Source organism: Sturnira hondurensis, unplaced genomic scaffold (assembly GCF_014824575.4).
Source record: "Sturnira hondurensis isolate 20B ecotype Veracruz unplaced genomic scaffold, ASM1482457v3 Scaffold0005220, whole genome shotgun sequence".
Classification (NCBI taxonomy): Eukaryota; Metazoa; Chordata; class Mammalia; order Chiroptera; family Phyllostomidae; genus Sturnira; species Sturnira hondurensis.
In genome coordinates, this window is record NW_028077851.1 from 6,180,696 (window position 1) to 6,321,782 (window position 141,087).

At 41.2% G+C, this 141,087-nt stretch overlaps 3 protein-coding genes and 1 non-coding gene across 5 annotated transcripts; 1 reads left to right on the forward strand and 3 right to left on the reverse strand.

Moving 5' to 3' along the window:
* Window positions 1–21,074: 21,074 nt before the first annotated feature.
* Window positions 21,075–41,653, forward strand: RBBP7 (RB binding protein 7, chromatin remodeling factor). The gene is made up of 12 exons (XM_037046290.1): window positions 21,075–21,391; window positions 22,206–22,350; window positions 26,648–26,793; window positions 30,603–30,776; window positions 31,778–31,893; window positions 35,361–35,521; window positions 36,287–36,413; window positions 36,537–36,614; window positions 37,666–37,742; window positions 39,589–39,646; window positions 40,253–40,363; window positions 41,194–41,653. The coding sequence occupies exons 1-12, from the start codon at window positions 21,376–21,378 to the stop codon at window positions 41,260–41,262; spliced, it is 1,278 nt and encodes a 425-aa protein (XP_036902185.1). The 5' UTR covers window positions 21,075–21,375; the 3' UTR covers window positions 41,263–41,653.
* Window positions 41,654–43,068: 1,415 nt separating this feature from the next.
* TXLNG (taxilin gamma) lies at window positions 43,069–90,746 on the reverse strand. 2 transcript variants are annotated; one of them, XM_037046291.1, is made up of 10 exons: window positions 90,582–90,746; window positions 68,200–68,503; window positions 65,869–65,960; window positions 61,682–61,852; window positions 60,213–60,407; window positions 57,439–57,558; window positions 55,682–55,756; window positions 49,288–49,380; window positions 47,271–47,366; window positions 43,069–46,038 (listed from the first exon to the last, which is right to left on the reverse strand). In XM_037046291.1, exons 1-10 carry the CDS (start codon window positions 90,681–90,683, stop codon window positions 45,709–45,711), a joined length of 1,578 nt encoding a protein of 525 aa, XP_036902186.1. In that variant the 5' UTR covers window positions 90,684–90,746; the 3' UTR covers window positions 43,069–45,708. The 2 variants fall into 2 exon arrangements, with proteins under 2 accessions (XP_036902186.1, XP_036902187.1); XM_037046292.1 differs by lacking the exon at window positions 90,582–90,746 and adding an exon at window positions 84,332–84,385.
* On the reverse strand, window positions 56,213–56,343 carry LOC118987300 (small nucleolar RNA SNORA38). Its single transcript, XR_005066540.1, has one exon. It is a non-coding gene; the product is annotated as a small nucleolar RNA SNORA38 (small nucleolar RNA).
* A 15,972-nt stretch (window positions 90,747–106,718) lies between the features above and the next one.
* On the reverse strand, window positions 106,719–134,898 carry SYAP1 (synapse associated protein 1). The gene is made up of 9 exons (XM_037046293.1): window positions 134,567–134,898; window positions 127,109–127,227; window positions 125,982–126,048; window positions 122,655–122,728; window positions 118,037–118,176; window positions 113,156–113,307; window positions 111,367–111,425; window positions 110,549–110,696; window positions 106,719–108,436 (listed from the first exon to the last, which is right to left on the reverse strand). The coding sequence occupies exons 1-9, from the start codon at window positions 134,733–134,735 to the stop codon at window positions 108,309–108,311; spliced, it is 1,056 nt and encodes a 351-aa protein (XP_036902188.1). The 5' UTR covers window positions 134,736–134,898; the 3' UTR covers window positions 106,719–108,308.
* Between the last annotated feature and the right edge of the window lie 6,189 nt (window positions 134,899–141,087).

The following is a 141,087-nucleotide window of genomic DNA, read 5'->3' on the forward strand; positions in this document are numbered from 1 at the left end:
TAAGGCCTGGGCCCCAGTCCTTTCATCTAAGTTTCTAAGTTTTAGTCATTCCAACCTCTTCCTTTTGTTCCCTCAGCCATGACATCTTACAGTTCTTCTTATTCTTTCATAGTTAAGGATTTTTATATAAAATTCTTTTTATATTATAATTTGTTATTTATTTCAGAACTCAATACAGAAGTATAAGATGTCCCTTTAACAGTGATTTCCCCAAGTTATCTTGATGCTAAAGAAATAATTGGCCCTGGCTGGTGTAGCTCAGTGGATTGAGCGCCGGCCTGCGAACCAGACGATTGCGGTTCGATTCCCAGTCAGGGCACATGCTTAGGTTGCAGGCCAGTTTCCGGCAGGGGCCAGTTCCCTGCAGGGGATGCATGAGAAGCAACCATACATTGATGTTTCTTTCCTCTCTCCTTCCCTTCCCCTCTAAAAAGATAAATAAATAAAATATTTAAAAAAAAGAAATAATTGCAATTTCTCAAGAAAATTCATTACATAAAAGTTTTCTTTTGCCCAATTATATAAGACAATTCATTTTCGATTTTATACACAAAGAGAGCCCTTTTCCAGGTGACCTTTATTTTCCTCCAGAACTTATTCATTTTGTGTAACTGAAACTTTGCGCCTTTTGACCAACACCTCCCCCTGCTCCCCCTCCCCACGGCCACTGGCAATCACCATTCCATTCTCTGCTTCTACCTGTTTTTGACTATTTTAGATTTCACAGGTGAGATCATGAAGTATTTGTCTTTTGTCTAAATATCTCATGTGGTTTCTGTCTCCTAACTGATCCTGGTTGATACAGGCCTGAAAAATAAAAATTACCAGCCAGTGTCACTTATGAATACACCTGCTAAATCCTAAATAAAATTGTAGTAAAGTCAGCCCTGGCTGGTGTAGCTCAGTGGATTGAGTACAGGTCTGTGAGCCACACGATCATGGTTTGATTCCCAGTCAGGGCACATGCCTGGGTTGCAGGCCAGTTCCCAGCAGGGGACTCACGAGAGGCAACCATACATTGATATTTCTCTCCTTCTCTCCTTCCCTTCCTCTCTAAAGATAAATAAATAAAATCTTAAAAAAAAAGAAAATAATTGGGGGAAGGCAAGAATAGTATGGGAAATGCAGAATCTAAAGAACTTATGACACATGGACATGAACTAAAGGGGGGAATGTGGGTGGGAGGGGGTGTGCAGAGTGGAGGGGAATGAAGGGGGGAAATGGGACAGCTGTAATAACATAATTAATAAAATACATTTTAAAAAAGAAAAGGACTCTATGTCAGTTCTTCCCCTTGTTAGAATCATCTGGGATTCTTTTAAAGATCTCAGACTGCACCAATGATCAATTATGTCAAAATTTAGGGTGAGATCAGCATTGTAAAAATTCCCCAGAATTTTTATTCCACTATACAACCAAGGTTGAGAATCGACAGACTATTATTGTATCTAAACCCTATGCTAAGGATTCCAAGATGGCTGCAGAGTAGGTGAAAGCTCTATTCACCTGCTCCTGGCAACAAACCAGATTTACAGCTAAATTATAAAGCATGGATGGATCTGGAGATTATTATACCAAATGAAATAAGCCAGTCAGAGAAAGACAAATACCATAAGATCTCACTTATATGTGGCATCTAATGAACAAAATATCAAACAAATAAAATATCAAAACGAATACACTTGATGAACAAAATAGAAATAAAGGCATGCATACCAGAACAGACTGACAGCTGTCAGAGGGGAGAGGGGTTGGGGGACTAATTCCACATATCCCCTTTACCCAAATTCATCAATTGTTCACATTTTACCACATTTTCTTTATCATTCTCTTGATTGATCAATAGATAGATAGATGAAGATAGAGAGAGAGATACAGAGATAGTTTGAACCTTATGAGATTAAGTTTATTTTTTAAAGATTCTATTTCTTTTTAGAGATTAAGTTTAGCATACCTCTTTACCACCTAAATACTCCAAAGTATATTTCCCAAGAACAAAAACATTCTTTTACATAGCCAAAGAAGATGAAGGGATTAAGCAAAAAAAAAAAGGATATATAACACATAGGCACAGACGTCAGTGTGGTGATAGCCAGAGGGAAAGGGGGTTGAGGTATTCGGAGGTGGGCAAAGGTGGGGAAATGAGGATGGAAAGAGACTTTGCTTAGGGCGATGAGCACAGGATGCACTGTGCAAATGATGTTTTGTTGAGTTGCACACTTGAAACCTGCATGGTTTTATGAACCAATGTCACCGCCATAAATTCAGTTTAAAAAATAATTTTCTAAAAAAAGTTTGGAATGAACAGTAAAAGCACTATTGAAAATAAAGAAAACCCTATACTAAATTCTATGCAGTGCTGTATGGGGAGTATATAAAATGACTGTATATAGAGGCACTTCTCTTTTTTATTTTTTGTATTTAATTTTACTTTCTTTGCTTTTAAAAATTACAGTTTACTTTCAATATTATTTGGTACTGCTTTCAGGTATACAGCTTAGTGGTTAGACAATCACACACTTTACAAAGTGTTCCCCCGATATTTCCAGGACCCACCTGGCACAGCACTTTGCTTTTTAATAACATGCTATTTTTATAAAGGAATTTTCCTTGTGCATTTCTATGTGTTCAAGCAATTAAAGATAAACAAGTTAGTCATTTTAACTTATAACTATTTGTACTTTATTAATTGCCCACTCTAACAGAACTAGTGGAGTTCAGATGCAAATGGACTGCAAGCTCAAAGCATGGAAAGTTAATGATTTACCCTCCCTGTTGTTGCAGGAAGGTGCCTGCTGTAAGGAATGATTCCAATCTGCATTCCCTTCACCCAGAAGTCTAAAATTGTAGCTGCCTTTAAAAAAATGTTTTATTGCAAAATAATTTCAAACTTACAGAAAAGTTACAAAAATAATATAAAATCATTCCACATATCCCCTTTACCCAAATTCATCAATTGTTAACATTTTACCACATTTTCTTTATCATTCTCTTGATTGATCAATAGATAGATAGATAGATGAAGACAGAGAGAGAGATACAGAGATAGTTTGAACCTTATGAGATTAAGTTTATTTTTTAAAGATTCTATTTCTTTTTAGAGATTGAGTTTAGCATACCTCTTTACCACCTAAATACTCCAAAGTATATTTCCCAAGAACAAAAAACATTCTTTTACATAGCCACAGTTCAAACACAAGAATCAGGAGATTTAACATTAATATAATACTATTATCCAATCTACAGTTCATATTCAAATTTTTCCCACTGTCCCAATGGTGTCCTTTCTAGCATTTTTTTCCAGTTCAGGACCCAAACCCAGAGGACTACACACAGCATTTAGCTGTCATGTCTCTCCAGTGTTCTTTCATTTGAAACAATTCCTCAGCCTTTTTTGCCTTTCTTGGTTGACAGTGACAGTTGTGAGGAGTACAGGCCAGTTATGTTATGAAAGGTCCATCAGTCTGGGTTTGTCTGATGTTTTCTAATGATTAGATTGAGTTTTGCCATTTGTGGATGGGGATACCACAGGAAATCTTGAGTGTTTCTCAGGGTACCACATTAGGAGGATCATGAAGTCAGCTTCTCCCACTCCTAGTGAGGTGAACTTGGAAATGTAGTTAAGGTGGGGCCTGGTGTCTGCCAGGTTCCTGCACCGTACTAATTACCCCTTTTGTAATATCACTGTGGGGCTTATAGGGCCAGGACTAAAATGAGGTGAGCCAAGGCGCTTAAGGCACAAAATGTAAGGAGACTCAGGGGCAGGCAAATGCTAGTCTAGCGCCTGATAAAGAGATAGTCTCCCCCTTTGAAAACACCTTATCACATAAGCAATTTATCTGCCACCTCTTATCAGGTTCAGGAGACAATGATGCAAACTGAAAATTATGTTATCAAATTTTAAAAACAAAATTGGAAGTCAAATCTGACATCAAAGTTAATCTAAATGAGAAGAGGAAGCAGGAAGCACAATTCAGGTGGATGAGGATAAAAACAACAAAAGCAAAGCAAATGGAAAAGGGTGTGTTGGGCAAAACGTCCCTGGTGAATTTAGCAGAGGGTTTGGTTCAGGATTACTGTGCAGGCCTCTTAACTGAACCTCCTAAAGCCGTCTCTGTCTCCCACCCCCATCGTGTTGCTAGTCTTGTCTCCAAATGAAAGCCTCCACCTACCTTTGTGCCTTTTTCTCCCATTTACCATAGATTACTGAGCTGTTCTGCTAGAACAAAGAAAGCTCACCCACCTGGCTGGAGGACTTTGTGCCAATTCATTCCCCGGCCTAGGACGTTGTGTTCCAGCTAGCCCTGTGGCTCCTTCCCTGCCCTCCTTCAAGTTAGTGCTCAGTGTCCTCAGCGAGACCTTCTCTGACCACCTCCCAAATTCGCGCATGTGCCCTCCCACTCCCTAGCTCCCTTCTGCGCTTTACTTGTATCCAGAGCACTTATAACCATTACAAATGTGTTTCTTTGTTTTAAGTACTCCACCCCCACTAGAATGTAGGCTCTACCAGGGGAGGGATTTTTGTCAATTTTGTTTACTTCTGGATCCCCAGTGCCTAGAACAAGTCTGGTACATAGAGGTCAGTAAATGTGTGTGTGTGTGTGTGTGTGCATATATGTGAAAGAGAGACAGACAAACGGAGACACACAATGGAGGAGGAAAAAATCAGATAAAGTTGAGAGGAGGGTTGGAACTTGAAATATTGACTCTAACATGGTAGATTTATCATGAAATTAACGAAGCTTAAGGGAAGGTCCTATCAACATGTTTACATGGCCATACGTTTAAATTTCCAAAAGGAAAATGCTTAAGCTGCTTAGGGTAAAAACACCATCTCTTTTAATTCCATTGTCCCCTTTTCACACTTCTTGTAGTGGTTTTGTCCTGCACCAACTTAGCTCAACCAGAATTATGTTATTTTTCTGTATGGTTCTAGGTTAGTGTGGGCCACTGGAGATATTCCATGGAAGGCAGATATGAACCAACGGTCCTAGTTTTTTTTTAAGATTTTATTTATTTATCTTTAGAGGGGAAGGGAAGGAGAGAGGGAGAGAAACATCAATGTATGGTTGCCTCTCATGGGTCCCCTGCTGGGAACTGGCCTGCAACCCAGGCATGTGCCCTGACTGGGAATCGAACTGTGATCCTCTGCTTCACAGGCCTGCACTCAGTCCACTGAACTACACCGGCCAGGGCTCAACAGTCCTAGTTTTGAAGTTCTGGAGGTTAGTCCAGGGCACCAAGCACTGTCGCAACTCACACACAGTAGTGTCACTGATCTGATCCCCCACTTGCATGACACTGAGCACATGGCACTCAGGCCCACAGCTCCTTCAGCTGCCACCAGATCTCCCACACTCAGCTCTCTCTCTCAACTGCTGGCCCAGATGACCTATAGCAACTCCTGCTCAACAACAGACACAGAGGCAACAGCCCACAGACTTGTCCATCAGCACCCACAGCTGCCAAGGATCTAACCCTATATTGAGTCCCTTACTCAACATCACACATGGCAGTTCTGCTTCTCTGATGAACCCTGACTGTTATACTTCTTCTTGTGCTCACTGGTACTGGAGTGGCCATAGGCATTTTGGGGGGACCAGCTAAGGGGAAGTTGAACTGGAGATGCATTTCACTAGTATTCAGATGTCCTTACATGGTTTACAATCACTACCGTGAATGGTTAGGTCACTGACGGCAATCCCAAGTAGCAGTGGCTCCCAGGAATGTGCCTATGGCCCACCGCCAGCAAAAATATGGCAATATGATCACGTCTTAGGACATCTGACACCAGAAGTATGTGGATAGTGGACAGGAAACAAGCTTTAAAACATACGGAGCCAGAAGTAAGTCTATGGAAAGTTCTTCCACTCACACTGTGTGAGGTTTTGGTTTTCCAAATTTTCTGTTTCTGGTGTTGGTCAGCTTTTTAACATTTATAATTTGTTATGATTTCTTTGTTTAACGATTTTATTTATATATAATTTAGAGAGAAGGGAAAGAAAGGAAGAGGGAGAAGGAGAGGGAGAGAAAGATCTATCAGTTGCCTCTCATACATGCCCAGACCAGGGACCAAACCTACAACCCAAACATGTGCCCTGACTGGGAATCAAACCTTGGACACTTCCTCCTGTGGGCTGACACCTAACCCACTGAGCCATACCAGCCAGAGCTGTTAAGATTTCTTTCCTCATTCCAAATAATTATTCTTTTTGTACCTAATGTAATATCAAGCTGGAGCCCAGGCAGATGTAGCTCAATGGATTGAGCGCTGGCCTGCAAACCAAAAGGTCCTGGCTCTGATTCTGGGTCAGGGCACGTGCCTGGGTTAACAGGCCAAGTCCCCAGTAGGGGGCATGTGAGAGGCAACCACACATTGATGATTCTCTCCCTCTCTTTCTCTCTCCTTCCCCTCTCTCTAAAAATACATAAATAACATTTTAAAAATATATCGAGCTGGAGAAGTTGGCTTTTATCCTAGTGGCAATCAGGAACCACACAAGACTGTGGGAGACCTGTATACTGGAACAGGATTATATTGGCTTGTGAGCTGTCAAACTTTCAGGAATTTTACAAAGTGGTTGATGTCATATTGGTAGTTTAAAATCAGCCACCATGAGGGCATTTATACCACAGAAATTGGCAACTGCTACAAATCAGGCCTTCCTCCACCCCCATCCCCAGAGAGCCAGTTGTTAAGCATATACCAACACACCCCTGGTACCAAATGATTTCCTTGGCCATAAATCTTCATAAGAAAACATGCCCATAATTAATTTATCTCAAGTGTAGCTGATAGAAATGGGGATTAGCCCTGGCTGGTGTAGCTCAGTGGATTGAGCACAGGCCTGCAAACCAGAGGATCATGGTTTGATTCCCAGTCAGGGCACATGCCTGAGTTGCAGGCTGGTTCCCTGCAGGCCAACTTCCGGCGGGGGACGCATGAAAGGCAACCATACATTGATGTTTCTCTCCCTCTCTCCTTCCCCTCTAAAGATAAATAAATAAATAAAATCTTTAAGAAAATTAAAAAATAAATAAATAAATAAAATAATATTTTAAAAAAAAGAAATGGGGATTAGGGAGGGGAGAAAGGATAAAAGGCATCACAGAGGACATGATGCTTAAAAGCACCGAGTACCTGCCGAATAGAAATGAGAAAAAAAAAAGGGAAACTCTCAAGACAGGCAAAACTGCACCCACCCTCCAACTTCACCTAAGAGTAATCCTGCTGATCCACAATTCTACATAGCAGAGATTCTTAAGTTTGTGTGTTGTATGCCATGACTTGGCCACTTAAGGAAGCACCAATTATGACATAAATTGTTCAATATTCTCAAATAGATTTAGATTCACTATAGAAGGTCATTATCTTTGCCTCTGAGGGGACTTCAAAGTGCATATTAAAATAGATACAAATATAAATATTTTCACTGATAGTCTAAAGTTAAATAGTACAGATTTTATCTAGACTAAGAAGCATGATTATAAGATACACCATTATTTTATATATAAAAAGCTAACAGGACTTCTGGCCAAGATGGAGGCATAGGTAGCTACACTGTGCCTCCTCACACAACCTAAAAGAAGGACTGCAACAAATTTTTTTAAAAAAAACAACCAGAACTGCCAGAAAATCAAACTGTATGAAAGTCTGACAACCAAGGAGTTAAAGAAGAAACATTCCACCACACTGGTAGAAGGGGCGGAGATGGGCAGACTGGGCAGAGAGGACTCACGGCAAGGCAGCGGCTGGAGCACCAGGGTGAGCGAAGCAGCAGCTGGCGGACTGGCAAGATGGCGGCTGGTGGAGCAGGCGGTCCCACATTTGCATGTGGATAAACCAAAAGGAACAACTGGGGAGTGAAACAAACTGCAACCCAGGGTTCCAGTGCAGGGAAGTAAAGCCTCAAAACCTCTGACTGAAAAAACCTGTGGGGGTTGAGGCAGGGGAAGAAACTCCCAGCCTCACAGGAAAATTTGTTAGAGAGACCCACAGGGTCCTAGTAGGTACACAAACCTACCCACCCAGGAATCAGCACCAGAAGGGTCCAATTGGCTTGTGGGTAGTGGCAGAAGTGACTGAAAGCCAACTCAGAGCTGAGCAAGTGGCACCGTTCCCTCTTGGACATCCCTCCCCCACATACAGTGCAACAATGCAGTGACGTGGGCTGCCCCACCCCAGTGAATACCTATGGCTCTGCCCTTTACAATGTAACAGGCATGCGAAGACTTTTAAAAATGGCCAAAATGAAAGAACAGATCAAAACTCCAAAAACAGAACTAAGCAATGAAAAGAACTAAGCCAATCTATCAGATGCAGAGTTCAAAACACTGGTAATCAGGATACTCACAGAAATGGTTGAGTATGGTCACAAAATGGAGGAAAAAGTGAAGGCTATGAAAAGTGAATTAAAGGAAAATGTACAGGGAAACAACAGTGATGGGAGGGAAACCGGGACCCAAATCAACAATTTGGAACAGAAGGAAGAAATAAACATAAAAACAGAACAAAATGAAGAAATAAGAATTCAAAAAATATGAGGAGAGGCTTAGGAACCTCCAGAACATCTTTAAACATTCCAACATCCGAATTATAGGGGTGCTAGAAGGAGAAGAGGAAGAGCAAGAAATGGAAAACTTATATGAAAAAATAATGAAGGAGAACTCCCCCAATCTGGCAAAGGAAGTAGACTTCCAGGAAGCCCAAGAAGCTCACGGTCCCCAAAAAAGTTGGACCCAAGGAAGCACACACCAAGGCACATCATAATTACATTACCCAAGATTAAAGATAAGGTGAGAATCTTAAAAGCAGCAAGAGAAAAGGAGACAGTTACCTACAAAGGAGTTCCCACCAGACTGTCAGCTGATTTCTCAAAAGAAATCTTACAGACAAGAAGGGGCTGGAAAGAAGTATTCCAAGTCATGAAATCCAAGGACCTACATCCAAGATTGCTCTATCCAGCAAAACTTTCATTTAGAATGGAAGGACAGATAAAGTGCTTCCCAGATAAGATCAAGTTACAGGAGTTCATCATCACCAAGCCCTTATTATATGAAATGTTAAAGGGACTTACCTAAGAAAAAGAATAAGATCAAAAATACATACAGTAAAATGACAACAAACTCACAACAACCAACAAACTAACCTAAACAAACAAAAACAAAACAAACTAAGCAAACAACTAGAACAGGAACAGATTCACAGAAATGGAGATCACGTGGAGGGGGAATGGGGGAAAAGGCACAGGGAATAAGAAGCATAAGTGGTAGGTACGAAATAGACAGGGGGAGGTTGAGAATAGTACAGGATATGGAGAAGCCAAAGAACTCATATGTACGAAACATGGACATGAACTAAGGTGGGAGAATGCTGTTGGGAAGGGAGTACAGGATGGAAGGGAATAAAGGGGAGAAAAAAAGGGACAACTATAATAGCATAATCAATAAAATATATTTTAAAAGCGAAGAAAAATGCTTCCAACTATACTCTAAAATGTTACTGGCCATCAGAAGAAAGCTGAAGTTAAAATGTGAAAAATGTGAGTATCAGAATCAGTGAAATATCAAACAGCCCTTGGACATCTCCTAGACTAAAAGCATGGTTTGAGAAATGAGATTCTAGCTCTTGAAGGGCAAACCATCTACAATACTTAAGGTCACAGGGCTAGTAGTGACAGAATTGGAACCCAGTTATCCCCCTCCTTAGATCAGAGCTCACAGTGATAATGTCATACCATACAGTAGAAATAGTGCTCAGAGTTAGCCTGGAGGTTCCTTTCAACTCTGAGAAGACAGTGTGTGCAAATGTACAAATCATCCTCAGATAAATCAGAAAAATGCTATATACAACAGAATGATAATGTTTACTTAAAAGGCCCCCATATCAGGCATTGGTTCCCATTACACATTTCCAGCAGCTATAATAGTGCCTATATATATATATATATACTTTTTAAATTTTATTTTATTGTATTTTTCGACTACCATCTATCCTCCTTATACCTCTCTCCCCCAGCAATCACCACACTGTTTTCTGTGTCCATGAATCTTTTTCCTTTTTGCTTCATCCAATGCCCAGATATATATATTAGCATATTGTCGTTTCTCAAAAATGTTAGATGGGTATATCTTACTCAACATCTATCTTGATGACATTGGGCCAACAGTTACTTCAGCTCTCTGGAGTCTGCTTCTTCATTCACAAAATTCACTAATTCACTTCATTCACTAATATCCATTTCTCAGGTGCCAGTGAGGGTCACATGCAATGAATATAGAAGTATACCTGGCAAAGTAGCTGGCCAATAGCAGTGTTAGTTTCCTTTACCCCTTAAGTTATTGTCGCTAAATTCAAAGTTGCTTAAATGCCAACATCATAAAGCCATTCAGAAAAGCCTATATTCTTATATTCTAGCGCTCTAAACGTGCCCAGTCCAGTATGGCAGCCACTAGCCACATGTGGCTATTGAAATTAATAATTAAATTAAAATTGAAGATTAATTTCCTCAGTCACATTAGCCACTTTTCCAGGGTTCAACATCCACATGAGGCTATCTAGGTGGACGGCTAGGTACAGAACACTTCCACGGTTGCACCAAGTTCAATGAGACTGCACTTCTCTACATTAACAAGAGCACAATACTGCTCACAGGTTTTCTTCCCAAAGCCAAGGAAGGATCGGCCCAAACTTCTCTTGATGAACGTGTTTGTGCTCCCTCCTGTGGCTAGAGATGGAAACTAGTCTGTGTCTGATGTGAAGTGGCTCAGTTTATAAAAGAGGTATTTCAGAAATCTTTAGTAACCTGAACGCGCTGACCGCTAGAAAAAGTAACATAAAGCGCTCGTGTATGCATTTTTGAATTATCTGGAGACTACTAAGGAAAATATGAGAAGGTCTGATAGCATAATCATATTATTCCTAAATCTTAGTATTTTTTGAACGACCCACGTTTGCGAGACAGTCCCTGTGTAAACAAAGGATACTACATAACTGTTTCAAAGGGAGGACGGATAAGCAGGATGCTATGATGAATGATTCCAGCTGCTCTCAGTGACAGCCGGCAACACACAAGCTGGAACCTGTGGCTCTCCCACTATGGATAGGGGGTGTGTACAGCACCCACTAAACTGAAGCTCAACTTCCCTCTGGGTGCCAGGCACGTGGCCCTTTCCAGCACTCCTCTACACAGCTGGCACCTGGGCTCAGCCTGCTTAGTGCCAGATCCCCAAAGTGTATCCCCCATCTCTCCTTTTCTCCCACCAGGAAATTCTTACCATTGCACAATAAAACTGGAGACCAGTGGCGGTGGGTGGGGCCTCCCCAGAGCAGTCAACGCCAGAATTCAGCAGCCTTGCCCAAGCACCCTCTCCACTGGATGCACGAACCACAGGCAACGGGGCAGCCACTGACCCTTCTGCCCAAGTTTTCAGCCTCCCTGCTGATATTACTGGTGTGGAAAAGAAAAAAGTTAAACTCTTTGTAAAGATTTACTTTTCCTGAAGACAACATAAATATAGCAGTTCAACACCACCCCACCCCCAAAAAGTCAGAGAGCCCCTGCTTTGGTGAACAGGTAGAAAAGCTGGGAAGGTTTCCCTTTGGGAGAGGGCCTGGATGCTCCAGGCCCCTTTCCCCATACCTTGCCCTGTGCATTTATTCCATCTCTGCTGTGTCTGAGTTTAATCTTTTTATAATAAACCAATAATCTATAACAGATTATTCCAATACTCAACTATCAGGTCCTGATTATACAAAAAACATGCAAACACTCTAATTCATTTTCGAAGAACAGTACAACCCTGCAATCCAATCTTAAAGAATATAGTGCAATAGAACAGAAAACCAAGGTGCTAGATGAAAAACTGTAAATAAAATAATAACAACCATAAATTGACACATCAATAGAATTATTCACCATGGCCAAGGGCTTAGCCCAGGAATGCAAAGACTTGTTTTTCAGAACATTTTATTTAAAAGGAAATAAAATAAAATCTTACAGATTAAAGGAATCAGAAAACACAGAGAAGTGTTTAAAAACAGATCATCCAATGGACTTAGGGAGTGTTATGCAAAGCGCTATGTCAGTCCAAGAAAGACAAATACCATATGACTTCACTGATATGTGGAATCTAAAGAACACTGTAAATGAACAAACAAAACAGAAACAGACCCATACAGAGAACAGACTAATGGCTGCCAGAGGGGAGTGGAGTTGGAGAACTGGGTGAGAAAGGTGAAGGGACTGAGAAGTGCAGACTGGTAGTCACAGAACAGTCATGGGGATGTAAAGTAGAGCATAAGAAATATAGTCAACAACACCATATTTATGGTGCCAGGTGGGTACTTGAAACAACAGGGGATCAATTTGTAAAGCATGTCGTTGCCTAACCACAATGCTATACACCTGAAACTAATACAAAGCCATATTGAATGTAAACTATAATTGGAAAACAAAATTTTTTAAAGGAAGAAAAGATCATCCAGAATCCTGTCACCCCAATATAGCTAAATCACTTAGTAATATAGCGAAATGTAAGGTCGCACTACGCGTTGTGGTAGTCTCCTCCTCACCACACAGACACACAATCATTTACTTAACTTTAAAAGATATGCGGTACCCAAGGCACAGTTCCAAATCGCAGCTGCCTCCTGGGGTCTGGACAAGAGGTCAGGAGCAGCTTCAGTGTTCCTCCACCACAGGGAGCATGCTCAGTTGTAAGCTTTGCGTTGAACCCAGTGCACGGCACTTCAAGTCAGAGAACCCACCCCTTGGATTCAGGACCAACATGCACACTATGGTTGGTGCATTGTCTCTGAGAGTACATGCCAAGTCACATTCCCCTACTGTAGCTGCAACTTATCAATCAGGGGTTTCACAAAGAATGTTTTTGAAAGCGAGGTACAAGCTGTGCAGCAAACAGTCTACATTTATCTTAACTCGCTACAGTCTAGGGAGCAAATACGCTTAATGTTGCTTTTTCTTTGCTTTTTTAAAAATAGCTTTGAGATACAATTCACATTTTGTACAGTTTGTCTATTAAAAATATACAATTGACTAAGTTTTAGTATATTCACAGGCTTGTGCAATTATCACCACAATCTAATCTTAGAACAGTTCATCCTCCCTAAAAGAAACATAGACCCATTAGCAGTCACTCCCCATTTCTTTCCCAAGCCTCCCAACACTGGATTCTGAGCATCTCAGTTTATTCTGAACATTTCACATAAACAAATCAAATCATACAATATGTGGCTTTTATGTTTGGTTTCTTTTACTTAGCATAATATTTTCGAGGTTCATCCATGTTATAGTGTATATCAGCACTTCATTTCTTTCTATTGCCAAATAATATTCCACTGTATAGATAGATCACAATTTATCCACTCATCATTTGGTTATTTCCACTTTTTGGCTATTATGAATAATGCTGCTGTGAACATTCCTGTACAACTTTTTTCCTGTACAAGTGTTTTCATCTCTCTTGTGCACATATAGGACTGGAATTGTGGGGTCATGTGATATATCTGTGTTTAATTTTTTTTTTTTGAGGAACTGCCAAAGTGTTCTCCAAAGCGGCTGCACCATTTTACATCCTTACCACAAATGTTTGAGGTGTCCAGTTTCTCTCTATCCTTGCCAACACTTTTTTAATTATGTCTTTTTATTATAGCCCATCTTGTGGTTATGAAGTGGTGTCTTGTAGTTATTTGCACTTCCCTCTTAATGTGCTTGTTGGTGACAGGGTTCAGGACACACTACCCCTGTTTACTATTCTTAGCTCACACCCTTTTTGTCTTAATTGAATTTATCTGTGACTGCCTACTCTTTAACAAACTCAGCATAAAAGCACTCAGGTTTAACTGCTTCTTCAGGTCTTCACTTCCTTATAAAGGCTCTTGTGTCATGTAAACTTATATTAAATAAATTTGTATGCTTTCCTCTTGTTAATCTGTCTTTTGTTACAGGGCCCCCAGCCAAGAATTTGGAAGGGTAGAGGGAATTTATTTTCCTCCCCTACATTAGCCATTTGTGCATTTCCATTGAGGAAATGTCTGTTCAGACCCTTTGCCCATTTTTAAATTGGGTCATTTGTCTTTTATTATTGTTGTAAGAGTTCTTTCTATATTCTAAATACAAATCTCTTATCAGATATATGCTATCCAAAAATTTTCTCCTTTTCTGTGGGTTCTCATTTCATGTTCTTGATGGTATTAATTAGCAGTATCGTTTTCATTTTTTGAAGTCCAGTTATCTTTTTAGTCACTTGTGCTTTTGGTGTCATAGCCAACAAATCACTGCCTAACACGAGGTTACTAAGATTTACTCCTATACTTTATTCTGAGAGTTCTATGGTATGAATCCTCCAATTTTGTTCAAGGTTGGGATCAGCTTATCAATTTCTGCAGAAAAGTTAGCTAAGAATGTGATGGGGATTACACTAAACCTATAGACCACATGTGCTATTTTATAACCTGCTTTTTTCCCCTTATTAAATATATTATGGACATCTTTCCATTTCAATAATTACAGAGTGTCATGATTTTTCCCTCTGTAGTAATTCAACAAATATGTATTAAATAATCACAAGACATAAGGTGGTCTGGTTGCTGGTTATTCCAAAATGAATTAGGCATATATCCTATCTGTAAAAAGGAGCTTTCTATCTAGGAGGAGAAATAAGGTATGAATATCACTGTGTTCCAGGTATGAGAAAGAGAGAGAGAAAATGCTACCAAAAAGATCACAGATATGAAGACGGAGGTAAAGCTTCCACATAGATATAGCCATTTAGCTAGACTAGAGTTTCCCAAACATAGCGCTATTGATATTTGGGGATTACTCTTTACGGTGGGGGCTGTCCTGTGCACTGTAGGATGTTTAACAGCACCCCTGATCTCCGCCCACTGATGCCAGTGACATTCCCCTCCCTCAGCTGTGACAACCCAAAATGTTTCCTAACCTTGCCAAATGTCCCCTGAGAGGAAAAATTGGCCCTGGTTGAGAACCACTGAGCTAGACCTGACATCATTTTTAATCAAACAAAACAATCTTGTTGTACCTCCTGCACCCTATAAATGTGTATTAGGAGACAAACTTTCTAACAAACGCATCCATATGCCATCACTATGGGCCAGAGAGCAGGTTACGGGTTTGAAAGTTGTGCCCTCAGGTCTTTCAGCATAAAGTGCAATAATGATGTGATTTCCATTCAGCCGCAGATATATAGAAAAATTCCAATTTAGCAGGGAATTCTCCTATTTTCAAAAACTATTACTGATCCTTTTAAAAGCAAAGCATGCTTTTGCTGTAGTTATTTACCTATCATCTCTTAGCTCTAAGATAACCCTTTTTTGCTCTGCTCTGTGATGCCAAGGCTGAAATTCTGTGAATTGCTTTTCCCAAACTCCGAAGCCACTTGCCTTCCTGGTAGATTCTGTCAATAGGAGGTTCTGATGGGAAATTAGAAGGAGGGAGAAGGGACTTCTGGTTGTCAGCTTCCATCAACAGCCCTACTTCCCTCCACCCCTGCCCCACCCCATGATCTCAGCCGCCCGCTTCTTTCAGCCTCCCCAGCATCATTGTACCACCAGGTCCACACAGAGTCACCACCTCACCCAGCCATGCTAACCCTAACCCCTCCCCGGTGGTAGTCAGAGCAGCAGCTTTGTGGAGTGCCTCCACCAGAAGTCCATGTGCTGGCCAGTGGAGGAACTCTCCCTCAAGCTCCCAGGTTCTGGAAACCTCATTCCTTTCCTTTTATTGCCTCAGCCCTAAGGGTGGTAGCTGCTTCTCATGCTTACTAATATCAGCCTTAGGGGCATGTACAGAAAGCAGTGACAAACATCCGGACTACCTCACTGTCTTATCTTTCAGCCTTCTAATACCTATGTACCCAACTTTATCTGGAGAATCCGCCCTCCTGGAAATACTTTGTATGGCTTTGTCTTCCTGTAGCTTTTATACAACTGCAAGCAAAATTTTGTAACTTTTTTAGTATTTATTTCCTTTCTAACTCCTAGGTCATGGTACTCACAGGACAATCTGTGGTTGAATTCAGGACTTGGAGGGGGAAAGGGTTAGGTGAACATCAGATATTCTTTGGTAGTGAGCAACAAATGGACCCAGGCTAACTTAAGTATAAAGGGAATATATGGAAGGATAGGAGGAACTCACAGAAGCAAAGGAGCAGATTTGGAAAGAGTGAGAACTAGAGCCATTCCGGAGTTCTAGAGAGTGGGAACCAACGGAGGCATCATGCAGCAGGAATCTATGGAATCCACATTCCAGAAAGGGCTTAGCTTACTGGCTCCACTGGGGTTAAGTGCCTAACCTTTTGCTGCTGGAGGGCAGGGTATCCTGATGAGCAGTCCTACCAAACTGTAAGAAATCTGAAGAAGGAAGGCGCTCACCCAAAAGAAAGTTAGCATGCTCATTTTCAGAGAAAAAAGAATGGATGATGGTCAGAAATTACAACAAATTTTCGCTACAACAGACTGCAGCTGAGGTCTTCACTTCAGTTGTAAATCACAACACATTGTGTATTAAAACTTCGAATAAAAGAACAATGTGCTCGGGGTGGAAAGCTCAGAGCAATGTTTCTAAAAGAAGGTTCTACACGGGAAGCCTTCTCATCACGGCGTATGGATTGGGACGAGGCCAAGAGGAGTTTTCTATTCAATATTTTTCATTTGACAAGTATTTATTTACTATGCCCTGGTGATTCTAAGTCTAAGCCCCAAGGATTCTGGTCTAGGTCATTTCTTTTATTCACTGTCACCAATGAGAAGCCCAAGTTGCTTACCATTTATAGCGAGCACAATGGGGTAGGTTGGCCTTTCGGAAATCCAGAAGGACACCCCACAAAAGTAAAATATTAACTCATATATAAGTATAAAACAATTACTTCACTTTATCTAATGAAATATCACAAAAGCAAATGAAAACAAAGTACAAGTTCAAACAAGCAGTGTGTTACCTATTTTAAAATAACTTTCCTTCAGGTCCCACTCATACAACTGCATTAAAAGGATTTTAAAAGAAATTACTTAGAATCCTATCGCACTAAAACAACTCTCCTCATTTGTCTGCATTACTCTCCTACCCTTCCTTCTGTATATGTATTTTTTCCCTAAAATATGTGGGGCTTTTTTTCTGGTTATAAGAGTAATGCCTGTCCATTGGAGAAAAATTTTAGATCAGTATGTGAAAAATAAAAACCATCGTCCATAATACCAGCAACCAAGGGAAATGGCTATTAATATTTTTGTGTATTTTCTTCTGCTCCTAATGATTCCGATGAAAATGATATAGCTGAAACAAAATTGGTATTCTCTATGCTCCTCTTTCGTTTGTGCAATTTTAAGATTTTCTGTAACAAGCTTTGCTTTGTATTGAGAAACAAACAACAAAGGAACGTATAAAAGAGCAAGTGCTCTATATGTCTCATTCATTCCAGGTATCTCCAATTCCCAGAACACTGCTTGGCACATGTAGGTATTCCAAACATTTTTTTGGAATGATTGAGATTTCCACTGAAAACTAGTGAGATAGCATTGCTAAAGAACACAGAATCACCTGGCAGCCATGTCTGGGAATAAGTCTCCTCTCTTTCCTTTTGGTAAACAATTCATTCTATCACATAAAATCACTTTTGCTGTCTTACTATGAGACCAACTGATTTCATATTCCGCCTCCAATACATGAGCTATGTGACCTTGGCAAGAAACTTCACTACTCTTTGCCTGAACTTCCCCATCTAGTAAGCATTGGCCCAGGTTCTGGGGATACAACAAAAAGATCCTGACATCAACTCCTATTCTGCCTTAGAGGAAAAAAGCGTATGAACAAATGTGTCAGTGGTGATAAGTGCTACGGAAAAAAAGAGAAGGTGGAGTAAAAAGGGCAGAGAGTGAATACCTGTGGGGGCGGACGAGGGCATATTGCTGTTTTGTAAAGGCTGCTCAGGGACTGGCTAGCTGGTCCAAACATATCTTAGCTCTGGCTGGGTAGCTCAGTTGGTTGGAGCAACATCCTGTACACCAAAAGGTTGCAGGTTTGATCCCTGGTCAGGGCACAGATGCACAGACCTCAGTTACTGTTTCGGGTTCAATTTCAATAGTAGGTCCGGGCGCATATTGGAGGCAAACCAATCAATGTTTCTCCCTCACACTGATGTCTCTCTTTCTCTCTCCCCTCTCCTTTCTCTAAAATAAAAAACATACTCAGGTGAGAATTAAAAAACAATCCGAATGTCCCCGTGTTTTTAAAACTTCAAGTTGTGACTAAGTGTGATCACAAATCAATGTAGAGGGTACTCTGCATATTTTCACAACTGAAAGAAAATACCAGAGTGCATCTCATGTATTGAAGGTCAACACTGTTTGGTGTAACTTGCTTCAGCTCATATGGTTTAAATACAAGTATACTCATCTGTAAAACGCCAGCAGCATGGTGGTTGACATGACAGTAACTTTGAGGTAAGTGGTCTTAGAGAAAGATACCTAAACAGGGCCTCTCTCAGTTAAAGCAGCCCACACCTTGTGTGTGTGAACCTGTTGGTGACTTATTCAAGGAGTAGCATAGGCTGAATCACAAGAGACAAAAAGACAATCAGAGAAAGTGGGAGAAAAGGTTAGGACCAGAGCTAAGAAGTTGGAACAAAAGGCAAAAACAAAACTGAACAGTTAAGCAATGCAAGAGAGAAAACTGGTATTACATTTTTGATTTTAAAAAAAAAAGTACCTGACCGGAAAAAGACCAAAAAATTTTAGAGAAACAGAATTGAGGGATTCAATTTAACAACAACAAAAACAAAACCCAAAGTTAGTGATTACATGCTGTTCATGATACTTTCAGATTAAGTATATGATAGTGCCTGAATATTTTCAGAAACTCCCAAATAACTGCTCCATCCTCCCTTCTCTTAACCCTCAGTGAGGTGGACAGTTAAAGATTTTAAAGACCCTCTGGGAACATTTCTTTCAACCCTTTAAACATTTAATAGTTTTTGGAAATCATGCCCACCCAATAAAGTAAAATAAAGGGTCCAGCACAAATCACGACCCTCTTTTATTACATAAGAATATTTTATTACAAAATCATAAGCATGTAATTCTGTAACATAACAATATCACACTCAAACACACCATATGACATTTTAGGTGAAATGCTCAAATCTGGTGTGAGACATTCACGTACCCTACCAACCACACTTATTTGTTTTGCTTCTGACGGACCCTGTATATTGCAGGAAGACTGGATATCATCTGCCAAACCCTCTTCTGCTGTGCACACAAGGAGGTTACCATTGAATCAGAACTGTGATACACAATTATTTCAGAACAAGGAGGGCAAACTAAGACCTCTGGCTAAATCCAACCCTCTGTCTGTTTTGTATGGCCTGTGATCCAAGAATGATTTTCCATTTTCAAGGGGTTGAAAAAATTTAAAAGAATATTTTGTGATACGTGAAAATTATATGAAGTTCAAATTTCAGTTTCTACAACGTTTTACTGAAACACAGCCACGTTCATTCATATTGTATAGGGCTGCTTTCTCACTATAAAAAGCCGGAGTTGAATACTTGCCCCCTCCCCCCAAAGCGTGAAATGTTTCTGATCTGGCTCCTTTTAGAAAAATGTTTGCTAATCAGTGTCCTAGAACAGGAGGGCTAACTAGTTTAAACACCCTTTCAACCCTCTTCCCTCTCCAGCTCCGCCCCTCCTCAGCTTTGGTCTCTAACAATCCTGGGCCCCACAGGAAGGCAGAGAGAGCATTATAATGAATTGTGTGGTATAGAAAACCAGGGTCACCATGCGGTTAATTTCTATGCAAAGTAATATGAGTGGTTCTGCCACCGAATAGGATAACATCTGGGTACGTTTCCCGATCAGAAAAGTGGACATCCCAGCGGCAACTGCACGATTTCCTTTGAGAATCACCAGGGTCACTTGCGAGAAGACACTTGGAAAATATTAAAAGCATCAAGGGTTTCACCGGGTGCTTTTGCAGGGAGAGCCTCTATCGGAGTCTGGATGTAGACTGAGGTTGAGGTTCTCTTTGCACGTGGCACCTCGACCACGTCCCCCCACCCCCCACCCCCTCTGCTCCTGGCCCTTTTGGCCTTGCAGCCCGCTTTCTCCTCACCCCAACCCACTCCTCAGGGGCTATCAAGTTCCCGGGCAGAGCAGGGCTCAGCAAGTCAGCCCCGGTTAGCTTAGAGCAGCTCTCCCCAGCATCGCCAGCTTGGGGTGGATTCCCCCTGAGCCCCCACGTAGTTGATAAGAATGACTCAGCAGGGGGGCCGGGTTGGGACAGAGACAAGAATGCCAGTGCAGGGACAAAGTCTCCGGAATATGAGACCACAAATCATCATCTGAAGGACCCAAATGCCTGAACACACGAAAATGTAATTCAAGTCAGCTCCAGGCAGTTGACGGCCTGTGCCAGCACAGGCCGCAGGTTTCGCCTAACAGAGATCGGTAGTCTGCAGTCAGAAAACGCCCAGGGCCTCTGCAAAAGAACCCCTTTGCCTCCGACAAAACCCTCCTCAGCTCGACTGAGTCCCAGGAAAGGCCAGTCTCCTGTAGAGAAACCTTCCGGGGTGCACAAAATTGCTTGCCCGTGGTTATAGTGTAGACTTTGAGGGCACAATAATCTCTCCAGACCAGAAACCATTTCCTTCTCTTGGATATTTCGCTTAGCTAAGCGGCGGAATCTCACTGTCCCCTTCCCATCCCCCAACCCCCAGCCTAAGCAAGCAACCACGCCCCGCGGCCCCAAGGCTCGCCTCCGGGGGATCGCAGCCCAGGCGCAGCCAGCAAGCCGCGCCACCATTCGCCCCACCCCCGCTCACCCCCGCGCACCCCCATCCGCCCTCGCGCCCAGCCCCGGGAGCGTCGGGCGAGTCCTAGCGCCTGCGCCTCGCCAACTTCCTGCCGTACAACGCCCCGCCCACTCCCCAGAAACCCGCCTACGAACGCCCCGTGAAACCTGACTGCCGCACATCATTGGTCGAGATTACGTTGCCGTCAGCTCCCAGACCCGCCCCTTCACCGCCTCTCACTTTTCCCAGAGCGGGTGCGCCTGCGCTCAGCTGCCTGGGCGGGCTGCGAGGCGCGGGTTGAAAAGTCTCGTTCCAAGTTTGGAGAGAGAGAGAAGAGCGTCTCAGTCCTCGGTACCCGCGATCGGGGAGGAGGCGGGCGAGAAGGACACGGCGTCTGGGGAGCACCCAGGCCATTAGACGGAGCTCAGGCTTCGAGAACTAGGAGCGTGTGGCGCGCCTGGGAAAGGCAGGAGCGCCTGCGGTTGGACTGCTCTTGACTAGAGAGGGGAGTCAGAAGGCGGCGAGGGGCGAACGACCCGACGCAAGATGGCGAGTAAAGAGAGTAAGAGGCCCTGCGGAGCGGCGCGCGCCGGGGCCGCGGGGGGCGGCGGGCGCGCGAGGCCGCGGCACGCGCCGGAGAAAGGCGCGAATTGGCGTGCGGGGCAGGGGGCGGGGCCGGGCGCGAGGCTGGGCGCGCGCCTTGAGGGGCCTACTCGGGACGCGGCTGAGGCGCTCAGGGCTTCAAGCACTTCCGGGACCGGGCGCGGGGCCGCGGGTTGAGCCCCCTTTTCCCCTCCCGCCCCCCCTCCCTCAGGCGGTGGCGCTCCCTTAGGCGCCCTCGGCCCCCGAGCGGAGGCGGCCTTCGCCGCCGGAAAGCGGGCACGGCGGCTCCATTCACGCGCGCGCACGCGCGCGCCGACCGCCTCGGGGTCGCGGCCCTTGTCCGGGGGATTCTAGAACCCGCCAGCTTATAGCTGCCTTCGTTGGCTTCGTGGCAGTGGAGGCCTCTCACTGGGGGATGGGGGGAGCACTTGGGTGGCTTTCTGCTACACGTGGATTCGTCTCCCTTGGTGGGTCGTGGAGCCCCTCTACAAACAGGTCGTCATCTTAGAACAGGTGCGAACAGCTGTAACCGGTAAAACGGCATTGCTGTTCGTGTAATTAATGACCCAGTTCCGTATATGCCCACGGTATTGATCTCAAAGTGCACAAAATCAGCTTCCTCTGCATACTCTGGAAGGGCAGTTAGTTGTTCGTGTCCAAATTAAAGGTAAAGGTAAGAGTAGATTGGGTGTGGCCATCTCGAGGTGATCCCAGGTACCTGTCTATATTCTGATTTTGATTGTTCTCAGCCACTTAATTTCTCCAAATTTCAGTGTTTGAAGATACTGTGGAGGAGCGTGTCATCAATGAAGAATACAAAATCTGGAAGAAGAACACACCGTTTCTGTATGACCTGGTTATGACCCATGCTCTTCAGTGGCCAAGTCTTACCGTTCAGTGGCTTCCTGAAGTGACTAAGTAAGGGTTCCTGGCAACTTATTCTGCACAAATTTAACTGTTGTCCTGAATTCCCTACTTTGGTATTTTATATGTGGAACATAAGCATGTGACAATTTAGCTCTTAGATGAGGAGGCAGGTGACTTATTTCCAAAACTCAAGTGATTTATGGAGTGAGTGATTTCTGAGGCATAAGTATGGCCTTCAAATGGGAGAAAGAACCTGTTGTGAGATTAGTGATATTTGTAGGAAGCACTAGATATATTTGACATTTCTTGGGCTTAAATATATAGAACAGCATCTCTTTGAGCCCAGACGAATGGATTTCCTTTCAACTTTATTGAAAAACAGCATATGTACAGAAAAGTGCACAAATCACAACTGTATGGCTTGATGGATTTTTGCAAAGTCCACACACCCTTGTAACCAGCCCCCCACATGAATACATTTTAATTGGCAAAAGGGGAAAGAATTTAGCAACACTTCACTGAAGAAAAAGTGTTATTCCCCTAGAATATGGAATATACTTTGAGGTCGCTGTTTGTCTTCGTAAGAGTGTTCTTTTCAGCTATTTCTAAAATTTCTCTGGTAATAATTGCTGACATTTATTGAGCTCTTGCAACAGGGCCTGGCACATCTATGGAGTTTTATGTCCTATTTGGTTTAATATTCAAAACAAATACCTTGATAATTTTTTTATCATCCTTGTTTTATTGGCATGGAATTGGGGGTTTGAGATGTTAAGTAATATGCCCAAGATCACACAGGTGACAAGTGGTGGCGGGGGCTTTCAAACCCAAAACAGGTAGCCCCAGAGTTGAGGCAATCCCTGCATTAGAGTACCTTTCTCTGTACTTGGACTTTTTCTAGTAGGAACTTGGACGTGTACTTAGAAGTGTATTAAACTTTGATATTGTGAGCCTATAATTTAATGAGAATTAATCAAACTCTAATCTAGAACGAGACTTTGCGACAAATTATAAAAATAAGGGTAAGTAAATTTTATATAAAATTAATTATGTAATGCTCAGATATTCTACATGAAAACATTGACTTCCATACACAGGGGCTTCCATTGGGGTTCCCAAAAATCTCAGTGTTAACTATATTGATGTAGGAAGAGTAGCCACAAATAATGGAGATTTCTAAGCATTGACCTTAAAACAACTTTGGTCATCAGCTACTTAAAGATATTCATGTGCATTTGACTTTGTGTACCTTCCTCTTAAGCTGATTTAAAATTTTAACAACTTAATTTACATTCTCTTAGATCTTTTTGACCCACAGGGAAAGTAGAAAAAGAGGTGGGGCTTTAAGGATTCAAACCTGAGTTTGGATCCTGACCCCTGCTTCTTAGTAGCTTTGTGAATTAGGGTAAATTGGTCAGTCTCTATCCCCTAGTTGTCTGGTCTGTAAATGAAGGTGCTGACAGTGCTGGCTGCCTACATTTGAGGGAATTAAATAAGATCATGCAAGTTAAGGTGCTGATGCAGAGTAAGTATACAGTAAGTGGTGACTGATACTGATTCTCCCACCCCTTTCTATTCAGAAATCGTTTGTTAGGTAGGATGAAATAACTCTGTTTCTCCATTTGGAATTCAATGAAGGCTGCTTTACTGCAGTCTTTTTATAAATGTAAATGTAAAATGTACAAGGACACACCTATAGTGTGTCCTGTGTAAAGATTAAAAAAAATAATCTATATGTTCTCAGGCAAGATGTTGCTTTTATATGAATACTTAAGAAATTACCAGAAAATACTTTAAATTAATGTACTCTAGGGTGTTCTTTGCATACGAAGAAGTGGGATCTGATTGTGGGACGTGCAGTGCCTCTGGGAATGCAAGGAAATTCCGGTCAGCCTGCATTCTTGGGTGGTGAAGATGGCTGTGTGTGCTTTGCAGGATTCTGTTAGGGGTATGAAGGGAGTGTGATTGTGTTTTGTCACTATACAGAGCAGTAGAAATATTGGCTGCTCTTATTGCCTGGTTCTCTGAGGAACTACTTTCTACTCAACCTCATAAGACGTTCTGCCTACATTCAACATGCTTCTAAATGATTAGCTGCACTTTCTGAGCTGTTGTCATTAAATCAAGTGAGGTAATTGATTTGGCTTTTTAAAATTTTTTATTTAGTATCAAATTATTTTTTAACTGGTTGGTCATTATTTTATATCTCTTATTAAACAACTTTTAAAAAGATTTATTTTTAAAGAGAGGGGAAGGAGATAGGGAGAGAAACAGTTGCCTCTCACATGTCCCCAGTCAGGGACTGGCAGCCTTCTGATTCCTAGGCTGGTATTCAATCCACTGAGCCACACCACCCAGGCCATTATTAAATAACTTTTTAAATGTATGCAAGTATTTTACTCTCTACCTGAAAAGCTTTCTAGTCATTCACATTCAGTGGTACAAGAGTGCATAGAGTGAAAAATGCCCTCCCTCCCCATTCCATTTTCCTAGTTCTCTTACCCATTGTTTAAAATTCTTATGCATCCTGCCAGCATGAAGTTCATACACATATCTTCCCTCCATCTTTTTTCTAGTAGTAAGTTGTTCAGTTGACTCTTTAAGAGTTATATTGGAGGCTTTTTCCTATCAGTGTGCTTAGATATACTCATGTGTTTTAAAGGCTCCATAGAATTCCATTTGCGGGTATACCATAATTTATGTCACCAGTTCCCTGTTAATGGATATTTAGGTAGTTTTCAGTCTTGCTGCTTTAGATAGTGCTGCTGAGAGTAACCTTGTGATAATCTACGGTTTTTGTTGGGTAATTTTCTTAGCCATGGAGTCAAAGTAGTCAAAGGATTTTGGCAATGAAAATGGACAAGGTCTTTTATCATTAGTCTTCTCTATAGCCTTAGGTATATCCAGTACTGGAGAAAATAGTATAATATTGATTGGTTCAGGAAAGTAGGCTTCTGTTTTAATGATGGAGATGAAAGGATTCGCAGTAAAAAACAAAAGTCCTAGGATGATTAAGGGAGCCAGAATCATTGAGCTGTAGAGTCAAGAGGGATTTTTCAGATCCTATAGTCTGTGTTGGGCTTGTGCTCCTTAGAAAGGTCCTGCAATGTGACTTTTTTTGTGTTGGTCTTAGTTTTTCTTCTTAAATCTATAAAAAAACAAGTCATTTTCTTCCTTTTATGTCAGCCCTAACATTGCTTTGTGGTGCCTCCTTTCTCTCAAGCATTCCTATTTCTTTTCAAATGGTTCTCATGAGATATGTTTAAGTTCCCTTTCATGTTGAGCCACTTTTCCCTGTGAAGGTTTCATTTCGTCTAAGCCCTCCTGAAGTACATTGCCTAGAGCCTAATTTTCTAAGTGTAGTTTTCCAGTTAAAAATAAGTGGGTGAGTGCTCATGTGCCTTGCCTCCCCATATAAATTCACCTAAGATGGAATTAGTTACCCTTTTTGATAACCACATTATATTCTTGGCCACTGAACATACATCAACTAAGACTCATGTCTTTTTTCCAACAAGCTGCTATTTACTTGGCCATGGTGGTGGTATTTTGTTCTTGGATATGTGTGTGTGTGTGTGTGTGTGTGTGTGTGTGTGTGTGTTAACCTTAAGTCAAATCTTGGTAAAATTTCATCTTGTATTTTTTAGTTTTACTAAATTACATACCTAGAATTAACCCTCAAACCCTTTTTAAGAAATAAACTACTGAATTCTTTGTACAACTGAAATTGAGAAACAGATAAATAGCCTAATTTATGTAGTGTTGGGGCTCTGAGCCCTACTTCTTTGCCCTCTTTACTGAGGTAGAACTATGGGGCACAGGAGGAAAATGCTATTTTAGGTAATACAGAGGGGGAAACATTTGTAAGTACAGATATAAAAATTACTGCTTGGACCAGGGTGTCAAGGGGAATCACAGGTTGTTTAGCCTCAAAGTCAGTTTCCATAGAACTAGGTAACAAAGACACACCCTCCCACCCTGTAAATTCGAGAATTCCCATTTCATAAACTTTAAGCACCATAAACATAAATGGCATGGATGTCACATCATGCCATTTATATTTATAACCTTTTTTAAAGTGAAGGCCCACAGGGATGTTGTGATTTAAGAAATTGTATATAAATAATTTTAGTTTGAGCCAGGATTTGAACAGTTTTTCTGACTCAATGCCTTACTCTTTCCATTCTACTTTGTTGTTTCTTATTGGGAAATCAGAAACATGTAGTGTAAACTGGAAGACATTTTTTAGGCAGTCATGATTTGTGAGTACAGGGATCAGTGATGGACTAAATTTCTTACCAAGTGATATCTTGTAGGATTAGTATGACTTATTTTCTTTTCCAAACAGACCGGAAGGAAAGGATTATGCCCTTCATTGGCTGGTTCTGGGGACTCACACATCTGATGAGCAGAATCATCTCGTGGTTGCTCGAGTCCATATTCCGAATGATGATGCACAGTTTGATGCTTCCCACTGTGACAGCGAGAAAGGTGGTAGGTATACCATATATTTCAGTATTGGTGTATTAAGGGAGTATACCTCTTTCTAATTACATGTTACGAAAACTTTATACTGATGCCTCTTTTGGCCCAGTTATTTAACTGCTAGGACATTATAATGCAGAACTGCTTGCCACGGGTGCACAAGGATTTCACAGTAGCATTATTTGCAGGAGAGAAAGAAAAATTAGGATCAACCCAGATAGCAGTTCATAGGAAATCGTTTAAACACATTATGGTTTATTTGGAATATTGTACAGCAATTACTAAGAATGTGATAAATCTGTATACAGTGGTACAGAAAAGTGTCCAAGATAATTGGGTGACTGATGTCTGCATAGAATAAATTCAGGAGGCATATATATCAGTTTTATCAGTTAATAGTGGGTTTTCTTAAAGATTTTACTTATTTCTAGAGAGAGGGGAAGGGAAGGAGAAAGAGAGGGAGATAAACATCAGTGTGTGGTTGCCTCTCACACGCCCCCAACTGGGGACCCCGCCCGCAACCCAGGCATGTGCCCTGACTAGGAATCAAACTGGCAACCCTCTGGTTCACAGACCCGTGCTCAATCCACTGAGCTACACCAGCCAGGGCAATAGTGGGTTTATGGAAACTGTTGATTTCCTTGTGTTTTTTCCCCTCCAGTCAAACATACATTCCCCTACTTTGATACTCCCACAACCACCCAAGTTCCGGTGATTTTGCTAGGAGGGCTCACAAGATTTGATAACAAATTATACTAATGGATAAAGTTTGTTAAAATAAAGAGTACATACAGAACAGAAGCAGCAGGAAGAAGATACGCATCAGGGAGTCCAAGGAAATTTGGTGAAAGTCTTGTCCAGGGCTGCACAGGATGTGCTTTCTCTCTGGCAGCAAATGACAGGGATGCGTGCCCAGGGAAAACCCATTTGAGTGTCAAGGTCTGAGGCTTTCAGGGAGGGCTGGTTTCATAGGCACATCCTGTTCTGCTGGCAACCAACCATGACACAAACTCAGGACCCCAATAATGAAACCAGGAGCATGTCATCAGTGTTGATACATGTGTGCAGTAACCCTGACAAACTGGTACAGCACGGTCCATTGCTCCAGGTGTACACCAGAAAATCATCAGTCCAACAGTAATATAAAGAACATTCTGAGATCTGTGTTCCTAGGACTCATTCAGCGGTCAGTCCCAGTCCCAGTGTCCCTCAGAACCGTGAGGGTTAAGCAACCAGACCTGCTGGGTTAGTGTTTCCCACACAGCCTCAAATGGTTTAATAGATCTTAACATTTTCCAGTATTTACTTTAGGTTTTTTTCTTCTTATTGAAAATATTACATTCTAGCTTAAGTCCCACCAACCACTACCTCCATTCCTCCCTCTCCAGAATTCATCACTGTCCTGCAGTTAGTGTGTTATTTCAGCTCTTTGTATTTTTATTACTGATGCAGTAGTAAATGCACATAATGTTTTAACAGCTTATACATTCAATATTATATCATGTACGAGGGGGGACCAAAAAAGTGCAATTTATTTATAAAAAATTGTGTATTCTTACATGTTTAAACTTAAGTCACCTTCAAAGTATTCTCCATTCGATGCAATATACCTATCAAGACAGTTTTTCCACTGCTCAAAACAGTTTTTGAACTTGTCAATTCTGTTGCCTTTTATGGCTTCTGCCATTTTTTGTTCCACTTCTTCCACATCAGCAAAATGTTTCCCTTTGAGGACTTTTTCACCCAGGGAAACAAACAAAAAAAAGTCCCTTGTATGAATAGGAAGGGTGGGACATGGGGTTATGCCGTTTTGGTCAAAAACTGCTGAACATTCAGCACACTGTGGTCAGGTGAGTTCGTAAATCACCCATCATGAAATGGGCAAACTTGTTGAAAAAGTCTTCCAAAAATAAATGCACTGAAGTTGAACACAGTCTCTCACAACAATGCCAGCTGCTGCCCTGATACACATGGGTTCCTAGAACATAACACTTGCCTAGCCAGGGGAGCCAGTACTTGTAGGGGCTGTCATTCCCCTACAACCTTACGCCTTATCTTTGTAATTTTTCTTGTAATCAGAAAGCTTTTTAATGGCTTTAAAATCACCTGTCCAGTGTATTACAGTCTAGCAAACGACTGAAATAATTTTACCAGCTATTTTTTGTTACGGTATTTTTAATGCATACATTTATCATTAAGATAGTGGTTTTTCAAACTTTTTTAATTTTTAAAATTTTTTGAAGATTTTATTTGAGGGGAAGGAAGGGAGGAAAAAAAGGGAGAGAAGCATTGGTGTGAGAGACGTTGATTGGTTGCCTCTCGCATGCCCCCCAACTGGGGACCTGGACCACAGCCCAGGCATGTGTCCTGATTGAGAATCAAACTAAAAACCTATTGGTTCGCAGAACAGCACACCAGCCAGGGCTCAAAACTTTTTTTTTTTTAAGTTTGAAAAAACAAAGCCCTGTGTTCAAAATCTTACCTGAAAACCCAATTTTTTTAAATGATAGTTGTTCAGTTTGTTCTATCCAAATGAGTTGGAAAACTTGAATGTCTTGATAGAAGAAGGGTGAGAAAAAACCCCTTGGAATCCATGGGGGCAGGGGCAGGTTTGGAGTAGACTCTCAGGAAGTAGGAGGTGAAAAGACAATCCAGAGGGGTGGTCTTAGGAAGGGGGAGGCACAGTTCTTTGATTGACAGGGAGAATAGATGATTTCATATGGTTGTGTGAGTGTAGTTGTATGGAATGGGAGATAATTTTCAGCCACAAGGAAAATAGTAAGTTAACGTTTGCCATAGAGAAGAATGGCTAATTGTGACGTTAAGTCGTGGGAGTCCATGTTCATTAAGCATTCCCACATAGCTGGCTGAAACTGAGAAATGGTGTACTGCTTTTGGTATATTTTCACCAGGTCCCAGCCAGTCTGTTTGACTTGTTACCTGCCTGGCTCCGTTAGGCATTTGAATTAGTGTTCCCTGACAGAGACATGGGGTGAGCTAAAAAGGAATATGCACAAAAGTAAGATAGGTCAGGAAAAAATAACAATTATAATGTGAAGCCTACAAACTTTGTGTGTCAGCAGGTAATTCAAGTTTTTATCTGTGAGCACAAAAAAGAAAATATTCTTGTTTGCTGTTATTTGCTTAGATGTTCTCTACTTGTATTCTTTCATCATCTTGCTGCTTCCCAGACATTATACTTTTTATGTGGCTTTGTTACTTTTCCAGGGCCTTTTTAATAACTAACATTATAGGCTTATTCCCACACCAGATAAAGAAGTTAAGCCCTCTGGTTTTAGCGTTGGCCCTCCACTAGCAGTTGAACCTAGTATGGTGGTGGAACCAGCACGTATGTGTGCCTTGGGTTTGGGCAGGGATTGGTTGGCATGGGTATGCTATTTGAAGATGTTTCTGACTTTAGATACAGGGAGGATTTATGCCTTCCCTGTCTTGATGAAACCTAAAATAAGATGCTCATTCACTGCAGTGTTTCCAAATGAGTTGTATTTGCACTGAAAAGCTAAACTGTGCTTATTACATGGTAATTTGAATTTTAGTGAACTACATGATCTTCAGAACTGTTAAGAGGCTGGTTTCTAATTGTTTTAAATCCAAGGTGGAATTGGATTAACTTGCATAAAATAGCTCTCAGTATTTTCCAATGCAAATGGGCTTTGAGAATAAATTAATTTGAAGTGTCAACCCATATTTTTGTGTTCTCTCTCATCAGTTTGTATTGTATTAAAATCTGCTGGGTTGATCAGATTGACTTATGGATTTCAATCATAAGTGTGTTTATTTCTTTCCTCTTACATTAGAATTTGGTGGCTTTGGTTCTGTAACAGGAAAAATTGAATGTGAAATTAAAATCAATCACGAAGGAGAAGTAAACCGTGCTCGTTACATGCCACAGAATCCTCACATCATTGCTACAAAAACACCATCTTCTGATGTGCTGGTTTTTGACTATACAAAGCACCCTGCTAAACCAGGTAAAAAAAAAAAGCCATTGCTTAACCATTTTTATTAATACAAAGTAATTGTTTTGAGGTCATTCAAACTACTGTACACTATAATTTTTCAAGGTTTAAAAATTATTGCGTGGGTCCAATAACCACTCTCAAGTCCAACGATTTAAGAGAAGGAACTCACAGCAGGTTATACTCCTAGCGGCGAATTATACAGAGCAAAAGCAGGAGGAAAAAAGTACAGATCAGGCAGAGTCCATTGAGGTCAGACACAGGCTTCTGAGTCCTTCCCTGCTGTCGCCACACAGAACATGCTTTCTCTCTAGCAGCAAATCACAGGGGCATGTGCTAGCTAATTTCTCTGCCCAGAGAAGCCCATTTGAGTCTCAGGGTCTGGTGTTTTTATGGAGATCTGCTCATATAGGCACATCTTGCTGTACGACTGACCAGTCATGGTAAGGAAACCTCTGGACCCCAGCAGTGAAGATAACATCGTGAATCTTGCTCAACAGTCCTACAAACCACCACAGCATGCCGCAGTGCTCTGGGTATACATAACTTTGTCATTTAGTGACGTGAAGAATTCTTTGAGGGTCACATTCCTAGGAGCTGGCTTAAGGGTCAGTCATGGTTCCAAGGTTACCTCGGAGGCATGCAAGAACTGAGCAAACAGACCTGCTGTGTTACCTCTTTCCTCACAAAAATATTTTTAAAAATTGACCCAGGGGTGAGGTGGGTTGTCATTGCGCAAATTTGTAGGGTAGCTAGTTTTCTGTTTGTGTTAGAGCTAGTACTAGGTTTTGCGAAGGAACCAGTTTTGTGGTGATGGGACCTTGTTTGCATTGAGTGTTTGAAACGAAGCACAGAGAACATCTTTTCAAGGCAGCTTTGGGTCAGACCAAGTCCTTGTGTGTGTGCAGTGTTTTTCCAAGCACAAATGTTATGGTTCACTCAGGTGAGGCTTTTCTCTTACCAATTCTGATAAATAGATAATCAGTAGTTAATGTGTTTCTTTTTTCCTTTAGACCCAAGTGGAGAATGTAATCCTGACCTTAGGTTAAGAGGCCACCAAAAGGAAGGCTATGGTCTTTCCTGGAATTCTAATTTGAGTGGACATCTGCTAAGTGCATCTGACGACCATGTAAGAAACCTGTTCTTCCTAATCTGTTCACATACTGAGAGTTAAAGACAGTGTCATGGACAGCTCTGCATTGCCCGAGCACTGGATAGATGAAAGGTTTTGTTAAGTGTACAGTTCTGTGGTATGTAGTGTGTTCATGAAGCTGTGAAATGACTGCTATATAATTTTAAAATATTTTCCTCAAATATCACAAAAAAGAAACTCCATGCCCATTAAATAGTTATTCCCCAATCCTTTCTTCGCACAGCTCCTGGCAACCACTAATTTATTTCCTATCTCTATAGATTTGTGTATTCTCGGTATTTCATAGAAGTTCAATCATATAACACATGGCCATTTGTATCTGGCTGACTTCACATAGCATAATGTTTTCAAGGTTCGTCCATATTGAAGTATATGTCAGTACTTCATTTCTTTTTATAGCTGAGTAATATTTCATCATATGGATATACTACAGTTTATTCATTTATCAGTTGAACATTTGGTTTGCTTCCACTGTGGAACTATTTTGAATGATGTTGCTGTGAACATCTTTGTACAAGTTTTATGTGAACATATGTTTTCATTTCTCTCGAGTAATTACCTAGGAGTAGAATTACTGGGTCATATGGCAACTCTATGTTTAACTTCCTGAAGAACTGCCAGATTGTTTTCCAAAGCAGCTGCACCACTTTACATTCCCACCAGCAATGTACCAGGGTTGTCGTTTTTTCCATGTCCTCACCAACACTTGTTATTGCCTGTCTTTTTTAGTATAGCCATCCTAGTGGGTGTGAAGTGCTATCTCACTGTGGTATTGATTGATTTGCATTTCCATAATGGCCACTGAAGTTGACCACCTTTCCTTGCGCCTATTGGCCATTTGTATATCTTCTTTGGAAAAACACATATTGAAATCCTTTGTCCATTTGTAAATGTTGTTTGGTTGAGTTGTAAGTTCTTTTACATACTCTATAAACAAGTTCTTTATCAGATATAAGATGTGAACATTTTTCTCCCATTTGGCTCAGTTGGTTGGAGCATCGTCCCATATGCCAAAAGGTTATGGCTTCGATTCCCAGTTGGGGCCTGTAGGACAGGCAACCGATGGCCTGTCCTGTCTTCCTCACCCTTCCTCTCTAAAATCAACAGATACATCCTCGGCTGAGGAGTACACAATTTTTTTCTCCCATTCTGTGGTGGTTTTTTTCACTTTTTGGATGCTGTCCTCTGCAACACAAAAGTGTTCCATTTTCAGCCCAGTTTCTGTATTTTATTTTGTCACTTGTCCCTTTGGCATCGTATCTAAGAAACCACACATATTTCTTAAGTAAATTTAAAAAAAAAAGAAATCACACATAAACCCAGGATCAAAAAGATTGACATCTATATTTTCTTCCAAGAATTTTATAGTTTTACCTCTTAAATTTAGGTCTTTGATTCCATTTGAGTTAATTTTTGTATACAGTGTGAAGTAGACATCCAGCTTCATTCTCTGCATGTGGCTATCCAGTTTTCCTTGCAGCATTTATCGAAAAGACAAATCTTTCCCTATTGAGTTGCCTCAGTATTCTTAAGTTACTTTAACAATTAAAAAGTACTGCACAAACTCAGAGGGGCCCCATTAATTTATTGTAGATTAATATTTGTAGCATTCTTGCCACTAACAGCCTCAGATCTTCTTCGTGGATCCCATACTGAAAGCAGAAGGTGACTCCAACCAGAAGCCAATAGTAGACTCCTATAACTTGGCGACAGTTGGCATTAACACATTAGTTTTTTGAAAGTGGATCCCTTGCTTTCCTTAGTATATGACCCTCTGCCCAGAACAGGGCCTGTCCCATCGAAGACCTTTATAGTTCTGTTGACAGCATTTTTTGTTATGCTTTTTGAACTACTGAATGTAGTTAATTGCTCCATTCAAGATTCTTAAGTAAAAACAACCAAAACTGACTGGCTGATTTCAACAAAAGGAATTTATCAGAAGAGCATTGGGTGAAGTACATAGAATTGCTGTGATTGCTAGAAAATGGCCCGGAAAAGAGAGGGGAGGCCAGCAAATCAGGCCAGTGAAGATGTCACTTTTGCCATCCTGGAAAGTGGATGTTATGTTCCCCTACCATCAGAACCGATTCTCCCCAGTCTCCCAAAGTCCTGGTTGGACTGTTGGAGCCTATGTCTTGTTCCTGCTTCCCTCGTGGCAGACAGGAGAGAGTCTCCCGGACACCAGTCAAAATAATAGTTGTTTCCCACGAGCTCTGCATTTGCCAAGCAAAGGCTAATCTTCCCAGAGTCCATCCTTCTGAGGGGAAGAGGAGGGGTGGTAGCGAGAGCTCTTCTCGTTCGTTTCTCTTCAGTGCATGTGAATTTTGAGTCAGTGTGTAAGTAGCAACAGAGACTAAGGGCATATGTGTGATTTCTTTTTGTTGCTGGGACAATAGCTGTTACTGGGAATTAGCTTAGTTACAGAAACCCTTTCAGATAAGAACCAGATTTAAAAAGAGGTGAAGCCGCCCTGGCCAATGTGACTCAGTTGGTTGGGTATTGTCCTGCATAGCAAAAGGTTGCCAGTTCAGTTCCTGGTCAGGGTGAGTGCAAGAGGCAACTGATCGATGTTTCTCTCCCTCTCTTCCTCCCTTTCCCTCACCCTAAAATCAGTGAAAGAAAGTAATTTAAAAAATGAAGCTATTACCAGTGTCGGTGGAATCGATGTGACTATACTGTAATGGAATTCACTCTTACACCATTGTCTGAGAATCATTGCCCTATAGCTTGTGGTATTGTTTTCATAAAAGCTTACCTCTTAGCTTTTTTTTGTGATTGGATGTCAAGAGAAGACTCAGCTCCCAGAGCCTGCGGGCCCTGTGGCCTCTTTTCGGGTTTGCTCTGCTGATATTTGGAGGAGCACACCAGGGGTCTGTCTGCAGACCCTTAAGTGGCCTCTCAAAGTAGCCTAGTAGGACTTTCTGGGACATTCACCGTCTGGCTCCCTGATGCCTGTGGTGTTTCCTGCTGTGAGAGGGTCATTCAAAGACTTGATTTTTCAAGAAGCACATTTTAGTTTTATCAGTTTCCCAGGCCAGCATGAGTTTTTAGGGTGGGCACAATCTCTTCAGCAGATACCAAATGCTGGGCTCTCAGTGTTGTGGAATCTGGTCTATATGAACTTTAGATACTTAACTGAATGTATGTAGGTAGAAACTCTAATCTGAGTGTCCTCGACCTGCCAGCATGCTGTGTCTTCCCCTGCCTGCTCCCATTACAGTGTATTTTCTTTACCCTTCGCATCTTAGGTCATGGAAGCTACGCCCATACATTCTACTGTTTGTAAAGCTTTACTTTTGTTAATATTACTCTTCTTCATGTTTATTTCTAACATTTATATAGTTAGATAGTTTTGTTTCTACTGAAGATCTTTTAAATAAGATGTTACATTTAAATTCAATCTTTTATGTTCTTTTGGTGTTTTTTTTTTTTTCCTTCTTCAGACTGTCTGTCTGTGGGATATAAATGCAGGACCAAAGGAAGGCAAAATTGTGGATGCTAAAGCGATCTTTACTGGCCACTCAGCTGTTGTTGAGGATGTGGCCTGGCATCTGCTGCATGAGTCACTGTTTGGATCTGTCGCTGATGATCAGAAACTTATGATGTAAGGTGGACGGTTCAGTGGGGTCTTGTGATAGGGGTGTCCTGAATGACCATCCGTGATTATGGTTGCCTGTGGTTTCATTTCTTCTTTTTAAGTTATGTCCTGGCTTTTGACAATGAAAACAGCTATAATGAAGTATAATTGACAGCTATAATTGACATAAAATAAATTGCATGTATATAATGGCCTTTTTACACAAAAGTCACTGTGCGATATGAGTAGACCCAGTTTTTTATTTAAAAAAGAAAACAGGTATGTAAATGTGAAGAAATGTGCTTTGGTGTGGAGGTAAACATCAAAACTGGGATAAGGGTGGCTTTTTTGAAGATGAGGGAGGAGAATGATTATATCAGTGCATGGCCACAGGGCTGCATTCACCCACCTGGAATGCTGTTTATCTCAAAGGAATACGTGAGACAACGAAGGCAAAGTACTGAAACCAGGCAAGGCTGGTTTGTAGATAGCAACTTGTTACGTTATTGTCTACATTGGCAGCATTTTCTGTATACTTGAAATAGTTGGTATATTAAGACAGGAATCTAGTAAACAAGAAACAAGCCCTAGTTCGTTCCCTGTGGGTTTAAAACATATCAGTGGCTGGAAGTCCAAATTGCCAACTCTAGGCATGGCTGGTGTCTCTGAAGGGGGGTGGGCGTCATGGTGGTGCGGAGTGGTGCTCATGAGGAAATGAGTGTGCGGGATGAGAGGTTGAGGTCCTCGAGTGACCACCTCCTGTGCTGTGTGCCTTGTACCTTTGTGTTTTAGATGGGACACCAGGTCCAATACCACCTCCAAGCCAAGCCACCTGGTGGATGCCCACACCGCTGAAGTCAATTGCCTGTCATTCAATCCCTACAGCGAGTTCATTCTCGCAACTGGCTCTGCAGATAAGGTTTTTGTGTTTTTGCATATTTGCTGTTTACCGACCTAGTTGTCTTGTACAATAAGCAGATATTTTAAAACTCTTACGGAAAGTGCAAAATTTAATTCCTTTTCATTTGTTATTTTTCTTCAGACTGTAGCTTTATGGGATCTGCGTAATTTAAAACTGAAGCTCCATACATTTGAATCTCATAAAGATGAAATTTTCCAGGTATGTGACAGTTTTCCGGTATATCTATGTCATGTTTTAGTAACTTTTGGTAGGGGGAAATTTAATGTTTTTTCTTTTATATCATGGGCATGGGACTTGTTTTTTGTTTGTTTTTTTAAGTTCCTCTATTGTATAATTTAACTAGTAGAAAATAACTTGGAGCTTTTTGAGAAACAATTAGTTCAGAAGTAGAAGAAAAAGCCTTGCAAAACAGGATGTTTAAAAAGTAAAATTACATGCCCTGGTTGTTCGATTCCCAGTCAGGGCACATGCCTGGGTTGCAGGCCAGTTCCCAGCAGGGGACTCATGAGAGGCAACCATACATTGATACTTCTCTCCTTCCCTTCCCCTCTAAAGATAAATAAGTAAAATCTTTAAAAAAAAAACAGGAAACAATCTTACTATCAAGATTTTTTTTAAAAAGTAAAAATACAATGATTCTTCTGTTCAGGTACGCCAGCATGGTGTCTCCTCCAGTGAAAAAATATCTTGCATGTGGTTTAAAATAGAGATTTGCTTAGGTTAAGATACAATTCACTGAAATTTTAAAAAGCTTATGGGATGGCTCTAGTTGGTGTGGCTCAGTTGGTTGGAGTATTGTCCCATAAACTGAAAGGTCACGGGTTCGAAATCCCAATCAGGGCACAAGCCTAGGTTGCGAGTTCAGTCCCTGATCGGGGTGTGTACAAGAGGCAACTGGTTGATGTTTCTCTCCTATTGATCTTTCTCTCCCTTCCCCTCTCTCTGAAATCAATAAGCTTGTCCTGGGGTGAGGATTAAAAAAATAGTAAGAATAAAAGCTTCTGGGATAGTTTTTGGGCCCCCTAGCTAACTAAGTTCCTCTATACTGGGGAGTGCATCCTTTCTGGGGGCAAGCCGAGGAGATGGGCCATTTAAGAGCACTTGGAAGGATTAGACAAGAAGGGTAAGAGGGCTGTAGGCCAAGAAGGAGAGGATACAGAGCACACCATGGGAAGATAATGAGGATTAGGATAATATTCACAAACCTAAGAGTAGATGATTCTTTACATTTTCAAATATGTATTGCTAGGTCCACTGGTCTCCACATAATGAAACTATTCTGGCTTCAAGTGGTACTGATCGCCGCCTCAATGTGTGGGATTTAAGGTAACTCAGAATCTGGTGATGAGAAACTGCATAAATATGCTAATCTGGAAGATTATGTAATTCATAAATTTAGAAGAGCAATTTGCTAACCCCAGTGTTATAAGTTGAATATTAATTTTGAAGTACCTTCCTGAAGAGTCTTTGTTCCATAAAACAGAAGTAAATCAGCAAATGTGCTATAATATAAATTTATGCAGTGTTTTATTTCTCTTGATATTCAGGTGTGAGGTTGGGGGAGGGGTGCATTTGTGTTGTAATATCCAAATGATTATATTGAAAACACTTTTGCTATAGAAAGGGGTAGAGATGTTAGCTGTTTATGTCTCGTGGAATCTCAGCGTACACCTGCAGGAGTTGTCTTTCTCAGAGATTTGCTACCATTTGCTCTTCTGTACTTTGATCAGTGCATTCAGCAGATGAGCTCATGCTGTGGGTTCTGTAACTTAGGAACAGGATAAGCACAGCCCCTGTTGTCAGAGTTTATGTTCTTCGGAGGGCCCATCATATGAAGAGTTTCTTCCAATTCTGAAAGTTGTTGGCTTTATAGTGGCCATTCCAAGAATTTCCAGACCTCTTTCCTTTTTGGAGTCTGAGCCTTTGGAGCCATTAATAAGGTTGCTCATTTATAATACATACTTCTCCTTCGGATACTGTTATCTTATGTTTAAATCTTTAAATTACCAATGAATAACTTTTTTCTTGCCTGTATTAAATGTATTATGTTGAAGTGGACTGAGTTTTTAGTGCATTAAAACCAGAGCTGCCTTAATTACAGGACAGTAGAACCCATTTTTCAGTGTAGGGGACAGAGACAGTGGAGAATAAAATACTGGTATTGTAAAGCTTCTAAACAGCTAATGTTCTGTGTTCTTATGAAACAAACTGTGGCCATGATAGGTGCTTAAAAATGTAGAGGGCCTTTAAAGCAGATAGATGAGTATATTTGAAAACAATTTTAGTAGTAAAATGAGAAACCTTAAACCAAAAATAGATGGTGGTTATATGAGGTAGTAGAGTAAGGTTTATGCCCTGGCAGTTGGATTGTCCCTAAAAGTACCAATAAATGTATAATTTCTTAAAATTTATTTATGACTTGCTTACTGTTAAAATTACATTAGATAAGATTACAGATTAAAGTGGTCCGTGTGTTAGCAGTTACACTCTTCAGAGGGGGAGGACAAACACAGTGTCTGGCAGTCCCACGTGTTTGGTTTGTTTCATTGGTTTTATGGGAAGGAGCAAAGTCTGTCACTTAGAAGGTTGTGTATTTTGGCTGTTTTTCCAGCAGTTATTACTAGCAAAGTCCACCTTTGGGCTAGATAATCAGATAGGGCTGATAAGTGGTGTGTCTTTTAAGAGGGATTTCACTGTTGGGACTGCTAGCAGGTTTTACAAATCGAAGCATTTAAGAAAAGAAAAAAGAAAACTTACTAACTTTTCACTGGCCTGCACATCCCGTGAAGTTGGTTTGTTGTCCTGTCTTCAGGTCTGTGGGCCTGATGTGTTACTGCTTCCCACGCCTGGAATGAAAAAGGTGTTAAAGAGTGAAATGTAGGGGGCCAGCATCAGTTCTTCTGCAGATATTTTATATACTTTTCACCTTTTAATTCTAAAGCAGTGTAAACACCACAGTAAAAAATATTGAATGGATTTTAATATTTATTAACAGTTTCTATTCCGCAGCTTCAGTTTGAAACAGCTCTTACCCATTTCCAGAAAGTAAGCACCCCACCCTCCCACCAAATAATACAAAAACTAATTGATAGCAGCATAGAAATGTTGTTTTCCCAGTAGGTGTGTGCTGCAAGGATTTCAGTAACAAAAGCATTATGCTCTTTCTCACTAGCAAAATTGGAGAAGAACAATCAGCGGAAGATGCCGAAGATGGGCCTCCTGAACTCCTGGTATATGTTGGCTTTCTTATGCAAGATGAAATGTCACATGCAGATTGGATTCTGTCGTTGATCCATGTATATGGAAAATGAGTCAACTTCAGATTCTAGCTCTTGATGACTTCCAGTTGGAGGTCTTGGAGGTTGTTGTGATTGGGGTTTGATGTTTACTTAAAATAGGAACTAGAACCCAGAAGGTTTTGGGCAATGTTTCATTAGTAATAATTTGAGCTCCTAGAAAATAGTATATAGTAACTCCTCATTGATTTCATTGATTTCTGAGGGGTTTTTTTGTGGGGAGGGAGCAGATACTCACTTAACAACACTTAATACTTTCTAACGGTATGGAAAAATTTTAATGACTGGATTTTTAAAGTTCACTGCCCAGAAACTACACTTTCTTGAGCTTGTTGATGCCAGCAGTGCCCGCCTCCCTCCTGTTGCTGATCAGATTGTCTAGTCGGTCTATCGAAGGTTTATGTGGGGGTGCACTAAGCTGGTACCACCCTCTCCAAACTGCAGGACAGGCACACCAGTCCCGATGTTGCAAGACCGATGCGCTAAAAACTAACTTAACGTAAGATGTGACACCTTGGCCTTTTTTGTTGTTCTTAACAGTTTATTCATGGAGGACACACTGCAAAGATATCAGACTTCAGCTGGAACCCCAATGAGCCATGGGTCATTTGCTCAGTGTCTGAGGATAACATCATGCAGATCTGGCAAATGGTGAGCTAAACTGTTTTTCCTTGAATGATTATGTAAAGAAGAGACTTACTAATGATATAATGTAACAAATATGTCACACACCTAGGTGTATACTATATCAAATATTTATAGAAAGGAAACAATCTTCAAAACGCTTTTTCCATTTTAATGGCAATCTTTAGTTCACTGTGCTCCTGTCAAGTCAGGAGAAATGTCTGAATGTGTCTATAAACATACAGGTGTAGACACAGCATGTGCTCTGATGTTCATGATTATTACCTTTCATCATCTGGACTCTTGGCGTCAGTGCTGTGTTCAGTGTGTGTTGTCATAGGTATGGAGGATACAGGAGGAAAGTGTCAACACGTCCACATGATACTGAGTTCTCTGCATATTAGCACCAAGTCAGGACGTCTCTAAGGTGCTGAGGTGTTAATCAACTCTTCATAACCTCAGGGCTATCATTCCCTCTAAAATAATGCTTAAAATGCTTTTGGGAAACACCTTTTATGAACAGTTGAAATAATGTTTGGGCTGCTAGGGATACATGTGTTATGCGAACGTGATAACCACTACACTACGGAAATGGGATACATGTGGAATTACACACCGACCTGCCTTTCCTCATTACATTTATTAGAGCCTTTGGTGGGAAAACACAAAGAAAGCTAAATCCCTTGAACAATTTGTCCATTTCCAACACTGAAACACTGACCTGTGAATCCAAAAATCTGGATAGACAGAATTATTTTATTTTTTAAAATTTATTTAATTTATTAAATGCTGTTTTTATAATCCTGTTAATATGATGGAGAGTTTTACTCACGAATTTATTTGGTTGTTATCTCCAGGCTGAAAATATTTACAATGATGAAGAGTCAGATGTCACAACATCGGAACTGGAGGGACAAGGATCTTAAACCCAAAGTATGAGAAATGTTTCTGTTGAATGTAATGCTAACCATGAATGCTTGGTTTATCAAGCGCCAAAATAAGCATTGTATAGTAGGAAATGTTAAGTGGGATGGCATATGGCATTCTTTACCTTCTGATTCTAGCACTTTCTCAAGTGAGCTATTGCGTTCTGTATCATATTGTAGCTTTTAGGGAAGAAAGAAATGTTGCTAAAGAACATCACAGGCATTTTAAAATACAAGTAGCAGGGTACTGCTTTTGATTCAACTATTTTAAGTTCTTGTTTTCTCAAACCTAAGTGCTTGCTGTTCCCGAATATGCAAGAATAACTTTTACACTTCCCCCCCCCCCAACACTTGTTGATTGGCTTTGCAGAAAATAAAGTTTTAAAATAAATTTTGTTTTATTCTTTTAGAACCTGGATGGGGTGGGTGGATGTATGTATGTGTCCCTTTATTGAGTAGAACTGTGTGTGTGCACGCGCCTTTCTTAGGAGGAAGCTGTTACGTATGTACACTGAGCTCTCACTGAATTTCTTTCCGTGGTACATGACTGTATCCCAAATCCAAAGGTGGGAGAAGTTAGGTGTCTATACTTTGTGTTTGGTACATTTGTAAACCTAGAACTACCTTAACTTGTGTCATTTGACCTATATCCTAGTTGTACCTTAACTTTGGCAGTTTTAAACAAACTCTAGATCCACCCCTTGCCCACAAAAGAAAAGAATGAGGGAAAGCTTTTTTGCTTACATCACAGAGGAGACAAAACCAGCTTCCAGGTTGGCTCCTCAACCTATATTGTAGGGCCTGTCAGCTAAGATTTTTTTTAAACGAGTCCTCACTCAAGGATGTTTACTGATTATAGAGGGGCGGGCGGGGGGAGAGAAACATTGACTGGGGATCAAACCCACAACCCTTTGGTGTATGGGATGGGGTTCCAACCAACTTTAACCACCAGGCCAGGACATGGTTTTCTCTCTTTTTGTATTTTATTGTTCACTTACAGTTGTCTGCATTTCCCCCTGACCAATCCCCCCACCCCAGCCAAACCTACCTTCCTCCCTTGCTTCCATCCCCTCCCCTTGGTTTTGTCCATGTGTCCTATAAATAGTTCCTGAAAAGCCTTTTTACATTCATTTTTAAAAGGTGGTTTAGCCCTGGCTGGTGTAGTTCAGTTGATTGAGCGCGGGCCTGTGAACCAGAGGATCGCGGTTCGATTCCCAGTCAGGGCACATGCCTGGGTTGCAGGCCAGTTCCCAGCAGGGGGTGCACAGGAGGCAACCATACACTAGTATTTCTCTCCCTCTCCCCTTCCCCTCTGAAGATAAATAAAAGGTTTAGATAAAAATAAAAATGTGACAAAGACCTTGTGTTATATACCTGCCCTGGCTGGTATGGCTGCTCAGTGGATTTGAGCACCACCCTGAAAACCAATGGCTCACAGGTTCGATTCCCAGTCCCCAGGGCACAGGGCACACATGCCTGGGTTGTGGGCCGGGTCCATGGTCGGGGGCACCTGAGAGGCAAGCACACACTGATGTTTTCTCTCCCTTTCTCCCTCCTGCGCTCTCTAAAAATGCGCTCTCTAAAAATAAGTAAGTAAAATCTTTAAAAAATAAAATACACCTGACTTAAGGAGAAAATGTGATGCTACTTTATCTTTCCTACGTGCCTGTGTGTGTAACATACATACCTATGTATACTTACTCTCCTTTTAAAGTCTGAGAAACCAACTACCTATAACTTTCTTTGGACTTCACTGTTACACGATTAAGGCCATGTGGATAACAAAAGAATACACAGAAGCTGTTAAATTTATCATACATATTTACTTAATCTACAGAATCGAGTAGATAAAATCAGATTCACATTAGTGAAAAATCTCTACAAAATGTCTTTGAAAAGCAAAACAAGACTGCCTCTTAACAATTCGTATCCTCATGAAAGACGTGGGCTGTAAAAATAAAGCAGTGTTTAGCACAAACTAGAAGATTATCTGCATCATTTTTCACAGTTATTTCCATCTACAGTCTGAAAGAGGTAGATTTTTCTGCAACACCTGAGAATTGAATTGTGATAACCAGGTGTAGTAAAGGCAGTTGCATACATAACTAAAAATACTGGTCTCGAGACCAAGAAATGTACTCCTACAAGTCTGAGGATGAAATGGTCCATTATCCAAGAACCAGGTTTTCTCTACTGCCACTATAAATAATACACATCAAGATTCCATGGTGGTGCAACAAATGCAATTGAAGTGAATTTGACATTTAAACCTTTTCTGGACCAGCCTAGTAGCACTACGTGTTCTAGAATATAGTAGGTACAACAGCGTGCTACAATGCCACAACACAGGGCCGATGAGGTGGATTGCTTTAGGAAGGTGTCCTTCTCAGGGTGCCATTTATTTTTAATCACAGGATAATGGGAGGACAGATTCTGAAAGGACACCAAATGCATTCCAGACAGAATCCACATCCTTTAAACACTATGGTAGCATCTAGCTAGGAACACATAGGAAGCCAAAAGCAGCAGGCCAAGTACTGTAATCACATTGCTTTATAAAGCCCTTGAAATTAGGCGACAGGTCCAAGATTTACAATCTTCCACACAGACAAGGACCACAGTGAGAGATGGTGGGCTACACAAATGGCTTAAAACGTTAAGAGTTGTACATCCAGCAGAATTCTTGTGAAATGTGATCATTAGTACTAATTTTAAAGTAGGTATTTTTGATACATAAACCATTTCCTCTCTGGGAAATGAATCCAGTATTTCATTTAGAAGCCAAAGTGGGTAATTTATAAGAGGCTTTTGTTGGGGAGGGTATGTTTGTTTCTACTTCCAGTTCATTTGGACAGAGTGATTAGATGATCTTTGTGGATTTTTCTCCACTGTCCGATCCGTTGATTAACATGACGGATGCTGGAAGCTTAGTTATAATCCTCCACTCAAGCTGTTTCCTATCTACTGGACAATTTTCAATTCTTTCAACACAGTTTAGGCCATGAATGGGATAGGATTTTACAAATAAAACTTTAATAATGAGAAAACCCTTTTAACTGGACAGAACAGTTTATTCAGTCCAGTAAGCAATTTAGGAAGTGTCGATTTGATAATTTTGCTCAGTGGAATGTGCTAATAACATCAATTGTAAGTGGGGCCTTTCTGGTTCCTAAATATTTCGATGCAAATTACACTAGGGGCAAAAATCAAAACTCATCATTGCAGCTTGATTAATCATTTGCATAACTTAGCTACATACGACGCTGTAAATAACAAAGGAAAATTAACCCAAAGGTGATGTGCTTAATTTCCAAAGTCCCCCCATTCCAAATATAGAGACATTGATAATACTGGTATTTTTCTTCTTTAAAAATAAAAAACAGAAAAGATTGAGAAGCAGATGGAAAGCATGCGTAATACATTTTGACTACTTAACTGTGCTAAGTTTAACCAAAGTTCAAAATGTCAGTTCTAATCTTTCTATTTTGGAAATGAAATCGGTTTCAGTTGGAATGGAGAACTTCCCTGATGGGCTGTCCTAAGAGTTGACCACCAATTTCAAGTAGCCAGAAGAGACTTCTGCTTGGTGAAAGCCACATGTTCATTTACCCTGTTGTCCTAAAGGGCCGTCAGTGGCTGCTTTCTGTGGGGATTGGAGGATGTGTACCCAAATCCCAAATGGAAAACAAACAGAGACCACCTAGCCCACAGTGAGCATCCGGGTGGTCCAAATTTACCACTGGCTCTAACTAACCTGAAACCAAAGCAGTATGACTGTTGTTAGTTACATAAACATTAAGCCTGTTTGTCCAATGCTTTGCCTGTATATACTATTTTGTTTATAAGATATCTTTATGTACATATTGTCAAAACTTTGAGAAATTTCAGGTTTATGACCATCTCAATTTGTCAAGTGATATAAATATTATCAAAAAACTATTTTGAATCAAGTATGCTACGTTTGTTTCTGCCCCAACCCTAGAGGCTTTTATTTTTTAACTTGGCATTTAAATGGGCTGTTAGACAAAACTAATCATCTTGATGTTTTCCTTTTTTTTGATTAATATTGATGGGGGGGCAAGATGTTTAAATGAATATTGCTTTCACATCAGGGAACCATTATCAGAACAAAGTTCTGCTGTAGTGGTTGGCCCTGTCTTAAGTGAAATTCTAATCAGGATGATTCTATGCACGAAGCAGGGAAGAAAGGACAAGGCAGGGACGACATGCGTTCTAATGAAGGGAATGAGGCAGATGTGCCATACAGCTGAGGAAAACTATTCAAAACTGCTAAGCAGCCTCCTGTACCACATAAGTCCAGTAGTTCTAAGAAAATACAGATATGGTAGAAAAAGTAAGAAAATTGTCACCACAAAACCAATAGTTACTACTAACAGAGAAGTTATACACAAAATAGAGCTCTCAATACAGTGATCATACTTCCTATCAGTCCACTGACTCGATGGATGGCCCGGCGCCTGGAGACGCGGCCTTGTGCGCTACCAGCCTCTCCTTGGCTGCCTTGGGCACCGCCTCCGCAGGGACCCCGGCGGCGCTGTGCCGGGCAGTGTTCGGCTCCTTGGAAGAAGCCAGGGCTGTACAGGGCTGTGTCACATGTGCTAGATCTGTATCCGCCACCTTCCCTGAGACCTGCTCCTTCAGGACTTCCACCTTCTCGTTGAGCTCATTCCTCTCCGTCTGAAGAGCCCTGCACAGCTTCTCTAATCGTTCCAGTTTTATTTGAAAGGCCTTGTATTCCTTATCACGGACAGTTTTCTGTAGGAGAAAAAAAAGTGGATCTATATAACCTCACTGAAGATAAACTGAGTTATTGTACACTAAAAAATTAAGCATCCGAGCCACATTGGAAACTACTTGTTCAATCAACTCTTGAACATGTTCAGTTTCTTCAACCCCCCCCCCAGCACTCTAGCTAGCGTCACTACAGACATGTCTAGAAATACCACATGCTATTGTGTAACACAAAATAATCCCAGGGTGACAAAACTAAATTCCCTTTGTCATGTTTCTTAAAAACAACTAAAATACACCTTTTAAAACATTTTCTATTTATGAAATAAAAGGATATTCAAGATACTCATCACATATTCTACAAGATAAACATTAAGGGCCTAATTGAAAACAGAAAAGGACTGATTTTTGCCTAGGTTTCTCTTCTACCAATTTTCAGATGAGAAGATCAAAGGTGTGAAACGTAATGTTTGTAAACAATACATTTCAGCTTTAGAAGACTGCCTTTTTTCTTTCTTTCTTTCTTTTTTTGCTCTGACTGGTGTGGCTCAGTGGATTGAGTGCCAGCCTATGAACCAAAGGGTCACGGTTTGATTCCCAGTCAGGGCACAGGCCTGGGTTGCAGGCCAGATCCCCGGTTTCGGGCACGTGAGAGGCAACCACACATTGATGTTTCTCTCCCTCTTTTTCTCTGTTTTTTCCCCTCTAAAAATAAATACAATCTTAAAAAAATAAAAAGAACACTGCCTTTTTGAAAAGACTAAGTTAAAGCAGGAAGTAAAGGCACCTGAGTTGTTGGTCTGTGCTCTCACTGGGAAGGCTGACCAGTGCTTCTCAAAGTGGGGGCCCTGGACCCACAGCATCAGCACCAACAAGAAAGGCAGGTGTTCTGACCCCACCCCAGGACCTAGTGAATCAAACCTGGAGTCAACCTAGCAGTACAGGTCTGTGTGAATGAGGGAGAGTTCGGTAAAAGCTCAAGTTTGAGAAACCACCACGAGACACAAGCAAAATCTAGATGTTTTACAGCCATCTGCATCACAGGCCTGAGCTAATTCACTGGGACCCTACCCTACACCTACGACGGCTTACTGCTAGGACAGCCGGCACAGGTTCTGTTCAGCAGAGACTCTGGCTCTGACTGGAGTCAACCACAGCACTACTGTCACAACGCATAACCCCTGACCCGCTAAGTACTTCAACTTCACGAGTCCCCAAGACTAAGAACACACCCTAGCCACAGGAAACCACCTTACCTCTTCAGCCATTTGTAAAAGTGCTTTGTTATTGTTTTCCCATTTGGTACGCCATATTATTGTTTCTTTTTCCAGTTTTTTAATTTTCTTTGTCATCTGTGAATGAACATAATTGCAAATTTAAACTCAAAGCCCCATTTCTTATGTCTACACCCTGTCCCACCACAAAAACATGTGAATGTCCCTCCCCACCCCCATCGTTGCACCTGCCTGGCCCATCTGACAGCTGTGCCTGTCTGCTGATAGCAGAGCTTATCTCAGAAGCTCCTAGGAACCAAAGCGAGGGTTTCGTGTTATGAGAAAAACTGACCTCAATTTCTGAGGTAGCAGCAATGGAAGAAGCTGTCAGACACTACACGGAACTCAGTAAAGATGGAGTGCGTCTTCCATTCCAGCTGGGGAGGACACGAGAAGCGAGCCTCCTCTCCGGGTTGCACAAAAAAATGGGTATGTTCATGAGTTTTATGTCTGAATTTAATTCATCTGATCTTGGAAGGGACAGCACCCCACTCAAAAAAAAAAGATTAAGAATTGATGCTCTACCACAATCTCTGAGGCCACATTAGTTTCAGAACTATAGGCAGCCTAATTTAGAAAGACTGCAGTAACCAAGAAAAAGATAGAAGTAGTTAATCCTTAGCTTTGGTCATCCTCATGACTTCAGATTTTGCTAACAATAAATAACTCCAAAAATAAAAGCAATGTTCTTAAACCTGTAAGATCCAGTTTTCAGCAGTTCACCATGAGATGTATCTATGCCCGTCACTGAGGCCCAGTTTTAAGAGTCCCTTATGCAGTGTTGACTGTGCCCCAGCTCTGATCCCCTGAAACTGCCACGAGGCCGAGTGGGACAGGGTGTGGAAGATCTGGGTTGAATGTTATCTGACAGAGATGTCTACCCACTCGCAGAGAGGAATGTCTTCCAATCCAGAGCACTTTCCAGAAGGATCCCCATCTTAACCTCTTCCGCCTCAGCAGCACACATGCAGTGGAGCCCGGCGGGGCACTGCCAAGGCTCCCCCTGACTGAAGCCCAGCTGAAATGACAGGCAGGCGGAACTAATCTGATGCTCACTGAATTCTCCAGATTACTGGGTCTAAAAATATCTGAAGGTGGTAATTTGAGCATGAAACACGGCCCAGCACTGCCTAAACTACTCTTCTTTATGAAGAGGAGTTATTTTAGTTATTTTTAATGAGGAAGGGACAGAAAGGTTAAATAACTCGTCCACAGTCACACGTTCTATGATGCAACAGAGACGTGAATCCAGCGTACGCACTCCCAAACACCAAGTAAGATCTAGTAAGTCATGACTGACACCTACTAAATGCTTACAAGGTGCCAGGCCCAGTTATACTGCTTCCCCTCTCACCACCATTGTTTTTAAAAGCCCCCATTTTACAGGGAATATGCCAAGTAAACTAAGAATGAACAGATGCTGGGCTGGATGGACGGGTGGGTAGATGGGTATATTTTGGTTCTCAGCTTGATATCAAGGAAACCTTTCCTTGACATAGGCAGGGAAATGAAACAGAAGCCAAAGAATTGGTCTGGTTAAGGCAAAAAGAATTCAGTGGGAGTATAGTTAAAAGAAAAAGAAATGGTAGAAACACCAGTATATGCATATTAACAAACCAAAATATTAAATTACTGCTCTGGGCTTAGATGCCTTTAAAAATTTAATCTCCAATGACGTGGAGCCATGTGAAGGGGAGGTGGGCTGGAAATCACCTTAAGTGAACAAAATGACACACAAAAAGAAACCCCTTTATTTCTAACAAAAAACTATTTAATAGAGGACTTCACTTCAATAAAGATAATTCTAAGAGCACAGAGATCAGCAGCCTTGGGTACACTGCAGGCAAAGTGACCGAACACGGTGCCACTGGAGGACCAGAAAGGGTGAAATTAAGACAGCACCGTCACAACGTCAGCTCATCCAAAAGTAGAGGCCATGCTTAAAATAGCTTCTTATACGAATTCCCTTTTAAATAATACTCTAAAAGTATGCAATTACCTTTTCCATTTCTTGCCGGAAGGTTGTAAACAGTTCATTGCTTTTTGCCATCGTAGTCTGGAATTCCTCAAATTTATCCATATAAAGAGAAAGCTACAGAAAAAAGTACGAAATACTGTGAGTTCCAGGTGAATGATGTATGATCCCAAAGACTTTCAAAAAGAACACATTATGGTTAAATGTTACTCATTATACAAGTGACAGAAATAAGAACAAATGCCAAAATTAGATGTGAATAAACCATTATAAACAGGAAAGAGAACAACTGCACACCCCTGGACACCAGGCATGGGTGGCTTAAGTTCTAATAACTCACTGAAATGCACTGAAACTTTAGAAATCTGCTGACTTAACCATATTTTTAGATGTAATGTTTAAAATGTAAAAATATTTACTAGCCTCATCCCACCAATTATAATAAAAACTGAAAGATGTTGTATAGCTATAAATTTCACGAGACTAATCCTTTACAAAGGACTCCCTTCCCATCCACATATTTGAAAAACTGTCCTTGGAAAAAGATCATTCTTTTACGATACCACCTGCATAACCCTTAGCCTGATATCAAAGGTACCTTTCTCCTTGATGTAGGCAGGGGAAATAACACAGATACCAAAGAACCAGTTTAGTTGAGGGAGAAAGAATTCAGTGGAAGGACAGTTAAGAGAAAAAAGGTAAAAGGCAAAAAATTTTGCCTTTGATTTTTCTCTTAACTCCTACCCTCAAGTAATTTTTTATTCTATTTGGTAAAATAATGCTAACCAACAAGCCAAGCAGAATATCAAACATGCAGTCACCTTTTTCTCCCCCCTAGAAATTCAGAGAAGGCGGCACACAGCTGGGATCAGAACACAATAGTTAGGGAAAGTTTCATGTGGGCAAAGCCTGACCTAGGCCTCAAGGGTAGGCTGAATTCCTTTAGAACAGAAGGAAATTCTTGAAATCCCATCTAATATAATTACATTATTTTCAGGATAAGGAAAAAGGCCCAAAATTGCTCAAGACCACACAATACATGTAAGGAAAGCAAGAGAATAAAAGATCATCACAGGGGGGTGGGGACAGAAAAAAAATAAAATAAAAGATCATCACAGGGCAAGAAATAGCGTAAGTGATGCCTTTCCACTTTCAACAGTGCTGCATGAGGAAGATTAAACAACCACGTGAACGCGATGGCGAGGAGGGAGGATGTGACATGACAAAACCAACCCACCAGTTAGCAGGTGGGATGGGCCACATGCAGAGCAGTGAGAAGCAAGCTCTGCCGTATGTGGGAGGCAGAAGCTGACTAAAAGCAGTGTTACCAGTGAGAAGCTAGACGAAGACAGGAGACGACAGCCAAAGCAGGCCCACAGAAAAGTGAGGGTGAGGAATGGAAGTTTAGGGCAAACTAAGAAGAATGCAGAGGATTTGTGAGCGGCCTGTCGAGGGGCACACACTGACCGTGCCCCTGAGGCGGCTGGCCCAAAGGGGGGAACAACAGCGGCGCTCAGGCACAGTGAGGGAGTTCTGGCCCTTCAGGGCCCGGGGGAAGTTGCAAGTTAAGACAGTTTGGGCACGGCCCATTTTTCCTGAAGATGGCACACCCAGGTAGACAGCCCCATCTGCGAGGTCAGTGCTGGCCCACACTGGGTAGTCAGGCAGTGGTGACTGCCATGACTCCTGGGCTTATGTGGCTAGGCCACCAACAGTGGCTTCAGACACACCACGATGCCTTTCCAGCAAAGGCTGGAAACTGACATGGTAAGAACATAGAAAGTGACCAACTCCTGGGAATGACAGCCACATTTAGGAAGTAGGCAAAGGAAGAGGTGACAGCAAAGGGAACCAACTAATGATCAAATAACACGACCCAGGGTGACGCAGATCAGACAACAGAAGTTGCACTGAGTAACAGTATGACAATCAGAGCTGCCTGGGAGCGTGAGAGATGGACCCTCTGGTGCCCTGCCCTGGAGAGTGAGCAGTGCCACCCACGGTAAAGTCCAGCTTCCATTTTCTGAAGCCATGTATGAACTGTTTATACCTTTTCCACATTGACTCCCTTCTCAATTTGCATGGATAAGTAATTTATAGGTTAATAATGTTCAAATTTCCAAAAAGCATTCCAGCATGCCTGTAACTTATGGTGGAAAGTTCAAAACACGTCCTAAATTTTCAGAGTTATACTAGCTTTTTAGGAAATAAGTCTCACCACACTATAAAAAGTACTCAAAGACAAATACCACCCCAAAGAGGTGCTCATTAAAATCCAGGCCAGTCTCAAGGTATCAGTACAGTTTAGAACTAAATTAGAGTCTTTACATTAAAGAAACTAATTATATAATTAAAATTTAAAAATATTTTATTTATTTATTTCTGGGGGGGAGAGAAGGAGAAAGAATGGGAGAGAAACGTCCATGTGTGGTTGCCTCTCATGCGCCCCCTACTGGGGACCTGGCCTGCAACTCAGGCACGTGCCCTGACTGGGAATCAAATCGGAGACCCTTTGCTTCACAGGCCTGTGCTCAATCCACTGAGCTACACCAGCCAGGGCCCTATATGATGATTTTTTTAAATGAGTAATAATTTTTTTTCAACAGAATGTAGTCTTATTAACTGAAAACAGGGGCCTTACAGGTACAAATGTCTAATTTTGCCTGTTCATAAAGACATGGAAACTCTTCTGTCCCTTTTCTCTGAAAGGGAGGCAGCATCTGGTAACCTCACCCCACAAAGGCAACCAGACACACTGCGTTAGGGCAGCCTACGGGGCCTGGATGGGGAAGTAGGGATGCAACAAACAAAAGCCCAGGCCCAGAGAGCTTCCCAGGTGAATTCTCCCAAACACTGAAATGACGATGCATCTCCTCTCAAAGTCTTCCAAACAATTAAATAAGAGGGAAGACTCTCAAACTCATTTTACAGGGCCAACATCACCCTGATACCAAAGCCAGATAAGTACACCACGACAAAATTATAGACCAACATCCCTAATGAACACAGATGCAAAAATTCTCAACAAAACACTAGCAAACAGAATTCAGTAACACATCGAAAGGATCACACACCAAAAGGATCATAGATATCATCATCAAATGGGATTTATCCCTGGGATGCAAAAATGGTTCAACATATACAAATCAATAACTGTGATTACCACAAGAGAATGAAAGACAGAAATCATATGATCACCTCAATAGATACAGAAACAGCATTTGACAAAATTCAACATCCATTCATGATAAAAACTCTCAACACATTGAGTACACAAGGAACATTCTTCAACAGAATACAGGCCATATATGAAAGCCCCACAGCTAACATCATACTTAATAGTAAAAGGCTGAAGCTTTCCCTTTAAGATCAAAAGCAAGAGTACCCACTCTCATGACTTGTATTCCACACATGACTAGAATTCCTATTTAGAGCAATGAGATAAGATAAATAAAAGGCATCCAAATTATCTGTGCTGATCAAATGATCTCATGTACAAAAATGTGAAGACTCCACCCAAAGCACTGTTAAATTCTGTAAAGATACAAAAACACACAATCAATATAAGAAATCAGTTGTTTCTATATACTAACAAAATATCTGAAAAATAAATAAAGAACACAATCCTATTTATAATAGCTTCCAAAATCGTAACATACTTAGGAATAAATTTGGCCAAAGAAAAAAAGGTTCTTGACACCGAAAACTGTAAGACACTGACAAGAGAAACCGAGTAAGACAAAAATAAGTAGTAAGATATGTTCATGTATCAGAAGAGTTAATGTTGTTAAAATGTCCATGCTACCTAATGCCATCTATACAGTCAGTGCAATCCCTATCAGAATTCCAATCGCATTTTTCACAGAAATTGAAAAAACCTAAAATCTGTATGGAACCACAGAAGAGCCCAAATAGACAAAGAAATCTGGAGAAAGAACAAAGCTAGGGGCTCTATGCTCTCTGATTTCGAACCATACTACAAAGCTGAAGTACGCAGAACAGTATGGTACTGGCGTGAAAACACAGGCATTGATCAGTGGAACAAACTGAGAACTAAGAAATACACCTACACAAATATGGTCAACGAATATGTGACAATGGGGCAAGAATCCTCAACGGGGAAAGGGCCATTTCTTCAATAAATGGTGCTGGGGAAAACGAGTATCTACATGTGAAAAAATGAAATCGGACCCCCATCTTACACCACTCACAAAAGTTAACTTGAAATGGATTAAGGGCATAAATATAAGACCTGCAGCTATAAAACTCCTAGAAGAAAACAGGTAAAAAGCTCCCTGAAAGTGGTCTTGCTAATGATTTTTTGGATATGACACCAAAAGCACAAGCAACAAAAGCAAAAACCCACAAGTGGAACTGTAAGGAAAAGCTGCACAGCCTGGTTTAATATCCTCTGTGCCTACCAAAAAGATCAGTGCTTCCCCCAAGTGGAGACTGCCGATAGCCACATGCTTGGAAACTGCAAAAATAAAGATCAAGAATATATTCCAAAATTCTAAAGCAGTAAGAACTGTACATAAGAAAAGAGAATTTCTAAAATGAAAAGGGAACCAACTGTATGGGGAAATATACTTGCCAATGACACCTCAGACAAGGGTTTGATCTCCAAAACACATAAAGAACTCACACTGCTCCACAACAGGAAGACAAACAACCCAATTTAAAAAATGGGCAAAGGACCTGAACAGACACTTCTCCAAGGAGGACATACAGAGGGCCCAGAGACATAGGAAAAGATGCTCAGTAGCACTAGCCATCAGAAAGATGCAAGTTAAAACCACAATGAGATACCATTTCACACTGGTCAGAATGGCCATCATAAACAAATCAACAAACAACAAGCACTAGTGAGGCTGTGGAGAAAAGGGAACCCTCGTGCACTGCTGGTGGGAATGCAGACTTGTGCAGTCACTGTGGAAGACAGTATGACGTTTCCTCGAAAAACTAACAAAGGAACTGCCATTTGACCTCAGGATTCCACTACTGGGATTATATCCTAAGAACCCTGAAACACCAATCCAAAAGAACCTATGCACCCCAATGTTAATAGCAGCACAATTTACTATAGCCAAGTACTGGAAGCAACCTAAGTGCCCATCAGTAAATGAATAGATCAAAAAACTATGGTACATATACACAATGGAATTCTATGCAGCAGAAAGAAAGAAAGGAGCTCCTACCCTTTGCAACAGCATGGATGGAACTGGAAAGCATTATGCTGAGTGAAATAAGCCAGGTGGTGAAAGACAAATACCATGTGATCTCACCTATAAGTGAAACCAAATCAACAAAACAAACAAGCGAGCAAAACAGAACCAGAGACATTGAAATGAAGAACAAACTGACAGTGACCAGAGGGGAGGGGATAATGGGGGGGAAGGTTGTCAAGCAACATGTATAAAGGACACATGGACAAAACCAAAGGGGAGCAGAATTGAGGGTGGGAGGTGGGGATGGCTGGGGTTGTGGGGGAGTGGTAGTGGGAAAATGGAGACAACTGTACTTGAACAACAATAACAAAGAAATGCAGTGTGTATACAATGGAATATTAGCAACAGCAGGAAATCTTCCATTTGTGACAGCATGGATGTACCTTTGGGGCATATGCTAACTGAAATAAGTCAGAGCAAGTACATGAAATGTAACAAGTCAAGCTCATAGAAACGGGGTAAAATGGTGGTGGCCAGGGCAGGGAAATCGGGGAGATGTCAAAGGGCACAAACTTCGTTATGAGCAAGTTCCAGGGATGTAATGTATTTGACTGCAGCTATAGTCAAAAATACCTTATCCCAGACTACAATAACAGGAGAGAAAAGCAGGGAGGGCCCCCATTAAAAACACCACCCCTCAGCTCTACCTGGGAGTGGGGCTGTATGGTTCCGACAGGAAGATTTTAAAACAGATTATGTTCTCAGAGTACAAATTTCCAAAGATTTTTAGATTAACCTACAGAATTGCCATTTTGTACATGAAGAACTCAAGTATCAGCAACTTCATGTGGTTCTACTTAATACAAAAGAAATAAAATCGGAAGATTTATCCGTTTTTCTGCAGTTAGCAGTTAGCTGACGAACACACATGGGAACAGACTGAGAAAGGGAGGAAATACCTGGAACATTGGAAAGGGGACACTGCAGATGGTGTCACCAATTGTCCCGGTCTGCCGGAGACCTAAGTGTTTTCTGGGACACAGCACTTTGAGTGCTAAAAGCAGGAAAGTCCTGGGGAAATGGAGATGAGTTGGTCACCCTACACGAAGAGGGAAACTCCAAAAGGGACATGAGATCTACTCTCATTTCTGGGCAGGAACAGGCAAAAGCATCTTAGGAGATTCAAGGTGCATATCAAATGAACCACAGATTTTTCTTACAAATTCTACTGTCCCCTGCTGTCAAGTTACCTGCTGTTTTAGTTGTACTTCTTGCTGTTTCATTTGTTCGTATTTGTGCCTCGATTCTGTTGCTTCTTTTAACAACTAGAAAACAGAAACATTCTGGCAAAATACTAATAGTAATTATAAATATGACTACAATGTCAAATGACCCAATAGTTAGGCCTAATTCTTCCACCCATTATTTTATCAAGAACCCCGAGTCTATAGGTGAAATGTTGCATCGAATGCCAGTTACCTGTATATTTGATCTGCCCCATTTATGAACACTTAGGAATGCAGGAATAATCTCAGCGCTTAGAAAAAGTACCGTGGAGGCCTAATAGTAGGTTTACAAAACTCAGGGTTGAATTTTTGTGTTTTAGGTGAAAATACTTAGAAGTATATTATTAGGAGAAAACATAGCTAGGAATCTTGACATTATCTGGGTGCTTTAGAAAACCCCTCTACTCCACAGAGGCAAGATGAGGCAGGGTGAAAGGGTGTGAAGCAAAGCAATGAAATCAGAGACCTGGTTTCTTTTTTTCTTTTTTCCCCCCTCTATGTAGGATGGTTGATCTTGAGCCTGCGGGGAGCAAGCTGGCCCCAGACTTCTCCAAGTCCGCATTTCTTTGCCTCCAATTCTTACGTGCCCAAAGACAGGGAACCAAAGACACGCCTTCGTAGGAGGATAGAGACCTGGTTTCTGATCACTTTTTAAAAAGCAGGGGAGAGGGAGATGGGAGCTTTAATTTATGTACTTGGGCTTTCAAGAAAATTATATAGCGAAGTTGCATAATAGGCAGCTGCGAAATTCAGTCCCTGAAGTAAAATGTCACACAGTCCAAATAAGCCTTGAAAAGCCCTTAAACCAACCCGAAAGTGTAAACATGCACTGTGCGCATGTGTGTGCATACGTGCAATTTACATTCCGACTTGGAAAATGACACCAGTGTCTTCAGTTATGCACAGGAAAGCACCGTCAGTTCACATAGCAGGACCGTGTGCACACGTGTCTGAACCCTAGATGCAAGCTCAGCAAGACATGCGCATATCACACGGGCCACTCCAGAACAAGTCTTCACACCAGGCCTGCCTTGGGGCTTAGGCTACTTGAGGGAAAGCTGGACGGAACAGTCCTCATTATCAAAACCATTTCTCATTTTCGTTATTTATTTTGGTTAAACACATATAGTTGAATGTCCATGTGTTAAATATACATACCCACCCAACGAGATTCCACTGTATTCACAATTACAGACAGGAAATACAATCTGAGATCCAGTCTGAGAATAATGCTAAGTGGCATTAGAGCATTTTGTTAAAATTTTTATCAGAAAATTATACCAGCAAATAAACAAATAGCTCCCCTAGTTTCAAGGTACTCATTTGAAAAGAGAATGTAACATCATTATAGAAGACCCATGCTTGCTAAGCTTCATATTAAATTGCCAAATTTAATATACTAAATACTGATACCATTCTTGAACTTGGTGACCATTACCTTTAAGTGAAATAAATATTCTAGGCACAGGAAAGTCAAACATGTGCAGGTCTTTCCAGTAACATAGTTTAACCTCTCTAGTGTATCTTCTACACAAAAAGGTAATAGAAACAAAAAGCCAAATGCTTTCTTAACACACATACACCCTTCTCAATCTAGAACTAAAAACAAATTAGCCTGACCCAGCCGCTACAAATACATGTAGAATAAGCTTTCATGTTTTAAATGGCTTTAATTACAATTAGGAAATAATTCCTTTTGTAAGAAATGAAATAGAACTTACAAACTCTCTCTCTCTCTGATGCTTTTCATCAGCTTCCTTTATCAGCTGCGTTGTCTGCTGAAGCTTTGCGTCCACAAGCTGTTGTTGTAGCTCCTTGTGTTTGAACACTTTATCAATATGCTGCCGGGAAAGTCAAATCCTGCCATTACTTAATGAAAATGGAGCACCATGACGAAGAAACATAACATGAGTTACAATGCCTTGCTTCTTACCCTGCTTTCCCCACTCATGCCACCAGAGCTAATAACAGAGTGCCCTCCTGTCCTGAACCTCAGGAAGGGGGCCCTTTCCTAACACCCCACACCCCTCCCTTTCAGAGGTGGGCCATCGGGCACTTTGGCAGCCATATGCCTGTACTTCCTATTTCTGCCCTACGATGATGGTGAGGCTCAGACCATATCAAGAAAAAGATGGATAAGGAGCACAGACTGTTAATGCACACATCATACACAGAATTCCTGGAGACTTCTTCTCCCATTAAATTTTCCCAAATTTTTCCATTGAAGGAAGCACGCTGTGATGGCAGAAATGGCCCCAGGAAGATCCCAACCCCCAAACCCCAGGCCCCCACCTATGGGGGGCTGGCCACACACACACTGCAGAGCTGTAAAAGCCAATCCAACGGTTACACTACGTAAGGTGTGCAGGGCCAGGCACAGAGTAATCATTTGGCAAAAGGCTGTCACTATCTCTAAAGGAAATAGTAACCACCTAACAATTAAAGTTAAGGAATTACTCTTTAGTGACAATAAAGTCATTAGAACATCCATTCTCAGATGTAGAAAGAGTAACTCTTCTTGACCAGAAAAAAAAACATTTGATAATGCTCAAAATAAATAAGACAGAAGTAATGTGATTTAAACATACAATTTAAACATTTTCTACATCTATGATGTAGCAGATTGTTATATTAAACAATAAAACTAAAAGAATAATTGTAAGTAATTGAGGGCTTTATAATCCAATGGAAAATTTATTCTCGGGGACAAAAAAAAGTTTCTTCAATAAACACACTCTAAGAATAAAGAGAGAAAAGTAAATCTTTTTTTTAAGATTTTATTTATTTATCTTTAAAGAAGGGAAGGAGAGAAGAAGAGAAATATCAATGTATGGTTGCCTCTGGTGTGTCCCCTGCTGGGAACTGGCCTGCAACCCAGGCATGTGCCCTAACTGGGAACAGAACCAGGATCCTCTGGTTCACAGGCCCGCACTCAATCTACTGAACTACACTAGCCAGGGCGGAAAAAAGTAAATCTTAATGTTAGAGACTTGAGACATAGCAACCTGTGAAAATGATGGACTTTATTTGGGTCTTGATCCAAAGAGATTTTTTAAAGGGAAGAGAACATTAAATAATTATTGTTAATTTTTAGATGTGAAAATAGTATTGTGGGTATGCTTAAAAAGGAATCTTTATCTTTTTGAGGTTTACCCTCAAATATCTATGAATGGAATAATATGACACACTGGATTCGCTTCAAAATAACCCAGGGGAAGGTGAAGGAAATATAGCTGAAATCATGGTTTCATCAGCTAAAGCCAGCTGATGCATTTTCTACTTTTTTCAAGTGTGCAATTCTCCATAAAAAAAAAGCAAAAGGTAAATGAGTGATAAAAGTAAAACCATTTTTAAAACTAAGTTTCTGAAGAGCTGTATGTAAAACTCTAAATTAATATAATCTAAGGTTTGCCTTGGAAACTGGATAAAGTAACCCACAGAAGATGCCAAAGTCTCTTTTTTTTTTTGGTACTTTTAATTACCCATTTAAATCTATTATATTTGTGTAAGGAATACAACACAGATAAAAGCAAAGTATTTTACTGACTTAAAAGAGAGGGGATGCATCATTTAAAAACCCTAACACCTCTAGCACTGTCCATTTGATCTCTAAAAACGAGGAACCTTACAAAGCTGGTTATCACCTATTTACTTTTAATCTAGATACTACCTCTGAACTTCCTGACTACCCTTTGTAAATAAAAGTCTTAGTTAGAAGCCAATAACCAAGATCAGCAGCAATGGACCGTTTCAGTAAACTTTCTAATTCTATGGATGTATGTATGAAGGTTCAGAAATCAGTTCTTTTTGCCTCCCAAATAGTACAAAACCCCCATTTAAACAAAAATCTGAAACATAGGTGTAATGCAATGGTGGTGTGGACTGTACAGATTATCAAATGTCTGAGAGATGGGGCATCTGAGGCCAGATATTTATTCATTATTAGCCTAGATAAAGGGAGAATCTGTATGCTAAAATCACAATCTTCTAGCCCTGACCCAGTAGGTTGGGTGCTGCCCCATAAAACGAAAGGTCACTGATTCAATTCCTGGTCAGGGCGCAGGCCTAAGTTAGGGTTCAGCCCCCTCCCACCCCACGCCCCATCAGGGTGTGTATGTGAGGCAATCTATCAATGTTCTTCTCTCATATGGATGTTTCTCTCCCTCTTTCTCCCTCCCTTCCCCTCTCTCTAAAAATAAATGAATAAAATCTTAAAATCACAATCTTCCAGTATCACATAGAAGACAACAGTACTAAATGTGTCTCTAAGGAACTGCCTCACGTACCCAAATCTACTGACCCTGTGCTGTGGAGTGACAATCCCAAAGCATCCTTCCTTCATGTAGTGGCTGAGCCTTTCCTAATAAACGCCTACCTTCTGCTACACATGTACAAAAGTTCTACAACCCCCGTGACAACAGTTTTACTTCTTAGTAGTGAATGGTGAAAAGACTGTGCTAATAACAAAGTGCTGAAATGAAGAAAACACCTTTACCTCCTCCCTCAGTGCATATTGTTCAATGAGCTTCTTCAGTTTCTCTCCCAGTTCAATGTTTTCCTGGCGGAGTTTGGCGTTGTGTATGTCATGCTGTTCAAGCTGTGCCTGGATTTCATTTAAAGTAATTTGGAAGTGTGCAGTTGCTTCTTTACGTCTTTCTTCCTCCTCTCGGGCCTGCTGCATATTTTCTTCCTTGTTATGGAAAATCATTTGTTAATGGCATAGACTTGTGGAAAAGGGTACTCCCAAAAGCTGCTCCTAGGTGGGTTCATTTACTGCTCACTCTGAAGTGATGCTTCTGAACTCTAATTCCTTCCCTTTACTTATGACCAAAAGGCTCTCATTTAAAAGCAAGCAGCCTTTCCTAGGTAAACAGAACAATCGGAGAGACACTCGGCACCCTGCTGTAAGTGCTGTGACCATCTGAAATTCACTATCCTGAAAGACAAGTCAGGAGCCTGTCCATGCAGCCGGCTTCCTCCACCTATGTCCCCAAATGCGCTCCCTCTGTGGTTCCAAAAGGCAGCATCTTAAATCAACCTCAAGAGACAGATCCCTTCTTGCAGCTGACTTTCTGAGGCACAGCTTCTATTTCCCAGGGGTAAGAGGGCAAATGGAATCTGTATCTCAAAATGTCTATTTCCAACTCTTGCTAGGATACACGTGTTAAAAGATTTTTACATGTCCAAACAAGTCCAATAAAAATACTGGTTTGCTATGGGGGAAAAAATACCTCTTTTAAATAACATCTAAATCCAAAGGTTCAAAGCAAAGAAAAAAACCATGGGCTTCCGCATGAGGTACAGATCCAGCTCCTGAGCGCTCCTGTATTCCAGGCCTTGGGGGCATGCTGTGGTGGGGGAGTGTGAGGAGGTCCCGCTCAGTGAAAATTAAACCGAAACTCTACAAGAGGAGAGGCCTGCCCCATGTCTCTGCTCTTTCCTTTTTCACTGTTGGTGCCATCAATCTTTGAACGCCTGCTCCCCCTTCCTTTATGATGTACCAAAGTATAAGTGCTCTTCTAAGAGTACTCAGGAACTGGATAGCTGGGGTGGGCAAGAGCAGCTTGGCAAGGGAGCTAACGGCCTGGGAGGAGCTCAGCATGTGTTTTCCCTTCCCAGGCTCATTCTGCCTTTAGCCTGTTCCCACTCACTGCTCAGTACATGTCAGCTTCTCACACATGGTGATGGACCACATCAGTGCTCAGCAGAAAACTGGTAACTTTGAGCTTCCTAAGCCATGGCTCCCAGCAGGAGAGCTTGTTCTAAACACCAATCTCATCCAGATCCCTGTGAGCAAATATGAGGGACCCTAAGCATCAGTCCAAGCAAAATAGAAAGCAAGGTGGTAGCTCTATCTCCATGTAGAGACAAGGACTTCTTTTAAATAGGTACACAGTGGTTGTAGGAAAAAAAGACGGAGGCAGTTCCCCCCCCACCGAAACACAGAACAATGCATCAACTAACCTTCAATGTCTTGTTGTGACGCTGAAGTTCCCTGCAGAGAGACTCTAGTTTGCTTCTTGCCAAAATAGCCTTGCTGTGCTCACTCTGCAAGTGAACTTTCTCTTTCACAATCTGAGCTTGCTTCTTCTGCAGAATCTTCATTTGCTTCTGAACATTCCTGCTCTCCTCCAGCTAAAATAACAAGCACTTTACATTTAGGAAGTACACTGGAAACCTTTGGGTTACAGACAGAAGAATTACATTAATTCATGTATTACATGAACACATTTTCAATAACCAAATATTATAGTGTAATATTTTAGTTTCAACTGTTTCATGCCCCTCTACTCTGCCAACCTTCTCTTTTCCAGTTGTGACAGGAAAGTAAACAAACAACTTAGAGTAGGGGAAAAAAATATCTTCAGCTCTTTATTTTCCTACTAAAAACAAAAACATGATTTTTCAGAAACCTTTTTAGGAATCAACCGCATCAAGTTTTACTCTTCTGAAGGCACACACAGGCTAGTTTAATGTAATGGCCCTCCTATAAATTAATAAGCAGCGCTCAGGGTTCTTGGCTAGTGAGTGGGGAATCACTACAATTTCAGGTTTGGAGCAAAGGAGTCTATTCAAGGTTAAACCAACACTAATAGATAAGATGGCAGCTTTACTGACCTTTCACTGAAGGAAAGGATGCCGAGTCATGATTTCAGGAACAAGAGTGACCCCTGGTGGCCTATGAAAATAACCAAGCACCCCCAGAGGCAATGTGCTCACAGCTATGAAAAAGGCCTTTATGAAAACTCCTGCCGGAAAAGTAATACTTTCGTAAAGCAATCTCTCTGTGGGCCATGGGCTGTGGCACAGTTCCAAGGGGCTGCCGGTTCTGCACAAACTATCTGTAACTCCAGCGAGGACTGGAAGTCCCCCAGCCTTCCTCACCTCAAAGTAACCACAGTCCTGAATCCTGGGTTCACTACTTCTTTGCTCTCCTCTTTATACTATCTGTGTGTGGTCCTAAAAGAAATCATTTTGGTTTCAGTTGTTTTGACTTTATTGTGGCTACTGCAACTGGAGAACAGAATTTTTTATTTTCTTTCATTTAAATTAATGTACGCTTAAATAGCCACATGTGGTTAATGGCTGTTTTGGACAGCATGGCTGCAGATCAGACAGCTGTGAGTCACCCCGATGGCTCACATGTCGCTCTAGGATCAGGGGACAGTGAACATTTTCTGTTCAGGTGCAGAAAGTAAATATTTTAGGCTTTGCAGGCCACGGATGGTATCTGCTGTGTCGTCCTGGTTTCTTAAGCAAAATTTAAAAAATGTAAAGCCTATTCTTAGCTTGTAGGCAGCACAAAAACAAGCCTGGCTGGATTTCACCAACAGGCTGTATAATATTGCACTTTTTAAAAAAGATACTACAAAACAGTACACTTTATTGATCCAGTCACTTATTAGTGAGTATTTGGGATGTTTCCAGGGTTCATTACTCACAAAGGTATGGACATTCTCATGTGCTTCATGGTATACACATGCAAGAATTTTTCTTGGGTGCAAACCTAGAAGTGCGGTTGCCAGGCAGTGATTTCTGATGTTCTATTTCGCATTACTATTCCAGTCTGTTTGCCAAAGTGGCTGGCGAATTTCTTCTCCCATCAACGATTTACAAGAGATCGTGCAGATGCACAACCTCTCCAAAACTTAGTATGATCAGAATTCTTAATCTAGGCCACCACAGTGGCCATAAAGTGGCATCTTGTTGTGGTCTTAATTGGCATTTCTCTGATCACTAATCAGAAAATGTATCTCTTTGTATGCTTATGTACCTTTAGGATATCTGTGTAGCTGTGTTTTTCTACTTCTGTGAAATACCGCTCACATGTCTCTTGCTCAGTTTTCCATTGGTTTATTCTTTTTGCATTCACCTGTAGGTGTTCCTTACATATCCCTAACACTAAAGCTTATGTTGATTATATTTTTTGGAAATATGTTCTCCTGGGTGTGTAAAGTCTTCTCACTTTCTTTTAAAGTGTCTTTTGACAAACAGAAAGTCTTAATTTCAATAGTCAATTCTTGCAGTCTTTTATGATAGTGCTTTTTGTGTTGTAAGAAATCTTCCCCTTAACCCGAGTTTGGAAAAATATTCATCTGTTAACATATCTAAATAAATCTAAATGATAGCTAACATTTTAAAAGCTTCATTTTTGACATTTAAATCCTTAATCCATCTAGAATTGATCATTGTATATGATAAATAAAAATCTAATTTTTTTTCACATAAGGATTGCCACTTTCCAAGTTCCTTTAATTTCACGAGGGCAGTGATCCTCCCCCAAATGCATCTATAGATTCCATGAAATGCTCTTCAAAATCCCCAAGTGTTTTTTTTTCTCATGGAACTAATAAGTTGAATCTAAAACTACATAGAGAGCCCTGGCTGGTGTGGCTCGGTGGATTTAGCACTGGCCTGCAAACCAAAGGGTCGCCGGTTCGATTTCCAGTCAGGGCACATGTCTGGGTTACAGGCAAGGTCCCCAGTAGGGCGCATGCAAGAGGCAACCACACATGGATGTTTCTCTCTCTTCCCCTCTCTCTGAAAATAAATAAAATCTTTTAAAAAAAGAAGTCAAGCTTTAGAACCTTTTCTGAACAATAAATGTTTCGTCCTTCATATGTTCAGCACAAATCTAAATCTAAGAGAGATTACTCACTCGGCAATTCTCCAGTGTGTCACATCCTAAAATGGATTTAGTGACCATAACTGGCACTTAAAAATAACCAGAGCCTCCCCCACCCCACACACACACACAAAGAGAAACACTCTAGATCCTTGCTACTTAAACTGCGATCCAAGGGCTGCTAGTACCCTTACATCACCTAGGAGCTTGTGGCTTGTTAGAACAAAGACTCTCAGGACCCAAACCAGACCCAGGGAATGAGAATGTACCTTTTAACAAATGTCCCAATGACCGACATGAGTCTAAGGATTGCCTTATGCAACGATTTGCCCTTTCTTCTCCTAACTCGTTCCCAGCTAGCTGCTGTTGTCAGGTAGCCAACCCTACACTGCTTTCTTTTGGTCTTTTACTCTTTTCTCCATTTTTTCTTTTCCCTTGTTTGTTCCTATCTTCTTTTCCCACCACTTCTCGCATGATTCTCCTCATATGGATGGAACCAAAGGGACTTTCTTCCATAGCCAATGGAAGTGAAAGGGATCCTGACCACACTGTTTCTGCCCTGTCTGCATTTGTTCTGGGCCATTTTTCATGGATGCACAGGATTTCCTTCTGCTCTGAATTGTACAAGGTTCCAGACTGCTGAATGCCAGCTATGCGGAGGTATACAGAGGTAGACGCCTCTGCAAACTGAGGGAAAGTGACTTTAATTCTTTCAGTAATAAATAAATAGAATTCACTTTTAGAACTGGTCACTGACAAACAATAGTGTTTATGACATGGAATAAAACTGCTTTAACAACAGATGGAAATGCATATAAATCACCAATGATGATTCACATTAAGTATTTCACGAAGGGCATTAATTTCAGTATTTACATTAGAATTCTAAGTCTTCCAAAACCTTTCATTCGAAGGGTTATATGCTTTTCCTATGCTTCAGCTTAAAAAGGATAGCAGTGTTTCCATGCTAAGACTGCTTTCTTAATTTTAAAATTAATGCTTCTCGAAAAAACATAGGCCCAGAACAAATAAGATCAATTTATTCGGAAGATGGAAAAAGGAATGCCTGGTACATAGCACACGCTACATCAAACTTTCCTGAGCCACAGTATGTGTTAGTAGACTACTGCATCCAACTCACAATTTCAATCACAATGGCTAGAGCCTTTAACTTTAGATTCCCCTAGGAAAAATCAAATACAGGAACCACTATACCCCAACTGACTAAAAGCATCGTAACACAGGGGTAAAAAGGCTGACTTAGAAATACTCCAAGAATGAGTTTTACAAAATTTATACCGCATCTTACTAGCATTCTAATGTCCTCTCATAGGTATCGAGCTTTAAAGTGATGTCATACAAGCAAAAAAGCCCCAAGAAATCAGATTCTCCTCCTCAATTTTGGAATAAAACAGTTTCACATTTAACGCTACATCAAAGTCACATTTTACAAAGCTGACCAAGCACACACCCATTCTGCTATATTTTATATGGACCTCACTCCCACGATGTAATTAATACTCACGAGATCAGCATATTTCTTACAGAGAGCTGCCAGCTTCTCTTCTGGAGTTGAAAGGGTATTTAGTGCTTGCATCAGTAATAAAACTTCTTTTCCTGATGATTAACAAGATAACAAATAAGTCCTGGAAGAAGAATGAGATCAAATCTAACCTGCAAATTCTATAAACATTTCCTGTGTTCTGACAACCTGAATAAAATAATTTATACCTAATAACTAGAAATAAGATATTTCCCAGCTAAACTAAGAAACCTATTTTTAAATTTGGGATCAGCACTCCCCCACCCCCGCCTCAAATCTCTTCACTTTCGAACAAGGCTAGCTATTTGTAAGAACGCTTGCTGAAGGCTTGAAAATCCTTCTGCTTAACTACTGATGTCCAAGTTAAGACAAAGGGCAAGTTACAAAGGGCAGAATATTTTTAAAAGCTTCCTCCTAAGCAAGTACAGACATAGACGTTCAAAGGGAATTTCAGTTGGCACTCTCTGCCTGCCTAAGATACACATACCCGCTTGTGACATGTGCCTTTTTCTATGTGAAATCTAAGTAACTTCTGACAGTTTAGGAAGCATATTCCATGTGTTAAACCGAGTTCATTATAAATAAAAAGATGTCAACACAGCTCTTCCCTTAGGGAAAAGAGTTTAACAACATTTAAAGACTTTGGCAGGGAGAAGCAAGTAGTTAAAGTAGGAGGGGACGAGTGGTGTTTCAAAATAAGTGATAATGTTTTATTTGTTAAGCTAGCCGGTAGGTTCAATTTATATGATGATTTTTAAACTGACATTACATCTGGGTATTTTGAACATACAATTCATATACCATAAAGTCTGCCCTTTTAAAGTCTACCACTGAGTATATTCACAAAGTTGTGCAACCATCACTGCTGTCCAATTTCCGAACACTTTTCATGACCCCAAAAAGAAACCCCACGCCCTCCAGCAGTTCCCACCGCTCCCCACTGCTCCTTCTTCCAGGCGACCACGACTCTAACTTTTTGTCTCCATGGATTTGCAAATTCTAGACACTTCATATAAAATTGAATCATATACAACGTGGCCTCTGTAAAGTCTGGTTTCTTTCACTTGGCACAATTTTCCGAGGTCCATCCATATGGGATCAGCACTACATTCATTTTTATTGCTGAGTAATACTCCACTATATGAGTATACTACACTGTCTTATCCATTCATCAGCTGATAGATGACATTTGTTTTCACTTTTGGGCCATTATGAATCATGCTGTCAGGAACAGTTAAGTACCATTTTGCATGGACACATTTTTAACTTTCTGGGGCACATGTATAGGTAAAATTGCTGGGTCACGTGGTAACATTACGTGCAACTTTTTTTAAAGATTTTTTAAAATTTATTTATCTTTAGAGGGAAGGAGAGAAGGAGAGAAATATCAATGTATGGTTGCCTCTTGTGAGTCCCCCCACTGGGAACTAGCCTACAACCCAGGCATGTACCCTGACTGGGAATCGAACCGCGGTTGTGTCGTTTGCAGGCCTGTGCTCAATCCACTGAGCTACTCCAGCCAGGGCATGTGCAACTTTTTAAGATCCCATTTGCTGTTACACATATCACTGGGCCTGCTAACTTCGAAGAAATTTGTCTTATTTGTAAGGAAATTAAAATTTTTTAATTAAAATTATTTTTATATTTCTAAAATGTTTTAAGTTTTTCAATTTAGCAGGAAATAGATTTAATAAGGACAATTCTAACATAGCATATAGAAAATCATACAAATTAAATGCTGTTAATCTTGGGTATCATAAGTATAAAAAACTTAGGGGCAACCAGTAAGGTGAAAATGAAAGGTCAGTTCAGATTTCATAACGAGATTGAGTTTGTCACATTTTTGGTCCTAAGTCTCAAATAGAGGAGGTGAAAGAAAACATACCCTTGAGAGCCAGTCTTACCCCACTTTCTGAACTACAGATAACATTATGTCACCTCTCAATTTTTGTTGACTAGTTTTTAAATACTAAAGTGATCAAATAAAATATACAGTTTTCACAGTAAATGCTGGTCAGGCTACATTAAAGATGCAAACAAGGCAAGTCTAATACTACTTCTATCAAGTAGGCCCCAATTTTCTCCACAAAAGCCAATTCTTAATTCTTTAGAGCAAACTTCCTACTCTGCTACCTTCGCCTCCTACAGCACACAGGCTGCAGCACACAGACGGACCCCAATGCAGACAACAGATGCTAAACATCCCCCTCAATACAGGCCACTACAGGCCACGTTCACAATCACTCCTGCCACGGGAAATGTAAGTAAATGGGCTGTGTGTGAAAATGTCCGACCACTGCGCAGAGATATTACCTAAGGTCTTTTCTTTGCTCCTGCTGCACTCTGAATCTTGCTGACCATCAGGGGGATCTGTTCGAGCTTCTTGCCCAGGAATGGCCTCTCTTGACTCTTGTGTGCAGTATGCTGAGCTCACCAAACTTCTGGTTTTTGTTATAAAGTCGCTGCCTTCATCCTCTTCCAGTGAATGTTTGTTACTTGTGCCACCACAATTTGAGTCTTGATGCTGAAGTATATCGTTTGATTGAGAGTTACGCAACATATCCGCTTTCACCCCTAGCCCGCATATTCCAGCTTCTTCCATTGTGCCAATCACAAACTAGAGGGAAGGGAAGAGAAAAAAGATGGAAATGGGGGTTAAATCAAATGTTTAAATCAATGTTTAAAACCAATAGTGTAGGTTGACAGCGTTTTTCTTTCTTAGTGGTTTGTAAGACTGATGAAAATATGGTAGGTTAGTTTCTATGTTTCACTGAGACGTGACCTCTAACTGCAAAGGATGAGAAAAACGAAAGTTAAAACAAACCACACATATAAGTGGTACCAAAGGAGGTAAGAAATACCATTTAGTTGTAAATCTTCACTTATTTCCCTATAAAAACTCCAATACTTAATCAGCAAAAAATTTCATGTTAGTTAAAAAATGTGAACTTGTCCTGAGTTAATGAACATAAATTACTCTGGTCTTGACGGTAACCAGAGTTTTGGTGGCAATCACTTTGGTGGTTAACAGCACACAGAGGTTGAATTAAATGTTGCATACCTGAAACTTAGACTGTATTCCAGTTTTACCTCAAAAAATTATCCTGGTCTTATCCTTTAGGAGATGATGGTACAGAAGAGATGGTTCACTAGGTGTCCAGCAAAAACCACATGTTCCTCCAATACCCTGGGGACCAGTACTCAGCTAAGGACAATATAACTCCCAGCCCTCACATCTAGGTGGGACTCCCACGTGAAGTTCCCATGAATGGAATGTGAGCCCAAGCAATGACTGTCCCTTCTGCAACAAGACTTATTCTTAGAAGTAAACGTTCTTTCTCTACCATCTCTTTCCCATCCGGGCTTAATGCAGAGGTCTCCAAGACCCCACAAGATGGCAGAGGCACAGGATGAAAGTAGCCTGGGCCCCTAAATCCCACGTACATATAAAGTCACCCTTCTTACAAAGAACACCCACGTTACTATTTTTTTAAAAGATTTTATTTATTTATCTTTAGAGGGGAAGGGAAGGAGAGAAGGAGAGAAATATCAATGTATGGTTGCCTCTCGTGTGTCCCCTGCTGGGAACTTGGCCAGCAACCCAGGCATGTGTCCTGACTGGGAATTGAACCGCGATTGTGTGCCACGTTACTATTATTAAACTATACGGTTTCACGATGAACTGTGAAATCATTACACTGCGTAAAAGAAGCCAGACACAAAAAGCCACATATTGTCCACGTGAAAACTACTATTAGAGGAGGAAGAAAATTAATTTGTTGCACGTTAAGCACCAAAATCTTGAGAATAATGTTTTAAACAGCTATCCTAAACCTCACAAATACAGGTAGTAGGCACAGGACAGGTGGCTTTATTCTAGTATTTTATTCTCAAATTAGTTATTTTACCTTACTCTCTTGTATCATGTTGTTAACCCCCTTATTTGTGGGATATCCCTCCTTGTTAACACTGCTTGGTCACATGATATAACACAAATTTAAATTCTGTACGTGTTCTCTCTGTGTAAAGAGGGCTTCTTCCTTTTTGAATAATACAATGGGAAGTGTCTAATATCTTTCTCTTATTACAACAGGACAAAAGCTATTTTCCAAAATGAGTAGAACAAAGATTGTTTCCAGTTATAATAATAAAAATGGAGCCCCGGTTGGTGTGGCTCAGTGGATTGAGCACCCTCCTGCAAACCAAAGGGTTGCTGGTTTGATTCCCAGTCGGGGCACACGCCTGGGGTGCAGGCCAGGTCCCCAGTAGGGGGGCATGTGAGAGGCAACCACACATTGATGTTTCTCTCCTCCGCTTTCTCCTCTCTTCCCTCTGTCTAAAAATAAATAAATATGATCTTTAAAAAATAAAAATTCAACCAAAGAACTAAAAATAATTTAAAGCACCAAAGCAGGGGATAGAGAGGTTAACAAAAGTAAATGCTTATCCTTTACAGTCTACTGCTGATATATCAAGTACCGTACTTTTGAAAGAACAAGTTGGTACAGTCACTCTGAAAAACTCTTTAGCAATATGGATACCTTCCAATATGGTTAATTGTAGTGCTAGGATTTCTCCCAAGTGTGCACATATGTGCAACCAAAGGCCAAGAATGTCTAGAGCAACACTATCTGTAATTACCCCCAAATGGAATCAATCTAAATTTCTATCAGAAGAAAGGATCATTCTAACATGTTCATACCATCCAGCAATGAGAACGAAATACTACTACATACAGCAACAGAGACGAGTCTCATAGGCAGACTGTTGCAAGGAAGACGCCAGAATACACACTCTAGGCAACAGTTTATATATAAAGTTCAAAACCAGGCAAAGCTAACTGATGGTGGCAGACATCAGGATAGTGGTTACTGGGGAGGGCAAGGCCTTCTGTGCTGCGGGGTAATATTCTGTCTTGATCTAGATGGGGCAACACAGAGGCTTTGTGAAAATCCGGTAAGCCTAAACATTTGTGCTTTGTATACTGTTCTGAATGTATGTTTTACTTCAGTAAGGTTTACTTTAAAAGTTGTAGCTTATACATTATTCAAAATTTATGAAGAACCAAAACAGAAATATTTTTCTCTGGGGAGAGAGATTAGAGTTGTGGTGCTTTTCACACTTTAAAAACAATGTAGTGTAATACTTTCACTTCTTAAAAAAAGTATGCATTAAGGAAAATGGGCTATTTTGAGTTAAGTTTGATGCCACATTCAGAATATAAGCCTAATTCAGATTTTTAAAATTTACAAAGTAATACTGAAGACCTTAATTCTTTCAAAAAAACTTAAAATTTTACTTTCACATATAATACATTCCATAGAGCATTGTTTCTGGTGTAATTCATAGATGTTAAGTTTATTTAAAAATTAATGATGAGCTCTAGCTGGGTGGCTCATCTGGTTAGAGTATCATCCCACACACCAAAAGGTCAGGGGTTCAATCCCCAGTCGGGGGGGGCATATGGGAGGCAACTGATCAATGTTCTTCACATTGACGTTTCTCTCGCCCCCTTCCTGTCTCTCTAAAATCAATAAACATATCCTTGCGTGAGGATTAAAAAAATTAATGATGAAATTTTAGGAATTGTCCTTTGTTAAATTTCACTACTGTAGAAATTCCTTAAAACCACTAATATGCCGCAATAACATATTACAGAACAATTACTATCAAACCAAATGCAAAGTGGTCATTCTAATGCTGCACTGTATATTTAACTACTAATTCTACCTCTATTTTATATCAGTTACTAAAGTGCCATGTACTGCTCGGGCCCATAATGTTAACAGAGACCTCCTATGCAAAAATGAGTACTATTTTTTTTTAAAATGTTATTTATTTATTTTTAGAGGGGAAGGGAAGGAGAGAGGGAGAGAAATATCAGTGTATGGTTGCCTCTGCCGGAAACACACAATGTATCGTGTGTCCCCTGCCAGGAACTGGCCTACAACCCAGGCATGTGCCCTGACTGGGAATTGAACTGCGATCCTCTGGTTCGCAGGCCCGTGCTCAATCCACTGAGCTACACCAGCCAGGGCAAAAATGAGTACTATTAATACCATCTTCCCCAATTTATAAAAAATAATTTTCAAACCTATTCCCTGAAGACCATCAGTATTAAGAATAAGACTACAGAACCACAATGTTGGCTTTAAATATTGATGAGAATCTATTAAAAGATAATTAAAATGAAGATTCTTTATCCCTAACACGTAATATAATTTCTCAGGAGTGTAATAATAAACCCCACAGGATATCAAAAATTGTGGTGTCAAGTCATATCCATATATATAATGAGTAAGCAATTTAGAAGACGGGGAACATAAATAATTTTCACCAAGGAAAACCTGAGGCCTATCCTAGGATCAATTTTAATAAGAAAGCTATGTGAGGAATGAAATTTGTTAATTTGTAGTTTTTTCCGTTCTATTTGGGATCTCTCTTAACAGCTTTACTGATATAATTTACATAGCATACAAGTTGCCATTTGAGAGTATACAATTCACTGGTTTTTAGTGTGTTCACAGTTATGCGACCGTCACCACTATCAATTTTAGAACTCAAAATTTAGATACCTCAAAATGAAACTCAGTACTCTTGAGCTACATATTCCTAATCCTTCCATTACTTCCAGCCATAGGTAACTAATGTATTTTCTGTCTGTACAGATATGGTTATTCTGGACATTTCATATAAATGGCATCATATAATATGTGGCCTTTTGTGTCTGGTTTCTTTTAGATGGCACAGTAATTTCAAGATTCAACCATGAAACCTTACAGTTATAATGTAGTATGTATCCATACTTCATTTCTTTTTATTACCAAATAATACTCCACTGCGTGTATATGCCATATTTTATTTATCCATTCATCAGCTGATGGGCATTTGTACCAACTTTTGGAGTGCAGCTGCTGGGTCATATGGTCAATCTATATTTTAACCTTTTAAAGAGCTGCCACACTATTCTTCCAGTGAGCGCACCATTTTACATTCCCACCAGCGGTGGATGAGGGTTCCAATTTCTCCACATCGACACTGTCCTTGTGATCACAACCACCCAAGTATAGAGCTATCTCATCTAATTATGTTGAGAATCTTTTCAGGTGCTTATTGGCCATTTGTATACTTCCTTTGGAGAGATATCTATTCAGGCCCTTTTCCTATTTCTTATTTAGGTTATTTGTTATTTTATTATTGAGTTGTAAGAGTTCTTTATATACACTATACATAAGTCCCTGATCAGACATGTGATTTGCAAGTATTTTCTGTTATTACTGTTCTTCGTTTTCTCAATTTTGGAGAAAAGGCACAATATATTCACCTATTTCAAAATGGCATAGGAGATTTAATAACTAATAACAGAACACTGGAAGTATCACAGAACATATGCAAATTTTATTAAAATTATAAGCAGTCAGAAAAAATAATCTTTTACTTAACATAAATGGATTCTCAAGTGGAATAAAGAATGCTAAGACCTCCAACCCAACAAAAATGGGCAAACAATATGAAGAATTCGCAGAAAGGAAATACAAATGGCTTGTAAACATATGCTTAACTTCGACTAATAAAAGAAATGCAACTTAAAACTATCACACATTTTTCACATCAAAAACTCTGATCACATTGTGTAAGAGAGGATGTAAGGTATTCTCAAGCATTTCTGGTTGGGGGATAAATTGGTTTAACCACTAAGGAGTCCCGTTCAAGGCGGGAATTGTCTCGGAAGGGGCGGAAGGGAACATTCTGGGGCGCTGGAATGCTCCGTATCTTGATAAGAGTTTGGTTACAGAGAGAGCAGCATGCATCTGTTACAACTCAGTACTTACACACTTAAAATGGCTTCATGGGTGAAGGGACAGACAGGTGAACAGACGTGAAAAGGGAAGTATAGTAAACTGTCAGAGGTAGAATCTAGGTGGTAGCAATGCAGATGTTCAGCATGAAATTCTTTCAACTTTACCATGTTTGAAAATGTTCATAATAAAGTGCTAAAAATTCATCATGCCACATGTGCTTTGACCAGAAAATTCATTTCGTAACCACTTCTCCTACCGATAAACCAGTACATTTGTGATGTGATATACATTAAGGATATTTATGAAGCATAGCAACAAAAACTCAGAAATACCCTAAAGGTCAATTAATAATGACTAGAGAAATTGTGACACAGCCACACAACGGAGTACTACAGCATCTGTTCAAAAGAACAGGTAGTTGTATAATCCCTAAACTCTAAGTACAGATTGAAAAGGGAAAAGGAAAAATACCCTGTAGTATGCACTGTATACCACGAAATGAATGTTTGTAGGGGGGAGGCTTGTATAAGAAATATGTTAATGGAGAGAAACTCCATTAACATATGGAGAGAAAATGTTAATGGGGAGAAAACATATGTTAATGGAGTGAGTGGGGTCAGAGCAGAAGGCCAGAGGGCTTCACAGCAGGCCTGTTTTTACCTTTCAAGTTAGGGACCAGGAATTAGCTTCCTAATAGTTTGTGGGGGGTTTTTTCTAAATACCAAGATGAATAGAGTTCTCTAATATGGTATCTATTATTAGATAAAAGAAGAGGAGAACATGTTTATTTAAATTGCAATATCAGATAAAAATGAAAGCAATAATAAGTAATTTCAAGATGAATTTCTATTTGAACCTTTTCTTAAACAAAATCATAAAACAAAAACATAAAATATTTTTACTTTGCTAAGCAATCTATAGTCATGAGCAGCGTGTTTAGTTCTTGTAGCTTGAAACACTACAACAGTATGCTAGAGAGCACGTCATTTGGCCCCAACAGAATTTACTAGAACCCTAATCCCCAATCACCTCCCCAACCCAGATGCTACGCACCTGTCAAAAAAGGATGTATTTTTCCATCTTCCTTCCACTGCCTCAATACTGGGAGCTAAGCTGTCTCCTTAACTGAAGAGGGTCCTTCGAAATGGATAGTCACCAGTTTATCAACAATTAATTGTAGAAGCAAAGAATAACTATTTCAGAAAATTTTGCAAATGAAAATGAATACTCTGTATTCAGCTATTACTTGTAATAGGTTTTTTGATCAATACATTTGAAACTTAGCCTGCATGGGAATTAAAAATTTAAAAGAGCCCTGGCTGGTGTAGCTCAGTGGATTGAGCGCAGGCCTGCAAACTAAGGGATCGAGATTCGATTCCCAGTCAGGGCACATGCCTGGGTGGCAGGCCAGTTCCCAGCAGGGGACTCACAAGAGGCAGCCATACACTGATATTTCTCTGCCTCTCTCCTTCCCGTCCCCTCTAAAGATAAATGAATAAAATCTTTTAAAAAAAATCTAAAAGAGCCTTAGCTGAATAGTTCAGTTGGTTAGAGCACTGTACTGACACACCAAGGTTAAGGGTTTACTCTCCTTTCCGGGCACATAAAAGAATCAAGCAGTGAATGCATGGATAAGTGGATGACAAATCGATGTTTCTCCGTCTCTCTCTAATCAATTAATTTAAAAAAAACTTAAGCCTAAAAGAAAAAAAAGTTAAATGAGTTTCTTTCCCTACTACTCTGTGAATAAAGAGGATGAATAACTTTAAAGTTTAAAACTTCCACTTATGCTCTTTCAAGTAAATGTTGAAGCTAAAGAACCATATTTCTTTGGCTTGTTTTGTTTAAAGAGCTTCAATATTATTAGCAATGGTTGTTCTTTTACTAAAGCTGGTGTAAATAAAAAACAAGAAAGCCAACACCCACATTCACTTCCTAATTATTTCAACTACCATCTGCTTCAATAAGCTAGAATGCCTTCAACCAGTGCCAAGCATGTACTAAGAGCAGAAATCACTCAGCCCTTGTTGCAGAGAGCTGGGGTGGCCCTTCAGAGGGAGCTGGTGGGAGAGACTGTGCACACTTAAGCATTTTCCTGGGGAGAGAACCTTAGCTTGCCCTAGGTTCCAAAGAAAACTATCAAGTAGGTGAAGGGAACCTTCAGAACTTGTTAATTCCTGTTACCCCATTTAACCTTTCCCAGCACAATGAGAGATAGGTCTTAATGTTCCCAGATAAGGAAAATGAGACTTAGGTGAGGTGAGGTAACTTGCCCAAGATCATATTAAAGTCAGTAAAAGGGACCAGCAAAATTCAAAACCAGGCCTGTCAAATTCAAGGGCCTATGTTCTCTTCATTGCAATGTTCCCCTCCCTTCATATATCAGCCTTGGAAAATGAAAGGTCAAGGCAAACAGATCTCTCACGCTGTTACAAAACGTCTAAAAATACATAGCACGCTAGATATACCAGCCTGCATTTAGGAAACACTGGGAAAGAGCTCTAAAATTCTCAGCAGTGATTAAGTCAGGGATTTAGAGAGGTGAGGAGGGATTAATCCAGGGGTACAGATGCCTTTAAATAATTTTAAGTGGTTATTTAAGGCATTGAGGATTTTTTTTGAAAGTGTATTTGTGTATTAGGATAAACTAAATTATCTCTACCCTGGCTGGTGTGGCTCAGTGGAATGAGTGCCAGCCTATGAACCGAAAGGTTGCCAGTTCGATTCCCAGTCAGGGCACATGCCTGGGTTGTGGGCCAGGTCCCCAGTAGGGGGCAAGTGAGAGGCAACCACACATTGTTGTTTCTCTCCTTCACTTTCTTCCTTTCTTCCCTTCTCTCTAAAAGTAAATAAAATCTTTAAAAAGTAAAATAAATTATCTCTAAAAACCTCCTCATATCTATGTTTCTATAATTTACCCTAAGAGTTGTCAACTACCAAACAGGAATGTGAGAACAAGAGTGTGTGCTTGCCTGGCCCAATGTGGCCCAGTGTGGCCCAGTGTGGGCAGAAGACACAGGGAAATCTGAAATGTACCAAAGATACCTCATACCTCTTACAATACCAGTTATTGGCCTTATTTACTTTTTAAAATGTGAACCTCCCTCTTAAACATTTCCAGTATTTTAAGGGGCCTTTACATTTCAAGATACAAATTTTACAAACCTATTATAAAAATTACTTTCATGTGCTATTTTATTTTTTCAATACGTAGATGGATTTGGTGAGTTCATCTGCTTTTTAAATTAGAAAAGTGACTTTATCTTTATGAGTCATTTAAAATAGTTCATATCCTAAAGCTATTTTAATCTTTCAAAGAATTATTTTGGACAGCAAAGTTTTCCATACAGCTAACACTGTATCAATCATTTATCTCAAAATTCTGTTTTAACCATTTTGGACCAGAGTCTTTAAAATATATAACTCAATATCTTAAATAGTAGTCTGTCTGTTTTACTATGTTAGAACAAAGGAGTGAGAAAATAATAAGGAATTTTGTTTTTTAAGATTTTATTTATTTATTTTTAGAGAGAGGAGATGGGAGGGAAAAAGAGGGAGAGGCACATCAGTGTGTGGTTGCCCCTCGCATGCCCCCTACTGGGGAACTGGCCTGCAACCCAGGCATGTGCGCTGACTGGGAATCAAACCAACAACCCTTTGGTTTGCAGGCCAGCACTCAATCCACTGAGCCACACCAGCCAGTGGAGGTTTTTAATTTTTTTTTACTTATTATTTTTTTGGAAAGGGGGAGGAAGGGAGAAAGATAGGGAACAAAACAATGATGTGCAAGAGAAACATTGATCAGTTGCCTCTCACATACCCCCAACTGGGACCTGGCCTACAACCCAGGTAAATGCCCTAACTGACAATCGAACCAGCAACCTTTTAGTTCATAGGCTGGCACTCAATCCACCAGTCAGGGAAGGGTTTTTATTTTTAACATATGAAATTATATATTGCTGTGCACCAGTGCATAATTATATTCTGGTATACATGTCTCTACAATATGCCTATATTCTTTAAGACAATAAATTCTTTTTTTAAATAATATATTTTTTAGGGTTTTCTTTTTTTTAAGATTTTACTTACTATTTTTAGAGAGGGGGAAAAGAGGGAGAGAAACATCGATGTGTGGGTTGCCTTTCACACAGCCCCTACTGGGGACCTGGCCTGCAACCCAAGCATGTGCCTAGACGGAGAATAGAACATGTGACCCTTTGGTTCACATGCTGGCACTCAATCCTCCACTGAGCCACACCAGCCAGGGCTAAGACAATACATTCTTTCTACCTCAAAATATAAACGCCCAAAGTTGACAGCTTATTTTTATTTCAGGCATGAAATACTTTCCTGAGATTTCTTAATTATATAGCACTGTCTTCAAAAACAGACCACGCAGACCTGGCCAGTGTAGCTCAGTTGGTTGGAGAGTCATCCCATAAATGGAAAAGTAGCAGGTTTGATTCCCAGTCAGGGCACCTGCCTGCGTTGTGGGTTTGGTCCCCTAACAGGGCATGAGCAAGAGGCAACTGATTGATGTTTCTCTCTCATCTATATTTCTCTCCCTCCTTCTCTCTTTCCACCCTTCCCCTCTCTCTAAAATCAGTAACAAAAAAAATGGGTGAGTTGTATGGTAGGTTAATTATACTTAAATAAAGCTATAAAAATTAATTTAAAAAGTCTACACAGACCCCTATACAGGAATTTACTATATTTAAAATGGTGTCATTTCCAATTAGTAAAGAGAATAATTTCAGATAGCTCCCAAGCCATATGGGGGGAGAAAAGTGATATTCTATCTCACCCTTCCACATGTACCAAGACTGAAACATGAAAACCACACAGAACTAGAAGTCCCAAGGAAAATTTTTTTTCATAACCTTGGTATGGGAAAAAGGCCTTTCTAAGGTCATGAAAAAACTCAGAAGCTGTTTTATTTTTTAGAGAGGAAGATCAATGTACTAAAAAACAACTGGAAACTTCAGACTAGCCAAAAGATGACATTTGTACAGGCTTTAAATAAGTCAGAGACGCCATTTTCAAGAGTTTGTGAACAAGCAAACCAGTTAGCAAGCTAAAAATGCCCAATACACAAAAAGATATTCAACCTCATTCATAATTTAAAAAAAACACAAATCAAAATGCAAATCAAAGTAAGACGCCATCTTTTTTACCTACCAGATTTTAAAGGATGACTTAAAACAACAAAACAAACCTTGGTGTGGGAAACAGTCCTTCAGTACATACAGTCCTGGGGCATCTAAAATGGTAGTGTTGGTTGTGGAGAGTTACTTACCAGTCTGGACCAGTATCTGAATGCGCACTGACTTTCACCCAGCAGACTCCACTGCTGGTTTATTCCACAAATATTCTCACTGAAGGGCAAAGGCCAGTCACCAAACCACTGCTTGTTACCACACCAAACCATCTAAGTGTCTACCAACAAGGAACTGGTTAAGGAAGGGTTGCCTATACAAGGTAAAACTATGCAGCTACTCAAAAGAATATTGACATAGACCAGCCTTATGGACGAAACTGCAAGACATCATTAAATAGGGAAACAGACAGACATCTGGTGCAAGATGAACATGTCAGGATAAATAAATGCACTCATACGTAAGGCAGTACATGAATAAAACTTTTCTATAAGGATATCACCAAAACTGCTCACCATGATTACTCCTGGAGTATGAACTTAGAAGTTGGAAATGAAGGAGGACTTATCATTTTCATTTTACACTTTTTGGTTCTATTTTAATTTTTTTAATTATGTGAATGCATGACTTTCTTTTATTAAAAAAGACCTGTAATATTAATTTCATTTTAATTTAAGTGAATCTGGGATTGATATCACAGTATTAACTTGTTCATTTTTCTACCACTATCCCAAGCTCAGAGTCTAAAGACTGCAGGAGTTGTGTCTCGTTTCACGTCCTCTTTTCCGTTCACCCTGTCCTATAGACCTGTGAGTCTGTCCCAAGTCTTTACATTCACATCTTCTACTGGAATATAGAAGTGGGATCTACTAAAAGAGAAGTTTTGTAGCAGGTCTCGTTTATTTCCTTCTTAAAACAATTCTGAAGATTGAAAGATGTCATTTAAATTTGGCCTCAATTTATAACTATGGCTCAGATTCATAGGTAATTATTTCCCAAGTGAAATCAGATGGTCAATATGTAAGCATACTGTTTGAGATACAAAGAATACATGGAAGAGGGTTAACATAGTACCAGGTAGGGCAAAAGTAGATTTATAATTGTTCATATGAAAATAGAATAGTTAATTAATAAATAATAACACAAGACTAAACTCTGTGTTTCATGTACTCACAACTATAAACCTACTTTTGCTCCACCCAAATAGATAAAGCTAAGTTCTGAGTAAGGGGAGGAAAGGAAAAAAAACTAACACTTACTAATTGCTATGTGCCAGACATTTTTGAGACATTATTTTAGCTTAGCCCTGCAATTCTAAGATAGTGAGAACATTATTCCACCATATACATAAACTAGGGGGAAAAGGGGGGAGCCATTATTTGAGAACTACATTTAAAAAAAATTTTTTAATATTTTTAGAGAGAAGGGAAGGGATAGAGAAGGAAAAGGAGAGAAACATCAACATGAGAGACAAACATCAGTTGGCTGCCCTCAATATGCACCCTGACCAAAAGGACCAAACCTACAATCCAGGCATGTGACCTGACTGGGAATCAAAATGACAAACTTTTGGTTTGTGGGACAACGCCCAACCCACTGAGCCACACTAGCCATGGCAGAAACCTACATTTATTGAGCTTGTTTTGAAGGTAACGCTTCTGTAAGGGAAGTCCTACAGCAACTCATTTAAGTTAACGATGATTAATGCTGGAATGTCCATCAACGGATGAATGGATAAACAAAATGTGGTCATATACATACATTAGAATATTATTCTGTCTTGAAAAGGAAGAAAGAATTCCGTCACCTGCTACGACATGGATGGACCTGGAAGCAAGGATGTTAAGTGGAAAAAGCCAGACACAAAAGAATTAATGTTGATGATCCCACCTATATGAAATACCTAGAGTAGTCAAATCCCTAGAGGGGAAAAATAGAATGGTGGTTGCCAGGGAGAACAGTTTCAGTTTGAGAAGATGAAAAAGCTCTGGAGATGGATGGTGCTGGTGGCTGCACAACACTGTTAATGAACTTAACACTACTCCACAGCATGCCTGCAAATGCTTAACATGGTAAATTTTATGTTATGCATATTTTACCACACACAAAAGAATCATGATTCCTTTAGCAAACAAAACCCAACTTTATACTGTTCATTAGAAATTAAAATATAAAAAATACTCTGCTTGCTAGGATTATTGAGTCGTTCCATTAGCAAGATAAAGCAGTTGAGTCAATAACTGGGATGTGCCCTGGCTGATACGGCTCAGTGGATTGAGCACTGGCCTAGCAAACGGGGGCGCCTGTTTGATTCCCAGTCAGGCCAGGTCCCCAGTGTGGGGCATGTGAGAGGCAACCACACATTGATGTTTCTCTCTTTCTCTTTCTCCCTCCCTTGCCCTCTCTCTAAAAATAAATAAATAAAATCTTTTAAAAAATAGTTGGGATGCCACTTTTCTAAGAACAAGTCTTATTAGGAACAGGGAAAAATAAGCCTCCTTTCTGACAGCACTGGTTTTCAAACTCTGGTCTTTGAACCTTTCCAGGTGGTCTGCAAGCTCAAAAACTATTTTCATAATAGTACTGAGTTGTTATTTGTCTTTATGGTGTTGACATTTGTATTGATTGTGCAAAAGCTGTACTGAGTAACACTGTTCGCTCCCTGGCACAAATCAAAGCAGCAGCACGTTTCTATACTAGAAATCATGCAGGAAAAGCAATTTTAACTTAAAAATGCCCTTAAGGAAGCCACAAAAATATTGTCATTTGTATTAAATCTCAACCCTTGAGTACACATCTTTGTAATTCTGTGTGAAGACACAGAAAGTACACAGAAGTCACTTCTGCCACTCACCGAAGTATGAAGGCAATGTGGACGAAAAGCACTAATGCAGTTGTTTGAATTATGAGCCCAGCTAGCAGATTTTCTCATGGATTACCGTGTTTTTTTGTTTGTTTGTTTTTAAAGACAGACTTGGACATTTGGCAGAAATGTTTCTCCAAAATATATGAAGTGACTGAGCCTGTTACTTCAAGGCAAACTGACAGTCTTTGTTGTCAATATAAAATTTGAGTCTTCAAAAAAAATAGTTTTTAATTTTCTGAAAACTATCCACCACCATACTTCCCAACACTTAAAAAGACTTTTCTGCCCTGGCTGGTGTGGTCAGTGGATTGAGCTCCGGCCTGCAAAACAAAGAGTCACTGGTTCGATTCCCAGTCAAGGCACATGCCTGGGTGGCGGGCCAGGTCCCCAGTGCGGGGCCCTGTGAAAGGCAACCACACATTGAGGTTTCTCTACCTCTCTTTCTCCCTGCCTACCCCTCTCTCTAAAAATAAACAAACAAAATCTTTAAAAAAGAAAGACTTTTCTGATGACATCACTGGTGATATTTAGCAATGTGATTTTGATATTCAGAACGAAGTGTGTCAATACAGTCAGACCTCGGTTCTCAAATGTCTCGGTCCTTGAACAATTTATTTCTCAACCAAGCTGTTCATGGAAAAAATGTCTCACTTGAACAAAAATTCATGTCCCAATTCTGTACCCAACAACCCTCTCATACTGATACCTATATGATCAGTCATGCATCTCTTGGGCGACAAAGGAGATTGTTTTCAAACAATCTGCTTCTCAAACAGTTTTTCAGAATGAATTAAGTTTGAAAACTGAGGTTCTGCTGTATTTAGAAGATCGACACAGTTCAGTAAAGTGATTATTTCCCAAATGACTAATGGGTAATGTTACAAAATGATGCATGAAAAAAAGCATCCAATCAAAATGTAAAACAGACGAACAGATTTTAATATAATAGTACAAAAAGTTCTACAGGGTTTCAGATCCCACACTGGCAACTAACCTTCAAGAACTACTATTTGCCAAGCTTTGGTGTAATATCAAAGAATTTGCACAATTACTTAAAAAGGCTATTAAAATACTACTCTCTGTTCCAACTACATACATACATGTGTGAGGCCAGGATTCACTGTCTTGCTTCCTATAACCAACCAGATCCATATCTAATGGCATATACCCTGGGACCAGCGGGGAAGACTAGCAGAAGGGTGCTATTTCCTTTTTGCTCAACCATACCTAACAAATTGGCCTCTTCCCCCTTTTGGTTAAATGACTGGTGTACCAATCAGTATAATCCACATGAGTGTGAGGGAGAATTGGTATAAACTATTTTCCCTTGCCCTTCACTGCTTTGGCTCATTCAGAAGCCTCTTCAATGACTTGATATACTTATTCCTTTAATCCTCAGAACCATCTTATAGGCAGTCTCAGCAACAAAGTAATTTTAAACATTTTGTCTAGTCATGGACCTAGAACTTGGAAACTAGGAACTGAATTCTTATCTCTCTCTGTAATAGTCCAAAGAGTACATTGCTCCAAGGTTACATTAAAAATAAACTAGTGTGATGATGGTCACACAACTCTAAACATACTAAACACCACTTTAAGTGGATTCATTGTATAGTATGTGAATTACACCTCAATAAAGCTGTTATCCAAGAAATGAACAAATGAATACATGAGTAAAGACAGAGCAATGACAAACTTCTGAGGAGGGACATAAATCGGAAACAAGATTAAGTTCTAGCTGTTGCTCCAAGTCCGAACTTCTGGCAGTAAAAAAGATCTATCACAGTATGTATGAGGCCGGGGTGCACATGGAGGCCTGAATAGGGATGCAAGAAAAATAGAGGGGCAAACTGGTGCTGAAACGAGGATGAGAAAACCTGACTTTCCCCACTGGCTAAAAACCCAAGAATGAGCAAACCATCTGGAACAGGCCTTCAGGACATGGCTGCTCTGCCTTCATGATTTCCAGTAGGTGAGCTCTAGTACTATAGCAGTAGGTGCTAACATTTATATTAGACTGTGCACATCATTTGCCTTTTAAAATGAGAATAGCATTAGATTTCACACTTAACTTCCACAGCTATTTATTTTATAGAAATAATAGGTGCTGAACTCCATGACTTGCAAAATCACTTCTAGCTCTAAAACTGTAATTCAATTGATTATCTACAATCTGAGAGATACCTGTATTAGCCTAAACACCTGTCTAGGCAGCCAAAGGATCAAGAAATCTAAATATTTTAATGTTCAAATCTAATGAAATATGCTCGGACCTAACCTATTTTGCAGAGGGGAAGGGGCAGGGTCAATTAGCATCTTCAAGCCACACACTCCTAGGATGTAAAACAATCCTCTACTTTTTTCTTTTTGAGAGAGAGGGAGGGAGGGAAGGAGAGAGAGATTTGCTGTTCCACTTATTTATGCACTCACTGGTTGATTCTTGATCAGAGATCAAGAATTGATTCTTGATTCCTGACCAGAGATCAAACTCACAACCTTGGCATATCAGAAGGATGCTCTCACCAACTGAGCTGCCTTGCCAGTGATGATGCCTTGCCAGGGTAATCCTCTACTTTTGTATTACCTAAATGAAACATCCCTGTCCCAGTTCATCGAATCACCTTTCACCAGCTCCACGTGGACCAACAATGCACCTCTGAAACATCAAGCCTTCTGTTTCCTTTCCTACTCATCCAGTCCACCAGCTCTTCGTTAACAGTGTGTCGTGTGGACCTTAAGAAGTTAAAAAAAAAAACAAAGATGTCTAAACTCTGTACCTCTCAATCTATCCAAATTACACTTGGACGTGACTTTGCAGGAAGTTACAGTGCAGCATGCCTCCTGAGCCATATGGCTAAGGTCATCCTAGGGCCTAAATGAATGAAACAAAAGGCATTAAACCTGTAAGTCTTAAAACTCCCTGGTTCCTTGATTACAACAGGTTTCTTATACCACTCATGATTTGTTTTCATTTAGTAAAAACTAGTACTCATTTTACCTACCACCAAATTTTGCTCACATTCAACAAGGAACACATTTTTATATATTATCCTCAAGAATGTGTTAAGAGAACACAAGCCACACGCACTGTGGGCAATGGCTGCTTTTCGATGTACCACTCACTACCTCCTGTGTGGCCACAGGGAGGTCAACCTCTCAGTTTCCTTATCTGTAAACTAAGGATATACAGTATCTACCTTCTAGAGTTGTAAGAAGATTAAATTAATATTGTATAAATTGCTATGGTGCAGCAGAACTGTTATAATATCTAAATGAGGATACACTTGCAAATTATGCAGAATGCCTACATTCTCACTTTCATTATGATGTACATGCCAATCCAAAAAATTCCTCAAGAACTGTGCTTCTGCCTTTATCCGTGTGGCTCAGTTGGTTATCATCCTGCAAAGTGAAAGGCTGACAGTTCAATTCCCAATCAGGGCACATGCCCGGGTTGTGGGTTCAGTCCCTGGATGGGGTGTGTATGGGAGGCAACTGATTAACATTTCTGTCTCACATCAATGTTTCCCTCTCTCCCTTCCTTTCCCTCTAAAAATTAAATAGAATCTTTTTCTTAATGTGCTTCTAAGCTACTGGCACATCTTCCTTGCCAAACTATTCTAATTTGAACTTTCTGAGAGTACGAAAAGAAGAAAAACGAAAAAGTGGTCATCTAACAATATTAATCACAGCGGCAGACTAGAGTGGAAAGTGGGAGATAATGGGGATCATCCTGGGGACATTTTGGAAAGGTAACATAGAATGCAAATCAAAACCCTGAGCCATAAATGCTAATAAAATTATATTGACAGCACAGGAAGACAACACTTGTCGTTTTCTGTATCTTTTCCTTCAAGTAGTAAAATTTAAGTAGTTATAGTACCAAGCGAATTTCAACTAGGAAATAAATTGAATCATAAAAATACACTCTCAAGGTTCAAACATTTAAAGGATCACCTGACCTATTTTTATCCTCCTCTGAAAATGCTTGGGAAAAACTTCAACATCCCTTATTCTTAATGTTAATGAATACTATATAAAATTTGTATACTACTTCATACATTTTAAATACTGTCATAACTAACTAAAATGCACTAATATTCAGGTTAGAACCAAACAAAAGTGAATCTGAGGGGTGGGATGGGAAGGGGAGAGAAGTAAAGGGATTTCTTTGGGATATTAGATTAAAACTTACCCAGGTAAGCAGAAACTGTCCATACAGTAGGGGGCACCGGCTGCACTATCAATTATACAATTATACATACCACTTCTAGGACAACGTTACAAACTCTGAGCTATGCTATTTAAGAAAGGGTTTTGTTTGTTTGTTTGTTTGTTTGTTTTGTTTTTTCCCCTCATTGAGCCTCAACTGCCTTATCTTTATACCCTGGAAAACCACCTTCTCAGCAGAGGTGAGGAGATACTAGAATGCAAGTACTTTTAAAGTGCCTGGAACAGTGCAGGTGAACAATGGGGTTCCGAATTTCTTTCCTTTGAAATACAATTCTGAAAAGTATAAAATCTGAACAGCATTATCTATTGAAAAGAAATGTTATCATAAACGATCCTTCTGTGAGGAATCACATGCACCCTGTGTTATCTGGATTTGATATATGCATTCCTATATGAAACTTCTCCAGTCGGAATCGATATAAATGACACAGAGAATAATATAAAATACCTTCTATTCACATCATAAATAAATGTGGCATATTCTGGTCTAAAACCATAGATTTACCAGAGGAGTGTGCTGTAGCTGGTCTGCTCTCATTACTGGTCTGCCTATTTGATTCCCACGAAAATAAAATTTAACAAAGCTTGATGGCGGAATTAGACAACAAAACACAAGAGAAGATCACTTCTGAGTCGTATTCTTCTCTGTGCCAGGAGAGTGGAAATTAATCAAAGACCACAAATGGAAAGAAAAACACAATAATGAAATAGTTGCTTCCTACCCTCGCACCCCCAATACTCCTGCCCCACCCTGAACTGATTTCTCCTCATTGTGTCTATCACAGAATCTGGGAAAAGGGAAGACTACAAAGGTTGGAAGATAAATTTACAAAATTAATAGCACCCTAACAGCAAGAGAAATGAATCTTTCGTATGTTCTCCCTTCCAAACCCAGTTAAAATTCTACATGCCTGGCACTGCGCTGAATGCATCACATCAACTCTTACTGTTCACAACAATCTTATGTGGTAGGTATGAGCGTCATCTCCACTTCACAGATGATGCAACTAAGTGAGGCTTAGAAAGATTGAGAAACTTGCCCACGGTTACACACCTAAGTGGCAGACAGCCAAGAGTCTTGACTCCAAAATCCATAGTATTTACCCACTGCCACACTACTTATTACTGTAGTGTAGATGAAAGGGTATTTACTGGGTTCCAGACTCAGCTTCACCCCTTGGGCAAATCACTTGACCTTGCTAAGCAGTTTGTCATCTGCAAATGAGGACAGTGACAGCTGCCCAGCCTTCTCCATAGCATCCAAATGATGCTGAAAGAGTTAATGTGTGTGCAAATATGCCATAAAAACTATAGGGTACTATGTAAATGTGAGATTTGGTTTATTTGAGCCTAGGTTCCATATATCTTTATCCTTCCAAATGGCTTACTGATCTAAAAGTAAGTTAAACAGCAGTTATATCATTTTGTAACATTCCTAAGTAAAATCTAGTAAAAAAAATCAACCTCAGACATTCTGGAAAGGCAAAACTATAAAGACAGTAAAAAGAACAGTGATTTGGGGGAAGTGAGGGAGGGGCAAATAGGGGTTTTTTTTAGGACAAACTACTCTGTATGATACCGTAATGGTGAATACATGTGTCAAAACTCAGAATCTTCACCATCAATGAACCCTAATATAAATGATGGACTTTATGCTCAATTTTTCGGTAAACCTAAAACTGCTCAAAAAATTAAGTCTACTAATTTTTTAAGAACTCATTCTTATAAAACAAAAGTCTATATAGGGATTTAGGAAGTGATATAAATGAACTTGGTGTTCTAAAACATCCTTAGAATACTTGACAATGTATATCCCACCTTTTTAGATCAATATTGTCCAAGAGTTTTATGCAATCATGGAGGCATTCTAGATCTGCTCTAATACAGTCGTCACTGGCCACGGTGGTTACTGAACACTTGAAATGTGGCTAGTATGACTGAGAAATAGAATTTTTCACTTTCATTTAATTTTAATATTCAAATAGCCACATGTGGTTTAGTGGCTATCATATCAGACCTCATGGTTTTAGACAATTCAAGACACCCCTAGAAATGTAGTCTATTATTAACTTAAAAAAGTGTTACCTCACTTTTTCTTTTTAAGTTATCCATTCAAATGGATATAGTTATGAAACAATGCTACAACCCAGCAGATTGAAATATTATGCAGCTGGTTAAATCACCAGGAACCAATAAAGTCCATCTCCAGTTCTTTCTCACTTTAAGTCCCATAATGTAACCAAAGGGATACAAAGCAGATCACTTTTAATTCCTTCAATATTTTCAAAACAACCCAATTAGTTAAATATCACTTCTGCTTCCTGAAAAACAGGGCGGAGGTCAAGTTAGAATTAGGAATATTTATTTGTTCAAGTCAGTGACCCAGAGGGAAAAAAAATTAAGTGTCATAAGGAAATGAGTGATTTTTGCAGACATAACATATTCATCCTATTTTTAATGAAGATTCAAAACCTGATATTACCATGTACTTTAACTCTCTGTCATAGTCAACTGGAAATCAAAAGGATAAAAGATGCCCACAATAGCATGAGCAGAAAAGAAAGGGGCAGGAGGTAAGTAAACAAAAGTGAGACCATACACATGACTACTCATATCCAGCTGTTAACCAGAGGGCTGCCTCAAAGAGTCATTACGGCTTATCTTGATGGCTTAAAATGCTAGTTGATTAAACCTCAGTTCCTAATTCAGACTTGTTGTGCTCACCCCAGTGGCATAAAAGGGAACTTATGTCCTCAACTGCAGCGGCTTTTTATTAGAGTCCTCCCCTGGGGGACCTATGAAATAAAACACTGAGACTGGCTCCCCACCCTCAGGGAAGAAGTGAAGTGTCCAAAGTGACAGTGTTGAATCCCTAGAGTACACTGGGTCCTCGGCTTCTTTTTCAGTGCTGCAAGTACTGGATCTTTCTTTTAGAGTACAAAGAGATAGAGAGAAAGAGAGGTAATTGAGAAGTAGTAACACCCCCAGCAGAGAGATGAAAACACCTGACCTTAGAAACAGGCCTCCAAAAGCTAATTCTCGATCCTTTGCTCCCATGTAAACTGAACCTTTGTTCACCTTTTTGAAGTTCATGAATCATGCTAGAAAAACATTATTTCATAATTTCATACAGGAGTGATTTTTAAGAATACTCATATACATAATTAAGAAGCGCTAACTCTTGAATAACACGGGTTTGAACTGCACAGGTCCACTTATACACAGATTTTCTTCCATAAATACCTGTACTGCTTTCCATCCCCGGTTGGAAGTCCACAGATGCAGACTGTATCCACAGACTGTATGCACTGATCTTCGCCATTTTATATACGGGGCTTGTGAGCATCCGCAGGATTTTGGTATCTGCGGGGTCCTGGAATCAAGCCCCCTCGGTACAGAAGGGCAACTGTGTAGTTAAGTTTGGGGGGAGTCAAAAATTATGCAGGGGAGGGTGCCCATAACCCCACCCCCGCATTGTTTAAGGGTCAACTGAGTATTAAATAGTCCTGAGTGATGAAGCAGGACCTCCAATGTTTCAAGATGTTAAACTGTGAGAAAAGGGAGGGGGTTTCCACCTTTCTAGCCCCTTTCGGCGCAGTTCTCCATTCCTGGGCCCTGAAAGCCCTGTTTGCCATTCATTGTGCAATCTTTTTCGAACTCCACCCACTGACTCCAGAACAAGTGGAATTCTCCCACTCCGAAGGTCTCGATTTTCCTGTATCCAGGGAGACATTGAAAACTCCTAGACGTGAGTCAAGTAAGGCAAGGGGAACCGTCCAGCCTGCCAGCCTGTCTCCCAGATTAAGAGAGACCAAAGGACAGAGGCCGGAAGGCGCTCAAGTTTACGCGAACCGGAAAAAAAAAAAAAAGATGGCAAAATAAATTTAAAAATAGCAAGAAGGGGGGTGCTGAATTGGGAACACCGGCTATCACGCAATGCTGCTCCCAACTCTGCGGAACCCAGATCCTCCAGCATCGCTGGCCCCACGTGCACCCACGCCCGTGGTGCCCAGAGACCACCCCCGGGGGCCTGGGTCCCGGGAACCGAACAGCCCCACAGCACCCGCCCGCGTAGTGCCAGGGAGCGCGGGGGAAGGGGACCCAGGTCAGACCCGGCTCCCGCGCGGTTATATTACTGCGCAACAGCCTCGTCCGCACCACCCGGACGGACTCCGCAGCGCTCCCGGCGCACCTGCCCGGCGACAGGAGGGCGAGCCGGTGGCCCTAGGCAGCACCCCCGAAGGCGACACCCAGTGCAGGGAACTCGGAGAGCACGCGGAGGGCGGAGGCTGTGAGAGAGAACACCTGGCACCCGCAACGCCGGCCGCACGTGGCTGTCACACCTGGCGCGCCCCCGCCTCGCACTCTTTCCCCCTCCCATCAGGTTGCACAACGCTGCCCTCCGTCCTCACCTCGCCGGACGCCCCCAAACCCCAATCGTCGCCCCCTCCTACTCCATCCATCCTGGTCCCACTGCCCCCCCCACCTGCTTCCACGGTCGTCACCCCCGAGAAGGAAGATAGCCGGGTGTTCGTCCCATGTCTAAAGGTAACTGGAGAGAGTGAAGAAGTGGATCCCGAAAAAGCTAGCCGGAGCATTGCCCCAGCCCAGAAACAACGTGGACGCCCCCAAACTGACCTTCTGCCGCGGGCTGCGTCGCCGTCCGCCCCGTCCGGCCTCAATCACCTCCTCGGCGCCTCCGCCTCTTCCCCGCGCTGCTTCTTCTACCCGCGTCGCCATGAGGTGACGGCAGCAGCCAAACAAGCGGCCCTACAAGGGGCTTGGAACATCGCAGGACCTCATGCCCCGCCCCTAAACCCCACAGCCAATCGCCGTACGCCAAGTTCCCCACGTGACCGGAGGAGGCTGGCCCCCCCCAGGGGGATGGAGCAGGATGGGGGTGGGGAACGTTAAAGCCGGTACTGGGCTTCTGCAGGGCCGAAGGGCGAACATTGGCAGTGCGAGTCTGCGCAGACGAGAAAAGGAATTCCGGAGCGAACTACAAGTCCCAGCAAGTAGCGCGGCCTCGGCTCGCAGGCCCCAATCGGGATTGGAGCGTAATGCGGCGCCCTGAGCCGCGCAGTGTATCCACCGTGCTGCGCGTTCAGCCTAGTGGGAATTGTAGTTTTCTGGGGGCGGTGTACAGGCACGGAAAAGTACTCTTTATTATCCTGCGGGAAAAGTTTAGAAATATCCCACGGTTTGGGAGGGAGCGGGAGCGGGGACGAGTTGTTGTGTTTTTGGTTTTGATGCTCTTTTTCGGAATTGAGCCGGACTGGTTTTAGGGTAAGGGGAAATAATTCTTGACTTTGAAGGAGGGAAAGATCTAATGGCTTTCAGAATTTACGGTTTCTGGCTCGGACACCTGCCAAAGTCCTGCCGCTCGACCAGCGCTTTCTGCACGGAGTACCTGTCCCGAGCTCTTGCAGGGTAGGGGCTGTGTCCTGTTCACCTTCGCTGAACCGCCCTGGCCTCTAGCACTCAGTTGGCGCTTAATACTTGTTGAATGTGTTTTGCTATCTCCATTCCTGAATTTTTTAAAAAGACTCTGTTTGCTGAATCATTTTTTTCTTAACACGATTGGGGGCGGGGTGGAGTTTTCCTCAGGAATATTCCCTATTTCCATTTGATGGAACCAGATCTCCAATCACGGAGCTTCTGGAAGTCACGGACCGCCATAAAATCCTGACATACACTCTCAAATAATTCATTATGAAAATTTGTGTAAGTCCTACAGCATTTTTATTAGAGTTGGATACAAAACTGGTAGCAGATGCCAAAAATTAAATGACATACTTGAGACTAAATTTCAATATTGGGGGAACCCCATTGATTAATTTTAATTATTGCTGTAAATTTGAGATAAATATCATTTTATTTCATTGGCAGAACGTCTCAATCAAGCTTTGAGATATCAAAACTAAAACAGTAGAGAATGAACCCATACCCAGATTCTGTATGAAGCTGATAGCTTCAGGCATCATGTTTCACCTTTTTGAAAAGAATTTTAAAAATATTTTTATTTTTTCCATCACCATTTATCCCCGGTATATGCTCTTCCACCTCCATCCACACACCTCCCGCAACTACCACACTGTCCTAGGTATCCATGAGTTCTTTCTCTCTTTTTTTCTCTTCATTTTTTGCAGGATCCCTCCAGGTGCCCCCATCCATCCCCTGAGCTGTCAGCCTGCTCTCTATGTACAAGTCTGTCTCTTTTTTGCTTGTTAGTTCAGTTTGTTCATTAGATTCCACATATGAGTGAAATCATATGGTATTTGTCTTTCTCTGCCTGGCTTATTTCACATAGCATAATATTCTCCAGGTCCATCCCTACTGTTGCAAAGGGTAAGATTTCCTTTATTTTTTTTTAAGGCCGAGTAGTAATTCCATTGTGTAAACGTACCATAGTTGTATCCACTCATCTACTGATGGACACTTGGGCTGCTTCCAAATCTTGCCCATTGTAATTAACACTGCAATGAGCATAGGGATGCATATATTCTTTTGAACTAGTGTTTTGGGGCTTTTTAGGATAAATTCCCAGAAATAGAATCACTGGGTCATGAGGCAGTTCCATTTTTTATTTTTTGAGGTAACTCCATATTGCTTTCCACAATGGCTGCACCACCATTTTTCATCTTCTTAAAGGCAAAAGTCCCAGCAAGGTGCAGAATAATCAATAATGCTGCTTCTGATGCGTCCGTGGAATTAAGTGTCAAAATGCACTTTAGTTAAATTATGCTACAATAAAACACTGTGCAGCTACTAAAAATGATAAACACATTTTAAATTGACTTAGAAAATATATATAGCACAATGAGCTTTAAAAAATTTCATTTGGACCCTGTCCGGGTGGCTCAGTTGGTTGGAGAGTCATTCCATACACCAAAAATGTTGTGGGTTTGATTACCTGTCCGAGCACATACCTAGGTTTCAGGTTCGATTCCAGGTCAGGGCTCCTATGGCAGGCAACCAATCAATGTTTCCCACTCTCCCTCTCTCCCCCTCTCCCTCCCTCCCTTCCTCCCTTCCTATCTCTCTAAAATCAACAGGACATTTATCCTCAGGTGAGGATTTTTTTTTAAATTCCATTTGGGTCCTGGTTGGGTAGCTCACAGTGGTTAGAGCATTGTCCTGATACACCAAACATCAAGGTTGCCATTTGCCAAAGTCGCCATGGGCCAAGGTTGTGGTTCCACCCCCAGTCAGGGTTCATAGAAGAATCAACCAATGATGCATCAGTTAGTGGAGCAACAAATCAATGTCTGTCTCTGTGTCTCACTCTCAAAATCAATGACAACATTTTTTAAATTCCATTTTTATAGAATTGCTTGTACGTTTATAAAGAAATGTTTAGAAGAATATTGACCAAAATGTTAGCAATGTGTTTCCCTAGGTGGCGAGATTTGGGAGTATTTTTATTTCATGATTTTCTGTACTGTTTGAGTATAAGTATGTATGGAACAAAATATCAATAGTTATCTTTATTAGGAAAACAGGAATCTCCAAGTGACCTTGTTTTAAGATAAATGAAAAATATTTATTTACTTATTTTTAAAGATTTTATTTGTTTTTAGAGAGAGGAGAAGGGAGAGAGAAAGAGAGGGAGAGAAACATCAATGTGTGGTTGCCTCTCACATGCCTCCTACTGGGGATCTGGCCTACAACCCAGGCATGTGCCCTGATTGGGAATCGAACCAGTGACCCTCTGGTTCATAGGCCAGCACTCAATCCACAGAGCCACACCAGCAGGGAGAAAAATATTTAATTGTATATGCATTTCTATTTCAAAGGGTTTGGGGAGCTTATAAACATATACACAACATGCCATGACCTATGTGTATAGTGTGTAGATATATAGATATATAGCATGTCATTCATTCAGAGAGGGAGGGGGAGAGAGACAGAGAGAAGAGGAGGAGGAGGAGGAGGAGGAGGAGGAAGTGGAATTGAAAGAAGGATAGTGAAAATAAGATGAAGTCATAGGTGAGTTGAATGTATAAACTACATGCCTTAAGGTTTTGTACACAAGCTAGAGGTGAACCAAATTTTTGTTTTGAGCTTCTTGACAGCTGAGAAGAGAGGAAAACACAATTTTCAGAGTGGTTCACAATATCTCAAAATCAAACTGGTTGCTCAAGAGAAACATAGCTATTACTGCTTGTGCAAGACATGAATTTCAGAGATCTGTTTCTTATAACATCTTTAATGCAGACGATGGAGCTTTTTAAGTCTGCCCACAAGTCATTTGATGAGCCTCCCTTCAAAAGGTGGCATCTGATTCCTCTCTCCTTGAATGTGGGCCAGGCTTAGCGATCAGCTGCTAAGAAATACAGCATAGCAGAATTGTTGTGAAGCTTCCAAGGCTGGTGAGAGAAACAACAGCTTCTGCCTGGCTCTCTAGGTCTTGGGTCACTCTCTTCTTCCTGGGGTCAGACTAACCTGATTTTTTATAAACCCATTCTTTGTTCAGATTTTTATCTTACGTGCCTCAAAGAGGTTACTGTCAAGGTTTTGCCCAAGGCCCTGTAAAGCACTTTGCTTATCTCTGCTGGAATATTTTAGGTCTTCAAGGGCTATCAAGTCTTTTCAGGGCAGGGGTGTTCTGTTTGCATTAATTATTCTCCCTTTTGCTGAAGGGATTACTGTCTCAGTTAAGAACTGTGCCTGAAAGGAAGGTGAAGGTCACGAGGAAAACAGCTCCTCAAGGGTAGGGGGATTCTTCCCAGGCTCCCTGAGGGCTATGAATAGAACCTGAGTACAGGCCCATTTATTCAGATGTTTATTACATAGCCATGAGCCTGAGACACAAAACAGTTCCGAACAGTAAACTCAATGCTCACTGTCCTTTTGTGTGAAATGCATGGCACTCAAGGCAGCCTGACTCACCACTGTTACAGAGGTAAGGTTCTGTCGGCCTTACAGCCAGTATCAGGAAAGGTGGAACCCAGAGTTCATAGCTAGACACAGGACCATTTAGAGGTTGAGCCTGTAATATTATCCTTAAGTGAAGAAGCTTCAGACTTGCTAGGTTTTTCTTTCTTTTTTTGTTTGTTTGTATGGGGTTTTTTGTTGTTGGTTTTTAGACCTGCTAGGGGTGTGTGTGTGTGTCACCTGCTAGGTTTTTATACCTTGTCAGTGCAAGGATGAGGAGAGTCTCACAGATATTACACAATGCACATATCTTGAAATCACTGATCTCACCAATGCGAGCCCATTTCTGACACCCATTATACTGGCTGACAAGCTACTCATTTCACCAATGAAAACCCATTTCTAAACTTCATTTTGCTACTTAGCAAAGCATCTGGCGTTGATTGAAGTATGGCTAACAGAAGCATTTATAGGAGCTGGAATATGGACTCCTCGATTAATTTGTATAGCTGACCACCCCTGGCGTGTGAAGTCCTGAGCAGGGTCATTGCCAGCCCTGAATTTAGCACACGCAGAAGCTCCTACTACTACTACTACACTGTCTCCTGACAGTAAATTACAGACCTTGTCATACTCTATAATATGATTGCAGGTATTGAAAAATCTAAAGAAGCAAAGTGTCTTATCAGAAGAGGAGAAACCTAGGAAAGGGAGAGTCAAGGAGGCCAGGCTGGCAGAGCCCACCCTAGCAATGTTGGGGGATGTTTGGAGGAGAGAGGATCTTGGTCAAAAAAGACAACTTCAAAAAGAATGGCCCTGTTCACAAGGCTATCCCTAGTGTGGGGCTGGAGACGCTGTCCTCCTAATCTAATGCCTTTGAATGTGGAGAATTGTTTTGATTTCTTACTCACCGAACAACCTTGCTATTATAATCTGTTTCCCATGTGGGCCTCACTGCTCAGGTGCAGAAAGACACACAGTGGGGGAGAGACAGAGAGAGAGAGAGAATTAATGTAGATATGTGTACATTTCCACTTGGTGAGGCACTTCCATGCTCACTGTTAGCAAAAGGACAGTCTGACGTTGTAGATCAGGTCTGAGAGTGTCTTCTGGAAGTGTGTTCAGCAGCCCACTGGCACCCAGAGTGTTTTAGGTGTGCCTATTATGCATTCCTAGCACTCCATACTTCCCATTCCAGGCCAGTCCCACCCTCCAGGGTATGGGCTTGTTTAATTTATTCCTTCCCTTAGCCAGGTGGTAAAGGAAATAAAGGCAGGAATGGTGCCCGTGAAATTCCTGGACTCCCAGTGCCCAGCAGAATGCCAGGTTCAGAGAAAGTTCTCAATACATACTTATTGAGAAAAATAACCTCTGAATAGATAAAAACTGGTCACTCGGTTTTCTGTGTCTGTACAGATGAGGGCCAAACCCTCAGTTTCTCAAGGTGATATCCCTGCATGGGACCTCTTGGGGAGTCTCCTGGTGGCAGTGTCCCTCCACAGCATGGAGAAGACCTCGGGCAACCATGGGACAAAGATCACCTCAAGATAAACTTGATGGCAATCAAAAGTTTTCATTTATTGATTAAATATTTACTGAGCACCTACTACATTCTGAGCACTTTACTAGACAAAGGGCGTACCGTGATCTAGAATAAGGGTGCCCAACACTGAACAGTGATGTGCTCAACAAGCAATGACATCGTTTATAAAACAGAGATATTGCAAAGTAACCTCTTGAGGTTTATTTTCTTTGTTGTCTTTGGTGTTCCGCATTTCATTTTTTTTTTTAAGTTTTTAAAAGATTATTTATTTATTTTTAGAGAGGGGGAAGGGAGGGAGAAAGAGGGAGGGAAACATTAATGTGTGGTGGCCTCTTGTGCACCCCCAACTGGGACCTGGCCTGCAACCCAGGCACATGCCCTGACAGGGAATCGAATTGGCGACCCTTTGGTTTGCAGTCCGGCGCTCAATCCACTGAGCCACACCAGCCAAGTTTTGAGGTTTATTTTCTACTGATGGGGGCGGGGCGAAATTTAAGGAAGATTTAAGGTGACATCTAAGCCACATCTTGAAGAGTCAACAGGAGTTAAATTAACCATGCTAGTTTGACTTGTCCAACTTGAGTATTTCCAGAAAAAGAAATGCTCCTTGTAACCTTTAAAGCAGTCAAGAGTATTATTTCATCAAAAGAGTTGAATTTCATGTTTGTTGCACACTATTGGGATTGTAAGTAGTGAAAAGGAGTATTTGCCTTTTCACAGAACAAACAGGTTATTGTTTAATTCGATTACCCAATACCATCCTTCTGGGCTAACCCTGATTTTAGTCCTTATAGGAATTTGGCCAATTTCAGCATTTGCTATACACTTCCACATGTCTGGCAGACACTGAAAGATTTAGATGATTATATATTACACCTAGATTGCTCAGGAATATTGATGGCAGGCAGTAGAGTATACTCTTAGATTGGCACACGCTGTGGTACCAGCTCCAGCAGGAAGAGAATACATCAAATAAAAACTGTCATCGGGTATGGAATATTGGCAGAGAGTACACTCATTTCATAAATTCACTCAGCCTTTAGAAAAGATGAAATACTGCCATTTGTGACAACATGGATGGATCTTGAGGATATCATGCTAAGCAAAATAAATCAGACGGCAAAAGTCAGGAACCATATGAATTCACTCATAAATGGGATATAAAACTGGAAGCAACAAATGAACAAGCAAGACAAATAAAAACTCATAGACCAGAAGGAAAAGTGTTGGAGGTTAGTAAAGGATAAAGGGAGTCAAATATATGGTGATGGAAAGAGATTTGACTTTGGGGGGTAAACACACAATACAGTATACAGATGATGTGTTATAGACTTGTATACCTGAAACCTACATAACTTTATTAACCAATATCATCCCAATAAATTTAATAAAAAATTAAAATACACATATTGTAGACATCAGAGTGTTGGTTCATGAATTGTGTTCTGATTTATTTCCCCAAGTCTTGCCTATGATTATAAACATTCAAGGAAATGAAAACTATATTTATGTATAAAGGCAATGGTAAAGAAAATAGAAACAACAATAAAAAAAGGAAAGGAAAGAAAAAGGCAGCTTCTCAGGAACTGTCATCATGCAGAAAACCCTGATGCAGATGGAATCAGAGGCTCCATACTCCTTATGCAGAGATATTTGTAATAAAGCTTATATTTTACAGCATAAAAATTTAAGTACATTTCCTCTTTTGTTTATATGCCAGAAATACCTGTCACCTTAACTACCTTCACTTAAAACAGCCAATTTAATCCCTGGCTGGTGTAGCTCAGTGGATTGAGCGCAGGCCTGCGAACCACAAGATCGCGGTTCGATTCCCAGTCAGGGCACATGCCTGGGTTGCAGGCCAGGTCCCAGCAGGGGACACACGAGAGGCAACCATACATTGATATTTCTCTTCCTCTCTCTTTCCCTTCTCATCTAAAGATAAATAAATAAAACCTTAAAATAAATAAATTAGTAAAGTAAAACAGGCAACTTAAGCACTTAATTTCCTCTTCTTTAATTATTATTTTTTCTTAGCAGTGGCATTTTTTTACAGTATGAAAGTCTTCCCTTGAAATTCAGAAATGAAAAAAACAACACACCCTTCCAGATGTGGAAAAAATAAACTTAGTCTGCTCTTGAACTTCCCAAAATTAAATCACCTTCTTTCGTTTTGTGTCACTTTGCACCCCACCTGCTTTACTACCGATAACATTTTGGTGCAAGCATTTTCCTATCCATACACATGCATTGTGAGAAGAAAATGATTCACAGGGACAAGTATAAAGGACACATGGACAAAAACTTAGGGGGGGGAATGAGAGGGAGGTGGGGAGCACTGGTGGGGTGGGCTGGGATGGGAGTAAAAGACAGAAAACTATACTTGAACAATAATTAAATAATTTTTTTTTAAAAAGAAGAAAACGTGTAGATGCATTAACTATATTTTTCTAATTTACCTTTTATATTTCATTTAACATTATATTGTGAACCTTCTCTCATGTCAAATACAGGGTTCTGACATCATTTTCTTAAATGGGCAACAAGATACTTTATCTCAAAGAAATCACACTCAGAGCCTCCATTAACAAAACGAATGGAATCAGGATCCTGGGTAGAAGGGGACCTTGGTCTTTCCCTCCCAAGCAGGCTTCAGCTACAGCATAAATCTATGGGGCAATGACTCAGCTCTCATTTGCATAGCATAGTTGTACTGCATGCAATACATTTTCAAGTTAAAAGCCATGGGTTTCTTTAAATCGGTTATTTCAAAAAATGAGGCTGTTCTTTACCTGGTTGGTGAAAAGAGCTGCTTGCAAGCCCCTAACCTGGCCTTAACTTCACCCTGTGTGGACCAAGTGTGGCAGTTTTCTATTAATTGTCTCTCCAACAGTCCTACTATCCTTTTTCTTCAGATGGGACTAATCTTTTACCTTTTACTAAAAACTTCTATGAAGAGAAGTACAGTTGTGTTGTGACCAAGGTACTACTTGTGTGTGATAACTTCTGTTGTTTTCTTTTGGGCAGCTGTGACATCTTTATTGTTCTTTCCCCTGAAATTTTGATAAAGCCCTGTTCTCTTGTTCTAATTCTGTGGCATATGATTCCTGAGGTAGTCACCTCTTCATTTTCCTGTTCAGTTTTATTTTACTTGTATTTGGTGCTTATCTAGGTAAAGGCATTCTATTGTTTTGGGACTTGCTTTTCCTGCTCAACATATTTGGGAGATTCAGAGATTCATTCACATGACCGTGTAGCAATTGTTGGACGTTTTATGGACATTCTTCACATCCCCTAGTTACACATGGGTGTATATCCTTGCATTTAACTATGTAATGGTATTTTTCTTCACATTTATATCATTTTACACTCCCCCAGAGAGGAATTGCTGCTCAAAAAGAACTGCCTTTTCAACTTTTCACTTACATAATGCCAACATTTGCTTTTCCCCCGAAGAGATTGTATCAGTGTACACTCTCACCAGCAGAATATCAACATTCCCATTGTGTCATGTGCTCACAACTCTTGACATTTTCAGATGACACTTCTGATTGTCTGTTGGGTGTGAAATGCATCATTGGAAATATCTGTAATTCCATTGTGTGGATGAGCCATCACTTTTCAAGTCAAGATTCTGGTGTGGGGCATGTAAGTAGTTTCCAATTTTTAAAAAAATAATAAAAGTAGTGTTTGTCCAATTGCTCCCTTAGAATAAATTCTAAGAGTGGAAGTGCTGGACGAAATGTTCTGCACATTTAAAAATTTGATCCGGCCCTTGCTGGTGTAGCTCAGTGGATTGAGCACGGGCCTGCAAACCACACGATCACGGTTCGATTCCCAGTCAGGGCACATGCCTGGGTGGCAGGCCAGTTCCCAGCAGAGGACTCATGAGAGGCAACCTTACACTGATATTTCTCTCCTTCTCGTCCCCTCTAAAAATAAATAAATAAAGATCTTTAAAAAAAATTTGATCCATATTACCCAACAGCACGTCAGAAAGATTTCACAATTTTACATTCCTGTCTGTAGCATTTGCATACCTTCCCCCAAAACCCTTGTCAAAAGTAGCTTTTTAAAAAGTTTTCCTTTTTAAATCTAAATGATTCATATACTTAATTTTAGAAGTCCAGTGACACAAGGCTTTTAAAAACAGTAGACCCCTGATTTGCCCTTCCCCACCCCCAATTCCCACTTCCCCAGAAACTGCCATTTTATTATTTTTTTCAGAAGATTTTATTTAATTATTTTTTAGAGACATGGGAAGGGAGGGCAAAAGAGTGGGAAAGAAGGATCCATGTGAGCAAGAAACATCGACTGGTCGCTTCTTGTAGACATTCCAACTGTGGGCTGAACTTGCAACCCAGGCATATGCCCTGACCAGGAATTGAGCCAGTGAACTTTTGCTTTGTGGGACAACCAACTGAGCTACACAGGTCAGGGCAGGAACTGCCATTTTAAAGTCTTAATGACTTCATCTGTTTGCTTTTACATCTTATAACATACCTAATACTACCCTTCCTTGAATTTCAGTTTTAAGTTGTGACAGAGACTGCTAGTTGCCCACCCTGGGAACAGTTTCCTGAGCCTTTCCAGAGTTCTGAAGCATCAAAATGTCTTTGTCACAAACTGACTGCTGTTGCTTGCTCTCCTGTTTTTGTCAATATTACAAAGTTATACATTTCTTTTTTAAAAAAATATTTTATTTATTTATTTTTAGAGAGAGGGGAAGGGAGGATGAAAGGGAAGGAGAGAAACATCAACGTGTGATTGCCTTTCACGCACCCCCTACTGGGGACCTTGCCTGCAACCCAGGCATGTGCCCTGAGTGGGAACTGAACCGGAACCCTTTGGTTCACAGGCTAGTGTTCAATCCACTGAGCTCCACCAGATAGGGATACAAATTTATACCTTTTCTTTTTTTATCTTTAATTCAGTGGGTTTTTTTGATAGAGTGGAGATAAATGCATTTATTTAATCTGCCATATTCAATTTGCAAGTCTAAGACATTTCACATTTCAGAAGATTAAACAACAATGAAAACAGAATTAAAATAGTACCTATTTTACAAAGATTTCTTAAAATAGGATATTTCAAATATGGGACATATCTTTAAAAAATCGAATCCCACTCGTTCATTTGTCGAAGGAACCAGATGAACACCCCCTGGTGGGGCATTATATTGCTTAGGCAAACCTGACTTTTTCCTCGGGCCTCTTTCTCTTGGGCCCAGCGTTTTGTAGTCCTGCCTGCCCATCAGGACAACTTAGTGAATTTGTTAAAAAAAAACAAAAAACCTTAAGCTCAAACTCTTGCTGTGCAGCTCAGTTGGTCAGAGCACCGCCCTTGTGTGCCAAGGTTGCAGTATTGATGCCCCGTTAGGGTATTGATGCCAGTTAGGGCCACACACAAGAATCAACCAGTGGGCCCTGGCTGGTGTAGCTCAGTGGATTGAGCGTGGGCCTGCGAACCAGAGGATCGCGGTTCGATTCCCAGTCAGGGCACATGCCTGGGTTGTAGTCCAGTTCCCTGCAGGCCAGCTCCCAGCAGGGGACGCACAAAAGGCAACCATACATTGATGTTTCTCTCCCTCTCTCCTTCCCCTCTAAAGATAAATAAATAAATAAAATCTTTAAAAAAAAAAAGAATCAACCAGTAAATGTATAAATAATTGGAACAACATATCAATGTTTCTGTCTTTCTCTCATAAAAATAAAAGACTTCCACAATTTTTTTTTTTTAAATCTTATGCTCAGAGCTAAATTCACCCAATTAGTCCCTCTGGGGGTAGGCTGGGCTTCAGCATTTTTAAAGCTCCTAGGTGCTTCTCAAGTGCAGGATCACTGCCTGAGGCCACGAGATTCACTGGCTTAGCCCTTTTCCAAAAGCACAAGAATGTGGACAGTAAAACAGCATCCATGTTCTTGTTATGAAATTATTTTGGTGTCGTCCAGGTTTTGAGTGGTGTCTATTTTCATGACTTAATTTCACACGCATGCATTCTGTTCACTAGATTAACAAAGAACACTTTACACTAATTTCGCTGGTGGCATTATATTCTTGTGCCACACCCACTTGATAGGGGCCTATGATTTAGCTCAGTTCTCACATCACATTTATGCCCTGCAGTAATCTCCACGAAAGAGTTAACAATTGTCGAGTCACGTGGCCATGTTATTCCATCTGGATGTGACTAAGTGCAGTAATGGCAGAGAAAATTAGGCGCTTAATGGCTATTAAGATGATTATGATGTACATACCTCAGCAGTAACAAAAATACTCCATTATGATGAATTGAACTATTATCTCTACCCACTAGTTCACAAACTTAATTTTCCAGATTGACTGAAAACAGGCTTGCCCTGGCTGGTGTGGCTCAGTGGATTTAACGCCAGCCTGTGAACTGAAAGGTTGCAGGTTCGACTCGTGGTCCGGGCACATGCCTGGGTTGCGGACCAGGTCCCCCATTGGGAGTGTGTGAGAGACAACCGATCAATGTTTCTCTCACACGTTTCTCTCCCTCTCTCCTTCCCTTCCTCTCTCTCTATAAATAAATAAATAAATAAATAAAATCTTTTAAAAAAGAAAACAGGCTTAATTCTTATAGGATCTGGTTAAGCTTGTTGAGTTTTAGCTGTAGCCAACAGAAAGCATAGTCAGTGCTCATCATGGTTACCAGGAAAGAACAAGATAAGTCAATATACAGGGTGCACAAATGTAGTTTTATAGTCATGAGTACACAGAACAGTTTATTCTTGTACTATTATTAATTACTATATTATTTATTTGTGTTACAACTGTAAACCTTGTTTTGCCCACCCCTGTATATCACTACTGGAGGAAGGAATAATCCCACAGTAAGTCTGAGTAAAAGACCTACTGGATGTGGGTTAGAATGACCTTTTATTTTGGACAACCCACTGCATTTGAGAAGTTTACAATGAAAAGAAAGTGTGTTCATAAAACTTCACACTCTCTGCCCTGGCTGGTGTGGCTCAGTGGATTGAGCACTGGCTTGCAAACCAAAGGGTCACTGGTTCGATTCCCAGTCAGGACACATGCTTGGGTTGCAGTCCAGGTCCCCAGTGTGGGGCATGTGAGAGGCAACCACACATTGATGTTTCTTAAAAAAAAAAAAAAGACAGCACTATCTCAAGGCAGTTTTAATTCTAACAATAGGAACTTAAATACCAGTCAACTTTGAAATATTTGCAGGCCCTCTTTACCCGAATAGAATTTTTAGTTATTTCAGAAAAGCCATTAAAACATGTTACCACTAAAAGTGATGCTTTTATTCAGAATTAAGTATAATATCGTTTGCAATATTGGAAATGAATCAGGATGCACTGAATAAATGCTGTAAAAACTGGAATCATAAATGCCTTTATGTAAACAAATCACTTAATGTGAAGACCAGATGATTTGTGAAAAATATATAATTGCATGTGATTAAAGCTTGATGAACGTATGTCATCTATCATGACTCAGCTTTCACTCTAAGCACCAGCATTATTAGGTACTGTAACATGCACTTCATGATTTGTTTCTTATCAGTGTAGGCTATGGGAGTCATTATTCATTAAAATTGCCTGTTTTACCCTTATAAAACTGATCATATGAACCTTATCAAAATTTCCACCACTTATATTTTTAGAAGCTGAAAACAAGAGTTTTCTAAAATTAAATTCACCTATTTTATCTTTTTTATTTTAAAGGTCTTATTTATTTTAAGAGAGAGGGGAAAGGAGGGAGAAAGAAAGGGAGAGAAACATTGATGTATGAGAGATACAGTGATCAGTTGCCTCTCGCACACCCCCAACTAGGGGCCTGGCCCGGAACCCAGACATGTCTGGGAGTCGAACTGCTGACCTTTCATTTCGCAGGCTGGCACTCAATTCACTAAGCCATATCCGCCAGAGCAAACCCACCCTGTTTTTATAATCGAAAAATGTTTACTTAAAAATGGAGGAAAAAATCTATTACCAGAAAGAGCAACCATATCATTTAAATTATAGAAGCCAAGCCCTGGCTGGTGTGGCTCAGTGGATTGAGCACGGGCCAGTGAACCAAGGGATCATGGTTCGATTCCTGGTCAGGGCATATGGCTGGGTTGCAGGCCAGTTCCCAGCAGGGGATGCACAAGAGGCAACCATACATTGATGTTTCTCTCCCTCTCTTCCCTTCCCCTCCAAAGATAAATAAATAAAAATCTTTAAAAAATTATAGAAGCCAATTCAGAGTCCTGGTTTTTATGTCAAAGTAGTCAAGGAGGTGAATAAAATATTGCAAGTTGAATGTGATCATCAGTTTTCCTTTGGTAAACCTTTAGTATATGAGGAAACTCCTATTTGTAAAAACATTCTGATTGTAGAAAACCATCTTGGTTATAGGGCATCTGAAAGCACCGTAAGTACAAGTATAACTGCTGCTTCACCTCCTTAAAGCTTCTCTAGTTTAACATTTCACAAATTACAAATTGAGATTTCCCACTTTTGAGTAGGAGATTCTGACATTGTAACCGAGTCCGCAGTAGCAGAACACAGCCTCCTGCTGACTGGCCACGTCAGCTGAGGATTTGACATGCTTGTCACAAACTGCTGTAACCATAAATGAATGGCTACTATTTCTTGTATAATATTGCTGCATGTACCTAAAGCAGGCTTTAAAGACGTAGTTTAGTTTGAGGCTCTAGTACCTTTTAACTATTTCTGTTTTTTTATTTCACATGCATAAACACACCACACAGGAGGCCATCTGTCCTTTATAGCCTTCAGGGCACCTCAGCCCTTGCGTGTCGCCCAAGCAGCTCAGAGAAAGGTCCCAAAACATGTAAATTGTTTCTGAGAGCCTCATCTCTGTGCTTCATAGTGTCATCATTTTCCTTTGAAATGTGTGATATTAGAAATATGTGATTTCGCAGGATTATTTGTGTTCCCCAGGGAACTTGGTTCCTCTTAACTTGGCAGTGTGGAAAGGGAAGTGGGCAGTGGAAAACAACTGGAATAGCAGAGGAGGCACTTGTGACTAGAAAGACACTGTCAGCCAAGGATGCTAGTGGTTGTATAAAGTTAAAAGCCCTGACTGGTGTGGCTCAGTTGGAGTGTCTTCCCATGCACCAAAAGGTCACGGGTTTGACTCCCGATGAGGGAGTGTGTGAGGCAACCGACTGATGCTTCTCTCTCACCTTGATGTTTCTCTTCTCTTTCCTTCCTTTCCCATCTCTGCTTCCCATCTCCCTAAAATCAAAGAGCATGTCCTTGGGCAAAGATTGAAAAAAAGGTAAAAAGCACCAGAATCCTCGGCTGCATATCAGTATATTAGTTTAGCAGGTCTTATGCCTTAAAAGTCCATTGTAAAGCCCTGAAGCCTTCGGTAACCTGGAGTCTGGACCAGCAGGTCTGGGGTGGGGCCTGACACCCTGCATTTCTAACAAACTCCAAGGAAAGGCCACTCATGCTAGTTCCTGAGCCAGCTTAATGTGATGAAGCATGTTCACATTTTAACATCCTGTGAAGCTTATGTGTGTTTATGTGCACCTCATTGGCTAAGCCCTAGGCAGGCAATAAATACTTAAAATGTTCCACCAAACAGTTGCAAATTATTTTGTTCTTTAAATGTTTTATTTATTTATTTTTAGAGAGAGGAGAAGGGAAGGAGAAAGAGTAAGAGAAACATTGATGTGTGGTTGCACTCCATTCTGGGAACTGGCCTGCAACCCAGGCATGTGCCATGACTGGGAATTGAACCGGCAACACTTTGGTTGGCAAGCCCACGCTCAATCCACGGAGCCACACCAGCCAGGGCATATTTTGTTCTTTAAAGGAATAACATTTCGCCCTGGCTGGTGTAGCTCAGTGGACTAATAAGCATGGGCCTGTGAAGCAAAGGGTCGCTGGTTTGATTCCCAGTCAGGGCACATGCCTAGGTTGCAGGCCAGGTCCCCAGTCGGGGACATGTGAGAGGCAACCACACACTGATGTTTCTCTCCCCCCTTTTCCTTCCCATCCCCTCTCTCTAAAAATAAATAAATAAATAAATTTAAAAGATTTTATTTATTTATCTTAGAGGGGAAGGGAAGGAGAGAGAGAGAGAGAGAATTATCAGTGTATGGTTGCCTCTCGTGCATCCCCTGCCAGGAACTGGGAACTAGCCTGCAACCTAGGCATGTGCCCTGACTAGGAATCGAACCGCGATCGTGTGGTTTGTAGGCCCACGCTCAATCCACTGAGCTACACCAGCCAGGACTAAAATATTTTTTTTAAAGGAATAACATTTCAGTTACCTGTATCATTTACGAGAGCAGAACATTTTACTCCTTGATGAATCCATAAAAATATAGCATAACTATGTTTATGCTGTATAGCCTTACTTTATCCTTTTATTTTTGCAAGGCAATACACAATTAGGTTGTTTTTAAATACAATGAATATCATGTAAAATTGATGTAACAATATACTTCCATCGTCATTTTAGGTGTTTAGCTTTCTCTGGAACCTTTTTTTGGGCATTGATTCAACATCCATCAATAAGAATTTTAGTGCATCGTCTTTAAGAGCTGAGTGCTGTCACATCATGATCTGCTCACATCTAGGATTTTTAGCAACTTAAAAGCATTTCACATGTTCCTTTCCCTCCAGCAAACTCTGTCAAACAAATCTTTCCCTTTACTAGGGTTATTTCAGGAGTGACCAGGCATCACCTCCGAGCCCACACTCAGTCCTTTGCAATTGTGGCACCGCAGCGGCGACCTCCTGATAATGGGGTCAGCGGTTTCATGAGCACGTGAGTTTACTGCTACGATCCAGGTCATCCTCGCCGGGGACAGTCTGGCTCACTCACACGGCTGCATCCCAAATTACAAACACAGGAATAATGAGCACTCGGGCCCACACTCAGTTCTCTCGTTGACTTATACCTTTGTCAAAGAACCATAGACTAAATTTTTATGGGGCCAAGAATAAAATATGTACATTTTCTTATAAAGAATTATCTTAATTCTATCCCCTTTTATGAAATAAAAGCTCCTTAAAACTTAAGGTTTAAGAAATGAATGCCTTGGAAGTTATGCTACCCTGTTCTTTTAAAATAACCATCTTCTAGTTTAGCAGAATGCAAGTAGGACTGATCAGTGAAGTTTTGTAAGTTTGTACTCAGAGGAACATAATTTTATAAAGACAGTTTAATTAAGACAAACAAAGTTATTTATATGTGATGGCAACTGAAACAAGAGACTTTAGGTTGAATGGCCTTTGACAGTCATTAATACAAAAAAGGATGACAGGCCCTGCTTTCTACAAAAGCCATGATGTAATATTTAGGAAAATAGTATTACTGAATGTGGTATGGTTAAAAAAAAAATGAGAAAGAAAAAATCCCAAAGAAAAATATTTTTGCACAGTACTTCTCCATGTCAAATTGTGTGATGTTTATACCATTAAAATCTACAATTCTTTTATCTTTTGGCTTCCAGATGGAATTGTAGAAAATACCAAGAAAACAGTTCCGAAAGTGCTTCTTCTTGAGTTCTTTGGTACAATTTGGTCATTTTGATAGCTATCAATCCATTAAATACTTTAAAGTACACGTATCAACAAAAGTGCAACAAGAAGTACAAATGTTTAGAAAACCACAATTGAAGAATATATTGTTGACCTCACGGAAAACAGAATTCTGTAAGTTTATTCGTGTTCCTGTGGCTAAGATACCCATACTGACTATAAGAATATCTCTAGCTAGATTTATAGTAAAGAAATATTAAACATCCCTTTTTGATTAGAGTAAATGCTCTTGATTTTTTTTAAAGAGGCAAATTTCAACGTGAAAAAAGAGTAATTCTGAGTTTCATAAAGTTATGCTCTTTTGTGCCTTTTGATTCACACAGTGTTATCATCAAGAATTTAATGTCAGTTACAGAATGTTAAGGACTATTCTTTTCTTTCAGTAAGCAGTTAATTGTCCTCCTGCAGCAACTTCTCTATTTCCTGGTCCCAGTTTTCATCTCGCCTCTCTGATTCTGCCACCACTTCGTATTCTTGCAGCTCCTGCTGTAGTTCTTTTTCCCAGTCTGTAGCATCCTCTAAAAGAAAGAGATGAGAAGGAAAAGGTTCTCTCTGAACTCATCATGCTGGTTTTAACAATTCAGTGGACTACAACTACCTAAGTCCTAGCCACAGGCATTTTGAATGTCTCAGGCTTCCTCATGTGTGTGCCCAGAAAAACTGAACAAATTTTAAGAGTAACTAAGAAATTACAAATATCCTTTCTAATAAGATTAGAAAGAAAAATTTGTTAGATGTAGAACCAAAGTATCAGATGTTGTCAGTAAATACGGGGTGTTATTTTGCTTTATCTAGGCCTCTACTTTTCCTTCAACTTAATGAGATAACTGATAATATTTGGGGACGAATTAATTTTTACCACTAACAATGATGATAATGGTAGCAAAAACAGTGAACATTTCTTGAGCACTTCTGAGCCAGGCTCTGTACTATCCACTCTCTACTTTTTCATTCTTAGAACAACCCACAGACTAGATACCACTATTATACACATTTTTTATTATATGCATTTTACAGATCGGGAAATGGAGGCTGAGAGAGGTTAAGGAACCTGCCCAAGATCACACAGCTTGACAGCAGCAGACATGTAGATGGAACCAGATCTGCAGGCCCCACAGCCTGTGCTTAACCACTGTAGTAGTGGTCTCCCTAGAGAGGCAAGGGGCGCCAGGACTGGAGGTCAGGCAGTCTCTTGCTGCAGCCTGGCCCCTCACACAGGGCTCCATCTGAGCTCTCACACTGGTCTTCCGTGTTGAGATTTAGAGCGGCAACTCCTGCTTGAACACTCGATATAAGTTTTGTGTGTGTATGTGTGTTCATACGTGCATATGTATGTAAAGGCAAGAAGCATCTGCTATGTAGTGTTATAAAACAGTGAGAAAACAAAACAAACCAGCTATTTATAAAGCAAAGCCTAAATTCATTTTCATCTCTTACAACTAAAGTTTTAGTAGCTGTAGAGAAAACAAAAACCAAATGTTTTAATTTTTTTTTGCAACAGTGACCTCAAGGGAAAAGACTGTGTTGCATAACAACCAATTACAGAAATATTTATTCATCGCTTACTGAGTGCCAGGCTCCATGATAGGTACTGTGGGGGACAAGCAGACAAGGCGTAACTGCTTTGAGGAACTTACAATTTACCTGGGGTGAGCCCAGGCAACTACTATAAAAAAGAACATTAACTGGCCCAAATTACAACTAGGGCAGTGATTCAGAGAAAGAACAGGTCTCCAGAGTAGCCAGGAGCTAGCCTCTAGGAAGCTGGCCAGTTTTCTGACCAGTGCTCTCTGCGCAACCTATGGGAACAGCCGACTGCCTAAACTCTGAGTCTCAGAAGGCTTCAGGAAATAGTCTACCTTTGATGATGGACCCAAGCCTTTGCTTTTCATCCAGTACAAAGCCAGTAATTTGTCCTGATGTGTCAAAGAAAGCAACCCTCCGCTTGTACTTTTTTTCTTTTAATTTTTTAAAACTCAGATTTTATTTTTTATTTTTGAAGAGAGGGGAAGGAGGGAGAAAGAGAGGGAGAGAAACAGTGACAGGTTGCCTCTTGCACACCCCCATCTGGGGACCTGGGCTACAACCCAGGCATGTGCCCTGACTGGGAATCAAACCAGCGATCTTTTGATTGACAGGCTGATGCTAATTCCACTGAACCATACTAGTGAGGGCAATGCACTTTTTTCCTAAATTCTTTAGATTTTTAGAGGCAGCCTGTTCCTTCCCAGCAGTGATGCTCTTGTGATATACAGCAGCTGGGAAAAGAAGCTTCTAGATCCAAGCATAAACCCAAGGAGAATGCCAGTTTTTAAAGCAGAGTGCCAGAAGGCAGTGTCTCCATGTGAAAGGTATACTTGCTTTCCGCCCTGTTCCTGGCCACCTGTCCTTGGACGGAGAGGCCTGGGACACATCGCTGGGTCTCAGTTTCTTCTGTCTATGCTTCTGTGAATGATTAGGGCAGAGAGGTGTGAGGTCTAGTCACGTGAACTAGAATCCTTCCTCTGGTGGACAGAGAAGCGATTCTGATGCAAAAGTTACAGCCTATTTTTGTATATCTGCTTCAGTAATAACCACTCTCTACAACCAACTTCAGAAATGGAGAACAGAACGGTTGTTTTGTTTTGTACCTTCTACTATGGTTGTCTCCTCCCGCTTTTTGTCGAGCACTAGCTGCTCCATTTCCTTCCTCAGATCCTCCTGATCTATGTCACAGGCATCGAAGGCGTCACTGACAAACTCAGAAACGCCGGGGCTGGTAGAGATCTCCTCTTCATCCTGAAATGCAACAAATAAGCTGTGGAAATGGTTTCCTAAGTGACTTTTATAGGCTAGACCTCTTGCTTATGGTCATCTAGCAATTTAATGCAGCATCATTTTCACTTCCTTTCTCTGCTAGTCCAATGATCACTGCTCTCCAACCTTCTTTTTTTAAAAAATATTTTATTTATTTATCTTTAGAGGGGAAGGGAAGGAAAGAGGAAGGAAACGTCAATGTATGGTTGCCTCTCGTGTGTTCCCTACCGAAACTGGCCTGCAACCCATGCATGTGCCCTGACTGGGAATCGAACCGCGATCGTCTGGTTCGCAGGCCCTTGCTCAGTCCACTGAGCTACACCAGCCAGGGCCACTACTCTCCAACCTTCTAACCTGCACATTGCTTGGTAACTAAATGAGTTACAGCTGGAATCTATTGTGTTCGCTCCCGTTGGACTCACTCCAATCAGCCTGTCCGATCCCCAAAGAGCGTATCCAGAATGATTTATGCCAGGGAATCGCCTCAAGTCTGAGCTGTAGGTCCCCAACTATTCAAAGTACTGGCCCCCTCTCTTTCACAGCAGGTAAGACCTGTATCCGTAAGTTGTTTGAAATGGTATCTCAGAGAGTTAATACACAGCAACTTCATTTCCAGACATCAACTACTAGGAATAATGTAAAATTGCATTACCTCTTGAGTTTTAAGATGAGATTTGATTATGACAGGTGGTGTTTTGGGCCGTACTGCCTCTAAGAAGTGAGAATAAAAGAGACAATAATTGCTTGATTTAATTCTGAATATATACAATAACAGCTCAAAATCCACAAATATGATGATATTAAACAATTTACAGAAATAAAATTTTAATAGTATGCTTTCGGTTTTTATGTTATTACAAGAAATAGCCAGGTGAAATCATCCCTCTTTCTTTTTTTTTGAGATTTTATTTTTTTATCTTTAGAGGGAAGGGAAGGAGGGAGGGAGAGAAACATTAATGTGTGGTTGCCTCTCGTGTGTCCCCTGCTGGGACCTGGCCTACAACCCAGGCATGTGCCCTGACTGGGAATCGAACCCCGATCATGTGGTTCACAGGCCCGCACTCAATCCACTGAGCTATATACCAGCCAGGGCTCATCCCTCTTTCTTTTGGGGATATTTTAATACTCCATCATATTCAATGCCTCTTATACGGATTCCCAGCATGAAATAATTTTTGACTTCAGTGCTAGCAAAATCTATTTAAGAATAGTTCTCTTTCTTTTAGGATAATGAGAACTAAGTTATTTACCAAGTTTTCCTTTTCTTCCTATGCTAGGAAGTACAAAGTAAAATGTAATACTTAATCACAGCTTCTTTTCTCACAGCTGCATTTGCTATCTTATAAATCTTACTAGATCTTACTATTCTTTAGTGAACCCTGTCTAAAGCCTATTTTGTTACACAGGCAATATTTGATAAAATGGCATTTTCCAATAAAAGTAATAAAAGGAAATACTAAAGAATGATAGACACTTGGGATTCATATTAACATTGGTAAAATGCCAAACTTCACTGCACAGAGCAACTTCATTACAGTAGTGGTCTACACAATCTGAACCTTAGGACACACCAGTTTTGTGTAATTATTTAAAATTTCATGAATGGAAAAGTCCCCAGTTGTAAATAGTACCTACATAGAGCAGGTATTCATTAAATGTTAAAGAATATAACAAAATACATTAAATTTTTAAAATTTATTGATTTCAGAGAGGGGGGGGAGGGGAGACAGAGAGAGAAACACTGATTTGTTGTTCCACTTATTCATACATTCATTGGTTGATTCTTGTATGTGCCCTGACTGGGGATCGAACCTACAACCTTGGTGTATCTGGATGATGCTGTAACCAACTGAACAAGCTGGCCAGGGCAATACATTTGTTATTTCAATTATTGTTACAGATATTAAATCATTGCTGATATTATAAAACACTTTCCCCAACAACCAGGGGTGAGCTGTCACAACAAGAATCAAATGTGTAATCTACTGTCGCCTGGCTCTGAGCTGGGTGTTTGTAACTTGGAGTGGAACGGAGCTTAGTTCTGCTCTACAGACTACAGCACCAGGGAAGCGTCGGGTTGAATGAAGGCTGAGCAACAAAGAAAAGCAGTGGACTGAGTCGGTGGAGGGCAGAAGGCATAAAAAGTCACATGGGCAATGAAAGAGACAGCCAAGGTGACTGGTGATCAAAGGACAGATAAAAGGAAAGAAATTACAAAATGCAGAATGAGAAAAAGAGAGCAAAGTAAAAGATTGGCAAAGACTGGTGAGTGAGGTCAGCAAGTGAGGGCAACAAGCGAAGCATGATTATTCCCCCTGGAAAGAAGAGTTCTGGGTAAGATGATGACATTTCCGATACATGCAAGATGACAAGCTCATGGGGGTCTTTAAGTTAAGAACATTTTAAAAATAACTGCTTTCCAGAGAGTTCTCTGACGATACCTGTCAATGGCAGTGTATCCTCTCTGCCGTGGCTCTTTTCCTTTCTGGCGGCAGCAGCCTGCTGCTGGGCGGCCAGGGCCGTGAGCTGGGCCGACTGTTTAATCAGGGACACTCGGTAAAAGTAGTTCCTCCAAAACACTTCTTCCTTCACGCTTTTAAAGACAAACAACATCACATTTGAGCATGCATGCCCACAGAGGCATGGAGGGGTTATTTGTTTCATGGAGACTGGAATAGATGATTTTTAGGGGCATGTGCAAATCTAAGGGAGGCTCAAAGGAGATTCTCATTTGCTTTCCAAATGGAAGGTGAATAACAGGATAAAAAGAACAGCTATCTTCACAGCAGCAAAAGAAAACTCACAGAACACCAATGAAGCCTCAGCATTTCTAGACATCTTAACGATACCAACACTGGCCTCGGCAGAGGAAGACTGGGTGCTGCTGTGAAGAAAAGCAGCACAATCACCTGGGAGACTGGAAACAGAGCCAGGACCCAACCAATTATTTGCTGTTTACTGAAGAATTAAGTGCTTTCAAGCAGCGAGACAAAAAGATTGTGGGTGTTGTTCCTTATGAAAGGAAATGTTTGGCAGCTTGTAAATAACTAGCAATCTGTAAGGGCCAGCAACGAGGTGGAAGATGGTTGATAATGTGGCATGTGAGTCTGAACTGGGTCCTTTCACCTAAAAGGGTATTATTGGGACAAATGGTTAAAAGCAGAATAGGTTCTGCGAATTAGATGGCAAAAACGTGGAAGTGACCGCTTCCTTATTTGGATGGTTACATCCTGTTTATGCAGGAGAATCCGTTTGTAGCAAATCAGTTCCCACACACTAATGCAATCAGGTCCCAAATGACTCAGGAAACAGTTCTTCAGACTGTATGTCTCACCTTTCTGTAAATTTTGATTGTTTCAAAATAATAATAATAATAATAATAATAATAATAATAAACATTGATAACTATGTTCACCTCAGAGCAATTACATAAAAAGATCAAAGGTAGAAGACAAAAGACTCAGCCAAAAAACACTGAATGTATGCCCCTTCCACTCCCCCAGCCAAGGACAGCCAACAACGTTGGTGACCTGCAAGACATACCTGGTATGTTGTGTTTTTATTTTTTGTTTTTTCTCTTTTGGCCTGGAGGAGTTGTTTGTTTATGTTGTAAAAATGCTTTGCTAGTAGAAATGACCAGAGTACCAGAGAATGTCTCTTTACCTCCCGGTTTACTAGAAGTTTCTTAGAATGGGGGAAAGCTGAGGAAGAAAGCATGACAGAAAGACATGGAAGGAGTAGAAGAAATTCAGTGAGAACCAAGAGAAAACAATGAGATCCAGGCTTAAGAATGAGGACAGGGCTTGCCTTAGATAGCACTTCAAACCACAGACAGGGTCATCACATCTGTGAGCGGCCAAGCTGGGTCAGGAAGTGCGACAGGCAAAATGCAAGTTTATTTCCACAAATTAGGCCAGGTAACAAGCTGACATGATGCTAGGCGCAGCCATCTCTTCTGTCATTAATCCTGCCAACATTTTCTGAGTGCCACATGCACCCAGGCCCCATGCTAGGTGCTGGCAGGGAGGGGTTAAGGGATGGATAAGACGAGTTGTCTGCCAAAATAGATGGGCACAGCAATAATGACCTCTTACTCGTTCAGCTCTGACCATGTGCCAAGAAGCATTTCCCAAACTCGTGTGGCCACACGAGTCTCTGTTTCTCTTAGCATATCTTGGAAGTAGTTTGGCAGGAGACTCAGCTTAATAGCAAGCAGTAAGGACTTCTAGCCGTCCACAAGTTTAGCAGAGGAATATCACTGTGCTACAGCTGCTGGAAGAGCTAACGAAACCTTAGGCTGCATTAAAAAGCACACAAGATTCTCTAGAGTGTGCTCCTCTGCAGTCAGACAACGCAGCATATCCACTTTGGGGAACTCGCTTTCAGAGGGTAATCACCCGGGGGGTGGGGGATACAGACACTGGGACACCTGGGGAACAACTGCAGGAACTGGGCATTTGCCCGGATAAATTCAGAGGCCTTAAACTGTAACATCACAGCCAAACAAAAGTTGAGATTAGCTTTCCCGTGAGGCAGTGAGTGGCGTGAATATTTTCAAGATCACTTTTAATTCTGAGCTCTCTGAAATGTCCAAAATGAACAGTGTACTGGCTATCTACAGTGGTTCTCAAGCAATGTTTGCCCTTGTAATAAAAACACCCAACTGTTTTCTTTTCCCAGAGGCCTCTCCCTCTTGATGTAACAGGAAGTGGTCACAGGCACACTGCAGAAATATTGGGTTACCTCCTGGAGAGAGTCAAATGCACGTGACCTACTAAAGGTTCTGAGAAGCCTTACGATGAAATAAAAAATCCAACCAGCATATCAATTCCCAAACATTTGTCTCACCACTTATGCTCCAAGGACTGTTTTAAAGCATTAGTATGCTGTGAACAGCCTTCGGGAAACAATGGGCGTATGTCACAGCCCAAGACTGTCACAGGAAGAAACTGTGATTTCCCTACTGTCGTGTGAGTAACCTCTGACGCGCTGGCGGGCCCTGCCTCTTGCCAGCACTGCTGCACTGCCGTCATAGGAAAGCGCTACCAAACTAAAAGGCATTTTAAAAGACAGAGAAAATACTTGTTTCCTTTTCTAAATCGTTACTACTTAGTGATGGCTTCTGTTGAGAAAAAGTGTCTGAAATGATCAAAGTTGCATTCCTGCATGTCAGAAGGAAAAGTCCAGAAGCCCTGTATTTATGTGTGATGACTCATTTTTGTTTTGTTTTATTATGGAAATTTCAACAGAAGTGGAGAGACCAGAACAAAGAACCCCCATGTACTCATGACCTAACTTTAAGAACCACCACCATTTTGCAAGTCATGCTTCGTCTATGCCTCCTTCCCTGCACACAATGCTTTTCTTTGGGGGTAGGTTGTAAAATTTTAAGGCAATGGCAGATATCACACCCTTTCATCCGTGAATACTTCAGTAAGCATTTCTAACAGATAAAGACTAACAAACCAAACCTAATTTCTAAAGCATTGCTAACAGAATTGTAAATAGGAAATTGGAATTACATTACTCAATGGGCAGTTTACTTAGCCAGCAACAAATCTGAAATACTATTTGCCAAATACCAATTTTGCAAGCTTAAAAAAGAAATCAAACTACTGTCAGCAGTGAGAGGGAGAAAGAATTGTCAAAAAAACAAAACTATGGATGGTGACATGCCTGCCGTGAGCACCCGAGGCCACAAGGCTCAGCGCCTCAGGGCCTCTGGACAGTCCCCAGAGCACTGGCAGAGCGTCGGCTGTGTGGCCTAGGGTGATTCCAAAGTTCTCAAGCTGATGGAGCTTTTGTGCATGGAGTACCCCTGGACCCCTGAGCTTTGCTGTGCTTCTCTGAGAAAGAGGCAACTATTCAAATTCTGAGATAAAAAAAGCTTCAAACAGATATATACATTTAAACTGTTCAAAACCCACATCCCAGGGTTTTGTGAGCATAATAGTAATTTACCACCAATATGTTCATAATTATGAAGGGAAGAATTTCACTACAAGGAAAAACAAATAAAGGACTCTATATAACTCTTGTTCCAAGGCAGGAGGGGCAGTAAACAGGGCCTTAAAGAGAGGCAGATGGCCCCGACTCCCCTTGCCGTCCCTTCTGACCGGGGACCATGTCCCCCCTTGGCACAGTCTGAGGGTCCACTAGGACCTAAGCCTCTGCGCACTCAGGGTTGGCTGGCATATTTGACAACAGGGTCCTAGCACCGTAGGGAACGAAGCCGCAGGGGCCAGGCTTTCTCTGCTATTTTACCTGCAGCCTGGCAGGACGCTGAAGGGCGCTCTTAGGAAGCCACCAGGCCCCAACAGCCTGTGGAACACACAGCCCTGACCATGTCTCAGCATGGTGCCTTCGCCCAAAGGATGGCAGAAAAGCCTGCAACATGAAAGACAGAGCCCAAAGCAAACACAAAATTCACAGAAGAGAGAAGAGAGAAGAGTTATTTCAAGAAACTTCATGTCCTCAGAGAACAGTAAGACACCGCATCCATATAGTATGCTAGAGAAAAGGAACACTCATGTCTATGACGGTTTCAAAATAAGGGACTGGAATTGGAAAAGGTGAGGAGGACGGGAAGAGGCTGTGGTGGCGGAGGGGAGAGAAGGGGGCCTACAGCCAATGGCAGCCAGGGGCATGTCACAGAAAACACTGTGCTTATGCTGGAACTTCAAGGACAGGCAGGGATTTGAGGCGGGCAGAGGAAAATAGGAAAAGAGACAAGAACACTCCTGCCGGGGAACAGGGCAGAGTGCGCAGACGGCGCAGCCGGTCCTGATGGGCCTCATACACCTTAACTGCACTCTACCTTCTCACTAGAGATGAAAAGAGCAAATCTTAGCCTCACCCCAAATTTCCCAAAAGTTTTGATTCTGTGGTGCAGAGAGAGAGAGAGAGAGAGAGAGAGAGAGAGAGAGAGTGAGAGTGTGTGTGTGTGTATCTGGTACTGAAGGGCCACAGAGCCCCCCCCACCCCCATTTCTAAAGATTTTAATTTTCAGAGAGGAGAAGACAGGGAGAAAGAGAGAGAAAAACATCGATGCATGGCTGCCTCTCACACCCCCCAACTGGGCACCTGGCCCACAAACCAGGCATGTGCCCTGACTGGGAATTGAACTGGTGACCTTTTGTGAGATGATACCCAGCCAACTGAGCCACACTGGTCAGGACCACAGAGCCCATTGTTATGAAGAGAGTCTGAATCTGTTCTGGCCCCCATTCTTCAATTTTCCCTTGACACTGTGCACGCGACCGAGGCCACTGAAACACCCGTACATATTTTGCATAGCGGCGCCATGAGAACACAGTGCTTACAGTTTAGGAACAAGAGCGAATCTCATCCTGCTCAGCAGTTCGTCCTCCTGGAGCATGACTAGGGCAACAGGGTACATCTGATCAAAGTCAAAATGAAACTGCACACCGATTGGAGGGTCGCGGAGGAAGTTCCTCTTGTCCTTTGATGAAAAGGGGCAAAACCACAGAATGCAATTAATATTTAACAATGCATCATTGATTGTATGAATACTGAAATTCTCCTAAACACTTCAGCCACAAGTCCACTGAACTGTCATTAACCTGTCCACTTAAAAGAGAGCAGAGAATGACCACTCCTTTGATATATTTTTAAGTCTCTACTGGACAGCCTTGTGAGAGACCAGGGAAGTCAATCATGCACATAGTTGAGCTTATATAGTCTGAAATCATAATGAATACATGTTTGTTTTACTGGGCACCATTAGGTATGTGAAAACTATTGTAGATAATCTTAGAAACATTCTGACTGCAGTTGAAGTCAGCTAACCTTGGTGGTCATATCAGAAAACTGAAACCCACCACTCAATTTACTTCTCAAGTGTGCACAGGCCACACTTTCATCCTACTCCTCTCGACAGAATGCCAAGGCCCAGGCTCTGCCTGACAAATCCCTGCGAAGCTGCACAGGTCCGTCCCTATACCAAGAGCCTGGGAATGTGATGGTGACTGACAGACACAGTGTGGCTTCTCTGCAGAACATGGCCAGGCTGGGAAAAGGTTCATTGTTTGTTCAATCAATAAACTTTTGCTGAGCTGCAGTGAGCCCAAGCCTGGGGCCCCAGCTGCCACCCCAGCTTCTTTGTTGCAACACTATGAAGTGAGCGCTTCTATCCTCACTTTACAGAGGAAGAAACTGGGTCACGGAAGCAAAATGGTTTATCCAAGATCAGGCCTGTGCTGTGAGTGGCAGGGCCAGGACGCAGGGCTTCCCCTTCCGGGGTCAAGTATTCCTCCCACTGTAGCGCAGCCACAAACTCAATGGGCTGCCTATGCATCTCACGTGTTCTGCCTATTTTTATCTAGGACACTGACTTCACTATGCATGATGAACCCTGCACAGGTGTGCCAACACTACAGGGACAGCAAGATACTGAGATCCTGCCACCTTGAACTTATGCACCGCTTCCAATTTTCTCACGCAGCCCTCCCGGTTGCTCACTCCTGCAGTCTGCTTCCTGCAAGTTTCCAAAGCAAAAGGCATGGTGCTAGGAAGCCTGCAGCAGAGAGCAGGAAAATGAATTAACTGCCCCCCCCCTTAACTCTTCTTGCCCTGCTAGCTATCAATCTTTTTAAAAAAAATTCACTTGCCTCTCATAAGCTCCTTGACAGAGAACTGGACCTGCAACCTTTCACTTTGCCGGACAACATCCAACCAACTGAGCCACACCGGTCAGGACTCAATCTTCTTTTAAAAAATATGTGACAAATAAAGCCCTGGCCGGTGTGGCTCGGTTGGGGCCACTGTCCCACAAAGCGAAAGGTCACAGGTTTGGTCCCGGATCTGGTCCCCAGTCAAGGCACATATGAGAGGCCAGCGGTCGATGCTTCTGTCACGCCAGTGTTTCTGTACCTCTCTTTCTTCTTCCTTTGGCCTTTCTCTAAAAGTAAATAAATAAAAACTTTTAAAAACGTGACAAATAACTTTAAGTAAGTCCTTCTTCACACTGCTGCACTCAGGCTAAGCTGCCTTACGCTAAGGGTTAGAGAATCCACAACCCATGAAGAGGTACTGACAAAATAAAACGCCATACAAATACTTCTGCAAACACTCTGTCGTTAGTGTATTAAAACTGCAGTCTCATTAAAAAGACATTCGACCCAAGACTGCAGTGAGAAAGCATCCCCTTCACCGAAGACTGTCGTACAGCTTCTGACCCAGAGTCAGTACGTGACATGAAACTGTGAGAAAACGCTGCTGTAACCCCCAACCTGGAAGAGCCGTGACAGTTCGTGTTGCTCTTGGACCACTTTTCTTCAGTTAGCCAAGAAGGAAATGAAATGCAAAGCCCAAAGGCAGAGCTTCCTGGATAGGGCCCATTTCCTAGGGAACGAGGGTAGCTTGGAATTCCTGAGGTAGCACACGGCTCCGCTGATTACTGTATAAACGGACATGTCCGATCATCCCCTCTCCTACAGACCGAGCATAACAACCAAGGCAAAAGCTGCTGTTTGGGGCCACTCAAACCATCAAGACTGTTTCTAATCTATTTCTTTTTTTTGAAACATGCTTTTACTTATAAATATGCTCCACACCTGTTTTCTAAAAATTCAAAACAAAAGCAAAGCACAGAGTCAAAATCCCCACCATCCACAAACAACACCATGCACACCCTCCTGGACATGTCTCTCTGCGTATGTACAGTGTCTGTACAAATAAAACTTCACCTAAACAGAAAGACACACTATCTAGGTGCTGTGGATCACATTTTCCCTTTTCACTCAGGGTCACAAATATCTTCCCATCTCCAAAGTAGCTATGTCTGCACCAAATGAACATAATTCACTTAACCAGCTCATTTTGGTAGTCACCATATTGTTCCTAATCTTTTCTTAGAAAGATTCTCTTCTGAAGGGATCTCTTTAGACTAAATTCCTAGAAGTGGGATTTCTGGTCTAAGAGTAAGATTATTTTGATACATATTGCCCAAACTCTCCCCAGAAAGATGGAAGCCGTTTATGCTGCTCCTAAAAGCACCAATTTCACCTCATCTTGCCTATGTTGGATTTAAAAAATATCTTTGGATTTTGAGAATTCCTATATGAATAAAGCAAGAATGTGAGCCTAAATGGATTTTAGTTATTTTACCTTCCAGTGTAAAAAACTTCAAAGCCTGAAGCTGCCCCAATGTTTCCCCGAGGTTTCTACAGCAGCCTCCTAATGGGCCTAGTTGTCCACCAGACAGAAACTGTGGCTACAGTGCTGGCGGCCAGCACAGTGGGGCATGAGGGAGGAGAGGTGTGTAAAGCCCAGGGCCTCAGAAATTGCAGAGGAAGTTTATATCTTAGTCTATAAGAGATGAGATGCCATTCGAAGAGTCAATGCCAGGGAGGAGTGACATGAAATGATTCACACCAGTTATGGATCCTTCTGGCTGCTGAAATAAGCTTGTGCTGGGAAAGGGCAAGGAAGGGACAATGGATGAGATGTCTTGGGCAGATGATGGCAGCAGGACCACTGTGGTAGCAGGAAAAAAGTGGACCAGAGCTATATTCTGAACACAGCATTGTCAGGACTCAGAGGGAGGGGCAGGAGGAAGGGAAGGTATGACGACTCAAGGAAGACCCCCAGTTTGTGGCTAGAAAAAAAGGGCGAATAAATTGAGTCCTATTCTAAGATAGAGAAGATGAGAAGAATAGGTTTGGGGGGGTGTGATTAAAGGAGCTGGGGGAGCTGACCAATATGTTTATGATGTTTCCCCTCAAATGACAATTACTTAACTGTCCCTATTTCTTTTGAGGATATGCAGGTATATCACATCAGTGTCAAGTTTGGCTGTGACACAGTAAACAAAATACATGCTGTTCACACTGAACTTGTAATGGATGCTCAGACCTTTAAAGGTTTATTAATGGAAAGAAAAATCATAAAATGCCCTGGGGGAAGGCTAGAAGGAAGGTAAAGTCCAGTTTGTTTGTTGTCTAGTCTGAGGTTCCACTTATAATTTTGATTTTTTAAAAAGTGGGTTAAAGCCCTGGCTGGCATAGCTCAGTGGATTGAGCACGGGCCTGTGAACCACACAATCGCGGTTCGATTCCCAGTCAGGGCACATGCCTGGGTTGCAGGCCAGTTCCCAGCAGGGGACACACAAGAGGCAACCATACATTGATACTTCTCTCCTTCCCTTCCCCTCTAAAGATAAATAAATAAAATCTTCAAAAAAAAGTGGGTTAAAAACAAAACTTAAAAACCACTGACAACAAAAAGCTCTATTCATTGAGTCTTGTGCCAGGTGGGGGGCTTGGTCCTTACAACAGTGATTAAAGCCAGTCTCTGCCCCCTGAGAGTTCACAGCCCAGTGGAGACACAGGAAAGCGAGGGTCACATTTGAGAGTCCCAATCCCCACAACTGTATAATGGCGACAAAAGCCCCTGTCTACCTCGCAGATGTGCGGTGAGGCTGAAAAGAGATGATGTGTGTGAAAGCGCTTTCTGAAACTGTCAGGTCTACACACCTGTTAACTACGTTCCCTCTGAAGTCCCAAGAGAAATTTTTGTGGGCCAGCATATGAAATTCATTTCTTTCAACTTCAGTTTCAAACACATATAGCAGTGAAAAAGAAACTTAGAATATAATCATTTCATTCAGAAGAATCAGAATGCTGTCTGGAAGCTTTGGATCATAACATATTTCAAAAGATTATCCATCTTAATAACATAAAAGAATTCTTTTAAAGCTGAAAGAATTATTTTGTGTAATAGGTTCTTGTATTCCATTAAGAAAAAAGAACTTACGGAGAAGCAAATTAAAAGTTAGTAAAAAAAAATTAGTGAAAGTTGATCTGTACATTCCTAACGTCTTAAAAGATTTAAAAAATCGTATAGAAGAAAAACACCTGCTAAGGATACACTTGTGATAGGAAGAAAGTACTTCTACACAGAGGATCATAAGACACTTACAGCTGATAAGGCCAAAATTTGTTGCTGAATTGTTTCTTCATCACTGCTATCAACCCATGGAGGCACTGCTGCTTCTAAAAGGTGTGCAACAGCAGAGAAGAAAAGAAAAAACAGGTCACAAGGGTTACACTGCAACTGTGGTTTGAAAAACGAGAAAGTTTCCATACAACCATTTTAGTAATTTACTAATGATTTCCTCATAATTCCCACACTTAAAGCATAAATCTTATGCATGACTGTGTTTTTTTTAAACCAATCTTATGTTGGTTTAAAAATAACAAACCTTGAATTATATAGTGGAGAAATTGGGCAATACCTTGACCAGGCGACCAAAATCAGCATCACCAACAAGAGAGAGATGGCTATTGTGGGCCTGCCAATGACATACCCTGAGAAGGACACATCATCTGTGTAGTATTCTGACCAAGAAGGCATAATCTGAATCTAATTTTAATCTAACTGTGAGGAAGTATCAAATACAACTCAAATGAGAAGTGGTCTATTTACAAAAAATGGGGGGGAATTCTTAAAACCATTTATGTCATAAAAGACCAAAAAAAAAAAGCTATGGAAATGTTCTAGATTAAAGGAGACTAAGAGACGTGACAAAAAATGCAGTACTGTGCTGAGGGGGGAAATGTATAAAAGACCGTGCTGGGTCAATAACAAAATTTGACCATGAGTATTACATCCATGTTAAATTTCCTAAAGCTGTAAAACTTTCACAGTCTGGGTAGAAAGCGTATCAGTATTCTCTATACTACTTTTATTGTTGCAACTTTTCTGTATATTAAAATTATTTGCAAATAAAAACTTTCAAAGAAAGTTATTACACTTGTCTTATGACAAAATGTTGTAAGGAGGCTGTAAGATAAACAGTTGGGAATCGAGAAAGGGGTTGTCAGGAGGGGAAGCAAATGAAAGAAACGGGCAAATTGGAGGCCGTAAGCATCAAGGCCGGGATTAAATCCTCTGAGCCTTTAGAGGCGAAGTGCTGGGAATACCAAGATGCCTTACAACCCAGCCTGTTGTCTCCGGGCTGACAAGAAAATGAGATGATTGCAACTCAGCATGGTTATAATGCCAGATGACAAATGGCAACCACCTGGAAAGGTAAGTCCCCCGCAGTTTGCGCGGTGGTGACTTGGGAGCCCACCTTGGAGGGGGAGGAGTTCAGAGGTGTTCACTTGGGTGTGTGGGTAAGTGGGGTGTTCAGAGGAAGCAGCTCTACCGTCTGAGCCTGGAGCGGGGCAAGTCAGCAGAGCTAACGCTACGGAGGTGGGTGGTTGGCACAGAACATACACAGCAGAGGGTCCTCACAGTTTTGCAGAAATAATCCCTATTACTATTATGCTGCACAAGTCAAAGAAGTGGTACAGACATCCTACTGTGTGCCAGTTGACAGAAGACATACATATGTTCATGCATGGATGAACACATGAGCAAATGACATTCTTCGGCTCATCCTAAACAAGCAAATGGTGGAAATTACAATCCAAATTCTGTTAATTACAAGACAAACAAATTTTGATACTTTAAAAAAATATTAGGGTAAAGACCCTCTAAAACTTTGGTCTCCATTTTAAGTCTGTTCACCTGGGGCAGTTTCTCCCAGCACTGCTTATCCTCAGATATGAGGTCTTCCCAGGGCCCAAGCTACTGGTAAGGAAAAGTCATCCGCACATCCCCCCTTCCCTGAAACTCATCTATTCTGAGTGACCAATAACCTCCTGGTTGTCCAACCCCGTGGACACTCCTTGGTTCTTCGGTCTCTAGGCCAGTTTCCTTATCTGGAGAATGGAGATAAAGGCAAGCACTTCACAGAGTTCTCGTGACGGCTAAGTGAACTCATGAATGTGGAGAACTTACACAGCGCCCTCTCATGCTCACTGCGAATGGACCTCTCAGCAGATGGTGCTGTCCTGGAAATTCTCCCCTCTGGAGGCTCCATTGCCTCTCTCTGCTAGCTGTTCTCTCCTGGGTAAATGGGCGCTGGCAGGCTTGGATGGCAGGCTTGTTTCATCACTTACCAGCTGAGCAACCTTCAGCAATTACCTAACCTTGCTGGTCTTTCCTTTTACTAAATGACATGTAGTGTACGGGGTGGAGCAAAAGTAGGGTTACAGTTCTGAGTATGTGAAACACAAAGTTTATTCTCGTGTTATTGTTTATTAATTACTGTATTATTTTCCGTATGAACAACTGTAAAGCTACTTTTGCCCCACCCTGTATAAAGCACCCGCCCCTTAGTAGACACTCAGAACTGTCAATTCCTTCCACTCCTCCTTCCCCTAAACATGGAAGATCTCCACTTATCTGTCTTCACGCTGGGCACACTTTTCATCAAGGAGCTCACCTACTCTCAGGGTTTTTACATGACTTGACTAATAATATGTATCTGTAGATGGAATTCTCCTCCATGCTTTGAACAAATGAACTGCTATTGGACCCTGTTCGATTAGTTTAGAACAGTGCTGACCAACAGAATTTTCTGCAATGATGGAAATGTTCTACATCTGCACTGTCCAATCTGGAAGCCACTAGTCCCACGTGGTTACTTGGCACCCGATATGCGACTCATGTAACCAAGGAATAAAATTTTCCTGATATGCCACCTGCCTTCCCTTCCCTGCCTTTGTACATGTTTCTCTCACCTGGCTGTTTAATGGGCACCTCAAAAATAAAATCGCCTCCACGCCTTTCACCCTCATGCCCTCATAGTTCATATCTCAGAGGCACAAACCAGCTTTATGCCAAGTCTCCAAGCCAATTTTACTGCTTCCCATTAATCACTGTTATGCTAATTAGCATAGTTTATTTGTCCCAAAGAGCTGCTTCATACCTCTGAGTTTACCAAGGCACAACAATGCCTGACGGGAACTCACCACAAGACTAACTAGTTCTTTTTGAATGGTAACACTGCCCAAATGGACTGAATTCTTTTACCCTACTTTTGCCAGATTCAAAGGCATGAGGCCGGTTTTGTGTTTGAGCACCACCAAATGGTAAAAGTAGGGATTCTGAGATTTTATAACAGTGAACATTTAAACGAGCATTTGTCAGTGAAGAAAGGTACTGCTCCTCAGACGGGTCATCACAGGCTGAGCTCACCCACCATCCCAGCCACAGGGGACGATGCCTTCATTTCTTTAAACCCCAAAGGTTTATAGGTTTGTCTTCCCCACTAGTCCTTGTACTACCCAAAGAATGGAGGCCATTACTTACACATTTTTGTATTCTCAGGGCCTTGTATTCTCAGTGACTGGCATGTAATAAGTACTCAATGCAATTTGGCAGGCAAGTTGTGTTCAACAAACCTATACTTACCTGATTTTTTTGTATGCTGCTCCTCAACAAATTTTTTCTGTTCCTTATGAAAATCACCTATTATAGTCTATTAAAAAATACATAGAGTCAAATTACCTCAAAAAGTTTATTATTAGGTAAGAATTGCATTCAAGATCTGTAAAGTCTATTTGTTTTGTTTTTTAAGATTTTATTTATTTATCTTTAGAGGGGAAGGGAAGGAGAGAGGGAGAGAAATATCAATGTATGGTTGCCTCTCGTGAGTCTCCTGCTGGGAACTGGCCTGCAACCCAGGAATGTGCCCTGACTGGGAATCGAACCACGATCACGTGGTTCGCAGGCCCGTGCTCAATCCACTGAGCTACATCGGCCAGGGCTGTAAAGTCTATTTGAAACATTTTGTTTTCTTCAAATAAAAAGGCTAAAAAAGTGATAGCTTCCTCTATCTGCAACAAGAGAGAATTGTCATCATTTTTGAATTTTAACTATTCAATGCCCTTTGTGATGAGCTGTCTTTTCAAATGCAAAAATAAGTTAAAAACTGAAATTTTGCATTATTAAAAAAATATAAGACAGGTGAAATCTCATTCTAACGAATAGTACACACAACAAAAGTATCTAAACAATAAGCTATCTAAAATTAAATTGATGATCTCCTTAATTCAAATAAGTATCAACATAAATAAAATTCACCACAGTAAAAAATGAACAAACTAACTTGTTAGTGTCTTAAAAGGCTGTTCATAATGGGCTAAGATTTCAAAAAATTAATCAACTAATGAAAAGCACAAATATATCCTAAAGTAACCCTTTAGGATATATTTGTGCTTTTCATTAGTTGATTAATACTTAAAAATTAAACTCATAATATGAAAAGTTCAGTACTACCCAAAAGTATCAATATGTTTTAGACTACATTAAAAAAACAAAGGTTATTTAAATCAGATAATTTATACCATGGCCACTTGATACCCAGAGAGAGGAAAAAAAGCCTAGAATCTCCAATATTAATACTTTTACCAGAATAGAATATTCTACTTGGGTTATTAAAATAAGAAGGGATATCTTCTTGGGTTATCCCATAAGAAGGGATATTAGCTGCTAACGAATTTCATAAATTCCTACTACCAAAAGATATTTAAATGTACCTTATCGATGATGTCATCTATCTTTCCTTCTTCTACTGATTTCTTTATCGATTGTGCTGTTTCAGCAACTGAATCAGTTATCTTTTTTGTAGCAGCGGTCGCAAAGTTAAATAGATAGTCTGTAAAGAATAAAAACAAAAAAAGAGGCTGTGCTCCATTCCAGTACAATGGTTACTACATTCGTAGTTTCTCCCAGAAACAGGTCTTGTAAGAATCTGAAATCATAGGGGCGCGCTCCCTGTTAATTAAACTTGAAACAAAAACACGGGAGGCACTGCCAGTCCTGCACTTCCTCAGCGGAGCACCCACCCACACTGGGTCTCTAATGCATCTCTTCCAAAGACTCTTAGCAAGCTCCCCGTTTTCCCCCAGTAGCTGTTTCAAACTTGTCTTCCCCGTCTCCAGGCTCTAGTTCTAACTTTTACCTCAGTAAAATCTCCCCTCCAACTATACAAATGAGATCAAGGCTCCCTTTTTCCTTTCCTTTCTTTCTAGACCCTAAGTATCCCAGCTTTATTTTCTTTTTCCTCCCTCCTGTTCAAAGAAAAGATGTCCCTCCTTTCCTAGATGAACCCATTGTATGATAAATGTGGCAGATTTTTTAAAATCTTTTAAAAAATATTTTCTTTATTTATTTTTAGAGAGGGGGGAAGAGAATAAGGAGTGGGAGAGAAACATCAGTGTGTGGTTGCCTCTCATGTGTCCCCTACTGGGGACCTGGCCTGCAACCCAGGCATGTGCCCTGACTGGGAATTGAACCAGCAACCCTTTGCTTCACAGGCCCATGTTCAATCCAATGAGCAACACCAGAAATCTGGCAGATTTTTAATAAGTAGGAATCTTGGCAAGCCCTAATATAAACAGAAACCCTTCTTAACTAATAATGAGCAAATACATAAAACAAAATGAAAACTGGAAGACACAAACTTTCACCTTTACAAAATAAAAACATAAAACTAACTTTTCTGAAGACCTGAAAAGACACAATGTATCAAGGCTCTATTGCACTAAAATATAAACTATAAAGGCTTGTATGTAGACAAATATCTCAAAGTTCACACTCTGCACTATCTAGGCCACAGGAAGTGTCCTCAAGTAGGTCCTCAAGCTGGCCCCACTAGGGGACGCTCTAGAGCAACTGGCCTATGGATCTTGTTAGAGCGGTCTTGCTTCTGCTATTTACACCCGTGAAGGGGACGGGGGACTGAATCACAACATTCAGGCAGGAAGAAAACCCCTGTAAGAATGGCAAATAAGAACGACAAAGGGAGCTTGGCACACCCGATTAAATACTTACTCTGGGTAGTGTCATTTTCAGAGAAGCAGGAAACTTATACCGCTATCTGGGAGCAGCGTATGATGTCCCAATCTGCATGACCATCTCTCTCACTTCCCAAAGCCTTTACTGTTAAACAGTCCACTTTCTCCCACTGTGTCTGATGGTGTCTATCTGTCAATGACATCAACACCCCATGGTGACTATACCACAGGCTACTATCTGTATCAGCTCTCATGCTCACTATTCTCCCCACTCCTATTCTACACTCCTATGACCACAGAAATCCTTGAGTATCTCCAAGGAGGCCTCAAATACATTACTTCCTGGTTGGAAACGGCTACCCGCCCTCTCTTTTCCTGGCTGCACATCCTGTGGGTCTCTGCAGACACATCACTTCCTGGGACATTTTACTCTTTGACTGGAGTAGGCATCCCTCAGCAACCGTGTTGTTCAATCAACAACATTCACGCCACTGTCGAATCTGTCTCCTCAGCAGGACTGAAGGCCCATCCTAAGCCCCACTTGGGCAGGGACCAGGCTGTCTGACTCACCCAGTGAGTGTCCAATAAGTACTCACTGAATGCATAAATGGATAACTGACATTGTAAGTACTGAGCTTTAGGAAGATCCCTATTTCTCTTCGGCTGCGACTAACCTATTTACCCAGAGTGCTATATGATAAAATGGGTAGACAGCCACACTACTTTGTAAAGACATTCTTTGCAAATAAAGAGACCTAAAGTTCTAAAACAGCAGAGTTCCTTTTAAGATTTCTCAGGAATACATTTTGAATTAGAATTGACATTTCCCCCCTAAGGGAGGACTTGTCATTTAAAAACTGGTATTTTAGCATAATAATTTTCTTAAAAATTTTATTTATTTAGCCCTGGCTGGTGTAGCTCAGTGGATTGAGCGCGGGCCTGTGAACCACACAATCGCGGTTCGATTCCCAGTGAGGGCACATGCCTGGGTTGCAGGCCAGTCCCCAGCAGGGGACACATGAGAGGCAACCATACATTGATATTTCTCTCCTTCTCTCCTTCCCTTCCCCTCTGAAGATAAATAACAATTTTTAAAAATTTAATTTATTTATTTATTTTTAGAGAGAAGGGAAGGGAGGGAGAAAGAGAGGAAGAGAAACATCAATGTGTGGCTGCCCCTCGTGTGCCTGCTACTGGGAGAATCTGGCCCACAACCCAGGCCTGTGCCCTGACTGGGAATTGAACCATCGATCCTTTGGTTTGCAGGCCAGCATTCAATCCACTGAGTCACAGCAGCCAGGGCTATCATAATCATCTTAATTCTCAGATTTTAATGACTCCATGGGTGAAATACACTACACACACTGAACATGGGAGAAAGCACAGTTCTTTCCCTCAATGAATGTCCTGCTCTAAACAAACAAAAGACTTATAGCCAACCAGAGGGGCAAGATTATTTATTAAACTCAGAGAAGGGAGGGAGAAGGTCTCCCTGAAGTAATTAGAGAGTGGCCTGGATTCTGATGTCAGAGGGAGAGGGGAGCAAGAGAGAATGACAAGGAGACTTTTAGGTAAGAGGCTCCTAAGGACAAGAAGTGGTTTATTAATTTTGCAAAGAGATCATTCAACACCAAGTTAAAGACAGTTTTTATTATGTGGTTGGAAAAAAATTGAGACTAAAGTAAGAGTTAACAGGAAGTAACAGGAGTACAATGTCCACTTCAGGAACTTAGGCACAAGAGAGGGTCTGGAACAAGGAAGAAAAGGAAGTAAAACATCTGCAAGTGAGCATACCCCTAAAACCCTACGAAAGGAGGAGCCGGATCACGAACACTAAAGGCAGTCATTCTCATATCTTCATTTTCCTTATGTCATTTTAGTCTCATGACCATCCTGGGAAGTGTAAGTATAATCTGCCCAGTTTACAGATAGGAATGCCATGGCCCACAGAGGATAAATTATTTGTCCATTATGACAGGGGCAGACCTACCCCACTGACTGCCTACCAATAGCCTATCCCCTTCCGCCTTACCAAAGAAACCCCAGTTTTGATGGGTACTCATCAAACCTGGGGGTGGTTTGGGGAACACTGGACACAAACAATCAAGGTCTTCTCATTAAACCTCTGTTTGTGGATAATTTGTGAATGATATCACAATAAAGACAGTAACTAGTGTAAGGAACTTAAGCACAGGCTATCTGCCTCTAAATGGCAAGCTTGTGCCACAGTCTCATACTGCCTCATGTCAGCTGAGTAAGTGACAAGAGCCTGCAGAACTGAATGGCATAATCAGGGTAGAGGAAAGTGGGAAGGTTCTCAAAGGTAAGAAAAAGCATAAATTTATCACAGTCAAGAGAGAAAGGTAGTGTAAGGCTTGCTGTTACAATGGGGAAATAATCAGAGTTTCCTTTCTTTTAATATGTTCACTGACTTCAGAGAGAGAAGGGAGGAGAGAAAGTGACACCTATTGGTTGCCTCCCATAAATGCCCTGACTGGGTTTTGAACCTGCAGCCTAGGTATATGCCTTGACTGGGAATCAAACCCCTAGCCTTTTGGTGTACAGGATGATGCTCCAACCAACCGAGCCACACTGACCAGGACATTAGATAGTGGTTTTTAAGGCATGTATGAGCCTTAGAACATTAATATTCTTATGAAAACACTAGTTAATTTTTTTAAAATACCACATTTCATACAATTTTAGAATCTTTATATTGGAAGGGAATATAGAGGTTACCTAATTCAACCTACTGTCCAGGTAGTCCCACTTCCAGAGATGGGGAGCATATGACTTCAAAGGACAGCCAATTATTACTGTTATCCATCTCTAATTCAGAAAACTTGTCATCTGTACCTTTCAGACTAAGATCTGTTCCCTTAAGTAACATAAAATGACTTTTCTTTTTTCTTAAAAAAAAAAAAACACAAAAAACCAAAAATGTATCAGAATTTTAAGCAGTGCTCCTAAGTTTCTTCTTCAAACTAAACTCTCCAGTTTTTTGTATTGTTCTTAAACCATGGGATCCAAGCTCTTCCCCACGTGCACGGCCCTCCTCATGGTAAAAGCTGGGTTTGTCATCAGAACTGATTTGGGGATTACACTTTTATGTCAAAGAAGACATGCATTTCCCTGTGTAAACACTAACTTTTGGAGTCCTCTTAGTTGTAAACTAATCAAGTTAGGTATCTAGAACTTGAAATGCACTTTCCCTAGAGAAAAGGAGGTGTGGCCTAATGACCGCAGTTCCACTACAAATATTAATAGCATTTTTTAAAGGAGATGGAAGAGGAGGAGGCCCTTCCTCTAATCCTGGGCATGGACTGGCCCTAGGGACTGGTTTTGAAAAAGCCAAGGCTCATGTCTGCCCACCTTCCACTTACTTAAACTATGCGTAGAACTCAGATATTTAATACTCTCAGAGGTACTTTTTTTTACAGGAAGAGTGCAGATAAAGATCTAATTTGCTTGACTCTGACAAAACCACACAATCAATTTATGAATAAGACGTTACTTTGAGACATGAGGCCTACAGGGAGGTGGGGAGAAGTTCTTTAGTGAGTTTGCTTATACACTGCCCTCTTCTGAAGCTGGTGACCATAAGAAGTCCTAAATTTACCAGGAGGGAGGGCCAAGGACGGGAAGATTTGGTTTTGGTAGAGGCAGTGCCTGGGTGTGCACTCCTTGTAACTGGTGAGTTGCCTAAATTTATAATTAGGTCATCATGAAGCAGAAGTATTTAGGGTCCAATTTCAAAGGGAGGCACTCAACAAATGTTCACAGAACAAATGGGGCTTCTAGGAGATTCCACGTAGATTTTATTTATTTTTTTTAATTTTAAAAAAAGATTTTATTTATTTATCTTTAGAGGGGAAGGGAAGGAGAAAGGGAGAGAAATATCAATGTATGGTTGCCTCTCATGCGTCCCCTGCTGGGAACTGGCCTGCAACCCAGGCACGTGCGTGCCCTGACTGGGAATCGAACTGTGGTTGTTTGGTTCCCAGGCCCCCACTCAATCCACTGAGCTATACCAGCCAGGGCTCCACATAGATTTTAAAAGGCTAAAGAAACTAATCTACTTAATGGGAGTCAGACTCAGAGACGTTTAATTTCAGTTTTCAAAACACGGATGTGTCTTCTTAAAGATAACGCATCTCTTACGATCAATACATAGAAATAAAAAACTGATCATCTAGTCTTTCTGAAGATTTGTGTATAAACTAGAACCTTTGTATCTTTTTAAAATCACATAAACAGCAGAGCTACAAGAGCTTGCATTTATTTGGAAACTGTAAATTGGCAATGTGTGTGTGGGTGTGGGAAGTGGGTAGAGGTACTTCCATCTAACCTTAGCTTCCCCAAACATCAGGAGAGCCTGGTCAGAAAAGAGATTACGGCATTAAACTCTGAAGTAGACATCCATGTCAAATACATGTTTATTTAAAAATATTCAGCCCTGGCTGGTGTGGCTCAGTGGATTGAGTGCCACAGCCTGTGAACTGAAGGGTCACTAGTCCGATTCCCTGGCCAGGGAATGGAGGCCAGGTCCACAGTGGGGGGCACACAAGAGGCAACATGTTGATGTCCCCCCCTTCTCTCTCCTCCTCTCCCTAAAAATGAGTAAATAAAATCTTTTAAAAAATAAATAAATACAAACATGAGGTTTAAATGAAGCCCTCGCAAAGTTTTCAGAAGCCAGTTTTGATACACTCCTGAAGATCAATAAAAACTGTTCTGTATAGTGTACGAAATTGGGTAAATCCCCATAGCCAACTTCCTAACTTTTATCTATCCCTACTACCTAACATAGCCTCTCTGCTCTGGTCAAATTCATCTCCTCACATATCTCCAATACTCCAAGCTCTTCCTAATTTTCTACACAGGAAACAGTCATTCCATGTTTAGTGATGTTATCACACAATGCTTAGTTTTATTTCTCTTGTGCACTGTTTAGGGATGTTGGGCTGAGATTACACACTACCTTGATTTCAGGTTGTCTTTTTTCTGCCCCTCCACCCGGAAGTAAACTTTTTGAAGGTTAGAGCCTTTCTCATTCAAATATGTGTTTCTCCACTCTCAGGCTCCAGCCTCCCCTAGTGCTCTTGTCTTTCAGCAGATTCTCTGCAAATGCTTGCTAAATTTAACATCTACCTTCTCTCACTCACAGTGCTGCTGCTTTAGGGCCTACGTTTTCAGAGAGGTTTTTCTTCCACTATTTAAGCCCGACAAGGTCTCTCTAGAATCAGAATTACTACAGCACGTATTTACACTTCAAGCCTTCTTTTCACTGTGCTTCCTAAACTAGACAGTAAACTCAAAAAGAACACGGGCTTTGAAATTAGACAGAGCTAGGTTCAAATTCCACTGCTCCCACTTACTATGATTGTTACTTAGGGTAAGCACTCTGGGCTTGCTGTTCCAACTCATGGGGCTGTTTAACAGATTAAATGAGATATCATTCGTAAAACACCTAGTACTGAGACTTGCACATCATAGGAGGAAAAAATGGCAGCTACTTTCTTGCCGTAAGGAAAAAAGTTCTATAAAAATAAGTCGAGTCTGATCAAGGCCTTTGGTAACTTCCTCAATTTACTTCGGACAATACATTCTTCCCTAAGGGCAAAAAGTCACTTTTTCAACCTACTCAAGCTCCCGAAAGGGCCCTGTCCTTCCGGTGGGAAGTTGTGGAAGTGAAAGTTGGCTGGTTGAAGAAAAGATTCCTTGTCAAACCTAAAGAGGTAGGGCCACACTGCTTTACAGCAGCTTTGCTCTTAATGCTCACACTTTGTAAACAGTGACATGTCGCCCTGGCCCGACAGCTCAGCTGGTTACAGCATCGTCCCAACACGCCAAGGTTGAGGGGTTGAATCCCCACTCAGGGCACAAGCAAGAATCAACCAATGATTTCATGGATGAGTAGGACAACAAATCGATGTTTCTCTCTCTCTCTCTGTCTCAATTAAAAAAAAAAAAAAGAGTGACATGTCGCCGGGAACTTTAGGCAGGGGATCTGACTGCTAGATGAAGCTTGGCTTTGCCCAGTTCCTCACCAACCTCTGCCGTCCAGAGAGGACCGACCGACAAACACACCTGCCTTCCCCCATCCCACAACACAGACCACGTTGGGCCGTGTCCCAGGCGGGTGACACCGAAGGTTGCGGGCACTTCCGACACTCGCTGGTCACGGGGGAGACTCACCGCCGAGGCCTTTGGCCTGGTGAAGGAGCTCCTTCTCAGCCGACTCCGCCACCCCGTCGGAGTGCGGCTCGGGTGGAGCTTCTCGCTCAGGCTGCTCGTCTCCCTTGGACTGGCGGCCACCCTCTGCCGGCTGCTGCGGGCCAAACCAAGTACTGAAACCCCGGAACATCCCGCCCGCGGGGCCGCCGCCGCGGCCCGGGTCACCGGAGACTCCAGCCGCTGCCGCCTACTCCCGACTCCACAAAGCGCGTCTCCCCGGGAGACGGCCGGAAGTGCGACCCCCGAACAGCCAGTCTATCCTTCTCTCCGCCTCTATGGCAACTCAGACGCCGGCCGTGCGTGCGTCACTTCTGGCCAAAGGCCCCGCCCCGCCGTTTCCGTAACGCTTACGCGCGTGGAAAGCGGACAAAGGCGTTTTCCCACGCAGTTCTGCCCTGCCCCTTTTCTTCCAACTCCACCCTTGTAGTGATTGACGTAGGCGTGGAAACGCCGTCTTTCTCACTCTAAGCAGCTTTACTGGTGACTTAGCTTCGCTTTTTCAGCTGGGCGGGCACATGCGGATGGATATCTTTAGCCGCCTTCTCAAACGGGATCAAAACTAGCCCCGGCCATCTAGGTCCAACTACCAATTTACAGACAATGAGGAGGATGGAGGAAAAGTGTTAAAGGAGGAACACGGGATGCAGGCAGCACAATCTAGGCTGCGAGAAACCACAGGGCAAATGACATTGTTTATTCAAATAAATTGCAAGGAAGGGGAGAAGGGCTTCCTTATAGATTAAAAGCGATTTAAGATGCATAAGGCATGGCAATTTGTGAATTTTATTTGGGTCTTAAGTCAAACAAACATTGGGAAAAATGACTTCATAAGGATTGAAAATTTGGGCACTGGAAAGATCATGAAATTAGGGAATTGTTAAATTAAGAAATTCTTTTCAGTGTGGTAGGATACACAAACTTTACCATCTTAACCATTTTTAAGTGTACAGTTCAGTAGTGTTAAGTACACTTACTTTGTTATGCAACCAGTCTCCCTCTTCATGTTGCAAAACTGAAATTCTGTGCCCATTAAACAACTCCTCATTCTCCCTTCCCCCCAGTCCTTGGCAATCCTGCCACTTTCTGTATGAGTTTGATTACTTCAGCAACCTCATATAATGGAATCGTACCGTATTTGTCTTAGTTCACTTACCAAATGTCCTCGAGGTTCACTCATGTTGTAGAATGTGTCGGAATTTCTTTAAAATTCTGCCTTAAGAAAGGCTACCTTTGAAAAGGCTGAATAAGCTTGGATGGAACTGAAGAGCATTATGCTAAGTGAAATAAGTCAGGTGGTGAAAGACAAATACCATATGATCTCACCTTTAACTGGAACCTAATCAACAAAACAAACAAGCAAGCAAAATGTAACCAGAGACATTGACATTAAGAACAATCTGACAGTAACCAGGGGGGAGGTGGGAGGGGATAATGGGGGGAAGGGTTTTCAGGAACAACTGCTAAGAACACATGGACAAAATAAAGAGGGGGGTGGAATCAGGGGAGGGAGGTCGGGGATGGCCTGGATTGGTGGGGAGTGGTGGGGAGTGGTGGGGGGTAAATGCGGACAACTGTACTTGAGCAACAATAAAACAATTAAAAAAAGAAAAAGGCTGAAAAACATTCCATTGTATGTAATACCATATTTTGTTTATCTGCTCTTCTGTTGATGCACATAGCCATTGTTAAAATTTAAATTGTGATAATAGGGTGTGTGTGTGTTTAAAAGCATTCTTATCTTTTAGTCATACTGAGGTATTTACCAATGAAATGATAGAATGGATAGTATTTGCTTCAAATTAATACAGGATGGAGGAAGATGGGTAGATGAAACAAACCTGGCCATGAATTGATAACTGTTGAAGCTGTGTGGTTATACTATTATGTCTGCTTTTCTACATATTTAACTTTTTCTGTAATAACATGTAAACAAACGAATAAAAAAACTGCCCAAGTGAACTACTGCCATTTTGGAGAGGGAGTTCATGAATGTTTTTCTCAAGCAATCTGTTGGCAAAGGACACCGATTATTCCTCCTCCTTCCAACTTTTTTAAAAAAGATTTTGTTTATTCATTTTTAGACAGATGAGAAGGGAGGGAAGCAGAGAGGGAGAGAAACATCAGTGTGTGGTTGCCTCTCACTCGTCTCCTACTGTAGACCTGATCCACAACCCGGGTATGTTCCCTGAGTGGGAATCGAACTGATAACTCTTTGGTTTGCAGGCTGGTGCTCAATCCACTGAGCCACACCAGCCAGGGCCCTTCCAACATTTTGAGTAGAGTAGCCTAGTTCCAGTGAATATATGGGGAATGGATTATAACTCTGATTTTCCTGCTCTCTGGCTTTCCAGCCGGAAGTATATTTACAATTCAGGTCTGAGACTTTGGTTTAACAAGTCCAACCCACTTGGTTTTGTTTTTTTTCCAAAAAGCTTTATTGAGATATAATACACACAAAAAATCAAAGAAACATAAAATTTGTCATTTTAACCCTTTTTAAGTGTATAATTCAGTGGCATCAATGACATTCCAACCTATTTCTAGACTCCAGGTGTTGATTCATCTTTTAAAAAATATTTTACTTATTTATCTTTAGAGGAGAAGGGAAGGAGAGAGGGGGAGAAATATCAATGTATGGTTGCCTCTTGTGCATCCCCCGTTGGGAACTGGCCCGCAACCCAGGCATGTGCCCTGACTGGGAATCGAACCGCGATCCTTTGATTCGCAGACCCATGCTCAATCCACTGAGCTACACCAGCCAGGGCTTAATTCATCTTTGAAAGTTGGGAGACATCTGAGGACAAATGCCTTCCTAGGATTTTTTAAGTGAGTGAGAACCTGAAAGAGGTCAACACTTTCCAGAAAAGGGATATTTGCTTCAAGTGTGATTAGAATGAGCCTGGAATTTTAGTCAGAAGTTTAGGTGGGGTGGAGGGAGGGCTCTAACTCCACCATCTAATAGGTAAACATCTCTGACTTCTTAGTCTTCAAGTTTCTTTGTCTCCAACAGGAATATAGTACTGACGCTGCCCAAAGCAGAGTGGGACCCAGCCCGTTCAACCTTGCTTTTGTTTTATCTCCAGAAGCACCCACAACAGTGGTGAATGTTGTGTTCCCCAGGAAACAGACAGTTTTAAAATTGTTCTGAAAGGAACTACTATAAAGGACACAACAACAAAACCAAGGGGGGGTGTGGAAGCAAGGGAGGGAGGTGGATTTGTGGGGGAGGGATGGGGAGAAAATACAGACAACTGTAATTGAATAACAGTAAAATAATTTAAATTTAAAAAATGAAAAATTGTTTTGAAAGGTAGACTTCTTCAAAATAAAGGATGAAAAAAGACACAAATTAACTTCATAGCAGACTCGTTCTCAGTCTCTTTTTTATCCTTAACACTATGCTGATAATAGGCCATGAATAAACATTTGCTGATTAAGACACAACCCTATCCCACACAAATCAGTCAATTTCAACCGTGTTGTCAAATTTGTCTCTCTGCTTATTTTATTTCCACTTTGGATTAATAATAAGAACCCCTGTGTATTTGCAAAATATCTTTTCTCCATTAATCTCATAGATTAATCGGGTACAAAAAAGATGAAGTCTTATATCATGCAGTAAAGATTGTGGCTTTGGGCCCTGGCTGGTGTAGCTCAGTGGATTGAGCATGGGCCTATGAAGCAAAGGGTCGCCGGTTTGATTCCCAGTCGGGGCACATGCCTGGGTTGCAGGCCAGGTCCCCATTAAGGTACACATGAGAGGCAACCACACATTGATGTTTCTCTCCCACTCTTTCTCCTTCCCATCCCCTCTTTCTAAAAATAAATAAAATATTTTTTAAAATATCCTGGCTTTGGGAACAGATGTCTTGCCTCGATGTCAAAGGAAAGCAGAGTGTGCCACTTCAAAATGTGCCTTTTGAGGTATTGACTATTTTAAGCTGATTATTTTCCAGAAACTTAGACTTAGGAAGAACCTTTGGCCTTCCCCTTAACTGTCTGAAAGAATTCAGATAGAGGACCTGCTCCAGGAAGGGAGATATTTTCGGATGACTAGTTTAATATAAACTAATGTGTGGTAGACAGGGAGGAATCTAGCAAAGCCTGTAGGATCAAAGTCCTCTCTGTGGCACATTGTTAAAGATGGCCCAGCCCTGGCTAGTGTAGCTCAGTGGATTGAGTGCGGGCCTGCGAATCAGAGGATCGCGGTTCGATTCCCAGTCAGGGCACATGCCTGGGTTGCAGGCCAGTTCCCTGCAGGCCAACTCCCAGCAGGGGACGCACGAAAGGCAACCATCCATTGATGTTTCTCTCCCTCTCTCCTTCCCTTCCCCTGTAAAGATAAATAAATAAAATCTTAAAAAAAAAATAGATGGCCCAGCAAACATTTATTTACCAAACATTTGCTTTTCCATCTCCACATGAATTGCCTTCCTGGTCTTTGAAGTCCCCCAAACAGCCCTGCTCTTCGGGCCAGATTAGTCCTCGGAGTTCATAGTCTTATGGAACCTCCTCGTGCACATACGTAATAAATTTGGTCATTTTCTCCGGTTAATCTATTTCATGCTAATTTGATTAGTCCAGCCAAAGGCACTTAAAAGCATAGCGGGGGCCCTGGCTGGTGTAGCTCAGTGGATTGAGCGTGGGCCTGCAAACCAGACGATCTCGGTTCGATTCCCAGTCAGGGCACATGCTTGGGTTGCAGGCCAATTTCCGGCAGGGGCCAGTTCTCTGCAGGGGATGCACGAGAAGCAACCATACATTGATGTTTCCTTCCTCTCTCCTTCCCTTCCCCTCCAAAGATAAATAAATAAAATATTTAAAAAAAAATAAAAGCATAGGGGGAAAATTCTTTTTCCTACCCACAGTGTCCTGGTTTTGCTACTTAAATTAACTAATGTACCTTTGGTCGGGGCACTTTACATCTCTAAGCCTCAGGTTCTTTGTTACGAAATGGAGATTGTAATAACTGTCCTGTTTGTAAAAAGGAAATGAAGTGCTGAAATGTGGAAGGAAACCTTATATACATGGCAGGTATTAACTATCATTATCGCTTCAACCCATTTCACAAGCATCCTTTCTACTAGATCCTCTGGAAGACTTGTTGCATAGCAAACTCTATGCCTCTAGCCTTTTTATAAGGGGTTTCCTCCTTTAAAGTTTACCTATCTATCCATTTATTTATTTTACTGGTCTTTGTAGAGACTTGGGTCTCCCATCGGTTTCATGCTGATTGGAGGCCCTGCCTATTTTCCCAGAAATTGACATCACTAACCCCGGATCCTTACTGCTTCTTCCACAACACTGCTCTGTCATCCCTAGCGGGGAGAAACTCCCTTTTTTTCTGAAACTCATTTAACTTTTCCTACAACCCCCTACCCTGCCTTGTTGCTGTCCTCTATTAGCTTTAGAGTCACTCCTTGACATTTGCTGAAGACATGGTTTCCTGGCCTCACCTGAGTCCTCCAAGTCTTGATGTCCCTTGCAATGGCCATGTAGCTGCTAGGCCCAATGCCAGCAATGTCCATCTCACTTGACTTTGTATCAGCCACCGGACCCTAAACCAGGGGTGTTCAATCTTTTGGCAACTCTGGGCCTCAGTGGAAGAAGAGTTGTTTTGGGCCACACATTAAATACATTGTGACACACAATCACACACACAAAAAATCTCATAACATTTTAAGTAAATTTATGATTTTGTGTTGGGCCACATTCATAGCCATTCTGGGCCACATGTGGCCTACAAGCCACAGGTTGGACACCCCTGTACCATGTCATCTGAAGTGCTTCCCCTTTGCCAACTTCAATACCATCCCACTGCAGTGACAACTCGCCAATTCCCTCTTTCACATGGGCTCTTGTCATTGGTCCTTCTCTTCTCTTTCTCCCATTCTACCAGCTCCCTGCTGCTCTCCATTCATTTCCTCTGTGAACTAGAGGCCTGGTGGATTACTGCGACCACATTCTTTCAGGGCCCTCAACTTTCTCACTGTCTTGTCTTTCTACTCCACTCAAACACTGGTTTTGTCATGAGTATCTCTGCTTACATACTTACCCGTAGATATCCTGTAAATTTATACCTAGATATCATGACACAGTTATGGTTTCTAAACTCCACTAGGTATTCCATGACGTTTGCCTGACTTGGCACTCTAGTGACTTACACTGGTTGTTCAAGATTTTAACCCCTTGCCTAACCCTTGCATTTCACTACAAACCCTTCCATTGTCCATAGTTAGATTATTTCTCCTTCAGTGCTTTCAGTATGTTCTTCCCTTTGCTTTAACAACTTGCGGTGTCGTTTCTCAGGACCAACCACCCTATAAAAATACTCACTAATGAAGTCCTAATTGTCTGCATCCCCGTCCCTACATTTTCTTTTCTACTTGGGTATTGTTCTAGGAACCTTACGGATCCCAATAGATGTGTAACTCTCCCCCCAGACTGTGAGTTCCTCAAAGGCAAGACCCCTGTTTTATTTT

Coding starts and splice junctions, on each gene's coding strand:
- RBBP7 (XM_037046290.1), top strand. Junction 26,794..30,602: donor CTGTGACAGCGAGAAAGGTG/GTAGGTATACCA, acceptor CTCTTACATTAG/AATTTGGTGGCTTTGGTTCT. Junction 40,364..41,193: donor TCATGCAGATCTGGCAAATG/GTGAGCTAAACT, acceptor TGTTATCTCCAG/GCTGAAAATATTTACAATGA.
- TXLNG (XM_037046291.1), bottom strand. CDS start 90,683: ATGGCGACGCGGGTAGAAGAAGCAGCGCGGGGAAGAGGCGGAGGCGCC. Junction 57,559..60,212: donor AATATGCACTGAGGGAGGAG/GTAAAGGTGTTT, acceptor CTTTCCCGGCAG/CATATTGATAAAGTGTTCAA. Junction 49,381..55,681: donor AAGTACAACTAAAACAGCAG/GTAACTTGACAG, acceptor TTTTTTCTGTAG/CTTTCTCTTTATATGGATAA.
- SYAP1 (XM_037046293.1), bottom strand. CDS start 134,735: ATGTTCCGGGGTTTCAGTACTTGGTTTGGCCCGCAGCAGCCGGCAGAG. Junction 122,729..125,981: donor GCAGCATACAAAAAAATCAG/GTAAGTATAGGT, acceptor CACACCTTTTAG/AAGCAGCAGTGCCTCCATGG. Junction 118,177..122,654: donor AAATTTTGGCCTTATCAGCT/GTAAGTGTCTTA, acceptor TTTTCATCAAAG/GACAAGAGGAACTTCCTCCG.